The following is a 144179-nucleotide window of genomic DNA, read 5'->3' as shown; positions in this document are numbered from 1 at the left end:
GCTGTATTCGTTCTTGAGGGGAATGCCTCTACCCATTTGGTAAAGGTATCAATTACCACCAGCACGTATTTATAGCCATTCCTACAAGGGGGCAATGGTCCTATAAAGTCGATCTGGAGGTTTGTCCAGGGGCCATTAACTGGTCGAGTATGCCGAAGCTGTGCCTTTTTGGAATACCTCTCCGGGTTATTCTGGGCGCAAATAAGGCAATTCTCAATGTAATGGGTTACATCGGTCCTTAGGTTAGGCCACCAACAGAGCTGCCTGAGGTGCCTCGTGGTCGTGTCGATTCCTTGATGTCCGTGTCCGTCATGGAACAAGGCAATCATTTGGTTTCTGTCCTGCTGCAGGACCACATAAAGCTGGTCCTTGATGATCACACCCTCATGTGTGGTCAGAGCGTGTCTAAACTTATCATACTGAGGCACAAAGTTGCCTTTAAAAATCTCGCTGAGATCATCATCCTGTTTCTGTGCTTCTGTTAAATCCTTAATGTCAGTCTGTGAGACTTGAACTGCGCTCACAGGGGCGCTAGCTGGTGCACTAGCCGGGGGTGTCCACAAGTGTCCTTGCCTGGAACCTGCTTTAGCCAGTGTGTCGGCTTTTACATTCCCGGGGGGGATGACCTATGGTGGCTTCTAACTTTTATAATGCCAAAAGTCCTATCCTTCGCTTTGTATAGAATGTGGCGGAGTAAAGGGGCTGATGGAAGGGGTTTCCCGTCTGCGGAGACAAAACCTCGTGTCCTCCACAGGGGTAGAAAATCTGTCAGACTGTTGCAGACATATAGACTGTCCGAATATATGTCCGCCGGGCTGGGGAAAGAATCGGGATGGTCCACTATATAAGCTATGGCCGCGAGCTCTGCTGCTTGCGCGCCTAAGTGACCTGGCAATTTTAATGCTATTTCTTCGAGTGCGCGACCCAGCGGGTCCTCGACATAGATGCCGCATCCAGTGATACGCTCACCTTCTAAAACCGTGGATGAACCGTCCACATATATCCTTAGTGGGCCACACGTGTCTGTGTGTTGGGGGCTTTGTCTTGGGTTCCCTATCTTCCTGGGGGGTGTCTTCGCTATGAAGGGTCCTGTGTTGTGTAGGGGTGCTACAATTTCACATTCATGGGGCTGTCCTGGATATTGGAGGTTGGCGGCTAAAAATGTGTGTGTGCGGGTCCGTTTTACTGTAATGTCGCGTCCTTGTAAAAGTAGTGTCCACCTAGCTGCCCTAATCTGGCTAACTGAACCGTCCTTCAGTCGACCGTCTAGGAGTAACTGTGTGGGGGTGTGCTCGGTCAAAATAGTGATGGGGTTGAGTCCGGTGATGTAGGAGAAGTATTGCACTGCCCAGAAAACTGCAAGGAGGTGCCTCTCGCAGGCTGAAAATCCTTGTTCTACTGGGTCTTAAAGTCGGGAGGCATAAGCCACTGGTCTTAGCTGCTCGTTCCGTTCCTGAAGTAACACGGCCGAGAGGGTCAGATCTGTGCTCGCTACCTCTATTGCATAGGGGGAAAGTTGGTCTGGGACTTGCAGCACGGGTGCTGCGCTAAGGGCTTTCTTTAACTCCTCCACAGCCTCTGTATGCTGCGGAAGCCATTCCCAGGGGGCTCCTTTCTTAAGGAGGTCTGAGAGTGGGGCTGCCTTTGTCGCGAATCCGTCGATGTGGTTCCGACAATAACCAACCAGTCCTAAGAACGACCGGAGGGCTAAAACATTCTGGGGAAGGGGCAATTTGACAATCGAATCAATTCTATTGAATTCGATCTCGCGTTTGCCGTATGTGATGACTGTACCCAAATACATCACTTTATTTTCCAAAATCTGGGCCTTTCTTGGGTTAACTTTACATCCAATTGAGGTTAAAAGTTCCAGGAGCTCGGCCAGAAGCGTAATGTGCTCTGCCTTTGTGTCTGTCTGCAGTAGTAGGTTGTCCACATACTGTACCAGACATTCGGGACGGGAAAATTTTTCTAAACCATTCGCCAGCTGTCGGTGGAAAATGGAGGGGGAATTGTGGAATCCTTGTGGAAGGCATGTCCACGTATACTGTTGTGCTTTGAATGTGAAGGCAAATTTGTACTGGCACGCCTTTGCCAATGGGATTGACCAGAAGCCGTTGCTAATGTCCAATACCGTGAAATATTTGGAGTTGAGTCCCTGTTTGAGCATGGTCTCGGGACTTGTTGCTACCCTGGGGGCTACTGCTGGGGTTACTTTATTGAGCTCCCGATAATCGATGGTCAGACGCCATGATCCGTCGGGCTTTCTCACTGGCCAAATAGGGGCATTATTGGTGAAGGCTACTGTTCTAAGTACCCCTTGCTCCAATAAGCTACCTATTACCTTCTCTATATCTCCCTCTGCTTCTAGGGGAAATCTGTATTGTTTCTGTGGTCGGGGGTCAGGTCCGGTAACGTGAATTTGTCCAGTCATTCTGCCGCAGTCGTGCCGGTGACTGGCAAATGCTGTCCTGTGTTTGTGTAATACTGCCTTTACTTGTCTGTCCGTGTTTAGTGCAGTCAGGTCAAATGAATAGTCGCCTACTGCGCTAATCCGATTAGCGTACTCTCCTATTGTGAGAGTAGCGGGTGCTCTGTCTGATCTCGCCATTCGCCAGACACATTGGTTAACTGGGTCGAACGACAGGCTATGGGCATTCATAAAATCTATCCCCAGTATGTGTTCTGCTGTCCGGGGAAGATTTACTAGAACGACGGGGTGTTTGGTGGAAATGTTCCCTAGCTGGATTGCTACGGGTGCTGTAATGTGTCCCTGCTGCGAGTGTCCTGTGAAACCGCTAAGTGTGATGGTGGAGGTGGTCGGCCACGTGTCTGCCTGTGCCGTGGTGGTGGAATTAATCATGGTGCGGGACCCTCCTGTGTCCCAAAGTAACTCAATGGGCTTCCCTCTAACCTTAGCTGTGACTACCGGTCTTCCGGATTGATCCCAAAGAGTGTCACAGACCCAAGTGGGGGAGCCCGAACACCGTCAATCCGTCCCGTCCACATTGGTCTGTCCTGACTGTATCCCCATGCTATGGATCGGCTTTGCTTTGTGTCTATTCAGAGTGCCTGTCTGCTGGCCTCTCTGTGATCTCTGGGGTGCATTGCATTCCTTAGCCCAATGTCCTAACTGGCCACAGTTGTAGCATTCCTGCGACTTCTGTGGAGGGCTGTTCTTTCCTTCATTTACCCATGCGGGGTTTTGGTGCGCTCTCACTGCCTGAATGTCCGCTGCAGCCTGAGCTTCTTCTGGGGACTTTAGTTTGCCTCTGCCCTGAACTGATTGCTCCCAAGCGCGGGGCAATCTTTTCAGGACCCACTTCTCATTATGGGCCTCTTCTGAGGGGTCATAACTGTTGCAAGCACTCTGTCCTGCATCTGTGGCATGGGAAATTATGGTGCGCATCCATTTAACCATGTTTTCACGGTTCAAATGGGCTCTATTTAAATCGCCGAAAACTGCGTTAAAATGGATCCACAGCCTTCCTGCAAATGCTGTGGGGTGCTCGGTTTTCTTCTGTCGGCACTTGTTAAGTCCTTCGACTGGGTCACCTCAGTTATACCCTATGGCATCTAAAATGGAGGTGTGCATTTCCTCTAGGGTGCCTCCGCCAACGTTCTGTGGGTCGTGGAGGGCTGCTACTACCGATTGGTCTAAGCTCAGAACCGTGAGCTTAACCTGCTCTCTCTCGTCCAGGTCGTACATGGTTGCCTGTTGCTTCACTTTCGCGAAAAATTGGTGGGGGTCTGCGGTGGGGAGAAACGGAGTGATCTTCTCACACGCGTCCCTGAGTTGGGTTACAGTTAAGGGGGTGGTGTAGGTGATATCGGGTGCGCCTTCTGTGGTCGCTTTCCTTTGGGTGGTGACTGGATTCATTGGTGCGGTAACTATCTGATCTGTGGGGGGTTGGGGTGCTTGTCTTTTCTGCTGCGCTGCTGGCGCACATGTTCCCTGAACATAGCGCTGCGCTGTCTCACTTAATTCCTGCCAGTTTGGGGCATTCTTCTCATCTAGCTTTGTTCCAAAAGTACTTTGAAACCCATTCTGCACTGAAAGCAGAGATTGCAGTTCCGCAATCTTCTTTCTACACTTCGCATGATCCACTGTACTCTGTCTTTGTTCTGTGGTGGCAGCATGGAGTGCTCTTAAAGCTGCCTTTAGGTCAGAGCATTGCCTCTGCAAAGCCTCTACCTGCTTCTCTTATCAGGACGGCATGTTGCACGTCCTGATAGGCCTTTTCGTACTGGGTCTGGGAGCTGCTGAGATGGGCTAGACAAGACTGATGTGCCCTCTTGGCATCATCCACCTCTCTACCTTTCTCTGCCAGCTTCCCTCTAAGTTCCATATTCTCTTTCTCGATGTCCCTGACATCCACTTTACTCATCCGATTTCTCTCTTCTAATTCTGCCCGGAGCGTCTGAACGACCTCCTCTGTGCCTCGCAATTGTGCCAAACAGGACACGATTGCCATCGGCTTTCGTGCTTTACTAAGGTTTTTCTTATGAATTTGAGAGAGGTTCTCCCACCAAGTATGTCCTATACTTCCGGGACCTGTCTCCTCATTCATACAGAACTCTTTCCAAAGGGGCCATCCCTTTCCTTGCAGATTCTTGCGGAGTTCCAGCTCCCACACGGGACGCTGACCTACTCGGCTACTGCTGGTCGCTGCGACTACAAACCGTTCTGGGTTCATGAGGCGTTCCATTGCCTGCATGGCCATTTTCTCTGACTCACTTAAATTTGGAACAGGGGGTGGCGGATGTTACCTCTCACAAGAAAGATATTATCTGACATTAGGTGTAGTCTCATTTGACTCATCCTTCATCTGAGATGCTGATGTCAGCTTCATATCCAATGCTTACAAATGGTGTTTACAGTGCTTTGAAGAAAGACACATTACAAATGATGATTTGTAATCCATGGTCAGGCTTAAGAATTCTCCTTTTGTGTTGATCATAACACATGGTTGGATGTCATAATGGGTTGTTTGCGTCAGTGGTGAAACTCTAAATTTCAAGTTTTCCTCGGCATTTGAACCTTCTATTCTCCATTGGCTTCATGTACATGTTGATCATTAGCTCTGTGGGGTAGCTCAGGAAGACGTGTGGATATAGGATATGCATAGGTGAGTGAGGCTGGAGGCTTTCCAGTAGTCGAGTGAGGAGTCGACCTGAGATTTCAAAGAAAGTGAGTTGCTCTCAGCTCCAGTTGTACATGTCAGTTTTTTCAAAATATGCATAAATCCCAACTTCTCTATTGGCTCTTGACCTATGGCATGTGATTTTACGATGAATGAATACCAGGTAGTTCACAAATTTATTGAGCTCATTGCTGTTGAATGGGTCACTTCTTACGATTTTGGGGGTTTGGAATGAGTTTTTTTGTTGAGGTAGATGCAACTGTTTCCACAACAGGGAATCCCTTACAGGTGTCAGTGACAAGAAGGTGGTGGTCACCAGCTTGCAAGACTGCAAAATCAATGCTAACTTCAACCCACGGTCCTCACGGAGGTAGTTTAAATATCTTAAGAGGATCACAAAGATTTGACAATGTGGTTGCGTTCATGGCAAAAAACAATCGATTTTGTGCTCTCCCGCGTGGTCAGTTCCTGGGAACTATGGGTGGAATCTTACCATATTTTTCAAAGTGTCGGTTCCAGTGAGAAAACATGTCTCATCCCACCGACACAGATATCAGAAAAACACACCGAATATTGAGCATTTATAACAATATTTTTCTTCTCCCATGTGATTGATACCACACTCCTGGCGGTTTGTCTCTGATCACTGTAAAGCTCCTTTTAAACATCGCTCAGTACTTTTCCCAAGTCCAGTCAGGCGACGGCTGCCTGAAAGACAGCACCAAGATTTTCAGAGGGAGCCCTTGCCAAACTCTTGGATGGTCTGGAGCAGAGGTGTTGCATTTCCTACCTGCGTTCCTGCAGATGTCCATCACCACCCCTGCTTGGGAGAAAGTGACCACCACAACAGTGAGGACCGGGCAACAGGGCCAGAGAAAGATAAATGACCTTTTTGCGCAGCCAGGGTAAGTTTACTTCCTGATGTATTTTGCTGCACCGCTTCACACAACTTTCAAACCTCCACGGTGACCTCTCACCCAGCCACCTCATGGATTCCCTACACTTCTCAAGGTGCCCTCCACCCCCTCCCCTTCACCTGCCCTGACTCCTCATGCTCCCCTTAGTAAATAATCTGCTCCTCACATTCCTACTCTCACTCACATTCCAGGCATGCCAGACTTTATCACCATCCTATCCAGCAGGACTCCTTTCTACATTCTCTCCATTTTTCTCATTGCAGGACAACCACAATCACAACCACCTCGAGCACAATCACTGCGTGCGGGCAAAGTCTGCCTGGAGTCATGCCTGAGCTGAGAGGCCTAACGCCCTTTAAGGAGAGACTCCTTGGGTTGGCAGGTGATCAGCAGAACTGCACCTGTGCAGAGGGCGAAGAGTCCAAAGATATGCAGTTAAGTCGATTGGTCATGCTAAATTGCCCCTTTATGTCCAAATATTTGCACGTTAGGTGGAATTATGGGGATAGGGCAGGGGAGTGAGTCTAAGTAGGGTGCTTTTTCAGAGGGTTAGTGTAGACTCAATGGGCCAAATGGCCTTCGTCTGCACTTTAGGGATTCTGTGGAAAATTCAATGGAAAGGATGCAGGTGAATGCTGGAAGGGGAGGAGAGAGTCCGAGGAAGTTGGGGCAGAATGTCTGGGGGAGTTTCAAAGTCAGGGGTAGCGGGGTTGTTGGACAATGACCAAGGAGGAGGAGCGTCTTTGAGGGCAGGACTGGTCTTGTTGCCTGTGGGGCCCTGGAGGGGGAAGTCAGGGTATTGGTGATAGGAGGGGACACACACAGTAAAAGTGGAGATGCAGTAGGGTGGCAGGTCCAGGGACAAGAGTCTATGAGGTGAAAGTCTCATCAATGGATCACAGTTGGGAAAAGGCAGGTGGCTCGGATAATGGGAGAGGTCAGGGTCAATGTGGGAATCGGACGCGATGGGGTCCAGGGTAACTGAAGGAGGTTCAAGGGTTGCAGAGGGGAAAGGGATAGTGTTGGTTGGGTGGGTAAAAGGTGATGGTTGAAGTTGGTGGGTGACAGGGGGAAGGTACAAAGTGGTGGAATATGTTTGAAATGTGGCACACACCATTTTTCCAAACTGGCATTCATTGGGCAATTAGTCAGTCAGTGAGATCCCTTTAGGTGGGAGGAGGATAATTTTGGAAAGTGGATTTCAAAGTCAGCACAAGTGGCCAACTAAGGGGACACCCTAATAATTTTGAAGCAACTGGATGTCAAAGATCCTCACTTGTGTTCTCCTCTCTATGATGAAACCCTCACAGCAGCAGGTTTTTTCATGATTTGTGGGTCTCAACACATCGCAATCCCAGCAAGGTGTGGAGCTACCATTCATTCTGTGCCATTTGCCCTTGGCTGCAGTCAGAGGCAGGGATGAAGGGAGGGAGGTCCACTGCTGGTGGAGGGCAGCCAACTTGTGACTCTAAACGTCCATCCTCCAGAGTGAATGGTCATGGCTGACATGGGATTATGCTGTTACTCTTTCTAAGCTGTCAAGGCAATGGTCTCCCCATAGAGTCTTGAGGTGAACAAAGGCAAGGGAAAAATGTCAGGTTGAGGATTCTTGCACATGGCTCCAATTAGTCTGGTCAGAAAGCAATGTCTCCACATGCATTCATGTATGAATGGAAGGACCACCCATTTCTTCTTCCCCAGGATGTCCTTAACCTGGAAGGGGTGGGGTGTGGAAGCCATATCTGGACAGAAGCCAGATGACTTTGACATGGAGGGAAACCTGTAAAGGACATGCTCACTTAACGTATCACGTCAATTCGCTGACGCATCCGCTGATATGTCGATGATGCAAGCTGCAGGCAACCCTGCCATAGTAATGGCTCTCGTCCAGATATGTTATAGCAGTGTCAATCACAGGGCCAGGAGGAGCAAGGACAAGAGCAACAAGAGGCTGAGGGATCTCCAAAAGGTCAAGAGCCTGGCAAATATGGACCACTGTAATAGCAAGCATTGGCTAAACTGTGGTACCAATAGTGTTCTTATCTGGTGATGAGAAAAAAACAATGCCAAATGTGTCTTTGCCCAGGATGGGATGCAGTTGCTCACATCGGCCAGCCTCTCCAATACAGGCTGTAGCCATAAGGGTTCTGTAAGAGTAGTGTGGAGCTCCTAGCCTGCAAAGAGTGAGTGTGTGTCCTGGTGTGTTTGAATGTGACCACAGAACCTGCAACCCCCTGAGGCAATGACTTCCTGACCACCCCTGTCATGAGATTCAGTGAGCTCCTCGTGAATACAAAATGAATGGGTTGAAAAACAAAAGATGGCCTAAGTTCACCTGCCCCACTACGCAGCTGGAATCATGCGAACTTACTCGCCCGGCATTGGACTTTGTTTCCAGAATGGAAAATTCCATTCTTTACTGAGTGATTTTGATGTAGTTGACGAGAGAAACAACCTCTTGTTATTAGTGTTTTGATTTGACAATTTGCATGTTCAACATCACCAAAGTCAGATTTGCTTGCTCGGTTATGTGCAATATGAAACAATTAACATATTTGATTCTTGCTTCGTGCGTTGGAAGACTATTGTTTTCTATATTGTGTTTTGCTTGGGCATGGAATAGGTTGCTGCTGCATTGCTATGGGTGTAGTCATCTTGCACAGGCTTAAATGTCTCAAAAATAACTTTAAATTCCTCACCTCTCTTAAACGCTCAAGAAGCTCAACACCATCCAGTACAAAACAGCTCGCTTGATTGACACCCCATCCACCAACTTCAAAATTCACTCCCTCAACCTTCAAAGCACAGTGGCAGCAATGTGTACCATATACAAGATGCGGTGCAACATCTCACCCAGGTTCCTTCGGCAACACAGTTCAAAACCAGGATCTCTCTAATAATAATAATAATATAATAATAACAGCCTATTGTCTCAAGTAGGCTTCAATGAAGTGATGTGAAAAGCCCCATGTCGCACTTTCCGCGCCAGTTCGGGGAGGCCGGTACGGAAATTGAACCTGTGCTGCTGGTCTTGTTCTGCATTACAAGCCAGCTGTTTAGCCCACTGTGATAAACCAGCCCCTACGAGGACAAGGGCAGACTACATATGGGAACACTACCAGCTGCAGGTTCTCCTCCAAGGCACACACCATTCTGACTTGGAACTATATTGTCATTCCTTTGCTATCACTGGGTCAAAATTATGGAAATTCCTTTCTGTACCTACATCACATAGACTTAAGAACAAAGAACAATACAGCACAGGAATAGGCTCTTCGGCCCTCCCTGCCTTTACTGGTCATGATACCAACATTTGCCAAAACTCTCAGCACTTCCTTCTGCTGTATCCTTCTATACCGATCCTATCCATGTATTTGTCAAGATGCCTTTTTTAAAATAAATTTAGCGTACCCAATTATTTTTTCCAATTAAGGGACAATTTAGTGTGGCCAATCCACCTATCCTGCACATCTCTTTTGGGTTGTGGGGGCGAAACCCACGCAGACACGGGGAAAATGTGCAAACTCCACACGGACGATGACCCAGGGCCGGGATTCAAACCCGGATCCTCAGCGCCATAGGCAACAATGCTAACCACTGTGCCACTGTGCTGCCCTTTGTCAAGATGCCTTTGAACGCCGCTAATGTTTCTGCTTTCACAACCTCCGCTGGCAACGTGTTCCAGGCACTCACCACCCTCTGCGTAAAAAACTTACCTCGCACATCTCCTCTAAACTTTGCCCCACGGACCTTAAACCTATGCACCCTGGTGACTGACCCCTCCACCCTGGGAAAGAGTGCCTGCCCATCCACTCTATCCATGCCCCTCATAATCTTGGAAAGCTCTATCAGGTCACCCCTCAATCTCCATTGTTCTAATGAAAACAGTCCAAGTCTATTCATCCTCTCCACAGAGCTAACACCCTCCAGACTAGGCAACGTCCTGATAGACCTCCTCTGCACCCTCTCCAAAGCCTCCACATCCTTTTGGTAGTGTGGCGACCAGAATTGTGCGCAATATTCCAACTGCGATATTATCAAGTTTCTATACAACTGTTACATGACTTGCCAGTTTTTATACTCGATGCCCCATCCAATGAATGCAGGCATTCCGTATGCTTTCTTGACTACCTTGTCCACATGTGTAGCTGCCTTCAAAGATCTGTGGACCTGCATGCCCAGATCTCTCTGACTCTCTATTTTCCGAAGAGTTTTGCCATTTACGGTATATTTCCCCTTTATGTTAGAACTACCAAAATGCATTACCTGACATTTGTCCGGAGTAACCTCCAATTGCCATTTCTCTACCCAAATCTCCAACCTACCTATGTCCTGCTGACAATCTTCAACACTATCTGCCACTTCACCAACCTAGGTGTCATCCGCGAACTTACTAATCAGACCAGCTACATTTTCCTCCAAATTCTTTATGTACAATACAAACAACAGAGGCCAAAGCACCGTCCCTGTGGAACACCACTAGTCACAACCTTCCATTCAGAAAAAAAACCTTCTACTGCTACCCTTTTCCTTTTGTGACCGAGCCAGTTTTGTATCAATCTTACCACCTCATTCAGATCCTGTGTGACTTCACCTTTTGTGCCAGTCTGCCATGATGCACCTTGACAAAGGCTTTACTGAAGTCCATGTAAACAACATCCACCACTCTCCCCACATCAATCATCTTTGTCAGCTCCTCAAAAAACTTGACCAAGTTAGTAAGGCACATTCTACCCTTCACAAAACCATGCTGTCTATCGCTAATGAGTCCATTTGTTTCCAAATGGGTATAACTTCTGTCCCTGAGAATTTTCCAATAATTTACCAACTACCGACTTGAGGCTCACCGGCCTATAGTTTCAAGAATTATCCCTGCTACCTTTCTTAAACAGCGATAACGCTTTAGCTATTCTCCAGTCCTCTGGGTTCTCACGTGTAGCCAATGAAGATACAAAGATGTCAGTGAAGGCCCCAGTAATTTCCTCTCTTGCTTCCCTCAGTATTTTGGGGTAAATCCCATCTGGCCCAGGAGATTTATCTACCTTAATATCTTTTAAAAGACCCAATGCCTCCTCCTTTTCAATGTTAACATGATCCAGAGTGTCCACACACCCGACCCAAGAATCATCTTCCACTTAGTCCCTTTCTTTGGTGAACACTGATGCAAAGTACTCATTTTGTACCTCGCCCATTTCCTGTGGCTCAACACATAGATTACCCCATTGTCCGTAAGTGATCCAATCCTTTCCCTGTCTACCCTCTTGCATTTTACATATGAATAAAAAGCTTTGGGATTCACCTTAATCCAACTTGCCAAGGACTTTTCATGACCACTCCTTGCCATCCTAATTTCTCGCTTAAGTACCTTCCTACTTTGTTTGTACTCCTCAATGGTTTTGACTGTCCCCACCCTTCTAGACTACACAGAAGTCTCCTTTTTCTTTTTGACAAGGTTCACAATATCCTTCGTTATCTAAGACTCCCTAAACTTCCCATACTTAATCTTCATTCTTTCAGGAACATGATTTTCCTGAAGCCGAATCAACTGTCGCTTGAAAGACTCCCACATGTCAGATGTTGATTTACCCTCAAGCAGCCGCACCCAATGCAAATTCTTCAATTTCTTTCTTTCTTTTTTTTAATTTACAGTACCCACTTCATTTTTTCCAATTAAGGGGCAAATTAGTGTGGCCAATCCACCTACCCTGCATATCTTTGGGTTGTGGGTGCAAAACCCATGCAAACACGGGGAGAATGTGCAAATTCAACACGGACAGTGACCCAGAGCCGGGATCGAACCTGGGACCTCGGCGCCGTGAGGCAGCAGTGTTATCCACTGCGCCACTATGCTGCCCTTAAATTTTCAATTTATGTCTAATGTTATCGTAATTTGCCTTTCCCCAGTTTAGCACGTTAACGCGAGGGTTACCCTCATCCCTGTCCAAAAGTACCCGTCAAAGTATGGAATTATGGTCACTACTCCCAAAATGTACCCCATGTGAAACCTCAACCACCTGTCCAGGCTCATTCCCCAATACCAGATTCAGTACTGCCCCTTGCTTAGTTGGAGTATCTACATATTGCATCAAGAAGCCTTCCTGTATGCACCTTAAAAACTCTGCCCCATCCAAACCCCGAGCACTGAGAGTCCCAGTCAATATAGGGAAATTAAAATCCCCTACACAGCAACCCTCTTACTTTTGCATCTATCCAAAATCTCTCTACCTATCTGCTCCTCTACCTCTTGCTGGCAGTTGGAGGGCCTGTAATAAACCCCCAACATTGTGATTGCCCCCTTTCTGTTCCTGAGCTCTACCCAGATTTTCTCATTGTATGAGCCCTCAGAGGTGTCCTCCTGCAGTACGGCTATAATATTCTCCTTAATCCTTACCCCTTTTACATCCCCTTCTATCTCTCCTGAAGCATTTATATCCTCCAATGTTCAGCTACCAAACTTACCCTTCCTTTAACCACGTTTCTGTGATAGACACAACATCATAATTCCAAGTACTAACAAGTGCTCTAAGTTCATCTGCCTTGCCCGCTATCCCTCTGGCTTTGAAACAAATACACTTCAAACCACTGCATTTGAGCCAACCAGGTGATGTTGTTCTCTTATTTTTGTGCTCTATTTCCCCTTCAGTTATTCCACCTTCTAAGCTGTCACTCTGGTTCCCACCCCCCTGCCATACTAGTTAAAATCCTCCTGAGTGACTCTCACAAACCTTCAAGCCAGGATATTGGTGCACCTCCAGTTTAGATGCAATCCGTCCTTCTTTTACAGGTCACACCTGCCCCGGAAAAGATCCCAGTGGTCCAGAAATCTGAAACCCTCCCTCCTACATCACCAGTTCAGCTACGTTTTTCGCTGCACTATCCTCCTACTTCTAGCCTCTCTGGCACGTGGCACAGGGAGTAATCCTGAGATTACAATCCTAGTGGTCCTGCTTTTTAGTTTATTGCCTAACTCCCTGAACTCCTTCTGCAGGACTTCATCACTCTTCCTGCCTATGTCACTAGTACCTATGTGCACTGCGACCTCTGGCTGCTCACCCTCCCCCTTCAGGATGTCCTATGTTCGTTCAGAGACATCCTTGACCCTGGCAACAGGGAGGCAACATACCATCCTGGAGTCTCTTTCCCATCCACATAACCACTTATTATAGAGCCCTTACTATAGAGTCCCCTATAACTATTGCTCTCCTGCACTTTGCACTCCCCTGCTTAACAACAGTTGTGGTGCCACTGTTCAGGTTGCTGTTGTTTTCCCCTGATAGGCCACCCCCCCCAACAGTACCCCAAAATGGCATACATGTTAGAGCACACCACCACTTTATCAAGAGCAAATAGGGTTGGGAACTAAATGCTTGCATAGCCAGCGATGCCCATATCCCATCAAAGAATACATTTAAAAAGTCTTCAGTAATATTCCAGTGCTCCACTGCCAACCTCAGCAAAAGCTTGGGGGTCAGTTATTTAAATGCCTTGGTGGGTTAGTGGTAAGTATTTTCCTCCTGTCTCCCACCCGTAAGAAGGCAAGAATGTCAGCTGAAGGAATGCTGGGCTAGAGACTCCCCCATTCCTGACTAGCCCTCTTTCCACTCACTTGATATCCAAGGCCCTGAGCAACTGCCAGCATTGTTGTTAGTCATTATTTACAATGCCACCCAGAAGAGTCTGTTGGTGCACTGGGAAATGTAATGCTGGAGGCATTGCTTAATATAGAAACCCCCAATTTTGGGAAACTCTGAATCGTTCCAGGAAGGTTGGAAACTGCAGTCAATGTCAAATTTTGTTTGATGATTGCTTCTGTGACTGAAGTGTCTCAGAATATTTTTTAAATTAGCTAATGCTATATAAATGGAAGTTATTAATATTCCAACATCCATAAACCCAAGCTTTATAAAAATGTTTTACATATTGGTCCATGCTGTAAACAGGAATGCTAACTTGTACATCATCATCCCCATTGGAAAATTTTTGTTGTTGCTCTGAATAAGAAATATTTTTTTTCCTTCTTGACCAGACATGACCTGACTAATGGTAATCATTCTGCTAGGCTAAATTTAAACATGCTGATAGCATTCTGTTGTCTAAGCATGCTGCACAGTTTTACTTCTGACATGTAAATTGCCTGAGGCTTATCTTAATTTTTAAACAGGTTTCTTTACAAGAACCTAAACAGCATTTTGGCTTTGCCTCCACCCAGTCTCCCAGAATGATTGCAACTATTTCAGTAAACACTAAAGATTCTAGTCTAATCACATAACTATTCAACTCAATTTCTTAAAGGGGGATGACCAATCAGTATTGAACTCAATTCATACCGCGATTCCCAAATCATTTTTCCGTGCCAAGAAGGTCTGAATGGTTAACAATGAGCTGCTTCTTGTCAATCAGGGAAACATCTGTCAATGGTTTATGATTCAGCCATCTTTCTATGCTCTTTCAGCAATGTTATAGATCGGGTCTGCCTGTCTGACATGCTTTCTTTACAATTGTAGTTTTAATACAATTATTCCTTACTATTATTCCTCAGTAGACAAGGGCGATAGGATAGTTCTGTCATATTGGCCCAATTGAATGAGAACTGAGAGATTATCCAAGGTGTTAATTTCAGTGTTACAATCTGCTCTGAATAATTTTAATTTACCACTGGGATACTATCATAGTCAGATTACAGTTACAGATTTCAACCAATGCTACTAATTGGCATGCACATTGTGCTACTTGCTTGCCTAACTCATTGCCTGCTGTGGTTTGTTTAGTTTTAATTAAACTTAAACTTGAAACAAACAAAGTACGGGAACAGGAGTACAGCACTAATGACAAAGTTCAGCACTATTGCAACATTACAGATGAAATATATAGTCAAGAAATACTGATGCTGGGATGCTTCAACACATTGTCAAAATATAGAAAATCTATGTTTCCTGCCTTCGTATTAGTGTAAATAAGTTTTACTTGAGAGACCATTAGGCTACCCAAAGAAGCAGGCCATTGTGCTATCAGGAATAAAGGGCAGGATTTTCTGCACCGCCCCCCCGCCACAATGCATTTCCAAGGGGGGAGGCCTCTTGCCATTGGCCAGTGGTGGTATTTTCCAGCCCCATCAATGTCTACGGCCTTTTGTGTTGTTTGCTGACCATGCCACCAAGGAACCCACTACAGTGGTTGGAGGGCGGGGGGGGGGGAGGGGGGGGGGGGGCGGTGGCAGTTGCCACCAACGGGACTGGAAGATCTGCTGGTGGAAAGGGCTGGAAAATTTAGCCCAAAGAGGAAAATATTCCATCATCACTTGCTTCCCACAAGTCAAAAAAATTTTCTACGATTTGAAAGATACAGATTACAGAACAACTACCACAGATAAAAGGTCAACACCACTTCTCCATTCTGTCACAGGAAGGAAATTATTCATCACATACCATATAGCTCCTATAAAACATCAATGGAAGACTACAATGACTTCTTCTTTGCTAGCAAGGATTTTAAAGACCGATCTGCCATTGGTTTCAAAGGCTCCCCAACTCCACTTCATGCATTTGTGTGAAAAATCAACTTCTATCAGCAGTGCCGATGGTAAGTCTCTTGAAGACCGATACTCATAGCTCTGTGTAATCAATCACTCAAATGCATGTAAATCATGCAGTTCATTTCATCATGAATATCATTATCTCCTCTTTGAGGCAAAACACGTCACGTCCAGTCAGTGCCTCACCTGGATGCAACCCAATTGTGTCTGTGGGTACACAACAACGTGAACTAGTTTTCTAGAGGAATAGCCTTATAACAGTTATGATACTGGATCTATATTCAGAGAATATGAGTTCAAATCCCAGTCCTGCAAGCTATGAAATTTGGTTCAGTAATTTTCTCATTTGTGAGCTTGCATATGAATGAGTGACCAGGCAAGCTTCCAGATTATTCTGAATTAATTTCAAGTATTAATTTCCAATCTCACATTTACCTGGTCTGGAATAAATACCTCTAACATTTCCTACATACTTTAATTTTAATGCACTCTGAAATGAAGCTATAGAACAAATTTATTTCTGGCCAACTGATGGTGGGTTATGAATTTTATATGATATGCATATCCTGTTGCGCCTTTTGAAACCACTTAACCCGTATATGGTGGACAAAAGACAATGAGACACAGTTTATAAAACAGAACAACATTTATTCACGCACACATAATGGTTATGGTTATTCAATCACACACTCCCAATCATAGGTTACACTATACACCAATAGTTCCAAGATCTTAACTTAACTTGGCAGTGACCGACAAGTACTAGGCATATACAGGCCTGTTATCTGTAGTTCCAGTCTTGTAGTTCTCTGTTAGTTGGATATCAACCTGGTTCTCTTTGGCGCTGGTCTTCCTTCTGTTGGTAGTGCGGATGGTCTCCTTCGTTGGCCGGTGGAAGTCACCGTTGTTACTTACTGCGGCTCCGAGACAAAGAATTAATCTGTGCAGTAACTTTTATGCTGTTTGAATTTCGTGACTCTTTTGGTGGGCGGTCTCTGCATCATTTGTCAATCAATTGACCAGGGATCGATTAGCCTGATTGATCAAATCAAATCAGGGGCTGCCACATCAATTTTGGGCTGGGCACTCAGTGGGTATACTTGAAGATGTTGAATGCATGTAGGCTTTCCAAATAAGGAAGTTAGGTGCCGCTGTGTCTGGTAAAGAAGTGTGATTAACAGGACAGTTCTATTGATCCTGGGCTGGCCTGGAGATGGCCATTTGCTTATATCGTTCGCAACAACCTGTGAAATCATTTGAAGACTGCAAAGCCTGGGCTGCAACTTTGTTTGATCTGCTCTGCAACTGCTTGTCCATACCCTTGAGCACTTTTCCCAGCATCCCTTGCTGGACACCATTTTCGGTTGCCACATCCCGAGAGGAAATACTTTTTTTAGGGCGGCACGGTGGTGCACTGGTTAGCACTGCTGCCTCACAGCACGGAGGACCGGGTTCAAATCCCGGCCCCATGTCACTGTCCATGTGGAGTTGCACATTCTCCCATTGTCTGTGTGGATCTTAACTCCGCAATCCAAAAAGATGGTCGGTGAATTGGCCACGCTAAATTGCCCCTGAATTGGAAAAAAAAGAATTGGGCACTCTAAATTTTCAAAAAAGGAAATATTTTTGGAACAGAGGTTTTTTAATGTTTTTTTCTTAATATATACTTTTAATATTTACCATTTCAAATATTATTGTGCTGAGATTACTCATTTTAAAAAAGTTGTTGTATTACTGTGACAGATCCAACAGTATCCAACGGAGAAAATATAAGTTTCAGAGTAAAATGCAGTAAGGTGTCCCAAGTCAATTGTAGGAATATTAACTGTCTAAATTGGAGGAAGTACATCCACATTGCTGTCACCTATGGGCCCTGTGCAATGGTTGGAAGAAACAATGGATAAGGAATTGTACAGGCTAAGGTTGCATGGAAAAGTATCTGAGAAAGAATAGCATGAAGGATAAGGTTAGTTTCTTTGTCAATTATTACCAGTCTTTGTGGATTCCATTTTAGAAACAACCTTCAGATTGATGTTTTTTTTCCATTTATATGAACAAGAACGTTTTCACAGTTAATAAACGAACGATAATGACGGAAATTTGAAACTGTTTGATGTCTCATTGCTTTTAAACTGTCCAATAATTAATTGGTATCCATGCGCAAGTGTATTAGTTAGACTAATGCAAGTTACAGGAATGTACTATCTCAAAATGAACCGTATGCTTATTGAACTTGTCAGAAATAGTGTCAATTATGAACTGAAATGTACTTCAAACCAAAGAAACTGATTTTCAGAGACAAGTCAAAGAACAAAGAACAAAGAAAAATTGCAGCACAGGAACAGGCCCTTCGGCCCTCCAAGCCTGCACAGAGTGGTGGTGGTGGGGGGGCGGGGGGGGGGGGGGGGGAATGGGGGTGGTGGTGGTGACACATGTGCCATAGGTACATCGCAATCCATCGGGGGCTTACTTGCTTCCCCGATGCTGACCTCTGCATTGGTTACTGTTCCCCGCCCCCCCCCACCCCTCCGACCAGATCCAACACCTCCACTCAGCAACGGTAAGGGATCTTTTGGCCCGACCTGAGGGACCAGAGAATCACGGGAGAATTTATTTCCATGCTCCCGCTGACGTGCAACGTAGAACATAAGCATGTCGCCAGCGAGGGGTCGGAGCATAGCATTCAGGTTGACGCCCGATGCCGATCACAAGTTTGCCCCGGAGCCTGATTCTCTGTTCCATCGGGAAATGCATTCTGGGCATCACGGGGAAGGAGAACCCCGCCCGCAGGTTTTAAGGGCGCAATTCTCCGCACTCACGACGGTGCGGAGAATAGCGGGGTTCGTAAATTTTTACGGCGACGCTAGTCTGACGCCCTCCCGCTATTCTCCCCCCCCCCACGCCCGACTCCCGACATGAATCGCTGCCGCCATTTTTTTACGGCCAGCAGCGATTCACAGCTGGCCGATGGGCCGAAGTCCAAGCCCTTTACGGCTGTTTTTACGAACGGCAAACACACCTGGTCTGGCCGTTCGTAAAAACGGCCATAAAGTCCCGATTTTGAAAACCATGGCACCGATTGGCACGGCAGTACCACGGTCGTGCCAAGGGTGCCATGGGCCCGCGATCGGTGGGCACCGATCGCGGGCAGCGGGTCCGATTCCCGCGCACTCTTTGTCCTTCCGCCGCCCCGCTGCATCACTTCGCGGGGCGGCTGAGGAGCATCCCGGCCCGCGCATGCGCGGGTTTTGCGCAAATGCGCGATGACGTCATCCGCGCATGCGCGGGTTGGAGTCTTCCAATCCGCGCATGCGCGGCTGACGTCATGTGACGCGACAACCGGCGCAAACTCTGGCAAGCGGGCTTAACAAAATTCGTTAAGCCCGCGATGCCGGAGTTCACAGCTGCGGCATACTAGCCCCGACCGGGGATCAGAATCGGTTCCCGGTCGGGGAGGGGGAGGCTGGCGTCAAACCCGCCCGGATTTGACGCCAGCCTTACGATTTCTCCCTGTCTGGGAGAATCGCGCCCTATGTCCTTGAAAGGGGAAACGGAGTTGGAATGCTGGAAAGCGTGTAGGGGGGGGAATTCTAAAGTTTAAGGCTGAAGCAATTGAAGGAATGACCACCAATGAGGAGGTGATTGAAATTGGAAATGTTCAAGAGACCAGAATTAGAGGACAGCAGATATATTGGAGAGTTGTGGGGCGAGAAGAAATTATAGAGATAGTGAGGGATCAGAGAATCATAGAATTCCTCAAGTGCAGAAGAAGGCAATTCGGCCCATCGTGTCTGCACTGATCATTTGAAAGACCATCCTGGAGGCCGCTCCTCACCCCCTATTCTCCCCCCTCCCCCCCCAGGGGGCAAGGACCGGTGGCACGTAAATTTTGCACGCCGGGCTTTGATGCTTGCGTCAAAGCGGCGCGTCCGGAATGACACTGCCGGTGGCGCCGAAGTGACGTCAGCCACGCATGTGCAGATTGGCCGGCGCAACCCGCGCATGCGCGGTTGCCGTCTTCCCCTCCGCTGCCCCGCAAGACATGGCGGCTTGATCTTGCGGGGCGGCGGAGGGAAAAGAGTGCGTCTTTTAGAGACGCCGGCCCGACGATCAGTGGGCACCGATCGTGGGCCAGACACCTCCTGAGCATGCCCGTGGTGCTCGATCCTCCCTCCGCCCCCACAGGCTCCACATGCAGCTGTCGCGCGATGTTCACGCCGGCAGCGACCAGGTGTGGTTGGTGCCGGCGTGAACCGGTCGGGTTCAGCTAGAAACGGCGAGCGGCGATTCTCCGAGCGGCCTGTCGCAAATGCTATACGCCATTTTGGGCAGGTGGGAGAATCATGGGGGGTGCCAGGGGGCCGTGGCGTGACTCGCCCGGCCCTCCCGCGATTCTCCCACCCAGCGTGGGGGTCGGAGAATCACACCCCCATCTGTAGTAATATTAAGGTTGTGTTGTAATTCATTGACTGACCACTAGGAGTCTCACTAGTATATAAGTGAATGTTAGATTCAGGTGACCTCAGACTGACTAGGGAGCTGATAGAGAGGTTGCTTGCTTATGATCACACTGTTATTCATCTGTTGTTTTGCATATAGTTTACCCACAATTAATGTTCTTAAATCATTTATAGTTTTAGCTACAAGTGTTCTCAGAATATAAATCAGGCCATCCGACAAGAACATTACACTACCTAGGCCTAATCGCCTACCCTATCCTCCCAACCCATCCAACTTTTGGACACAAAGGGGCAATTTAGCACGGCTAATTCCTCTAACCTGCAAATCTTCAGACTGTGGGAGGAAACCTGAGCACCCAGAGGAAAGCCACATAGACATGGGGAGAAAATGCAAACTCCACACAGACAGTCACCCAAGGTTCAAATCGAGCCAGGTCCCTGGCACTGTGAGGCAGCAGTGCTAACCACTGTGCCATTGGAAAACAGGGACAAGTATTTTATAGTCAAGGTGTTGCTAACTACAGCCATTGTAGATAAGTGAGCACAAGGTGATGGGCAAACAAATTAGGTGTAAATTAGGGCATGGACATCAGAATTTGGATGACCTTTAAATTTATGGAAGACGTAATGGCATAGACTACCCAGGAGAGGGAGAGGCTAGTCAACTCTGGAAGTAACAAATGCATCGATGAGTGTTTCAGCCTGCAGTAGAAGAGCCAAGGCAGCAGCAGAATCAGGTGACATTACAAAGAGGGAACAGGTGGTCTTACTGATTATCTAAATATGTGGTTGAAAGATCATCTCGGGGTCAAACATGAGAGTGATGTTGTAAACAGTTGGAAACAGCCTCAGACATTTGTCAGGGTGATGGATGAATTTGGTTGCAAAGGAACAGAGTTTATCATAAGAACCAAAGACAATGGGTAGAACTTTCCAAAAATATGGCCAAGTGCCTGGTTCTGACTGAAAACCTGCGTCTTTCTCTCCAGAAATACAGACAGCTTTTCTGGCCACATCTTCTGACACTATGGCAAAAAGGAAAAGGGGGAATATGGTGGGATAATTGAACCTGGGACCCTGGCGCTGTGAAGCCACAGTGCTATCCATTTGTGCTACCATGCTGCCCATGTTGTGGCCCACTCGCAACATGTTGTGGCTTTAACGGGATTAGTATCCGTAGCGAATGGGCCCGCTAAATCCTGCCCAATGGCTTCAGTTGTTCCAATATCCAACTGGAGGAAATTTCCACTTTTCCAGTACTGAATATTGATCAAGCAGTCTGACAATTTAGAGAAAATGAAGGATTAGGGCAGGGTGGTAAGATAACACAGGCTGTCATCAATGTACATATCCAAAGAAAAGCTGAATTAACATTGATAAAATGTTAATGGTAAATGCTGTATTCTATTTTTTGCTTCAAAAACAAGATATGCTAACAATTTGACAAAAATTCAGTTGTGTCATAATATTTTCCAATGCTGTTCGTAGATAACCATTATTTTTACAATCACAATGTAAGCATAATTCTATCATTAGGCTTGTTGAATAATGCAGCGTAAGTACCCACTGTTTTTACAACATAATGAGACATGGACATGTAGCTGGATTTTACGTACCATCTCAATGGGCACGAGTATGTTCTAGAAGTCAGTGGCTCATCGACTCCCACCCCCTCAAATGAAAGATGGGGGATATTACATGTTGTGACAATGGGGAGATGTTAGGAAATGGATCTAAGATGTAATGGGCAATTTAGAGGTTAACAGCCTGAGGGTAAAAATGCTAGCACTGAGTCACCCACACCAGGCCTGAGTCACATTGTCTCATTCAGACTTAAACTCGTTAATGGGAATAAACAGGACATCCCTGTCTGCCGGGGTGATTCACCCAAGATCCAATGTCCTTCGGGACACTCATGTTTGACCAGCCATTAGCCCATTTGGAGTCTGGTGGTCTCTTTTGTCCATAAATTGGAGGTTAGTTGCATACTCATAACAATGCCCTGCTCTTTTGTGTAAACAGAACTGGGTAACCAAAAGTCCAAATAGCGATTATAAGTTCAAGTCTGGACACGTCTGGACAGAACAATTTTGAGCGGCTGGGCCGAGCTCAGAGAGATAAAAGAATCCTGTTCGAACAGATGGAATTGGCAGAAGGATTTTGAGAACAACCGAGAGAGGCTATGAAAAACTACCTCAGAGACAGGCTTTTGGACAAGGTCTGAAGGAGCCTCACTACCAGAAGGAATATGTTCTGTAATGCAAGTATCATTTTTGCCTGCCTGTGTAAGTGGAGATGAAAGGTGTATGTTCATTCTATGTGCTGTTTAATGGAAAATCATGTGTGAGGGCTAAGAGATACATGTAAACTGTTCTTGTTAGGTTCAAAGTTTAAATATTGTTTTTTTTCCTTTTGTGATAACAAAGTTTTGGTGATAAAAAAAACAAACCCTATTTCTCATGTAATCTCTCCTGGAGTGAATGGGTCTTTCTGCACAGTCTTTAAAAAAATGTTGGGGTTCTGATCCGATATCGTCACCACTGCTGGAATCTGGTCTGGCGTACTTAACAACGTAATGGCCGCTGGTCGGGGAGTCAGTCAGCAGCTTCAGTGGATGTTGGGCTGTGCAACAGTTGTATGATGAGGACGGGATGCCTGAGCACAGAGGTGGCAGACCATGAACCAAAAGGAGGTCTCAGCCATTCACTTCAATGGGTCCCTGGCATGGGACTGTGTCAGTTGTACCAGGGAATTTTATTTTGTGAGAAGCTGAAAGTCCTTTTGGCGTATCAAAATAATCTAAACCATTGTAGGAGGTGAGTGAAGTGTATTAATTAGGTATGTCTCATCTTCATTATTGGAAACTTTCAGGACCTTTGGCAAGGAAGAAATGCACTGGAATGCAGATGATCCATAATTCTTTCAGATGCCAAGTGTTTAGGAAGTTATAGAGCATCTGGCTGTTAACTTTCTGTGTCTCTCCACTTATGGCTAAGAGAAGGAAGCCAGTTAGTGGGAGGGCTAAAGGTCAAAGATGGCGACAAGGTTCAACGAGGACTCTCTGCGAACCCTCCTGCAGGCTGATTGAGATGTGTAAAATTATGAGGAGCATAGATAAAGTAGGCAGGAAGAAACGTTTCCCCTTGCTGGAGCTATCAATGACTAGGGGACATAGATTTAAGGTAAGGGGAAGTATTTAGATGGACAATTGTGAAGTCAAGGCAGACAAGTGTATGGGCCAAGTGCTGAAAAATGGGATCAGAATAGTTAGCTGGTTGTTTTTGATTGGCACAGGTGCGATGGGCCATGACCTCTGTGCTGGAGAACTCTGTGACTCTATAGGAACCGATGTAAGCAGTTCAAGAAGAAGGTTCAACATGATTTTCTCAACAACATCTACTGAAAGACAACATCACCCAGAGACTAAGAATGAATTTTGAAAAAACGATTGTACAATCAATTGAATCTATTGACTGCTGTTTTAAAATTCAATGTTGGCACAAAAGTCAAGTAATATATGCATATACGTTTTTGAAAAACGTACAGACATCCATTACAGATCCACTTTAGGAAACCAATGCATTGATTCAAGGATACATCCATTTTTTTATTTTTGAAAAAAAATTAATTTCATTTGTCTATCAATCATTCTGTACAATATGCTGATGCAATGTTTTCAATCATGTCTTTTAAGCTAATCATTGCACCCGACCTAAAGTGATGTGAAAGAAAGAAAGGCAATGTTATCACGGTTCAACTGAACCAGTGTACTCTCTTTGTCAGTTGTCCACGGCGGGCCCCATAATATTAATTCAAATTAATGATGGATAGTCACATGTTGTTGCCACATCGTTTTTGATGCCATGAAATGCAATTCCAGGTTAGGAAAGCTGAAATGGAAAACTCTTTCATTTCAAATACAAACCTTGGACCCATCTCTCACCATTTCTTGATTTGGCTCATATTATTTTGATGTTTTTCAAGCATGGTGCTGTTGTGGTTTTTACTTTTACTTGAGAATTCCAAACTTCCATCTCTCTAGTAATTTAGCTGAAGAATTCCAAGAAACACCTCACTAAATTGACGGCAAAATCTGCTTTATCCGCATAATGTAGGAGCATGTTTCTGGTATGGTTAATAATTATTGTATAATGATTGAGTGAATACCGTGAATTAATAATTATATAATAATGACATTTTATTTGAAAATATTTGTGACAATTAGAGCCCTTTACAATATGTGTTCCAAAGATTTTTTTGTGTTAAATCTAATATATAAGAATGATATTTCCTGTGACGAATGGTTTGTGATCTTGAATGATAGCATGAAATGGGAAATAGCATATCTCCAATCCAGTTTACAGCACTGCCTAGTTTCCAGCCATTTTGGTAGATTCCCATTAAAGCTATGGCAGGAATCTGACAGAACGATTGTAGAATTTTAGGGTCAAGCTACATTAAATGGTGAACCACAGAAGGCGTCACTAGTTTCCATTTATTGCAGCAGGATAAACTCTGATTGAACAATTGCTGTGCTAAGTAAAGCATGCCTTCTCATTCCAATACGTGCCTTTGAGCACTATGGGGCACATTACTGTCAGTAAGTCATTAGTGATTAAGAAATTACTTAACCATGCATAGAAGTTGCCTGATCTGCTAAAAATTTATTTTGCGCTGTCTTACCGCAGAAAATCAGCTCACTCATTAAATTACATGCAATGCTTTTACGTGGGCTAGCTTCATCAGGGGCAGCAGTTAAAATCAAATTCTACGGCTGTCTGGTGAAATTTATTTTATTTACAGAATAGGATGCAGCACTCAAACTAGTTATGGCTGCTGTTAGTTTTTATTTTGGATCTGACAAGTCGATGTCAGTACATTGTATGAATTGAGTGCTCACTGCACAGTGCTCATTCGCCCTTTAAAACCCAGAGGAACCTGGTCGGGACTATGTGAACTGTCTGGTAAAGATTTCAGCTTCACCCTCTTTATCTCATTGTTTGGGGATTACTTGTACTGACCTATATTCACAATTGTACATTAGCGTATCACTTAAGTACAACCTGGCGGTAAACCATTAACATATAATGTGTTTGGCAAACCATAAATAATAGAAATGTCTAGTGCTTATAAGTTATTTATGCTATAGTTGTGCTGTCAAAATGGATATAAATATTAACAAAACTACATTCATTTTTAGATGCTTAAGTTGAATGTATTTAGAATACCGTTGTCTTACACATCTTACATAATGTAGTGGAGTGCTCACAAAAAGCCTTCATTTTATATTGTGAAAGGATCTTCTGCGAGTGGTGTGTCTGCCACCACTGACTGAAGCAGCTTTTCACAAAGCTTGCTGTTGATTTGCAAATATGCTTTCCTGCAATTTGTCCAGAAAAAATACTGAAATGACAATTTGCACAGAAGAAATGCCATTTCAGCAAATCGGCAGTCATATCATTAATAGATTAAACAGCACATGGGGAATGGTATATTAAGGGATTCTTAAAAGCCTTTGTTCTGACATAACTGGACTGAATTTAAAGTGAACATTAATTTAACTCTGGGGAGACATGGCGGTAATGTCACTGAATGAGTAATTCAGATACACAGCCAAGTGGTGGAATTTAAATTCAATTAATTGATAAATGTGGAATTAAAAGCTACCCCGGTAATGGATTGTCATATAAATACACTTGATTCACTAATGTCCTTGAGGGAAGGAAATCTGCCATCCTGACCTAGTCTGGCCTACATGTGATTTTGGTGGACTCTTATTATACCCTCCAAAATGGCTCAGTTGTAGAAAACCACTACAAAGGCAAAAAGGAATGGAACCAGACCAATGCATTGGAAACACAATGGCACGCCCAGCCCTGTCGACCCTGCGAGTCTTCCTTACTAACATATGGGTGCTTGTGCCAAAATTGGGAGAACTGCTCCACAAAATAGTCAGGCAACAATTGGACATAGTAATAGTCATGGAATCATTCATACCTTATATTGTCCCAGACACCACCATCACCATCCCTGAGTACATGCTGTCCCATCGACAGGACACATCCAACAGAGGTGGCAGCACAGTGGTATACAGTGGGGAGGGAGTTGCCCTGGGAGTCCTCAGCATTAACTTTGGACCCGTAAAGTCTCATGCATTAAGTCAAATATGGGTAAGAAAACCTTCTGTTGATTACCACCAACCGGAACCCTACCCCTCAGTTGATGAATTAGTGATGCTCCATTTTAGAAGAACTGGAATAAATACTGAAGGTGACAAGGGTATATAGGATGCATTCAGGGTGGGGTACTCCAATGGCAAACACCAAGAGTGGCTCAGTGGCACCAATACTGACCAAGCTGGCAGAGTCCAAAAGGACATAATTTGTCAGACTGAGCCAGCGGTAGTTGATGAGAAAACCAGCCAGAAAGAAAAAGTTATTTGACCTTGTCCTCAACAACTACCTATCACAGATTCAGCTATCCTTGACAACATAGCATTGGTAATAGTGGTGACTGCACGATCCTTGTGGCAGTGAAGAATTGGCTTCAGATTGAGGATAAACACCATTGTGTTGTGTGCACACCCACCATTCTAGTTGGGATAGATCTAGAATTAAATGAAAAATGAAATGAAAATCGCTTATTGTCACGAGTAGGCTTCAATGAAGTTACTGTGAAAAGCCCCTAGTTGCCACATTCCGGCGCATGTTCGGGGAGGCTGTGACAGGAATCGAACCATGCTGCTGGCCTGCATTGGTCTGCTTTTAAAGCCAGCAATTTAGCCCAGTGAATTAAACAGCCCCTATGTTCCAGCAACTTAAAACTAGACATCCATGAACCACTGTGGGCCATCAGCAGCAGCAGCAGAATTGTGTTCAACCTCAATCTGTAACTTCACAGCCCAGAATGTCCCTTCCTCCACCATCACCACAAATCTGGGGGCACATCCCTAATTCAATGAAGAGTGCAGGACGGCATACCCAGGAACAGCACCTGGCATACCTAAAAATGAGGTGTCAGGTGAAACAGTTGCCAGTCTTTGGTCAATTCAATTCACTCCACATGATATCAAGAAATGGCTAAAGGCACTGGATACTGCAAAGGTTATGGGCCCAGGCAATTTTTCAGCAGTAGTACTGAAGTAGTAGCTTCAGAACTAGCCAAATTATTCCCATATAGCTACAAAACCGGCATCTACATGACAATGTGGTAAATTGTCAGGTAGTTCCTGACGACAAAATGTAAATCCAACACAGACAATTACTGTGTCATCAATCTGTTGTTATGATCTTGGAAGTGACCAGTAACTTTATTTTGAAACTGGATGAAATACAAAATGCAGGATATTTACTCAAAGAATAAAGCCACACATTCCACAGTTTAAACAAACAGAATTTTTACTGTACAAAACTCAACAGGATGAACCCTAGATATTACCTATTCTATACTCTAACATCCAGAACTGACATGAGTTCAACACAAATTAACAGACAAACTGCGGTTGAATATTCTTCTATCATAAAGAATATAAACTATAGGTTGCACATTGAATGGCAGATACAGGAAGACAGAATTTATGAATTGGCTCAGCAGTTCTACTCAGATTTTTATCTTCCTCATGAGGAATTTTAGCGTCAATTCTTCTTGGCAATAGTCTGATTCCCAGCCGAGAGGACCACAAAATCAATTCAAGTTCTGCAGGTACGGTCTTCATCCCAAATGCCACATGTCTGCAGAACCTGCTCGACTCGGCCTGTGTGACTTAGATCCACACTGTTATCTTCAAGAAACAGAAACAGCTGCAGCAACGCTTTTTCTTTGCTTATTCTCAGCTTCTGGATCCAGCCTCTTCTTCAGCTTGTCTGTTCTGCTCCTGTGGACTCAAAAACTACGATAGCCCAGCTTGGACTGATCTGGCTTCTTTTATATCTTGCATCAAGGTTGAGTTTTTATTTCCCAACCTCCGCTTTCTCCTGATTTCCTTGGAGACTGTGAAGTTCAGTTTTATTGCTTTGTTTATCTTTTTTTTGCTTTTGTTTCAGTTCCATTTTCAGATTAGCTTTTGCTTTGAGGTCGGGTCCACCTCATAAATATACAAAATAAATTTTAAAATTTCTCACCCAACAGTCTCATTTTCCAGCACCTTGCCATTGATCTTAATCAATATGGGGATGTGTTGCCCAGTGGGAAGTGGCTGGAAGAGGACCCTAAGGGTAGGATTCCCCAGCCGCGTGCTTCTTGCCCAATTCGCCATGAACTGGGTACGGAATTCTATCCTGCCGCCGCTTGTCAGTTGGATTTCCCATTGAAACCACCCCATGCTGCCGCTAAACCTGCTGGCGGGGATGCACTGCCAATGGGAAAAGAGAATTCCAATGACCAGAGAATTCTGACCCAGTTCTCTGGATGTTTGGTGAAAGGCCCATTTTCTCATTTGTTTCAGAGAAGGAGTCAACAATGGTCTCAGTTTCTGAGTGAGCAAACACACAGGCTTCAGCTGCACACTGTAGCTCAATTACTGAAGCTTGAGTTATTTTGATTTTGGATTGAAGGCGGAGTAGTTTGAACAGTTTTCTGTCTGCTCTGTAAATTATCTCCACACTTGTGGGTAATTTTCTGAAGGGGAGGTGCAGTATCGCAGTGAGGAAGATGGAGAAGTCGTTGGTACAATGACAAAGCCGTTTGACCGGATTCTTCACTGCGGTAGCATCTACACGGAAGAGAATCACAACTTGTAGCCCCCTGTTCCCTGTCTGCATGAACCCCCATTCTCTTGACAATTCATCTGGTAAGCAAAAATTCCTCCAAGAAATGAATGCAGTACCTCCACAAATTTTCTAAGAGCAACAATGAATCAAAAGTACCTCAGTTGCGAGTTTGATGGTTGGCTCTTTAAATAATTGCTGGTGGGGAAGTGTATGAGTGGGGTTGGATGGTCCCTTGTGCAGCCATTAACATGTTCTTCTCGGAGTGAGTAGGAAACAACATTAACTGAACCTTCATGGCCCAAAACAGCAGAATGTGCATCAAATCAGCTGAGAGGTGAATTGATCTTCCCCATTTGCATGCTCCAAAGCACACACATTACGGTGTTAGCTCAGTGGTTTTCAAACTTTTTTGCCTGGGACCCATTTTTGCCAACCGGCCATCCTTCGGGACCCACATCGGCCGACATTCATGATCCATGCCAGCCGATCTTCGCGACACATGCCAGCCGACCTCCGCGACCAATGCCGGCCGACATTCGCGACCCACCATATTCTCTTACTAATAATGCAAGAGGTGAGCCTCGCCTTATATTCTATCATCTAGAGTAGCGAAGAATGAGAAATTACGTCATTGAAACAGGCATTATTTTCTCAGAACTCGACAGAGCAGATGCAGAATTTAAGTTTTCCTCAGATGAGTGGTTTACAGCCTGGGGAGATAGTCTGCAAATTACAATGCAACGATTTTAGACATAGATGAGGAGGAATTACTTCACTCAAAGTATTGTGAATAATTTTAATCTCTAAAATTCACGATCAAAGAGAGTTCTGCAAGCTCAGCCATCGAAAATACTCAAGACAGATGCAGGAAGGCTGAATTGAATTTTTAAAAAAATCTTCTCCTGTGTCAGCGCGCTAACGTCAGGAGGAGGCGATGTTTCTCTCTTGTCTCCTGGCCTGCGCACTGATGAGCGGGCACTCATGTGGAGTGCACCCGCATTTTTAAAGCCAGTCGCGGCCAGCATTTTTAAAGCCGCTTGCAACTAGCATTTTTAAAAGCTGGCTGCTGCGACCATTGCGCGTAAATTCCCATGGTCAGGAACACCGCGATGGATGGCTCCGTGACCCCCCCCGACACTCGCCCGCGACCGACCCATGGGCCTCGACCCCCACTTTGAAAATGGCTGTGTTAGTGCGCTGTCAGTTAGGGTGCACCATATGGGCTGCACCAGAAGCGGTGCATACACCATTATTTCTCCGTGGGCCTTCTGTTATGCTGCCACCATCAATTGTAATTTTGCAGCTACAAACTGGGAGTTTTGTGACAGATGTTGAAAGCAAAATGTTGTTTGACACTAACATTTTTTTGATCTTTGTAAGTGGTGAGTAAGCTGCTTCTGCACCATTTATTGTTTTAGTGTGTGTTTCAAAAAGAACCATGAAGGAAAGAATTGCCACTGCGTGACATTTCACTTCACTTGGAAATGATTAGTTTACCTCCTGTGGTATGAGTTTCTATAAAAATATTGTTCACATACAAATATTGTGAGGTACGTCTTTCCAGCAGAAGCTTTTCTCAGATTCATTGATTCCACAGCAGGTTGTATGGATTCTTTCTAACAAACGGCACAAAGCAATGGCTGATATTGTGAAACCCATTTAGTATTGCTCTTTGTGGTAAGTTCAGGCTGAATTTTATTATTTTGTTGATGCTATTGTTAATGCAAGTATAATGAAGCTTTGTATACTTCAATATAAAAACTGTATTATACTCAGTACAGTACTTATAGCCTTCCAAAATCTCTGACTCCTGCAATTCTGGTCTCTTGCACATCTCCAATTTTCTTTGCTCTACCATTGGTATGTAAGTACATACATACGGAGCAGGAGTAGGCCATTTGGATCCCTTGAGCCTGATAAGATCATGGTTGATCTGCTTGTGGCCTCAACTCTACTGTCTTACCTATGCCCTTTGACTCCCTTGCCAATCATGAATCTATCGAACCCAACCTTAAAAACACTCAATGATTCTGTCTCCACTGCTCTCTGTGGATGGAAATTCCACAGATTTATGACCCTCTGAGAAAAACAAATTCTTCTCATCTCCGTCTACAAGAGGAGACTCTTGGTTATTAAACCTCTAGTTCTCGTCTGTCTAGTAAAGGGAAACATCCTCTCGGTAGCCACCCTGTAAAGTCCCCTCAGGATCTTATATATTTCAACACGGTCACCCCTCAATCTTCTCAACTCCAATGGATACAGGTCCAGCCTGTCCAACCTTTCCTCATAATATCCCTGGGACAGTCGAGTGAACTGCTTTAAACTAACTATATCTTTTCTTAAATAAAGGGACCAAAACTGGATTGTGTTTCATCAAAGCCCTGTAGTAAAAACCTCCCTATTTTATACTTTATCATCCTTGCACTAAAGGACAGCATTCCATTTGCCTTCCTAACCTCTTCCTGTGCCTACATATTGGCCTGCAATCTCCTGCGAGCAGCGGGAAGCCAAGGGCAACAGATTTTAGAAGAGAGATATGCACACTTACCTGCGTTCCGATGATGCAAAAACCTTCCTTTCACTTCAGCAGCCTCGGGCCTCCAGCGCTCAGGTCTGTGCAGGCTCCGGCGCGGCGCAGGACGAGTTTAGCCCTGCCCCCTTCTGATGCTGCCAGCTTGGGAACACCCATTGAGGGGCTGGAATTTAAACAATAGATTTTGAAAGAAAATAAATAACAGCTCGCTTTTTTAACAAGTGTTCTAAAGGTATATAGACAATATTTTAAACATAAATTTTGCTCTTTCTTTTAAACAGGCATTATTGTTGTTGTTAATTCTTTTAAAATAATCTTTAAATTTTGTTCTGATTAGAGATGATTATTTATAAGTGAGCATAGATTTAGTTATTTGTTTTAAATCTGTTAAACTATTTAAATAGAACATAGAACATAGAACAATATAGCGCAGTACGGGCCCTCGATGCTGCGCCGACCTGTGAAACCATCTGAAACCTATCTGACCTACACTATTCCATTTTCATCCATATGTCTATCCAGTGACCACTTAAATGCCCTTAAAGTTGGCGAGTCTACTACTGTTGCAGGCAGGGCGTTCCACACCCCTACTACTCTCTGAGTAAAGAAATTGCCTCTGACATCTGTCCTATATCTACCACCCCTCAATTTAAAGCTATGGCCCCTCGTGTTGGTCATCACCATCCGAGGAAAAAGACTCTCACTGTCCACCCTATCTAACCCTCTGACTATCTTATATGTCTCTATTAAGTCACCTCTCAGCCTTCTCCTCTCTAACGAAAACAACCTCAAGTCCCTGAGCCTTTCCTCGTAAGACCTTCCCTCCATACCAGGCAACATCCTAGTAAATCTCCTCTGAACCCTTTCCAAAACTTCCACATCCTTCCTGTAATGTGGTGACCAGAACTGCACGCAGTACTGCAGGAGCGGCCGCACCAGAGTTATGTACAGCTGCAGCATGACCTTGTGGCTCTGAAAAAGGCTAGCACACCATCTGCCTTCTAAACAGCCCTATTAACCTGGGTGGCAACTTTCAGGGATTTATGTACCTGGATGCCGAGGTCTCTCTGTTCATCTACACTACCAAGAATCTTGCCATTAGCCCAGTACTCTGCATTCCTGTTACTCCTTCCAAAGTGAACCACCTCACACTTTTCCACATTAAACTCCACCTGCCACCTCTCAGCCCAGCTCTGCAGCGTATCTAGGTCCCTCTGTATCCTATAACATCCTTCAGCACTATCCACAACTCCACCGACCTTCGTGTCATCTGCAAATTTACTAACCCATCCTTCTACACCCTCTTCCAGGTCATTTATAAAAATGACAAACAGCAGTGGCCCCAAAACAGATCCTTGCGGTACACCACTAGTAACTGAACTCCAGGATGAACATTTGCCATCAACCACCACCCTCTGTCTTCTTTCAGCTAGCCAATTACTGATCCAAACCACTAAATCACCTTCAATCCCAAACTTCCGTATTTTCTGCAATAGCCTACCATGGGGAACCTTATCAAATGCCTTACTGAAATCCATATACACCATATCAACCGCTTTATCCTCATCCACCTGTTTGGTTACCTTCCCAAAAAACTCAATAAGGTTTGTGAGGCATGACCTACCCTTCACAAAACCGTGTTGAGTATCGCTAATCAACTTGTTCTTTTCAAGATGATAATAAACCCTACCTCTTATAACCTTTTCCAACATTTTACCCACAACCGAAGTAAGGCTCACAGGTCTATAATTACCAGGGTTGTCTCTACTCCCCTTCTTGAACAAGGGGACAACATTTGCTATCCTCCAGTCTTCCGGCACTATTCCTGTCGACAAAGACGACATAAAGATCAAGGACAAAGGCTCTGCAATCTCCTCCCTGGCTTCCCAGAGAATCCTAGGATAAATCCCATCTGGCCCAGGGGACTTATCTATTTTTACACTTTCCAAAATTGCTAACACCTCCTCCTTGTGAACCTCAATCCCATCTAGCCTGGTCGACTGTACCTGAGTATTCTCCTCGACAACATTGTCTTTCTCCAGTGTAAACACTGACGAAAAATATCCATTTAACGCTTCCCCTATCTCCTCTGATTCCATACACAACTTTCCACTACTATCCTTGATTGGTCCTAATCTTACTCTAGTCATTCTTTTGTTCCTGATATACCTATAGAAAGCCTTAGGGTTTTCCTTGATCCCATCCGCCAACGACTTTTTGTGTCCTCTCCTCGCTCTTCTTAACTCTCCCTTTAGGTCCTTCCTGGCTAAATTGTAACTCTCAAGCGCCCTAACTGAGCCTTCATGTCTCATCCTAACATAAGCCTTCTTCTTCCTCTTGACAAGTGCTTCAACTTCCTTAGTAAACCACATTAGTAAATCTGCATTATATTATTATATAACTTGATGCGTGGCATGCTTAAAGATATTAATGTGTTTTAATTTAGATTATGGTCAGAAGATTTTAAAAGCACCCCAGGGCTTGTTGCTGTCACTATCCTTGTAACATCTGATACTTTTTTGATTAGTGTTTGTAGAATTACTGCAGTGCAGAAGAAAGCCATTCGGCCCATCAAGTCTCACTGACTCTCCGAAAGAGCACCCTACTCAGACCCATGCTCTCGCCCTATCCCCATAACCCCACCTAACCTTCGGGCACTAAGGGGCAATTTGGCAAAGCTAATCCACCTAATCTGCACATCTTTGGACTGCGCGAGGAAACCAAAGCACCCGACGAAAATGGCAGCAGCATGGTGCCACACTGGTTAGCACTGCTGCCTCAGAGCGCCTGGCACCTGGGTTCAGTTCTAGCCTTGGGTGACTGTCTGTGTGAACTTTGTACGTTCTCCCCATAAATGCATGGGTTTCCTCCAGGTGCTCTGGTTAATTCCCACAGTCCAAAGATGTGCAGGTTAGGTGGATTGGCCATGCTAATTTCCCTTAATGTCCAGGGATATACAGGTTAGAGTCCGAGCTTTGGGCAGGAGAGTGGACCCAGATAGGATACTCTTTCAGAGGGTTGATGCAGACTTGATGGGATGAATGGCCTCCTTCATCACTGTAGGAATTCTATTCTTCTATTCCATGATTCTGGGAAATGAGGAGAATATCCAAACACCACACAGTCACCCTTGGTCCAAATTGAACAAAAGTCCCTGCTGTTGTGTGCCACCATGTTCCCTATATTAAATTTCAGTTAGACATCTGTAGAAGCTTGTAAAATTTAATGTAAAACATTTATTAACAAAAATAAATACAAAACTTGGAAACCAGTTAACATTTAACTTAATGCTTTACTTTCTCAGCTGAACAATGACATAAAATTACTTTAGCTATTACAAATTTCTTGCAATAAAATATATTTTCTCACTTAAACATAATGGTTCTGTCTACATGTAAAGAGGAAGGAGGGAGTGAAGGTGGGAAGGGGAGCGAATGAAGAGGGGGAGGGAGGAAGGAAGGGAAGAGGAGGGTTTTGACGATTGTTAAATGACAAGCTCAACATTCGAAAGCAGCAGCTGCTGAAGCACAGTGCCCTGGCACATTCCTGTGACATCATTTTGAGATCACCTTTGGCAGCACACTCTTAGGAGTGGGTGATTGATTAATTGCAATACCTGTCAGACAGATTGTTCACATTAGCTTACAGGAGGCGTGCATATGTCAATTAAGGTATTAACATTTGTTAAACCATTTGAAGTAATCAATGAGGCTTCTAACGATGAACATTACCTCAGTGGACTATCCTGTGCTATCTATATTCCAGCAAATGAGGATTGTTCACTCTGCTGGAAGGACCTCCTCCCCCGAGGAGGCAGCCAGAATGGAAAGGACTGGTGTCTGCAGACAGTGTCCCATAGAGTGTCCTGTGGAAAGAGTAGGAAGATGGGTACAGGGCTAGCAGGAAATGCAAGACTGTAGGGTTCACAGAAGGCACCATTATTGAAGCCCTTACTTGGCCAGTCAGCATGAAATCGCGTTTGGACTGCAATCGTGGGTGGGAGCATACAACGTATTTGCTTCCAGTCCTGCCGACTGCACTCACAATGTGCACAAGATTCAGGCAATTTTGTGTGTTGTCGTTTAATTGTTTGATGTTTGATTATGTGTGTCTGTTAACTATTGACTGCTCATTGTATATGATTGGCAAAGTTTGGGTGATTTTGCTTAGAAAAAGAAAGATTGGGTTGTAGGAAAGTGCTATAACTATAAGCATGATTGAGGAAACATTTGAAATCATTGAGCCAAACTCCTCCTGCACACGGAACCTGGAGTTTATCATGTCTGAACTTCTCCAAAGAATAAAACACAACAAATGGCAATGAGGATGATGGAGAATAGTTTAAATTTACCAGGAGCCACACACAAAGGCATTACCTGGTGTTTTCTCAAAGCAGAAGGACAGCAAATATTCAAGCAGCTGACTGAATATGAGGAAGACCTCTATCTACATTTCATGAAGTGGTATGTGCTCTTGAAAAGTACTTCAGGCTCAAGAAAACTGTGATGCACAAACAATATACATTCTGTCAGAGATGCAGGGGAAATGGTTAGCCCATATAAAGTTGCAGCAATTGGTTCTTCCATTTAATTTGGCACACTAACTAACAAACTAATTTGGGATCAATTAATTGAAAAGACCTCCATTCCACAAATTATGAAACACCTCCTCATGGAAGATGATGATTTAACCCTGGCAAAAGCCATGGCCTTGGCAGTTCAAATTAAATCTTCCATGTCAGATCTGGACCAGCCTCCCCGGACAGGCGCCGGAATGTGGCGACTAGGGGCTTTTCACAGTAACTTCATTGAAGTCTACTCGTGACAATAAGCGATTTTCATTTTTTCATGGAGGTTGGACATAAATGCACTCTCGGAGTTGTGTCTGCCCAACCAGCTCAAGTGCAAGGATTACGGACAAAGAGACTTCAGTAATCTCTTCAACACATTCCCCATCACGGTCATCTACCTCCAAAACTGTGCCCAAATTGTGGAAATGCTCATTAGGTGACAACAGCATGGTCCCCTCAAGGGAAAATAGAAACTCATGCCTAAAGAGGAACCACTTTGCAAAGATATACAGGTAAAAGAAGAACACGAGAGCACACAAAGTGTGATTGATGATACAGACTATACACAATGGGACCAATTCATATTTACTGGATTTGGGGAGATTCAGGGGTACTGTCACGGTATCATTGAGTATCCTTGTGGCTATCAAGTCAAGTCATTCACAATGCAAAAATGGCTAACTTTGACCACATGTGATCTTAAGGCAGTCAGAAAAGCAATCATTCCAGGCAAGTATTCACTTCCCAACATCCAACAACTATCAGCATTATTCATGACTCCACAACCTTCAAAAAGCTCGATGTGTGATGTGACAAAGCAACCTTCAGGTAGTGCGAGAGGAATGAAGCCGATATCTCACAGCTTTTGTTTTTTTCAAAGGTGTATTTCAGTACTGCAGAATACCCTATGGACAAAGTTCAACATCGAGCACATTCCAGAAGATCATTTCTTCGGTCAGTCAGATATTGAAGAGATGCTCAACCTTCTTGATGACTTTGTTGTCCATGAAAGGATCAAAGCAGAGTATGATCAGCAATTATCAACGCTGCTCACTCAACTTGCTCAGCACAATTTGATACTCAACAAGGATAAATGCACATTCGTGACATTGAAGATTCATTCTCCAGTGTGCAAAGTGACAGTAGTTGGAGCAAAGCCAACACATAACAATGCTGAAGCCATATTTACTGACCCCATCTAATGTCAAAGAGCAGCACTGTTCATCGGTACTACCACTTCTTATTACAATTTTGTCCCTAAGTATGCAGATGCAGTTTGTGGAGCATCTTTGGAAGCCACTATGCAAAGATGCACAATAGGAATGAGGAATGAATAGTTGCACCGTAAACAGTGTTTGACTTGTTAATGGTGAAGATAGCATCTCCACCAGTCCATACGTATTTTGATCCACATGGGAAAAAATTATGTTGTGGCATTATACAAATGTACAGCATGTGAAGAGTTAATATTATGTTAAGCCTATCCACTAGAGGGAGCTAATGGACAGTACTATAAATTGCACTGGCTCTTAAGCTAAGGGGAGGAGATCAGACTGGAACTGACGAAGATAAGATTTATAATGTATTGCAGAGTTAGTTAAGGTATAATAGTTATAATTAGTAGATAGGGATAGTGTTGGTGAGTGTAGTTTAATTCTTACATGTATGTTTGCTATTCAGAATAAGTGTCAAACTCAAATTTAGTAGTATTAATAAAATTAGTTTAGTTCTTCAAAAGAGCTTTGTGTATCTTTGTGATCACTACGCCTTCCATCCTGGAAACCCCTCACAAAGATCACCATGTATGTCACAACATGTTTGTCAGAAAATGCGATGGGAGCTTCACCTCTGACAGTACATTTATGGAAGCAAATTAACAGTCACTTATCCAGCATTGCTTTCGTCAGAAAATGAACACGATTACTCTACTAGTGAGATGGAAGGACTAATCTTCATCTGTGCTTGTGAACATTGGCACATATATCTCTATGGTAGAAAGTTCACCCTCCCCACTGAACATCAAGCACTGACTTCCATATTATCCATGCCAGGACCTTGTCATCTCCCTCTGCACATCTACAAATGGTCACATCATCTACATCAGTGCAACTTTGATGTTGAATCATTAAGATTCACACAAATGAGTTGATTGTGAAGAACTACAACCTCAAATACGTAGATCTCAGCGCCATAATCAGAGACCTTAATACCTCAAACATTGTTTCTATACTTGGAGAAAATCAGTAAGCTGAACTCTAAAACATGAATTGATGTGCATGTGTTTGTTGTTTAGAATGGTAAAAAATTAATTGATTGGCATATGTTGTTTGTTTAATTTATAAATATATATTTTAGTTTTACAAAGGGGAAAAGATATTGGTCCAGATATCCTGGACAGTGGCAAAGCTTGCTGCTACCCACAAAGCTTTCTGTGCCCTTTCAGCCAATACGTCCGATCTTGGCTGCAGCAGTGCATGTTCGGTGAGCATAGAATAAGACAGACAAAGACTTTTTTGACAACAGCTGCCATATTCAGTTACATTTTTAAATGTCTCAGGTCTTGAGTAGGAGGGTGGATGAATAGATAATCAGAGTACATAATTGGGGCAGGTGGCAGGTACGTGGGCCAGGGTGGTAGTGGGGGAATAGTTGGCTCATGTTGGTGGGTAGTCGAGTGTAGGGTTGGGTGTTTAGTCGGGCAAGGGGTTGATTGTTGGAGTCGGTTGTGATTAATCATTGAAATAAACCCAGGATTAAATTGTGTGATATTTCCAGTACGTATCGAGGCAAGTCTAACGGATTGAGCCCATGGGCAGGATTCTCCATCAGTGGGATCCTCCACTTGATCGGCATCGCACTCAGGCCGGGGATTTCCCGACACCGTGGGGTGGCCACAATGGGAAGCCGAATTGGCTGGCTGCTGAGATGGAAAATCCCGTTCCATGTCTCTGACACTGAAATTAGTTTAGGAGACTTTTGCATTGTGTCCCGGACAATGCATATCAGTTTCTTGGAATTTTTAAATTCCTGGGAAATTATGGTTTGCCAGTAATTCTGCAGGGCCCTGACACATAACACTGACTTAAATGCAGATTTTTCTGCTCTGTGTTTGGACATCGTATTCAATTGTTTTGTGTTTGATTATATGTGTCTGTTGATTGTGACTGATTACTGTGTATGAATATTTAAGCATGGGTGTAATCATTCAGAAAAATAAACTAAACTGTAGGAAACCTACTGTAAACACCAGAGAACAGATATTTTAAAGTATTGTATAAAACTTCTTCGACACACATCGAACCTGAAGTGTATCATCTCTGTATATGTCCATGGCATAAAGCACAACATGTTTGTGTGCATGGGCGCATTTGTTTGCCTTTATTTTTGTGGATCTAACCACCATTTATCTCTTTAACATTATTATGTAAAATATGAATTAATAATCATAATCTTGGGCATCTTTAGGAGGCAACTTGAACAGCTGTAAAACGTGGTTCATGGTTGCAGCTAAATATGAGCTTCTTGGGACCAAGTTGGCTCATGGAAACTAAGTCCTCAAATCCATTTGCACATGTTAATTATTGTATTGCTGCAGGAGAAATCTGGCCCTGTTTCCTTTCTACCGTATGTATAGACATCTGAAGGGGCTGGTGAAAGATTATATGCATGCTGCTAATGTTAGGTACTGGCTCTGCTTGGCCACTGACCTGCAGAAATATTTTTTTAAATGGGATAAGTGAAGCCATAAATAATGCTTGGATGCACTTAATCAAGCCTGTTCAAAATTCTGACAACTCAAGACCTTTGTGGTATCAGTCTAGCTTTTAATGGAGGATGCAAAATATTACCTCAGTCATGAAGGCATTCACTAGAAATGCTCTGGAGCCATCACACTGTCTACGGTGAACTGTAGTGCAACTATTTTGGGCGCGATCTTCCCAAAAGGGAACAAAGATACCACGCCAACATGTTTACCCACTCGCAGTGCCAAGAAACACGATTCACTTTAAATCAGGGTGCCAAATGTGGAACGCAGGGCGAGGTCACACATCGCCCCGTTTTTTACAACGGGAAGTTCCGCTGGCCGGAACTCCTTGTTGTAGCGAGAGATCAGGATTCCATTTTTAAATGGCGCCCCGATCTCTGAGGCCCTGAAAATAATTCCCGACCCTCCGCAGCTCAAATGTAACATGGGAGGATTCCCCGTCACCCACACCCCCCACACTCCCCAACACCCAAGGCGGGCAACACTTGCTCAATCATGCGCGTGCAACAAATGCCAACCTGACGTCTTGGCAGTGTCGACCTGGCACCCTGGCAGTGCCCCCTGTGCACTGTCAGGGCAGCAATGCCATGGTGGCAATGCTAGGGTACCCAGGTGGCATCAGTGCCAGGGCACTAGCCTGCCCAAAGGGCATGCAGTTCGGGGCCTCCGTTCCCCTTGGAAATCCCCACAACTGCCGTTCCATCTATTCCCCGTTTCTGGGGACCAGTACCAAACAGCGCTCGCCTGACACAACACACGACATGTGCAGCAGTGAAAGACAAAGGGCAAGATCCTCCGACCACGCTGCACCAGAAAAGCAACTCGCCGCGGCACAGCATGGGCTGTGAAAGTCAAGAGACCCTGCTCCCAGGATCTACCCGGCTCGCAACACCTCACAAGATTCAATGCAGTCTTGCAAAATGTTTCAATGTGAAACCCGACTACAATGGGCAGGGTCACTTTTAGCAAATGTACATATTAGCGCGAGGCAGTAAGCCTCACTCTGATGTGTAGATTCCTGAGGTACCTGAAGCTTTGGGATTCAATCCCATTGCCTCTAATCAGATATGTAATAGTTGAAATCATTGCTTTTAGTTTGTTTACTGTTAAATTTATGTGTAACTAGCTTTATAAGTTGTTGTGTGGTTTAATTCTTCATATCAGCCACAATCCCAAATGGTCCTATATGGTCCCCAGGCCTGCACTAATGTTTGATGTTAGTTAAGTGCCATTTTGTATTCTGTTCAGTATAATGTCCAGAAGATAGTGATGCCTAGGCTCTTTATCTGAGCAAATGCTTCCCGTCTCCCTGACTAGCTTTGTCTCAAACCTCACGTACCATCACTAATTGTCATTTTCCATTCATGTTTTCTATACCACTCTTCATTTCCCTCAGAATCATTCTCAAACTCCTCTGGAGTGAATATATTTGGACTGGTGCTTGCAAAAATGAGAGAGTGAGTGAGAGTGCATGCTTGTTCAGTTGTGTTGCCAGGTGCTGAAGCATGTTGGGAAGATGTTAAATAGTTGTTTGAGGATGACTAATGAATTGTTTAATAGATGAGGAAACAGAATGTTCTGATGAGCTCTCAATTCCCCATATGATCTCCTAACTCACCATCTCAACACTGATGGCCTCTCATCTTTAAAAAGAATGACTTTTTTGATACCATGAAATGCAGTAAAGAGCATGCATTAAGCCCATGAAGGACTGCTGAAAGGTATATGTAACAACTAATTTGATGCAATTCGGAGCTTTTAGCAGGATGAATAAATGTAAGACTATAACTGAAGGACCACTTCCAGGTGGAAACAATAAACTGCCCAGAGCTTTAATGGTAGGCAGGTTAAGCACTCTTAATAAAATACAAGTAGCTGGCATGCTCAGAGTATATTTCAGGAAGGTTTGACTGGTGCTTCTTGCCTTGTCTGTCTTTTTGTGGACAGTAATTTTCTTCCTGAAGTACTTTGACATTAACTACCCTGGGAACATTATTTTATTAAGTTTGAGTATCTCTTTTTGAGATCCGCTCTCTATCCTTCCAAAATAACATCTCTCATCTGTTCCGACTCTCCTGCTGGAACAATTCCATACCAGAATTCACAAAGTTGGGGTAATGTAGCTCGACTGTAGACATTTTTGTTCTGCTTTTGGTCCTGGTACCTTTCAAGATTATTCCGACACTTGTAGGAACAGGAGGTTATTAACGTTCCAATTGTCCTCTATTGCTTCAGCAAGCGATCTAACAAGAAAACACAGATCCTGTGATCTCATAATGCACTGGCTTGCAAAGTACGACAGCCCAGACAAGACATTGAGTGCATAAAGTAGTCCTCCCCCCTCATTGGAAATGTCAGTTTAGCAAACCATTTTCTGAATTGTAGAAAGAGGGACTGCCTCAATAAAAAACACATGAGTTTGTCTCAACTATAATCCAGAGGTTTAGGAGGTTTTCTCTCCTGGTGTGCATTACAGTGGACTTCCGCTTTCTTTTACAGAGTAATGTTCATTGGAACAGTTGGTCAAACATATCTCCCCCAGGTGAGATCATTCACCGTTTGGATTGTATTGTACAGACTGAGCAATCTGTGTCTGCACAATCACAATAGCAGGAACCCATTTAGCTCTGGTAGCATAATTACAACCCAGAACCTCTAGTGCAGAACAGAATCTTTGCGCTCTTTTCCCCACTTGCTCATGCTGTTGATATTGCACAACTTATCATGTTTTCGTTAGTTTTAGCAAGTCAGGCCAAGTGCGCACTTGCAGTCCCATTAGTAGGAATGCTGGATGATGTGTTGGATATGCTGGGTCTGCGAGGACTGCGTTTACTGCAGCAGTGAGAGAGACAGGCTTCCAACACTTGAAGAAATGCAACTCTATTTTATTGAATGCTTAACTATCATACATACTTTAACTGTGGGTTGACACTACGCTGAGTTGACTGGAGACCTGAGGCAAACCTGACCAGACTATCTTACTACCACATGGTCTATGTTCTAGTTGTTGCTCACGGGCTCTGACTGTCTCAGAGGCTGCATCCCAAGAGAGCGGGAAAACTAGTGCCCTCTGGCTTTATAGTGATCTTGTCCTATCTGGTGATTGGCTGCTGTGGTCTGTGTGTTCATTGGTCATCCTGTGTATCAATCAATGCCTGTCTGTGCACCGTCATATACTTGTGTGTATATTATGACATCTTCCCCCCTTTTTTAAAAACTTTTTTAAAAAATGTGTACAGGTCAATAAATAGTGAGTGCCTCCAATGTAGAGGGCGGTAAAAGAACTGGCAGATCGGTGACCTCGTGGAAGGGCGCATCCTGAGGAACCAGCAGGCGAGGCGGAACATCACGTGAGGTGGCCCAGGCATTCTTTTTCAATCTGAGCATATCGTTGTTCAGTAGGTATTTTGTTCTGGATGCATATGCGACTAAGTCCAGGAGGAGGATTCGTCCCGCTGGAGGAGTACCGCCCCAATGCCAGCCTGACTCGTGTCGGTGGAGATCTTCGTCTCCTTGACAGGGTCGAAAAACGGCAGTACCGGGGCCTTGGTGAGTTTCGCCCTGAGCTCACGCCATTCTCGCTCATGAGTGGGCAGCCACTGGATGTCGGTAGTCTTTTTAACAAGATGGCGGAGAGCTGTGGTGTGTGATGCAAGGTTGGGCGTAAATTTCCCAAGGAAGTTGACCATCCCTAGGAAGCGGAGGACCGCCTTCTTGTCCTCCGGGGCCTTCATGGCGTTAATCGCCGACACCTTGTCTGCACCTGGCTGCACACCGAACTGCAAAATATGGTCGCCAAGGAACTTGATTTCTGCTTGACGAACGAGCATTTGGCTCTGTTGAGTCGGAAGCCATGCTCGTGGATCCTATGGAACACTCATTTGAGGCGATCGATGTGCTCCTGAGGAGTTGTGGACCAGACAATGATATCATTGCCGTACACTCGCACCCCCTCGATGCCCTCCATCATTTGCTCCATTATTCGGTGGAACACCTCCCAGGCGGAGATGATGCCAAAGGGCATCCGGTTGTAACAGTAATGACAAAACGGGGTGTTAAATGTGCACAGCTTTCGACTGGACGCATCCAACTGTATTTGCCAAAACCCCTTGGAGGCATCCAGCTTTGTGAAAAACTTGGCGTCAGCCATTTTGCTGGTGAGCTCTTCTCGTTTAGGTGTAAGGTAGTGTTCCCTTATGATGTTACGGTTCAAATCTTTGGGGTCGATACAAATGCGAAGATCCCCTGATGGTTTTTGACACAAGCCATGGAGCTAACCCAATCCGTGGGTTCCGTGACCTTAGAAATGACGTCCTGGTCCTGGAGGTCTTGCAGCTGCTGCTTGAGGCAGTCCACAAGGGGTGAAAGGCACACAAAGCGGTGCATGAACCACAGGTGTGGCCTTTGGTTTCAAAAGCATCTTGTATCCGTAGGGGAGTGTGCCCATACATTCGAAGGCACTGTGGTGTTATGCTATGATGTCATCTAATTGGGTTTGGAAGTTGACATCTGGCGAGGCCGTTGCCTCAGCTGGCGACATGGTGTGAACCCCCTGCACAAGATTCAAGATTTTGCAGGCCTGAGCACCGAGCAAGGAAGCTCTGATGAATCCTACAATTATAAAACACAGGGTTGCTTTTGAAGAACAATGGGATACCGCAAGCTGGCATGAGCCACTGGCAGCAATGGCATTGCCATTGTAGTCGAGAAGCTGGCAGGCCGGTGGAAGAATGCTCGGCTTGACGTGGATGGTATCAAGGTCAGACTTTGAGATGAAGTTCGCTGAAGCGCCGGTGTCCAGCCTGAAGCGTATGCGAGCCTTGTTGACCGTAAGGGTGGCACACCACTCGTCATCTGGATCAATGCTCACCACTGGGAGTTGTTTCACCTTCTTTGCTGAAAGCATCGTATGCTTGGTGATGATGCCCACCCGGAATGGGGATGTGAGGCCCTCGGTGTCAGGATCTGGAACCATGTCGGAGTCGGAGTTTGCAACGGGTTGCTGAATGGACCGGACGTTTCTGTGCTGCGGCTGGGATCGTTGTGTGTTGGACATTTGAGCAGATCTGCACAGGGCTGCGTAGTGGCCAAGCTTGCCACACTGGAGACAGCGTCAAGATTTCGCGGGACATTGCCGCTTTACGTGGGCAGAGCCACAGTTGTTGCACATCATGGCGCCGATGTCAGGATGCTTTGTGCGCCACCATGCATGCGCGGTGCAGTCGAACAATGTGCGCACCTGCGCAGTTCGGTCGACGGCCTCGCCGTCCCCTTGGTTGTTGCGTGGATACGCAGGAGCCCTGGAAAAGCGTGCAAAATGGCCGCCCTCATCCAGACTCAGGCCCTGGAGCTGTTTTACAGCCTACACCCCCCCCCCCCGCATCGTGGGGGCCTTGCCGCGCCGTCTCTGCCGCCTTGATATGGGAGTACCGTTTATTAGCGTGCTCGTGTAGGACGCAGGTCTCGATGGCGATGGTAAGGGTGAGCTGCTTAACTTTAAGGAGCTGCTGGCGAAGGGGCGGAGTGGACCCCAAAAACGATCTGGTCGCGGATCATGGAGTCGGAAGTGGAGCCATAGTTGCAGGACTGCGCGAGGATACGGAGATGGGTTAAGAAGGACTGAAAAGGTTCACCCTTATCCTGAAGCCTCTGCTGGAACACGTAGCGCTCAAAGCTCTCGTTGACTTCGATGTCACAGTGGCTGTCAAACTTCAGCAGGACTGTTTTAAACTTTGTCTTGTCCTCGCCTTCAGCAAAGGTAAGGGAGTTAAAGATGTGGATAGCGTAGTCCCCAGCTATAGAGAGGAAGAGAGCAATCTTCCTGGCATCCGATGCGACTTCGAGGTCGGTGGCTTCAAAAGACAGCTGAAACCTTGAAAATCTTGCAGTTTGCACCGAGGTTGCCGGTGATGCGGAGCTGCGGGTAGGGCGGACGCTGTCCATGTTACCGGATGGCTGATTGCAGGTCAAAGACAGACTATCTCAAGGTAAGTCTGTAAAACTCGAACATGACTCACTGGTACCATGATGTATTGGGTAAGGTGAGTCTGCGAGGACTGCATTTACTGCAGCAGTGAGAGAGACAGGCTTCCAACACTTGAAGAAATGCAACTCTATTTTATTGAACTCTTAACTATCATACATACTTTAACTGTGGGTTGACACTATGCTGAGTTGACTGGAGACCTGAGGCTAACCTGACCAGACTACCTTACTACTACATGTGTATGTTCTAGGTGTTGCTCACAAGCTCTGACTGTCTCAGAGGCTGGATCACAAGAGAGCGGGCAAACTAGTGCCCTCTGGCTTTATAGTGGTCGTGGCCTGTCTGGTGATTGGCTGCTGTGTTCTGTGTGTTCATTGGTCATCCTGTGTGTCAATCAATGCCTGTCTGTGCACCATCATCTACTTATGTGTATATTATGACACTGGAGATGCTTTGGTAGAATATGGCATATTTCGGTACGCCAGCAAAAATGTATCCTTTTGAAAATAGAAATTTCCTTGTGCTGACCTTAAAGTGTGTTTCATGGCATTGATAAATCCCTCTGCTAATTCATTTGTGGATGGGTGGTATGGTGCTGAGGTGATGTGAATTCTGTTATGTCTCAAAAAACTCTCACACAGGTCTGAGACAAATGAGGTCCTTTTTCTGTCACAAGTTGTTCCTGTAACCCGCAACAATTGAACAGTTCTCTTCGCCTTTGAGTTGTACTTTCAGTAGAAACAGTAAATTTACCAGTCATTTGTGATAAGCATCCGTAATCATCATGAACATTGTTCCTTAAAATGGGCCAGCAAAATCGATGTGGACGCGCTGCCAAGGGTTTTCCAGTCAATTCCATGGATGGAGGGGTACCAACTGAGGCATGTTTCTCACACTCTGACATGAAGGACAAGATTTTGCATTGACTTCAATATCTTTGTCCATGGTAGGCCACCAAATGTATCTTCTTGCCATCCATTTTGTACGATTTACTCCACAGTTTCCAAAATACAGTTGGTCCAACACTGACTTCCTCAATGTTTGTGGAATAATAAGTAGCATGCTCCAAAGCCAACATCCTGAAGTGACTGATAACTCCATCCTCCTTTAAAGCGAGTACCATGCAGCGAATCTTTTAATATTGGTTAAAAAATTAGCTATATTATAAGAAAGATTCTGTTTGACTCCTGTGAAGTTGAAGATTGGATGAGACTTGGAAGTCTGGGGAAGAGTTGCCATGCATCACAAGGTTAATGACGTTGGATAGTGTTAGGTCCACTCGGGTGGCCTCTTGATTTGTACTGGAGCGATGAATGCATTCTCCATGTGTGCAAAGTAGAATATGTCTTTCTGAGCAGTGTCCCTGTTGCTGATTGGAGGGGACAGCCTCAAAAGACCATCCACATTGCCAAGCAAGTTAGTTTTTCGATATTTGATGTCATATGCACGAGCACTCAACATCAATGCCAAGTGTCACATTCTGCTTGCAGCCTGTGTGTGGACTGAATATTGAAGTGAGTGGTCGATGATCGTTCGAGAACATGAATTTCCATCTAAACAGGTACTGGTGAAATTTCAAGATATTAAAAATGAACCCGAGTGCGTCACATTCGATTTGAGCATATTAGTTCTCTGCTTTATTTAAAGTCGAATGGATTTATTTTTTGAGATGCACTATGTTTTCACTGTTTGTGTTGTCAATTATCATCTGTCCTCTACTTAGTTGGTTCAGAAGAAGAGAGTACCATGCAGCGAATCTTTTAATACTGGTAAAAGATTTAGCTATATTATAAGGAAGATACTGTTTAACTTTTTTTTTAATTTAGGGTGGCCAATTATTTTTCTTTTCCAATTAAGGGGCAATTTAGCATGGCCAATCCACCTAAGCAGCACATCTTTGGGTTGTGGGGGTGAAAGCCACACAGACACGGGGAGAATATGTAAACTCCACACGGACAGTGACCCAGAGCCGGGATTCAAACTCGGGTCCTCAGCGCCGCAGTCCCAATGCTAACCATTGCACCACATGCCGCCCTGATTCTGTTTGACTTGCTCAGTATTTCCAGCATTTGTCTTGTCGTGCATTGTAATGTCCATATTGGGCTTCCTTAAAAGACCACCAGTATCATAAGAAATATTATGATGGACGTACAGAGGTATTATTGCATGGATTGGAATTGCACAGTTGATTAATCTGGAAATTACTATTTGAGGATAAAGTAAGAGGACATATTTGTTAAAAATGTTTTTGCTAGTTGAATTGGAAATTCCTGGCTTGGAAGAGGACATTATTTGGTAATTTCATGTGGGCCAGAACTCTGATCGCATCAACATGCACTGGGATTCCTCTTCAGACTTTTTTCAGCATGAACCTGGTGGAGTTTGAAGGTGTTTAAAAAAGTGCCCATGAAATGTATGGTTCCCACTGGTGGGTTTGAAAGTAGGGACTAGTAAAATGCAGTGCGTGACATGCCTACCGCCTATACACACCCTCCAAAACCTGTCTAACATTTGATGGGGATGTGGTGGACGCGTCAGATGGTCCAATCACACTTGGGCCTGTTGAGCCCCTTATATAGCGAATTAGAGGCCACTTAAGTACCTCATCGCAATCCTGCCATGGGTAAAACCGTAAGACATAGGAGCAGAATTAGGCCCCTCGACCCATCGAGTTTGCTCTGTCATTCTATCATAGCTGATATTTTTTTCATCCCATTCTCCTGCCTTCTCCCATAACCCCTGATCATAGAATCATAGTATTTACAGTGCAGAAGGAGACCATTTGGCCCATCGAGTCTGCACCGGCCCTTACAATGAACACCCTACTCAAGCTAACCTACCCTATCCCCATAATCCAGTAACCCCCACTTAACCTTTTTGGACACTAATGGCAATTTAGCATGGCTAATCCACCCAAACCGCACATCATTGGATGGTGGGAGGAAACCAGAGCACCCGAAGGAAAACCATGCAGACACGGGAGAACGTGCAGACTCCAACTATTATCCCCTTATTAATCAAGAACATATCTTTCGCTGTCTTAAATACACTCAGTGATTTGGCCTCCACAGCCTTCTGAGGCAATTAATTCCATAGATTGACCACCCTCTGGCTGAAGAAATTTCTCCTGATCTCTGCTTTAAAGGACTATCCCATCAGTCTGCGGTGTGCCCTCTGGTTCTAGTTGTTCTTGCTCGTGAAAAAATGCTCTCCACATCCACACTATTCAGGCCTTGCAGTATCTTGCAAGTTTCAATAAGATCCCCCCTCATCCTTCTAAACTCCAACAATAGCAGACCCAGAGAACTCAATGACAAGCTCTTCATTCCAGGTATCATTCTTGTGAACCTCTTTTGAATCCTGTCCAAGGTCAGAACATCCTTCCTTAAAGATACAAGCCCAAAACTGCTCACAATTTTCCAAATGGAGTGTGAGTAGAGCCATAGATAGCCTCAGAGGTACAGCCCTACTCTTGTAATCTAGCCGTCTCAACATGAATGCTGACATTCCATTCGCCTTCTTAACTGTCGATTGAACCTGCACATTAACCTTAAGATAATCTTGAAAAAGGACTCCTCAGTCCCTTTGTGCTTCTGATTTATATTCCCTCTCCCAATCCATTCTGCCAAAATGCAGCATCTTAAAGTTCTGTATTAAACTCCATCTTGTCTGCCCATTCTGCCAGCCTGTCCATATCGTTTTGAAGGCAATTTGTCTCAGAATCAAAGTTGGGCAAATTTAGAAATTTTACTTTGCATTCCAAGATCCAAGTTATTTAGATGTAGAGAAAAAAAAGCACACTGACCCTTGGGGAACAACACTATTGTCCTCCAGTCCTAAAAAGACAAGTATCTACCACAAATCACTGCTTTTTTCCGAAGCCATTATTTTTGTTCAATTGAACATTGGCCCTCGTAAGCTTCAATTTTGTTAACTAGCCTTTTATGTGGGACCTTTTACAATGCTTTCCGAAAAGCCATATCTGCAGCATCCACTCTACACCGTGCAAGAACCTCCATTGACACTTCATCAAATATTGAATCAGATTAGTCAAGCATGATCTGCCTTTACAAATCTATTTACTTAACATGTCCACAGGTTTCTTCCTTTGAGTTATAATATCGCCATTAACAATTTAGCTCATTTATTTAGTTGTCATTTATTGCCCAGTATAATTGGAAATATGTTTTGCTTTGATTTTGATATCCCGTGCAAAGAAATCTTTCTCAGAGTTTCTGCTTCAGAAAACTGCACTTCAGTCGTAAAGCTTTGAAGAGGTTTTATTTGTTGTTATAGCCTAATCTGCATTCAATATACACAGCATGTCCAGCTCTGACTGCGGCAAAAACAAGTGACAATAGCTCCCCATTTTTGCACCATAGGCTCATTCCAGGGAGACACAGGGGACTTTGTTAGACCTGTCAATTTACGATGCCCTCTCTGTGTGTCATGTCACCAATGCCTTCTTTTATACAATACATCAGTTATACTTTAAGCTGTGCTGTTTGCTTTTCCCTTTCTGACCTTCACCTTAGTACACTCTGGTTAGTGATACTTGTCCCCTTGTCCTGCAGTACTATTCAAACTTTTAGGCCGCCACATAATATAAGCCTGGTATCAGTTTTAATGTGGCAGAAAAATGGTTGGATAATCCTCCTTTCAAACTCTGATAAATTAATTTAAAAAAAAATTAATTTAGAGTACCCAATTATTATTATTATTTTTTTCCAATTAAGGGGCAATATAGCATGACCAATCCACCTAACCTGCACATCTTTGGGTTGTGGATAATGTGCAAACTCCACACGGACAGTGACCCAGGGCCGGGATTTGAACCTGGGTCCTCAGCACCGCAGTCCCAGTGCTAACCAGTGCGCCACTTGCCACCCCTAAACTTTGAGAAATTAATGAGGTGAATATATGGATCTCTATTAGTTAGGAACTGTTGGCACCTATTTCATATATAATAACCCTAATAATTGGGTATGCTTCAGAGACAATCTCTGTCCAATGTTTATTTAACAGCGTGATTGTGGTAGAATCTCTTGGTGAGCAGCCACCTGTAGAAATTCAGAAATTAGGATAAGGAGGGGGCCATTCGGACCTTCGAGCTCTTCGGTCATGGTTGATCATCCAACTCAATAGCCTGTTCCTGCCTTTCCCCCAAATCCTTTGATCCTATTTCTAACTCCTTCTTGAAAACATAGTTGGGCTGGATTCTCCGTCCAGCGATGCTGGATTCACAAAGCATGATCTGGTGGAGAATCATGTGTCAGCCGAAAGCCCACGTCACACTGCAAAAGGAATGCTATGCTCCGGTGCCTCAACAGCAGCATGAACTTGTTCCGTGCCACATGCTGGCATGGCCATGCAAATGTTACAGTAAATGGCATTGGCATATCATTAACAGGCCTGGCCCGACAATCTCCGGCACCCCTATGATGTTCCACTTCCGTCAGGATGAATTACTGATGGCAAGGTTCACTTGTGATATTAAAAATCGCAAACAGGCACCCTGGCTGCTGAGGGAGAGAGAGGGGGTATGAAAAGCATCCAACATTACTATAGTGTGCCGGTAATTGTGCCGCTGTCTGGGGACTTTCAGCCAGGGCCGGCGGGGGTGGCCAGGAGGTGGGTCATGGGATCGGGATGGATGGCCAGGGACCACCATTTCTGGAGCCCGCAAGGCAGACATGCGGCTGACTGCCCACTGTGAACATAGCGCCAAGGGTGATATCGTTGCCTCCCCAGGCCACCCCCCTAGGTGCCCTCTGTCCCCAGCTGACCCACCAACGGGATGGGCATGTTCCGGCACAACCAGTGCCATCTTCTTGGCTGAAATGAAGGTGTGTGGGGAGTGGAGTGTCTAAATGCAGCTCCTGTTGGTCAGACTCTCCAGTGCTGTTCCCAATCCTGGCGAATCACAGGTCAGCATTCGTTGGAATTGCACTAGTTCCATGGTACCTGCGTTAGCCCATTAGGATAACCTGAATCGCTCTGGGACCGGCACTGCTTTTATCAACATAGAACTCTCTTGATTCAATCCTGGTGTCAGCACTTAGTTTCTCAAACAGAAAATCTGCCCCCGATGTTTTGGCCTCAACTACTTTCTGTTCTGGAAAATTCCACAGAATTACCCTTCTTTGGGCGAAGACATCTCTCCTCATCTCAGTCCTAAATGGTTTACCCCCTTTGCTCAGACTGTGACCCCTGGTTCTGAACTCAGCCACCATCAGGAATATCTTTCTTGCATCTACCCTGTCTAGTTCTGTTTGAATTTTATAGGTTTCTATCAGATTCCTCTCTTATTCTTCTGAATTCCAGTGGATATAATCCTAACCGACTCAATCTCTCCTCAAATATAAGTCCTGTCATCCCAGGAATCAGTCTGGTAAACTTTGTTGCATCCCCTCTACAGCAAGAATATCCTTCCTCAGATAAGGAGACCAAACTTCAGGCAATATTCTAGGTGTTGCCTCACCAAGGACCTGTATAACCGCTGTAAGACATCCTCTCACTATGAAGCAAGAATCCTCTCACTATGAAGGCCTGCATACCATTTACATTTTTTAGCGCCTGCTGCACCTACATGTTTACTTTCAGTGACTGGTGTACAAGGACACACAGGTTTTCTTGCCCCTTTTCCTCTCTCAATCTATAGCCATTCAGTGAATATTCTTCCTTCCTGTTCTTGCTGTGAAAGTGGATAACCTCACATTTATTCATATTATACTGATTCGGCCAAGATTTGCCCACGCAGTCAACTTGTCCAAATCACACTGAAGCATCTCTGGATCCACCTCACAGCTCAACCTCCCACCCAGCTTTGTGTCATCTGTAAATTTGGAGATATTACACTTTGTTCCCTCATCAAAATCACTATTATAATAAAATCAAATTACTGCGCATGTTGGAATCTGAAACCAAAGAGAAAATGCTGGAAAATCTCAGCAGGTCTGGCAGCATCTGTAGGGAGAGAAAAGAGCTAATGTTTCGAGTCCATTGGTCATTAATATATATATTGTGTATAGCTGGGATCTCACCACTGATCCCTGCATACCCCACTAGTCACTGCCTGCCATTTGAATAAACACCCGTTTATTCCTCCTTTTGTTCCCTGTCTACAGAGAAGTTTTCTATCCTCAATACACTATCCCTAATCCCATGTGCTTTAATTTTAAACGCTAATCTCTTGGGGGCAATTCTCCAAAACACAGCCCAAGTGTTCGCGCCGTCGTGAACGCCGGCGCATTTCACGACAGTGCGAAATGGGCACGGGGACAACCGATTCTGGCCCTCATAGGGCTGCGCCAAACTGCGCACGCGCGGGGGGCTTCTTTAGTGCGCCGACCCCGATTCAGCATGGCGTCGGTGTTCAGGGGCCGGTCGTGCAGCGTGCAGGAAAGTAGGACCGGGCGGGGGGGAGGCTGGCCCGCCGATTGGTGGGCCATTATCACGGGTCAGACCCCATCGCCCCCCCCCCCCCCACAGGCCGCCCCCCGAGTTCCCGCCGGCAGCGACCAGGGGTGAACGGCGCCGGCAGGACTCTGTCGTATCTGCGAGGTCACTCGGCACATCCGAGCCTGAGAATCGGCGGCCCCGCCAATTCCAGCGGCCCATGGCCGACGGCGCACCAAGCGCAAATGGCGCCGATTCTCCACACCTTGGAGAATCACGCGCCGGCATTGGGGCATCGTTGGGCGGTTGCGGCGATTCTCCGGCCCGGCGCAGGTCTCGGAGAATCGCCCCCCCCCCCTTATGTGGGACTTTATTGAAAACCTTCTGAAAGTCCAAATTAACCACATCTACTGGTTCCCCCTCATCAACTCTACTAGTTACATCCTTGAAGAATTCCAGTAGATTTGTCAAGCATGATTTCCCTTTCAGAAATCTATGCTGACTCTGTCTGATTCTGCTACTGTTTTCCAAGTATACTACTATTAAATCTTTTACAATGGACTCTTGAATTTTCCCCACTACCAACATCAATCTGGCTGGTTTATAATTCCCTATTTTCTTTCTACCTTTCTGTTTAAATCATGGGGTGAAATTAGTTATTGTAGGAACAGTTCTAGAGTCTATAGAATCTTGGAAAATGACCATTAATGCAACCACTATTTTCAGGGTCACTTCGTTAAGAATTTTGGGATATTGATTACCATGCCTGGGGATTTATTGGCCTTTACTCCAATCAGTTTCCCCTACACCATTTCCCTACTAATTCTTCTCTCTCACTAATTCTTATGTTCCCTAACGTTTCTTGCATATTATTTGTGTCTTCCTTTGTGAAGACAGAACCAAAGTATGTATTTAGTTGGTTAACCATTTCTTTGTTTTCCATTATAAATTCCCCAGTTCCTGACTGTAAAGGACCAACATTTGTCTTCACCAATCTTTTTCTCTTCACATACCAATAGAAACTTTTGCAATCAGTTTTTATGTTCCCCATCGGCTCACTCTTGTACTCTCTTTGCCCCTTCCGAATCGATCCCTTGGTCCTCCTTTGCTTGATTTTACTTGCATTGAGTGATTACAGAAATAGTGGCAGTACTCAACCATTTTCTTCAATATAGGTAAAGCAGTCATCCCACAAAATATTTTCACATGTTGATTGGAGTAAAAATGACTCCAGCTTTTTGACTTACATCATGATCTTGAAAGTATGACCATCCTAATTGAGAGAACCATTTGATAATGAGTCATTTTCAATGCTGTCCTCTGGCATTAATTGGATAGCAGCACTCTCAGGGTGTGGTTGGTAGACTGACCACTCTGTTGACACCGGTTCCATTTCTAAAAGGCTTTCTGCAAAGTGGCCAAAGCACTAGATCAAAGCAAATTCCTACCGAGTGCTGGAATCTGAAACAAAAACAGAAAATGCTGGACAATCTCAGCAGGTCTGGCAGCATCTGTGGGGAGAAAAGGGAACTAACGTTATGAGTCTGGATGATTCTTTGTCAAAGCTTTGTTTTTAGTTCATTTGCCAGATGTGAATGAGGCTGGAGGGAGCAAGCAGCAGCACGGGAAATTGTGTGGGTGAGGGCGGTGGGGGGGTGGGGGGGGGGGTTCTTTCATGTTCCCAGAGGTGGCAGTAGGCATTGGAGGAGCCAGTAAGGTTGCAGGAGATAGTGGATGGGGTGGGGTTGATGCAGCCGGGGAAGGCACAGGAGTCGGCAGCTTCTTGGCCAAATTTTAGAAATGGCTTTTGGGGGAACTGGCCCCACACCTCGTGAGTATGTTCAATGAGCCACTGGAGAGGGGTGGGGGGCTGGGGGAGGGGGGGGGGAGGTGTGCAGTGGTTGGTTGGTGTTGGACATGTTGGTGCAGGCCTCTATTTCTTTGATTCCACAAAAAGACAAAGATCCACTGGAATGGCTTCATACAGGCCCATTTTGTGATTAAATACAGATGTAAAGATCCTGGCCAAGTTATTGGCCAGACGATTAGAGGGGTGTGTGCCGGAGATAGTGCCAGACGTGAATGAGGCTGGAGCATCAAAATGACTGAGTCCACTTTATTCCTGGAATAGGCAGCCAACCAGTCCACTCAGTTACTGATGCCACCTAAAAGTTAAAATATGCCTCTGATGTCAAGGTGTAGATCCAATTTTATCTGAATGTTTATGGATATTGTATGCTTAAATCATTCACCTTAGCAAAGAGTTGTTTTCTGCAATTGTAATAGAAATACATTCATACATACATACTGATGTAGTGAGAGAGTATCACACTGCAAATTAGCAGGTCCAAATGGGTAAATACCATAAGGTTATCTTCCAAATAGACAGATAGGCTATTCGAAATTAACAGATGCATAATCAAAACAAAGCTGCTTAAAACTTCCCCAATAGATTACAAAACATTGCATGGAAAAATATCCAACTATGAGATTATACACTCTTTTCCATTAAATGTAGAAATGCTTCTCTCCATTCATTTAAATATCATCAATAATTCTCAATGAACAGTTGAACTTGATGTCAGCAAATTCATATTTAGAAAGGTAAAAGAGCAGAGCTGTGACTTACATTTCTTCTTGATCCCAACTCATCATGAAATGAAATTCGCTTATTGTCACGAGTAGGCTTCAAATGAAGTTACTGTGAAAAGCCCCTAGTCGCCACATTCCGGCGCCTGTTCAGGGAGGCTGTTACGGGAATTGAACCATGCTGCTGGCCTGCTTGGTCTGCTTTCAAAGCCAGTGAATTAGCCCTGTGCTAAACAGCCCCTATCATTATCGTATAAATAAATGTCACCTGTTGTCTGGTCACCTGTTCTAAAGGGGTTAATAAAGAACTTTATTTAGGATTTTGCAGTCAAAATAATCCAAATCTATTCAACTTTTCTGATAGCAGCATTATTAGGAAAGGAGCTTAAAAATAGTAATGTCTCATTATCTGAATCTGATGTGAATCAGTCTTGCTTAAGCGTCAAAACATGACTGCTAGATAAATGACTCATTGAGTAATGGCTGGATGTTATTATCATCTGACAATCACTGCCATTAATACCCTAGTCCAGAAATCGAATGATAGAAATATCACTTTTAAGTTAAACATTTCAATTTCTTCCTTCCTTAAAACGACAATGTTGTTTCCTTCAGTTTTCAAGCAGTTTTTGGAAGATGGAATGTTTGAATGAGAAGGGTTAAATTCCAAAACAATTTAAAAGGAAAGCAAGAGCAAGGAACACATTTCATTCACCAAGTTCACTGTCATTTCATCATTGATGAATTGACTTTCTGTCATATTTAGAAGGAAAACCTCAGCTGTTGTTTTGATAAGAACATCCTGAGACTTGCTAATGAATCCATTGATTATCGAGGTTAAATGGTAGGACATCGCCCTATCTGATGATCTTAAAACATTTACTTTGAACAAATGAACACTCAGCTGCAGTATTAAGGCCCTACCAAGGCCGTTTCCAGGCTTTTTGTTGGTTTATTATTGATGTAGTTGTAAACGGATATATTCAAATCTGCAGGGAGAGAGCTCTAATAGATGCATCACTTGCAGTATTATTGAGGCATATTTATGGACAGATGGAGTACATTACATGTTGCGCATATGTATTGCAAAGATTGCAACAAATGGGTATAAAGGGAGGAAACTTGACAAGATGCAAAATGATTTTCCAGATTAAAGCTGTAAGATAGTTCTGGTTCTAATGGGTTAGATGTATTTTCTTCTGGATATTAATTGGGGGAAAGGAGAGAAGCAAGTAAAATGACGAGGTAAAAGAGTGACTGAATTATCCCTTATTATAACAGTTTACTAGTGGTTTAAAATAGGAATAAGGAAAATAGCAAAACATGTTTTGTTAAGGAGTGCAATGAACTACCATGAGAAAAACATGCAGTTAGCAAGGGGAGGAAAAGAATCATAGCGTCGGAAATTTGTTTCCACGGTATTGCTGGAGACAATGCTACAAAAACCTTTTCTTGTGCCTGGTTGCACCATGTCACTTGCTGTTGCACCTATCTAGTGCTATTCTTGAGAAGAGTGTTCACACAAGCATTCCCATATTCAGTGTATCCTGATGCCATACAGTGCTACTGGCAGATGTGATGCCAGACTTATTAACTGGGACCACATAGGCCCATTGAACAAATTCATGCAACACATAAGAACATAAGAACTAGGAGCAGGAGTAGGCTATCTGGCCCTTCGAGCCTGCTCCGCCATTCAATAAGTTCATGGCTGATCTTTTCTGGACTCAGCTCCACTTTCCCGCCCGAATACCATAAACCTCTATTCCTTTATTCTTCAGAAAACTAACTAACTTTATCTTGAAAACATTTAATGAAGGAGCCTCAACTGCTTCGCTGGGCATGGAATTCCATAGATTCACAACCCTTTGGGTGAAGAAGTTCCTCCTAAGGTCAGTCCTAAATCTACATCCTCTTATTTTGAGGCTATGCCCCCTAGTTCTGCTTTCACCCGCCAGTGGAAACAACCTGCCCGCATCTATCCTATCTATTCCCTTCATAATTTTATATGTTTCTAGAATATCCCACCCGCATCCTTCTAAATTCCAACAAGTTCAGTCCCAGTCTACTCAACCTCTCCTCGTAATCCAACCCCCTCAACTCTGGGATTAACCTAGTGAATCTCTTCTGCACACCCTCCAGTGTCAGTATGTCTTTTCTCAGGTAAAGAGACCAAAACTGAACACAATACTCCAGGTGTGGCCTCACTAACACCTTATACAGTTGCAGCATAACCTCCCTAGTCTTAAACTCCATCCCTCTACTAATGAAGGACAAAACTCCATTCACCTTCTTAATGACTTGTTGCACCTGTAAACCAAATTTTGCGACTCATGCATTGGGACACCCAGGCCCCTCTGCACAGCAGCATATTTTAATATTTTATCATTCAAATAATAATCCCTTTTGCTGTCCTTCCTACCAAAATGGATAACCTCACATTTGTCAACATTGCATTCCATCTGCCAGACCCTCTGCACTTTTTGCTTTATCACTCTTCATAATATCTCTTATGAAGATCAAATCAAGTGCTGAACTGCAAAATGAGCCTGGTGCTAGCATTAGTGAAAGAATAAGACATTCAGTATGATTGGGAAGAACTTTTGCTATTGCAAAATGCCTGGAAGTACTTTCGAGTGCTTTTGGGAGTGTTGTTTTGAGCTCCTGGATTTGGCAGAGAGTGCTGTTGTATTCTCAAAAGAAGGGCAGAGGATTGTGACTTGTGCACTCAAAGATTGTGCGGGTACGATGGCAGCATTGCTTCTGACGCACAACAGAGAGATGGAGTTGAGGATGCAAAGAGGCCACATTCTATGTGATGGCCTCAGCCAAATTGGGGCTCCTCCATTCTCCTTGACAGTGAGAGCAGGCCAGCCAATGCATTCAGCATCTTGACGTGCCTCCTCATCAGTGTGGTACGGTATGCTACTTCGTCTGAATCCTCTGTAACAGAATTCATGAATGAACTTGACCATGGATGAGCTGGCAAACAAACAATTCTTTTCCCCGGGCCTGCCTGTAGCCTACTCATGCCTTGTGGCTTACAATATTTTGATTCCAAATCTGCAGTAGAGTCTAATGTATGAACAGTATCATATAAATGTGAAGTTGCCATAGTCCCAGATGACCATGGACTGCTTTCCCCTTTGATAGGGAGAGCTGACTGGTGGTGATTTACCGGAGGATCTGCACACCTCAGGCAAGGGGCAAGGTTGAGAAGGCTCCATAAATAACTTCAGCCAGTGCTGGAATTGAACTACTGCTGTTGGCCTTGTTCTGCATCACAAACCAACTGTCCAGTCAGCTAAACTGGTTGCCATGAGTGTCAGATCAAGTGATGGGACCCATTCATCAGTGCTGTGCTGTTGTTTTCTCCTCTTATTTGAGGTCTGTGGCAAATACAAGAACAGTTGTACTTCTTCAGTATATACTGTGAGAGATTTATTGAACTCATCTTAAGATGCCTGCATCCAGAAAGGTACTTGTGCAGTACACTCAGAAAGATTGTATTTCCAAAGCGCCCTGTAAGTTTCAACAAGATCCCTCCTCGTCCTTCTACACTCCAACGAGTACAGACCCATCTCGTTGGAGGCCAAGATGGCGATGATGGGGGAGATGTGCAAGGTGCTGCCAACAAGAGTCGACGACCAGGAAAGTCGGTCAAGGAAGCAGAAGAACCTGCGTATTGTGGGGCTGCCGAAGGGTATGGAAGGAAGGACTGCCACCAGCTACCAGTGTCAAAGATGTTTGGGAAGCTGGCAGATGAAAAGGTCTTCGAGAGGGCACCTGAAGTGGATCGGGCCAACTGATCATTGAGACAGAAGCCAACGGTGGGAGAGCCGCCCTAGTTATGAATGCACAAATTCCAGGATAAGGAGAAGATCCTGAGGTGGGCCAAGATGATTCGGGACTGTAGCTGAGAAGGGAATCAGGTTCAGATATGGACACTGGTGCTGAACTGGCCAAGAGGTGGGCTGGTTTCAACAGGGCCAAGGCGGCGCTCATTCAAAACACAGTTCGGTTGGGGTGTTGTACACCGCCAAGTTGCCAGTTATATTCCAGGGGAAGGAGCATTATTTTCAGACACCAGAGTGGTTGAGGAGACTGGGTCTGTATTTGTTGGAGTTTAGAAGGATGGGGGGAGGATGTTATTGAAACTTACATGCTACTGAGAGGCCTGGATAGAGTGGACATGGAGAGGATGTATCCACTTATAGGAAAACTAGAACCCGAGGCCACCGCCTCAGACTGAATGGACAACCATTTAAAATAGAGATGAGGAGGAATTTTTTAAGCCAGAGGATGGTGAATCTGTGAAACTCTTTGCTGCAGAAGGCTGTGGAGGCCAAATCACTGAGTGTCTTTAAGACAGAGATAGATAGGTTCTTGATTAATAAGGGAATCAGGGGTTATTGAGAGAAGGCAGGAAATTTGGAATGAGAAACCTATAATGGCAGAGCAGACTTGATGGTCCGAATGGCCTAATTCAGCTCCCATGTATTATGGTCTTATCATCTTATGAATGACTTTGTCCAGGACCATGGGCTGGGGAGAGTTAGGGATGGGTTGAGTTGTGTCTTTTTGCAATGATGTGGAGATGCCGGCGTTGGACTGGGGTGAGCACAGTAAGAAGTCTTACAACACCAGGTTAAAGTCCAACACGTTCATTTCAAACACGAGCTTTCGGAGCGCAGCTCCTTCTTCAGGTGACTTTTTGCAATGTGTTAGGGTTCTTAAAAGTGTACTGTTAATGTGTTATTGATTTTGCTCATGAGTGTGATGTTGATGATGTGTGTGTCTTGTTGTTGTTGGAGTAGTGGGGTTCCCCTGCCTGCAGCTCCTGGTGAGGGAAAGGTTGGAGGGAGTTTTGAGAAGATGGGGGGATATGGGACTCTTAGTCTGTAAAATGGGGAGGACCGAGATGGGTCGATGAGGGGAGTGGTGGAGTAGAAGGAATGGGGAATGGGTGAGATAGGTGGTAGAGGTGAGGCCTTGAGGTAGGAGTTTGGGCCTTGAGGTAGGAGTCGCCACACTAGTGTGATATGCTAGTAAAGTGAAGAAGAGTGGGGGTGGGGTCCATGATAGGTAGCCAGAGAAGCGATGTGGGGCAAGGGAGTGGGGAGTGGTGGGAGGGGCAGGCAGAGGAGATCAAGGAGGGGGAAGGGAGAGGGAGGGTTGGAGGGTGGGTTGGGAACGCAGTTGTTTCGTAAATTGGAATTTGGGGAAGGTGGAGGGTGTGGCCATTTTGTATGGGCTCAAGTCGGCTGGGAAATGGAGAATTGGGTGGTCTGGGAGGTTGGACAGTAAGACGTCTTACAACACCAAGTTAAAGTCCAACAGGTTTATTTCAAGACACTAGCTTTTTTAGAACTGCTCCTTCCTCAGGCGAATCAAGGGTGTTTGCGCACCTAATGAATTTAGAGACAGATGTGATTTTTTTTTCAGCTGAGGAAGGAGCAGTGGTGAGGGGGTTGCGGGACCCAAGGGGTTGTTATGTGATGGTGAGTGGGAGGTGGGCGGGGACATCCGTGGTGCTCGTTAATGTATATGTGCCCAATTGGGATGGTGGGGACTTCATGAAAAAGATGTTTGCGAGCATCCCGGATCTGGATTCCAAAAAGTTAATCATGGGATGTGATTTTAATTGTATGCTGGAACTGAGGGTAAACCAAACGAAACCCAAATCGGTGGTGAGGACAGTGATGGTGAGCAGTTGAGGGTATTTATGGGGAAGATGGCGGCAATGGATCCATGGAGATTGCAACACCCGAGTGGGAGGGGATATTCGTTTTTCTCCCATGACCACTGGGTATATTTGAGAATTGATTTCTTTGTGGTGGGAAGGAGGTGGTGGCGGGGGTGGTGTGGGTGGAGGATGGAGGTACAATCATCTCGGATCATCCACCACATTATATTGATGTGAAGCTGGAGTTGAGGCCGGCACAGAGACTGGGCTGGACATTTGATTCGGAATTATTGGCAGACACCAAAAAATTGTGATGTGGTACAACTGTCAATAAAGGATTATATCTAGTTTAATCAAATGGAGGGACTTCTACAGCCACATTCTGGAGGCATTGAAGGCGGTGGTTCAGGGGGAGGTAATTGCATTTAAAGCCAATAAGGATAAGGTTGAGAGGGAGGAGAGGGGGAGGTTGCTGGAGGGTATTGTGGAGGTGAACTGTAGATATGCGGCAGACCCGACGAGGCAGCTATTGGTGAAAAGGAAGGACTTGTAGGGGCAGTTTCATCGGTTGATGCTGGGAAAGGTGGTGGGTCAGCTAAATAGGTGAGGGGGCCCAGTGTATTTATGGTGAGAAGGCCAGTTGGCTGCTGGCACATCAGCTGTGGGAGCAAGCGGCAGCACGGGAACTTGTGCGGGTGAGGGCAGTGGGGGGAAGGGGGGTGTTGCGGGGGAGCGGTGACAGGGCCAGAAAAGATTAACAAGGTCTTTGAGGACTTCAATAGGGGGTTGTATAGCTGTGAGCCTTGGGCATGGCGGCGGTTAAGGGGAGGGGGGGGGGGGTTTCTTTCATGTTCCCAGAGGTGGCGGTAGGCATTGGAGGAGCCACTAAGGTTGCAGGAGATAGTGGATGGGGTGGGGTTGATGCAGTCGGGGAAGGCACAGGAGTCGGCAGCTTCTTGGCCGAATTTTATAAATGGCTTATAAATACTCAGGAGGTGTGGGGCCAGTTTTATAACTGGCCCCACACCTCCTGAGTATGTTCAATGAGCCACTGGAGAGGGGTGGGGGGCTGGTGGGAGGGAGGGGGGGGGCGGAGGTGTGCAGTGTGGGGTTGGTGTTGCACATGTTAGTGCAGGCCTCTATATCTTTGATTCCAAAAAAAGACAAAGACCCACTGGAATCGCTTCATACAGGCCCATTTTGTGATTAAATACAGATGTAAAGATCCTGGCCAAGTTATTGGCCAGACGATTGGAGGGGTGTGTGTCGGAGATAGTGGCAGAAGATCAGACAGGTTTTGAGAAATGGCGGCAGAAAATGAGATTGTTGGAGGTTGAGGGTAGGATACTAGATTGGATTGAGGATTGGCTGACCGACAGAAAGCAGAGGGTTGGGTTAAATGGGTCCTTCTCTGGCTGGCGAACTGTAACTAGTGGGGTACCATAGAGGTCAGTCCTCGGATTGCGACTGTTTAAAATATATATAAATGATCTGCGAGCAGGGACAGAGTGTAACATTGCAGGCAGTGAAGAGGAGATTTTACAGATGGATACAGATGGGCTAGGAGATTGGGCCAAACTTTGATATGGAGTTTAAGGTGTATCAGTTTGAGGTTATCCATTTTGGCCAAAAAATAAAAGAAAGGCAATTTATTTTCTAAATGGAAAAGATATTCAAAATGCATCTGGGCAGCGGGACCTCAGTGTCTTCGTTCATGAATCACAGAAAGTCTGCATGCAGGTACAGCATGTAATCAAAAAGGCAAATGGAATGTGAGTGCTTATTGCAAAAGGACTGAAGTATAGACGTTTTCTTGCAATTGTATAGGGTGTTGGCGAGACCACATCTGGAGTATTGTGTCCAGTTTTGGTCTCTTTATTTGTCAAAGGATGTGATGGCATTGGAGGCAGTTCGGAGGAGGTTCACCAGATTGATTCCGGTGATGAAAGGGTTGAAGCATAAGGAGAGATTGAACAGTTTGGGTTTATTCCCGCTGGAGTTTAGAAGGATGAGAGGGAATCTGATCGAGGTATATAAGATACTAAAAGGGATTGATAAAGTAAACATAAACCAAATGTTCCCCATGTGGGGCAATCTAGAATGAGAGGTCACAGATATAGGTTGATAGGTAGTACGTTTAGAACTGAGATGAAGAGGAGAGGCTGATGAATTTCTCGCAGAGGATGGTGAATTTGTGGAACTTGCTGCCCATTATGCGGTGGAGTCTGAGTCATTAAATGGTTTCATGAAGGAGATAGATATATTTCTGATTTTTAAAAATGGGTTAAAGGGGTATGGGGAACGGGTAGGGATGTGGATTTGAGACCAAGAATAGATCAGCCATCTCTTTGAATGGTGTAGCAGGCTCGAGGGGCTGAACTGCCAACTTCTGCTCCTCATTCCTATGTTCCTTTGAATGTGGTCATGACCCCATCAGGCAGCAGGGCGTCGGAGGTCATATTAGCGATGGATGCCAAGAAGGCCTTTGACCATGTTGATATTTGTTTGAGATTCTGAGGAGGTTTGGGTTTGGGACAATGTTTGTGGCATGGGTACGATTGCTCTACACATACCCAATGTGGGTGTCTGAAAGAATGGGGTGGAGACAAGATTTTTTGAGCTCCATAAGGGAACAAGGCATGGGTGCTTGCTTTCACCATTATTGTTTGCACCGGCAATACAGCCACTGGCGATTGCACTCCGGACCTCAGAGGAGTGGCAGGGTATTGTGGGGGTGGGGGGGGGGGGGGGGGAGGTGGGGCAGGTAGCACAGGGTGTTATATGCAGACAACCTGTTGCTGTATGTAACGGATCCATTGGATAGCATGGAAAGAATTGTGGGATTGCTGGAAACATTTTGGGCCTTCTCTGGGTACAAATTTATTGCAGGGAAGAGTGAGGTCCTGCTGGGAAGGAACACGAACCTGGGAGCCCTGCCAACCAAGATTATGAATGTACGTGATGCACAATCAATTGCACGAAAGACTCAGATTGGTACAACTGTGGCTTTATTACAGTCAGATGCGTGGCCTCCTGCTGCAACTGGCGAAATTGCTGATCAGGAGGAGGTCACGCATATTTATACGATTCCTTGTGGGCGGAGCTAGCTGGCAGGGGCTACTGGCGAACCTGTAGTGCAGGGCCTACCGTACATCCCCTAATACAGGTGCACAGTGGTTCACCACAGTTCGGTTGAGGCATTTGAAGATCCAGATTACGCATGACTGGGCAGCGATGCACAGATGGAATTTACAAGGACTGGTGAAGGGTGCTAAGGGGGATCTAAAGAGGTGGGATGGCCTGCCGTTGTCGCTGGCCATGACGATACAGGTTATAAAGATGAGTGTGTATCCAGATTCTTCTTTATTTTTTAATTGCACCAATCTTTCTTCCCGAAGCCTTTTTTTGGAGGGTCAATGGGCTAATCTCTCACTTTACATGGGCAGGTAAAACAATGCAGGCCAGTAAGGTGCTGTCGCAGTGGAAAAGGCAGGTGGAGGAAGTAGCACTACCGAATCTGCCACAAGACCATTGGGCAGCCAATGTGGAGAAGGTGAAGCAATGGTGATCTGGAGGGGCATCGGATTGGGTACAGGTGGAGGAGGACTCCTGCAAGTGGTGGAATGTGAGAGCCACATTAAAGCCCCGCACGCGTTTGCCATGGGGAAATATTCCAATAGCCTGGTGGTGGTTTCTTCGATAATAATTTTGTACCAGCTGAGGAAACACTTAAAGCTGGGATGGGGATCGTGCTGGCCTGTTGTTTGGGAACCATAGGCTTGCTCCCGGTAGGATGGATGGGATGTATGAGAGGTGGTGAGGGGAAGGAGTAGAACAAGTGAGGGACCTGCATCAACAGGAGCAGTTTTCAGAGTGTGTGGAGTTTCGATAGAAATTTGAGTTGCCGAGGGGAGGTGTTTTACGATACATATAGGTACAGGATTTGGCACAGAGAACAACCCGGGTTCCCTTCATTACCAAAGTATACGCTTCATGAAAAGCTGCAGATTCTAGATGTATGTGGAGAAGGGAGGTTTGGGGATACCAATGGATGGTTGAGAAAGAAAGAGATGCCGTTGGTGAATAGGATTAAGGATAAATGGGAACAGTTGCTGGGGATCGAGCTAGTATGGGGGATATGGAGTGAGGTGCTGCGCTGGATCAATGTGACCTCCTTGTGCATGAGGATGGGTTTCATTCAATTTATGATGGTGCACAGGGTGCATATCACCAGGGCCCAGATGAGTGGATTCTTCCCGGTTCTGAAAGATCGCTGTGGGGACGGTGAACTGCGCCCATACGATCTGGGGTGTGAGAAATTGGATGTTTTTTTGTGGGAGTGTTTAAGATTTTGTCGGAGATCCTGGGTTTCGGGTGAGCGCCGTGCCTCCGGCGGCGATATTCGGGCTGTTGGAAATTCCAGAGCTGCAGGGAGTAACGGGACCGATATGGTGGCCTTTGTTTGCTTAATTGCCCGGAGGAGGATATTGCTGAATTGGCGGTCGGTGTTACCACCAGGGATGACGGCATCGATGGGGGACATATGGGAATTTATGAGCCGAGAGAAGGGATCCCTGAAGGTCGGAGGAAGGTGGTCTGTTCAAGATGGTATCCATTCTTATCCATATTTAAGGAATTGTTTGTCACCAGGGGAATGGTGGAGGTGGGGAGGGGGATATGAAGGGGACCAATTTTTACAAACTGTATATATTAATAGTATGTGTGGATGTTCTCTGTAACTAGAATTGGTTAAAATTTGGAACAAAATAACGTTTTTTAAAAAGTACTGGTCCACACAAATGTGGAGCAGACATCATGGAATCTGTGGGGACGCCCAGGCCATTTGAGACCCCTGGGTGGTCAAGGACAGGGCACGGTGACACCCTGGCTCTCCCTCTAGCACCCGGGCACCTTGGCACTGCAACTTTGGCACTACCAAGGTGTCCAGGTGGCACTGCCAGACTGGCAGGGACACTGCAGGGTACCCAGGTGCTAGGTTGGCACTGGCATCGGCTGTGACCTGAGAGGGGCCATGCCCATGAAAGGCAGGATGAGGGGTATGTGATGGGCAGGGTTGGTGAAGGGCGAGTATTAAGAGTCCTCCGGAAGGTTGGGGGAGGGAGTAGGGTGGAGGTCCTGAATGGGGGAGGCGAAAGGGGGCATGGGTAGGACTGAAAATGGGGGAGGCTCAGCAAACCCATAGTGGGGTATCCTCATGTGGGGGGTGTGAGGTAATACCCATGTATGTGTGGGCAGGTGACATTGCCCATGGATGGGGGTTGTGGGAGACCGCCAAGTTCAGCAAAAGTTCGTGGCATCCTTTCAAAATGGTGCCCAATCTCTGAAGAGCCAATCTGGCCAGAGAATTCAGCTTCAATAGAGTATTTTGTGCCGTTCTGGAATTCACAATCTCGGAGGGATTTGATAGCACTGGAAATGGTGCAGAGAAGATTTACCCAGATGTTGCCTGGGCTGGAGAGTTTTAGCTATGAAGAGAGATTGGATAGACAGGGATTATTTTCCTTGGAGCAGAGGTGACTGAGGGGGACATGAATGAGATGTGTTAAATTATGAGAGGCGTAGATAGAGTAGACAGGAATAAACTCTTCCCCATGGTGGAGGGATCAATGACCAGGAGGCTTGATTTACAGGAAGGGACAGGAGGTTTAGAGGGCATGTGAGGAAAAATGTTTTCACCCAGAGGGCGGTGGGAGTCTGGAACTTTCAGAAAGGGTGGTGGAGAAAGGGACCCTCATAACATTTAAGAAGTATTTAGATGTGCACTTGCAATGCCAAGGCATACAGGACTATGGGTGATGTGCTGGAAAATGGGATTGGAACACTTCGGAGGTTGTTTTTTGAGTGGCACAGATGCGATGGGCCAAAGTGTCCTTTCTGTGCTGCAGACCTCGATGACCCTTTGACTCTATCCCCTTTTTCCTCACGAACAAAAGACACATTTACATTCACAATGAGTTACCCAAGTTACCCTCTGTATTACACTGTTCTCATGCATTAACAACTGGTTATTCTTTTTTTTAAATATTTTTTATTCTCCTCCTTTTTCACATTTTCTCCCAAATTTACACCCAACAATAAACAATAATCAGTAACAAATGTAATGTCAATCCTCATATAAATAACAACAATCCCATCCTCCCACCAAACCCCAGACATTGGCTCGCATGTCAACATAAACAAATAACAAAAAGGAATCAGGAATCACCCATACTCACCATTAACACATATAGTCCCCCCTCCCCCCCAACCCTCTCAGCCCCCAACCTCCCTAATGTTCCATGTGATCCAATTCTGAAAAGTGCATAATGAATAACGCACATGAATTGTAGAACCCTTCCATCCTTCCCCTCAGTTCAAATTTGACCTTTTCAAGCGTTAAGAATTCCAGCAGGTCCCCCAGCCACGCCAGGGCACAGGGTGGAGAGGTTGATCTAATAATAATAATAATAACAACTGGTTATTCTATTAATCAGTCTCTGCACATGCATCGCACACAAAGGGCAGAATTTTACTTTATTTTTTTGAAGTGTCGGCTCTCTGTATTTGAAGCTTGCTCATGCCAGATAGCAGAAATTACTCAAAAAACTAATTCTGTTTCGCACGATCTGTGGAGAGAGGAACAGAGTTAACAGTTGGGTCCAATATGACTTCTTCAGAGGTGAAGCGAGGTCGGGATGGGATGGGTTTTATCCTGTTGAAAAAGGATGGGGCAGCAGGGTAGCATGGTGGTTAGCATAAATGCTTCACAGCTCCAGGGTCCCAGGTTCGATTCCCGGCTGGGTCACTGTCTGTGTGGAGTCTGCACGTCCTCCCCCTGTGTGCGTGGGTTTCCTCCGGGTGCTCCGGTTTCCTCCCACAGTCCAAAGATGTGCGGGTTAGGTGGATTGGCCATGCTAAATTGCCCGTAGTGTCCTAATAAAAGTAAGGTTAAGGGGGGGGGGTTGTTGGGGTTACGGGTATAGGGTGGATACGTGGGTTTGAGTAGGGTGATCATGGCTCGGCACAACATTGAGGGCCGAAGGGCCTGTTCTGTGCTGTACTGTTCTATGTTCTAAGTGGACAAAATAAATGGTCAAGGATTAGACAGAGGGTGGGAAGATTAAATGATAAAGATTTCATGGAACACAAATCAAAGGGAATGGCAGTTATAATGTTAAACAGATAAAGCATTGGTCCAAAGTAGGTGACAATAGCAGATTAAGGGCCAGCATTGTTTGAAAGCAAAAACATGAGGACAAGGCTGGCAGTTGGGGGAAAATTTTAAAATGGAGGACAGAGTTCATGGTCTGAAATTGTTCAACTCAATGTTGTGTTTAGTAAGCTGTAAAGTGCCTAATCAGAAGATGATTTCTGCCGTTTCTCCAGCAGGTGTTGAGTTTTATTGGAGCATTGTCCAATATTGAGGACAGAAATGTGAGCATTTGAGAAAGATGGTGCATTGTTTTACCAAGTGACCAGAAGGCTGGGGTCATAATAATAATAATAATCTTTTATTGTCACTAGTATGAAGTTACTGTGAAAAGACCCTAGTCGCCACATTCCGGTGCCTGTTCGGGTAAGCTGGCATGGGAATTGAACCCGCGCTGCTGGTCTTGTTCTGCATTACAAACCAGCTGTCTGGCCCACTGAGCTAAACCCTGTGGACTGGGCAATGGTGACCCACAAAGCGGTCACCCAATGTTGAGAAGACCGCATTGTGGGTAGTGTCCACAGGAGACTAAATTGAAATAAATGCAAATTAATTGATACTTCCCCCAGAATGAGTACAGTAAGAAGTCTTACGACACCAGGTTAAAGTCCAACATGTTTGTTTCAAACACTAGCTTTCAGAGCAGTGCTCCTTCCTCAGGTGAATGGAGCAGTGCTACGAAAGCTAGTGTTTGGAACAAACATGTTGGGCTTTAACCTGGTGTTGTAAGACTTCTTACTGTGCTCACCCCAGTCCACGCCGGCATCTCCACATCATGGCACCCAGAATGAGTGTTGGAGGCCTGGAACAATAAGGAAGAAGGAGGTAAAGGAGCAGGCGTTGCACCTCTTGCAATTGCATGGGAAGGTGTAGAGGAAGAAAAGAGTGTGTTGAAGGTGATAAAGGAGTGAACTAGGGTGCTGTGGATGGATTGGTCCCTTTGGAATGCTGACAGCAAAGGGGAGGGAAAGTTTGGTGGTGATTTCATGCTGGATTCAGTGGAAATGGTGGAGGATAGTCCTCAGAATAGGAAGGCCACAAGTGGGAAGTCAAAATAACAGGAACCTTATTGTGGCTTTCGGAGCGAGGGGAAGGGCTGAGAACAGAGTAGCGGACAATAGGTAAGATTCTATAGAAGTCCTTGTCAGTGGGGCAACAGTGGGAAGTGGGAATCAGCGTCAGAGAGAAAAGAAAAACACATGGGAACCGATGTGTAAGATAGCAACATCAGAACAGATGCGATGGAGATGGAGAAATTGGAAGAAAGCAATGGAGTCCTTACAGGAAGAGGGGTGTGATGAAGTGCAGTCAAGGTAGCTGTGGGAGTTAATTGGCCTGTAATAAATATTGGTCGACAATTTATACTCAAAACTGGAATCAGAGAAGTTAAAGAAGGGAAGGCACGTGTCGGAGATGGACCATGTGAAGGTGAGAGTGATGGAAATTGGAAGCAAAATAAATGACTTTTTCCACAACCAGCACTGATACAGTTATCAATGTACCAGAAAACAAATTGTAGGAGGGGACCAGAGTAGGACTGGAACAAGGAATGTTCTACATACTCCACAAGAAGCCAGACACAACTGGAACCCATGTGTGCACCCATGGCCACACATTTTATTTGAAGGAAGTGAAACAAGTTGAAGGAGAAATATTTCAGTGAGAGAACAAATTCACCCAGGCGAATGAGAGTGGTGCTGGATGGGGATTGTTCAGGCCTCCCTCCTGATTATCGATCGCAGGAGGTGTAACCCATGTCTCTTTTCCTCCTCCCTCCCTACTGCACAAGGATCTAAACACTCCGTCCAGGTGAAACAGTGATTTAATTGTATTTTTTTCAATTTAGTCTGCTGTATTCACTGCTCACAATGTAGTCTCCTCTACACTGGGAAGACCAAACGCAGAGCAGGTAAGGACTTTGTGGAACACCTTTTCCCAGTCCACAAACATGACCCCGACCTTCCGGTCATTGCCATTTCAATTCACCACCTTGCTCACATCTTCACATTTTTGTCCGGCATGCTGCAATGTTACAATGAAGCCAAACACAAGCTGGAGGAACAGCACCTCATCTTCTGATTAGGCACTTGACAGCCTTCTGGACTCAACATTGAATTCAAAAACTTCAGCCCATGAATGCTCTCCTCTATTTTGAATATTTCTCCTTCCAAGTGTCTGTCTGTATCTTTTCTTATGTTTTTCTTTCAGACAGCTGATCTGTATTTGGCTCTTAATACATTCTGCTATTTTGCTTTCAGACAGTACTGACCTTTATACTGCTATTAACACCCACTCTGGGACAATACTTTATGTCTTTGATACTATCATTACAGCTCCCTTTGATTTTTTTTGTGACATCGTTGTCATTTATTTCTCCTCCCTGTAACTTATCACTGATCTTCTCATTTGCTATGACTACACCTGCCCTCTTTTTCAACAGCATAAAACCCATTACATCCTTATCTCTCTGTAACATTCCATAGGATCCTTACAGTGCAGAATGAGGCCATTCAGCCCATTGAGTCTGCACCAACCCTCTGAAAGAGCACCCTACCTAGGCCCACTCACCTGCCCTGTGCCCATGATCCCATAACCCCACCTAACCTTTGAATACTAAGGGGCAAATTTAGCATGGCCAATCCACCTAACCTGCACATCTTTGGACTGTGGGAGGAAACCGGAGCACTGGGAGGAAACACATAGACATAGGAAGAACGGTAGACTCCACACAGACAGTTATCCAATGCAGAATTGAACCTGGGTCCCTAGTGCTGTGAGGCAGTAGTGCTAACCGCTGTGCCACTTCAGTCATATTGGACTTGAAACATTACCTCTGTTTTTCTTTCAACACAGATGCTGCCAGAACGGTGCTGGGTTTTTCCAGCACTTCTTTTTTTAATTTCAGGTCTCCTGCATCCGCAGCATTTTGTTTTAATTTGATGGTGCGTTGAGAGTGAAGAATTGTCGTACGGTAGAAATCTTCAATGTTCTCAGGGATACTGGATGCTACAGTCTTCATTGTCATTGGCCCCCATGCTGAGAACCATCTCTATTGGGCTCAAGAGTTGCAGATGTCCTTTTCACCCTTTGGTTTTGCTCTGCTCTCTTCTGTTATTTACCACTTTGCCATTCAAGACTATGAGCCGAAAGTCAATGATTGAGTAACATTGTGTTTGCATGATGTGCCTGCCATAGCTGAATAACTGAATGTATGTTGAGAGAACAAGAGGTGGGGTATGTGGCATTGTTACATGTGTGAGGTTGAGGTGGAGCACCTGAAAGTTCCTGAATGAACCCCGAGAGTCAGAGAATGCTGCGACATGAGTGATAGTGGGGTGTGGCGTACTGAACAGTGCGAGAGGCTGGTAGTGTGGTGGGTAGGAAATGTCTTGTGCAGATGTGTTCACTGACCTTGGCCATTCCTTTGAAATAATGCTAATAATAATCTTTATTGTCACATTAACACTGCAATGAAGTTATTGTGAAAATCCCCGTATCGTCACATTCCGGTGCCTTTTCGGGGACACAGAGGGAGAATTCAGAATGTCCAAATTACCTATCAGCACATCTTTTGGGACTTGTGGTCGGAAACCGGAACACCAGGAGGAAACCCACGCAAAGACAAGGAGAATGTGCAGACTCCACACTGACAGTGATCCAAGCCAGGAATCGAACCTGGGACCCTGGAGCTGTGAAGCAGCAGCGCTACCCACTGTGCTACATTCAGCATTTTCTCTGTCTCTATGACTGGCGGCTCGGGGTGAGAGGCCTCCAGTTGAGATTGGCATCTTTCCTCCTGTCCACCGCAAGCACTAATTCCTGCAACACCTCACCAAGCACCCGGGAATCTCCTCTGTGGTATATTCCATTTTCCATGCTCATAATTGCAGTATTATTATTTAGTGCAGCTTCAGTTTAAGAGGGATTGATTGCCTTAAGATGACCTGTGTTATAAACACATTGTTGCTTGGCTCCTGCAGAAGTAAATGGCAGTGCAGCAGGCACTTGGCCCAACATCACAATCAAAACAATGAGAGAGTAACACCAAATCCGCACGCTTCCCATCTGCAATGGAACTGTTGTGCGGAGGTTGTGAAATGTAACACCAGTGCTTGAAAACCAGGGAAGCCAATTTTTATCCCAAAGCATTTTCTGGACTCCCATTCAGGATAACTGGTGTTTAATGTTTAAATGTAATTAGTGTTAAATGTGAGGTGAACAATTACATCCTCTTTGATGACTTGATTTCTTGATCTCATGAAATTGCCATTGTCTGTCCCAATTTGGCTGAATATATCTGTCAGTCCTGCAACATCATACATAAATTTCTCAATGCAAGTAACCTTCATATTTTGGAAACAATGAATTCTGGTAATAACTCTTTTAATAAAGTCATCTAAAATGCAAGTTAAATAAATTAATAGCAATCAAGTAACAGTAATTCAGATTTCTATGTACAGAACATCAGTTCTAAAGTACAATGATTAATTATGATAAATTAATTGTAACGCTATTCATAAAGTAATTAAGCATTCAAATCAATTTAGAAATTACAGAATCATTTTTAACTTTTCTTTTTCTACTTTGTGTCAATGCTATTTGAGACTGATTTCTCAGCTCTTATATTAAATTATTTAGTAGTCACCCTTGGATTTTTCACCTCTGCTTCCAACTCCCATTTTGTTGGATTCCATAGTTTTTCTTCCAGCGTAGCTCTCACTCTATTGCTTATTTCAGTACAAAGCTCACAAAGAGGTTACTGCAGCAGAGCACTGGCAGGCTTGAACCCAACATAAGTGCTGGGATCATTGTCCATGGGAGTGTGGTGTTCTTTGTGATTCTTATTATCAGGGTGGATATCATAGTGTTCACAAAGACCGAGGAAGCTAAGTTCAATAACAAAGCTGACATTCATTACACTACTTATTAAAGCTTGACCACTTACTCCTATAGCAAGCAGTGATCTAGTAATCTACAGTCTACCCCCTCCCCCAACATCTACATTTCACCCTCTGATGTTAGTTTCTCTGCTGTTTGGCCTTTCACATCTTTTGTTCTCTCTGGGGACTACCATTAGCACTCTTTCCCCTTGGTTTCTGTGGCCTTTAGCACCCGGTTTCTCTTGGTTTCTGTGGCTATGACTCATCTTCCATTCTCACTCCACAGTATAAATATTTCCCACTTTCTCTTTGTTAGCTTTGACAAAGAGTCATCGGACTCGAAACGTTAGCTCTTTTCTCTCCCTACAGATGGTGCCAGACCTGCTAAGATTTTCCAGCATTTTCTCTTTCGTTTCAGATTCCAGCATCAGCAGTAATTTGCTTTTGATCTACAATCTATGCTCTACTAACACTTGCCTCTACACTCTATCCATAACTGTACTTTGCACTCGCTCGACCTGTCCTCTGCACTCTCTTCAACCCTCTCCCAGAAGCCTGAGAGTCAGTGCTTTGTATAGTTCTGCATCTAGCTCCATCAATTATGATTTTACATTAACCTTTTATATACTAGATATTCCACAAAATGTCATAGGAATATTTTAATTCATTGCAGAATTTAAGCAGAATTGGACGAATAAAGACTATTGGAAAACAATCTAAAACGCTGCTTCACTTCTGGCCTTCATCTCCATATGAAGACAAACAACTCTTTGGAAATTTATTCCCTCATTGTTTTTGTACCATCAATTATCACCTTCATGCCCTGATCAATTAGTCAGGCTTAGCAGATTTGGTCATCAGCCATAAGGATGAAGTTGTGGTCTATCCTGCACACTTTACAGATGGCTGAATGGAATTTTTAGAATTCAAACGAATTAGTTGGCAATTTATGTGAAGTGTGAAATCACTATTATTGATTAGAATGTGGCATTAGTTGCTATTAATTATTGTGAAGTCTGTGAATTAATTTAATATTGTTTTGTTTAATGGATGGGAGCAGGAAGGAAAGTAGAATTTTCCGAAGGTGGAAAAAATACATTTGCAACTCCATGGGTTTACTGGTATGTTTCTGATGATTTTATAATTATTACTGCTGTCTCATAATTGGCCAATTGTGTGAAGCTTCTGTGATTGAAGTCATCTTCCACAAATGCTAAACCTGAAGAAATAGCTGGGAAAACTTTACCTCATAAAACAGCAAATAAATTGTGACAAAATCTAATAGTTTTTCTACGAGGCAAATGTGACATTTCACGGCCAGATTAAGGTTTAACTTATTGACTCAGCATTAAATGGGAGTATGACAACTGTAATGTTCGTTGTTTTCCCAATGCACTTGACTCCCATATCAAACCCAATATTGGTTTTGGGGAGGGGGGTGGGATAGTGCCGATGTCAGCAACCAATGGAAAACATCTAAAAATAAGATGGTTGCTCATAGAGAGTGAAACGTTTTGCAGCTTTTCCTCCAAAAGTTCCAAAGTTATATGAGACAAAATGTGGCTGGCTGGAAAACAAACAGTTCTTATAATAAACATAAATGGACATATAACACACCATGGCAAAGTGAATGTTCCACTGTAAGTGCTGGATGCTAAGTGAATTGTCTTGTTTGCTATTCCAAAGCAGTAGTTTGAAAGGACAGCAGTGCAATGTATCTAATAGGTGTTTGTGACCATGAGGCCAGAGTAACATAGGATATTGTGTAGACAGGACCGTGGAGCGGAATCAGAGAGAGATTGTGCATCTCTGTAAGGAGAAAGAATTGACATTTGTATAATATTGTTCGCATTCTCAGGACGTCCTTCACATCTAATGATTGTTATTTTCCAAGATCGGGAGGGGGTGCACTAGGTTGGAACCCAACATTGTGACATCAGCTCAGTATTATACCAGCAGTGGGAAAGCACAAAGGCAGCATTGTCTCTACAACTTGGCAGGAGGACAATTGAGCTCGTTGAGCAGCTACTTATCAGTTATTATCATGCAATTCTTTGTGATTTTATGCAGAGTTAGGAACTTAAAAATCAGTGCACAGGAATCATGGATCATGAGCCATGAGGATTCTGGCATGCTGCAGTGAAGGCTCCTCTGCAGTGAAGGCAGCACGGTAGCACAGGTGATCAGCACTGTGGCTTCACAGTGCCAGGGTCCCAGGTTCGATTCTCTGCTGGGTCACTGTCTGTGAGGAGTCTGCACGTTCTCCCTGTGTCTGCATGGGCTTCCTCCGGGTGCTCCGGTTTCCTCCCACAGTCCAAAGACGTGCAGGTTAGGTGGATTGGCCATGCTGAATTGTCCTTAGTGACCAAAAACAAGGTTAGGAGGGGTTATTGGGTGATGGGTATAGGGTGGAAGTGAGGGCTTAAGTGGGTTGGTGCAGACTGAATGGGCCGAATGGCCTCCTTCTGCACTGTATCTTCTATGTTCTATGTTCTGTCATTGTGGCTCCTGGAGGCCCAAGGGTTACCGAAAGAGGGGCTAAGGATTCATTGTCGATACTCAGCGCACCCTTGTTGAGAGAAGCCACAAGATGCACAATACAAAACTCCTCCTCCCTTGCCAAACACACTTTTACATGTCTGCTGACCTAAGTAGGAGAGGACTTGGTGGGGACTGCAGGTACTTTGCCCTCTCATGACTTGCCATTGCTATATTAAGTTAATGGATGAGGTGATGCTATGTAAACCTGTGCACATCTCTGGCATCCACTGAGCGGTCTCCTGGATCTCAGTCACAACTCATCCTGCCTCCATATCCTGCACCGGATACCCATGTGTTCACTGATATACACATGAGCTCAGTGACTTCTCACTCTCTTGGGGTGACACTCCAGTTTCATCATCTGAAATTGTGCAGCTACCCTTATATCAAACCAGATCCAGGGCCCACAGTCTGTTGGTATCAGTGCTTTGGTACTAAGAACTCTTCCACTGCTTATTTTTTAAGACCCTTTTTTTTTTTATTTTAAAATTTTCTTTCATGGGATGTGAGCATCGCCAGCAAGGCCAACATTTGTTCCCCATCCCTAATTGCCATTGGGAAGAGGGCAGTGAGCCTTCATGGACCACTGCAGTCCATCAGGTATAGGTACCTCTCTTTATTGTGGACATGATTCTCCTGCATGTAGGAGGAGGAACACTGAGTGTCCACAAAACGATCAGCACAACAGGTATGCTAGTGCTATCCATTTGCCCCATAATGTGGCCTCTCTAATGCCTCCTTCATACATCTGCTCTCGAGAGATGTGGTCAGGCTGAGAAAAGCTATGCTTTCTCAAGCAAGTAATGTCATTGTTCCTCTTTGGTGACTTCCAACCAATCTAGTACATCGCATGTTTCCACACGCAAATCTCATGGCTGCTGCACTCGGCCTCTATCTCCATCTAGGCTTGCTTGTTCAGGGGGGGAGGCATGCTCCCCCTGTCCCTTAGGAAGAGAAACTTCTGTCTTTCCCTTGCCTTCTCTTTGGAGGAGAACATGCAGGGAAGCTTTGCTAAATCATCTAGCCACCCAATGTCTTCCCTCCGACATGTCTCCTACACCTTCCTTGGCATCTCCTTGACTCCCCAGTTGAGCTGCAATTTTTCTGTTGCATTCAGCACTGGTAGGCCTTCAGGCTGAAGATGCCCATTCTGAGGCACTCTGGAAGTGGATTGGATTGGATTTGTTTAATTGTCACGTGTACCAAGGTAGAGTGAAAAGTGTTGTTCTGTGTACAGTCCAGACAAATGATTCCATACATGAAAAATAAACATAGGACATACGTAAATTCACAACGTAAATACACAGGCACATGCACTGGGTTAGCATACGGAGTGTAGTACTACTCAGTAGAGAAGATGTGTGAAGAGACCAGTTCAGTCCATAAGAGGATCATTCAGGAGTCTGGTAACAGAGGGGAAGAAGTTATTTTTGAACCTGTTCATGCGTTTTCTCAGACTTTTGTATCTTCTGCCCGATGGAAGAAGTTGGAAGAATGAATGAGCCAGGTGGCAGGGGTCTTTGATTGTACTGCCTGCTTTCCCAAGGCTGCGGGAGGTGTAGACAGAATCAATGGAAGGGAGGTGGGTTTGTGTGATGGACTGGGCTGTGTTCACAACTCTGTAGTTTCTTACAGTCTTGAGCCGAGCAGTTGCCATACCAAGCTGTGATGCAGCCAGAGAGGATGCTTTCTATGATGCACCTGTAAAAATTGGTAAGAGTCAATAGGGTCATGCCGAATTTCCTTAGTTTCCTGAGATTGGATTGGAACCCAATGCAATGCAATCCCTCCAGCAGGTGGCACATAGTCGTGCGGTGGAGAGGGTCACATACTTAGAGGCTTGTGCATGGGCAGGTCCTTCAGATGGAGATGAGCGAGAGAAGGTGTACATCTTCTGGGAGTGTAGTTGCAGTGTGATATGGGTCCTGGGCACGAAACTCAGGTTGTGGCAATCTGACCGGGGCAGGTTTTCTGGAAGTAAGGGAGCAATAGGCAGGCAGGGCTTGGAGACAGCTGGTAGTCCTGTGGAGTGGGATGGCTCTTCCCTGAGAGGGGCAGTGTGCCAGGGAGGATTCCAAAGCCCACAGTGCATGCTCCCTTTGTTTGGGGTGAGTTCTTCTATTCCCCTGCTTCCCCGGCAGTGGGGCTGTGCCTCTGATGAGTGCACTGCGGAGTGGCAGCACCTGGTAAGTCACTGATTGAGCTTGGCCACGTCCATCCCGTTGATGGGTCAGCCGCGGTCTGAGGGTTTCCACAGGGGTGGCTGGGTAGGCTCCCAAATGACCAGAGGCTCTGTAAACATTTACAGTCACAGTGAGCAGTCAGCAGAGTGGGTGGCCTGGGGACTGTAACTTGTACCAAATGGGTGTGTTTAAAGCACATACTGCAGCAATGGCAGCCTGAGCCAGGCCACCCCGATCCCAAGGGAGACACCCTGAATCCACAGAGCAGTCACCAAGCCGCTCCCCGCTATACCGCGCTGGCAGCCACACCTGAGCAAGCGCTAGAATTTTAAACATTTTTTCAAACTTTGCTTACCTTCTCTCTCCCTTTAGCAACCATTGCACCCAGTCCCCATTTGTAAATATCTGTAGTAAACTTCATTCACGTGACTTCCATCCGAGAGGGGCGAAAAATCGCAGAGGCCTGGAGCATACTGGGTCAAACACACTAAAGACATTTAAATGAATGCAAGTGTCGGTTTTGCATGTCGGCGCAGGGCGCAATCCCCGTTATCACCACCAGCGAGGGACTGGAGCACGGTGTTCGAATCGGCGCTGGGCGTGGACCTCTATTTTGGCCCGATTCTCCACCCGATCACGGTTCATGTTTGAGGCATTCTTGAGGTGGAGAATCCCGCCCAAAGTATTTTCAATAACAGAAGAAAAGAAAAAAGATGGAAAAGGAGTACTTACGATGCTTTCATCGTGTCTATGAGGAACAGAGGAGATACCTAAATGGAGAGTCCCTTGGGAACTGGTAAGTCCAGTCAAAAATTCATAATGGAGTTGATTTTGAAGTGCCAGAAATACATTGAGTTGGTGCACAACTAAAAGATGAATGCTAGCTTGATCAGCAGGTACCAGAAGCAGACCAGCTGAAATTGCTATTATTCTGTCCTGTATCTCTGGTAGCTTTGGCACACCCAACTGGAAATGAACATGGGAATATCACTTCACAGGCTTTAGATTAGCACGCAGCCAATTACAGATTTGCACCATCTGTTTTAACAGTACTTGCAGCCAAACTGCACTGTAGAGGCAGCACAGCCAGTGGTAGGCAAGGTCATGTTCTTCCACAATGTTGTGCTTCTACCTCCCTCATAGCACAGGGATTATCTGTAGTTCAAGACAATTTGTTGCCCATACATGTATCAAGTAAATTTCTGATGTATAGTTCAAAATACCAAGCACACTCATATTTTTTCATGCTGAATAACATTTTCTTCATATGACTGCTCAATGCCACTTACTGCTGCATATTCCTAGTTACTGATGGGTGGAACCTATATGCCAGTAAATGATAATCCACTGATGATTTTCACACAGCTCGGTAAACCCGTGCATTGGCTGTTAAAGCCAAACTGCTGGGTTAATTGCCTCTTTGAGCATTTCAAACAGCTGCCTGCCAGTTCCAAGGGAGTTTCTAACTTCACTGCAAACCCACCTGGGTTAAACCCAGACGTGGGCAGGATTGTGTTTGCTTCCCAACCCAATACCACTTTTCAGGGCTTTAAATCCATGTCTGTAGCTGAACACACTTGTGCAGGATTCTGTGCCCTCTCTGTTGGTGAGTATGGTGATGGGGACATTTAATCGGGAATGTTCTACTCCAGAGAGCAGTGGTTGCTGGGTCATTGAATATATTCAAGGCTGAATTGGACAGTTTCTTGATCTCAACTGGAGTCAAGGATTATTGAGAGCAGGTAGGAAAATGGGAAATGGGGTCATCTTATTGAATAGTAGCGAAGGATCAAAGTGCCAAATGGCCTATTCCTGTCCAATTTCTTACATTCTTTGTGCCAACACCATTTTTGAAGGTTTGTCAGATTTGTATTCAAATGGCACAGCAGCATACCTGAGAGAGCACCTCTTCCTCTGCTTCCAGACATTCCACCCCCGGTCAGATTGTCACAACCTGTGTGTCACACCCAGGTCCCACATCACACTGCAGCTCCGCTCCCAGCAGATGCACACTACTCCCGCTCACCTCCATCTCAAGGACCTGCCCACGCACAAGCCTCTAAGCATGGAAGTGTTTGGTTCACCCAATGATCGGCCCACCCAATGAGGATCCCCAATAGTAGAACCCGCTGGCGGGACAGGATAGGGGCTGCAGAGCCTATTGCTGTCACGGGTTGTGCCATTCACCTATGTTGAAAAGGACAGGTGGTAAAGATAGAGATTTCCCCGGTGCCACTCACTGCTAGGGACAGGGGTGCAGTGTGGAAGGCAACATATCGGGGGAACGGCCGAGTGGTGGGAGAGGGATAGGGGAGAGCATGTGGAAGGTGGAGTTGAAGCGCAACCCAGGGTCATTCTGTAGCTTGTTGGATCGAGCACCATGGGGGTATGAAGGAGGGTTCCCACTCCCGGTGCCATCAAGGTGACAGTCGCCCTGAACCTTTATACCTCTGGCTCATTCCATAGACAGGCGGGGACCTGTCTGGAATCTCTCAGACATCTGCACACAGGGTCATCCATGCTGTGATGGAAGCCTTATGTGCCCGAGCAGCAGGCTATATAAACTTCAGTCTGGACCAGGCACACCAGGATGCCCAGGCAGCAGGATTTGCCGCCATCGCTGACATGTATCAGGTCCAGGGGATGATTGATTGGACACATATCCTCCGATGAGCAACGGCTCATCTGGTGTTGCCCTTCATCAATGACCAGCAGCTGCACATCATGCACACCTGCGCCCGATATCCAGGCAGCCGCACGACTCATACGTCCTGGCACACTCGTCGGTTCCCCATACCTTCAGGTGCTCCCTCGGGTGAGGGGTTGGCTCTTGGGTGAAATGTTACCCGCTGAAGTCTTGACTAATGATGCCTTTCTGGAGGCCCCAGACCGACAGGCAGAACTGTGAGAACGATGCCCATGCAGCAATAAGGAGCATCATTGAGCAGTGCATCAGCTTACTGAAGATGTGCTTCCAATGCCTGGACCACTCCGGAGGAGCACTACAACACAGCCCCAAGAGGGTCTCCAACATCGTGGTGGCCTGCTGTGTCATGTACATCATCATCGCTCAGCAGAGGGAAGACATGCTGGAGGAGGAGGAAGAAATCCAGACCTTATCTCACAAAGGAAATGAGGAGGATGGCCAGGAAGAACCAGGCATGGAGCCCAAGCTAGCACGGCAGGTCGCCCCAACGTATGCTCCAGGACTGCCGCACACGGGGCAACCTGATCACGTCCAGATTTTCCAACAAGGAGGCCAGGTCACTGGCAGCTTTGCCACCCTGTCCCACCTCTCCACCCTCTCCCCTCATCTCCTTCCAACTAGTGGCCCCTTACCCATAGCCGCTCACTTCCCCCCCTCTCCCCCTGTTCCTCATCCCTTCATTCTATCACACCACCCCAACTCTCCCTCCGAGGGTCCTACGAGCAATACCACAGGGTGTTGGCCCTGGACAGGCAGTGTCAGCGGATCGTGTCCACGGAATGGAGGAAGATAACGACTCGCTGTGAGATGAGCTCTGGTGCTCCTCATCTTTTGACAAAGTCTAACCCCTGCCTTAGGATCACCTTCCACTGTCTGCCCAGGTGATCCCTGTATGTGTGCTGGCCATTCCATCTCACAGGCCCATATATCCTTTGGGAGGGGGTAGGTTGGGGGTCAGTTTTGGAGATGGTGAGCGGTGGCAGGTCACTGACTGGGTAAGCTGTCCCACAAGGCAGCCTCAAACTTCTGGCTCCATTCCCTGCCACCTTTGAAGGTGACCCCAGGTGGAAAGTCCAATTGCCTTGGGTGCCCTGCCTCGTATAATCCTCCAACACCCATACCCCAAACCACCAACCTCCAAAATCCCCCACCTGGCACACCGAGCCCTACCCATCCCTCACACCCTTCAGACAGAGGATTGAGGCAGCTCAGAATGTTGGTGAAAAGGTGTTTAATTGTGACTATATACATTGGTGTGCCCTTACCGCTACCTCTAAGCTACATGTCGCACCAGTGCCAACTTAACTGATGTCCAACTTCTTTATCTTACGAGGCCTACTGCTCCTTTTAGATGAGACCTCCGACAGCACATCGGATGTGGAGGTGGCCTTTCACCCATCTCTGACCTGAGATGCCGTTGGAGGCCATCCTCTGAAGGGTCTTGACCTGGATGAGCCCGACCGACTTTCGGGTTTCACAGGGTGCCACCCTGTTCTGCCACTGCTCATGAGGTGCGCCAGTGGAGATTCAGAAGCACTGAGGGGTTCCAGCAACTCCCCTGCAGGAGGCATTGGCATGGGCCCATTACTTCGTCCTGCCTTGGGATGCTCAATGGCCCCCGGGCTGCTCTATAGGATGGATGTGAGGCTGGAGTGAGCTGTCCTCCCAACCAGGGTCTCAATGCCCTCAATCACGGAGCACGGAGACTTGGCCATGTCCCTCAGCGAGTGAGTCATATCTCTCTGCGCCTCAGTCATGACCCTCTGTGCCTGCTCCAGGTTAGTTAATACCCAACCATGCCCCTGACGCCTTCAGTCATGACCCTTTGTGGCTGGGTCAAGCCCTGGAGAGCGCAGCAATGTGTATGCGGGCCCGGTACATGGCTACCAGTGACTGGGCTCTGCTGTCCTGAGCCCCAGCCATCAACCATACAGTGTGCCCCAAGTCCTGGATATCTTGACCCATGGCTGTGGCTTTTTGACCCAAAGCTTCTGCCACGGACGCCACCCGTTCAGTGTTGGCCTTGAAACCACGCATTGTCGGCACCGTCTCCTGTGCCTGAATGCAGTTGGACTCCTCCAACTGCACTTGCAGGCACTGGAAGTTTGCTCCTGTAGACCCTGACTCTGTGTGAGCATCTCTCCCAGTGATGGGATAATTCTTTCCAGAGGTGCACCACCTCTCCTGACCACAGCTGGTTCCTGGGATCGGGCAGCTCTCCGACTACCCACTCCTTTGTGAGTCCCTGATGTGCTGCAGCATGTGTGGCATGCGCACCAGAAGGTGAGCCAGGAGTTTCTCCACTAAAATGTTCCACCGAGGTGATAGTATCTGTGATGGTGGAGGGTGCAGGTGAATGCAGTGCTGAGAGGTTAGTGTCATCCATGGACTGGGCCTCCAGGGTATGCTGGGGTTGTGGCTGTGCGCGAGGTACCCCAGGTTACCGGCTTCGTCTGATGATGATACTGGAAGACAAAAGACAAGAAATATGATGATATCTTGGGAAGGAATTTCTGGGGGAGAGGGGTGACACACTTGTCATCGGGTCTTCACTTTGCATTAGGAGCTCACTTGGTTGCCCATGCCAACCTTTGCCTCAGAGATAGCCCTCTCCATTGCCCTCTGCTCAGCGGAGATCTGGGATGCACCCCCTAGTCTTCCCCCACTCCCTTCTGTTGCGGACCGCCTTTTCCTAGGGGCCACTTAAAGGGCATGGTGAGACACATGCAGGCAGGTTACACATTCTCATATGTGTGCAAATCACCTGGCCAAAGAGGACAATACAAGTGTTGGGGCTTGGTGCAGGGTGGGATGTAAGGGGGATGCAGGCAGGCAAATTTTGATTTGCCTCTGGATGAGTAGGGGGGGAGTGCAAATGATGTGAGGTGTGAGGAATGGGACTGATGCCCCATGCACAGAGGGTGTGACTCATCCAAGCTGACCTAAGGAAGTCTTGCAACACTGTGTGCCAATCCATCTGGTGAGACCTGTGGCACTGACCGCCTATGCCACCTCTGACCAAGCCTGGTTCACATTTGCAGGCGGTAGCCTCCTGCCACCCTGGGTAAAGGTGATCTGCCTTCCATCTATTGTATCCAGCATTCTATCCTGTTCTGCACGTAAACTGTGGGGACAACGATTCTCAGGGCCATCTCCTTGGCTAGAATGAGAGTGTTTTGGGAGTGGAATGCTTAATCACAGCTCCAGTTTGTCAAGCTCTCCAGCGCCAATTCTAGCCACAGCAAATCTGATGCCGGCAGGAATGAGAATTGCTCTAGATTCACATGAGCAGAGTGCTGGGCCATTATCATGTCCTGAATTTCTCTGGGAATAGAGCTCCCATGCAATCATGGCCCAATCATGCAATTCAGTCCCAGCGTCAACATTTGGGCCTGGATTTTTGGCTGCACCCTCCGTAAGATCGCCACAGGCAGGACAGGGACCATGGAAAGGCCCATTGTCCGCAGGCGGGAATTTCTGGTTGCCAGGAGGGTGTGGCTGAAAAATCCCCCCCCCCCCTTAGTCTCCCAAACGGAGAATCTCGCCCTTCAGTTACCATCGGCTTTCCTGTGAATTGATAGACAATATTCAGCTATTTTCCATTCCAAAATAATGCTAATTGGCGGAAGAAAGGTTAAAAAATGTTCTCAGCAATATGAAAAATGATTGCTTTTCCAGAAAAATGACAGTACCTGTTAGAGGCAGTAGCCAATATTAAAATGTACCATAGGACTGTAAAATAGAATAAAAATGCCTCAGTCTCTTTATAAATTGGAATACCTTGATGTTGATTCCAGATGGGTAAAAAAAAGCAAAGCTGAATCCATTTTATGTGGCTAGAAATCATGTGGCTTAACTGCAGTACATTATAAATATCTGAAAGAAGATTTGTTTTCGTGACACCTGGCCGAAAGGCTTGCTGGGAAATCAGACTTGCACTATGAAATCTGGCGATAGGGATCTCAGCGAAATATCCCCAGTTCCTTTGTAACCAGACTTAGCTGGAAGGAAATGAACACTTTAATGAACACAGTGACCTTGTAATCTGCACTGGAAACCAAATTAATATGAATACTAACATGAATGTGAAAACAGGAATGATTACTGTGTTGTTTTGCGAATGTAAATTAATCTCTTTTAATTTCAATTTTAATATCAAAGCTCATTTTGAACTGTTATTCACTGCTTTTCTTTAACAATCTTTTCATTCTTTCATCCTTTTCCTTGAAGCTTTCGTATTCACTCTTGTAAGTTGCTTATTTAATTTATTCATCTACGATTTATGGGGTACACTTGTTTGCAAAAGCCCCCAACCCCTGTTGCAAATCACATCAGATCCTTGAGACGTAACCATATGACAAGAAAGAACACTTTAAATGCAGAATTCAGAAAGTTTATTAGCTATTAAAAAGGTAACTAGTCAAAAATTTATGAAGCAAAGTATCAATTAACAGCTATTAAAGGCAGCATATGGCGCAGTAGTTAGCACTGCTGTCCACGCTCACGGCGCCGAGAGCCCAGGTACAATCCTGGCCCCAGGTCACTGTCCGTGTGGAGATTGCACATTATCCCCGTGTCTGCGTGGGTCCCACCCACACAACACAAAAGATCTGCAAGGTCGGTCGATTGGCTGCACTAAATTGCTCTTTATTTGGAAATTTAAAAAACATTAACAGCAATTGTCAGTAATTAACAGTCAGAGGAGCTAGCTTAAGCATATAGAATTTACAGTGCAGAAGGAGGCCATTCGACCCATCAAGTCTGCACCGCCTCTTGGAAAGAGCACCCTACCCAAGCCCACACCTCCACCCCATCCCCCTTACCCAGCAACCCCACCCAAGACTAAGAGCAATTTTGGACACTAAGGACAAATTTATCATGGCCAATCCACCTAACCTGCACATCTTTAGACTGTGGGAGGAAACCGGAGAGCCTGGAGGAAACCCACGTACACACGGGGAGAACGTGCAGACGCCACACAGACAGTGACTCAGCTGGGAATCGAACATGGGACCTTGGAGCTGTGAAGCAATTGAGCTAACCACAATGCTACCGTGCTGCCCCAATTGCAGAGACTTATCACCACGAAGCGACAACATCGTAAAAAGACCTCAGCACCCTCAGCACTTTGCCATAAACATCACTCTCTTCTGTTCTTTCTTGCTCTTTGCCCCTCCCTCAATCCATCCTTACCCCAAAATAGCTTCCCAGGACCTTTTTTTTATACCTTAAAACTTTGAAAGGCTACCTTCGCTAATTGTTGGGAAATAGCCAATTGATCGAGAACTTGTCAATAATGAAATAAGAATTAGCCCTTCGGTTTTTAGCTAATTATGCACGCTGTTTTAAAACAATGCTTCTTCTCAAACTACGGGCATTATTCACCCAGAAAATTACTAAGGGCAGGATTTATCGCGCACCCCACCTTGTATTTTCGGCGGGGTAGGTAGCCCGCCAGTATGATCTACCAGTCCCGCCGTTATCAATGGGATTTCCAATTGATAGTATCCCTCGCCGCTGGGATACCCATGCTCTGGTGTGGTGCCGGAATTTTCCACCGCCAATAAATCCCTCTCAACGTGTCATTTTGAACAGGACTTGCGGGGTGATTTGTGCCGGCTGTAATGGCCTGATCGAGATCAGTATTCACCCACACTTAGTGCAAAAACAAGCCGCCGTGTGAAACTCGCCGTGCCTGAGTCCCCAGGCATGTGATTCACCCAAGTGGCAGCTCAGCTGCTCGTAGCTAAAAAGGGGGGAAACATCATTTCAATGGTCCCTCAGCACTCACACCCTGTCAAGCCATGAGGAGGTTAGTACAGAGACATGCTCCTCGATTTGGGGATGCCAACCTGGCCAGGCTTCAGGATGCCGTGGAGGAGAGATGGGGCACCCTGTACCCCACAGAAGATAGGAGAACCAGCACAGTGACAAATGCTACCTGGGAGGTAGGGGCAGATGCAGTGACTGTAGGTAGCACGATCAGGATGACCGCTTTCCAATGTAGGAAGAAGAAGAACGACCTCCTATGAGCTGAAAGGGTAATGTGCCATCACTCTCCTCCTGGCATAAGTTCTTCCTGCCATCCCTTAATTCTCAAATTCTCTCTGTCCCTGCAGAAGAAGATAACCCATAAAAGGAAGGAAAGGGAGAAGTTGGGGGTGGAATCCTGGAGTTCTGAATCCTCAACTCCTATGAGGAAAGGGTGCTGGACATCATGGATTTCCCGAGGAGAGAGTGCAGTGACTGACTGTGAGGTTTCCCTGCGCCAGAGAAGTGAGGATCCACCATTCCCTCATTCAGATGACCTGTCTCAGGTGAGTTATTGATGTCCCACACAATTATCTTTCCCTTTCACTGAACCCAGGTTCATTGTTTTGCAGGATCGCTATCTGATGAGGCGGGGCCATCAGAAACAGCTGTCCCACCACCAGCCAAAAGACCACCGAAGAGGAGAGCTCCGAGGAGAACACCGGCAATGTGTCACAGATATCACCCGCACCTTCCTCTACCGCAGAGACATACACCACAGTGGGTGACTCAGGATGCCCTGGAGCCCAACTTCTACCAAGGAGGCTCAGGCAGTTTTGAGTTGTTCTGAATCACAGGGCCTCCTGACACTGGCACATCTCAAGGGCAGAGGGCAGAAGAAGGTGGCACAATGACACCTGTAACCCTTTTATGTTGAAAGGGGCCCTCCGACCCAATGCCCTCCAGAAATTCATTGAAATTCATTCCGAGCACACATTCCCTCCTCCCCCCCACCCCCAGACATTGATACCCCCATCAATTTCCGCTCATCCCTCCCACCAAGCAGACATCAAAGTAACCCCCCCACCACCACCCACAGGTCCCCCACAAGTGTCTGCACCTGGCACTACACTTTTGGAATGCCCCTCTACCTCCCAGGGGCTGCCCCCCTGAAGCATTGCTGTCAACTGCCTCATGCCTGGTCCAACCTGTTGTGAGCCGTGACGCCACGTGGGCGAGTTTTCAATATTCCTCGAGGGGGATCACTAGGCTGTGGATAGTGGGGTGGAGGGGTAGAGGGGGTTGCAGTGTGCACTAAGTGCATTGAAATGAATTCAAATGTATTAAAATGAGGTTCACGCCATTTGTGGGTGTCACCAGCGAGGGGTGGGGAAAGTCGGGAAAAACAAGCACTCCGGCGAGGGTCACATTTCCGATTCTTGCAAGAGTATGCCCCCTTGCCGCTGATCCCACGGGTGATATCAAGATTCCTCCCTAAGTGTTCCAAATCATATCTTCAGCCTTTCTTACATAACTATTAATGCATTAATTATACTTTTTTTTTATAAATTTAGAGTACCCAATTAATTTTTTCCAATTAGGGGGCAATTTAGCGAGGCCAATCCACCTAACCTGCACATCTTTGGGTTGTGGGGGCGAAACCCACGCAAACACGGGGAGAATGTGCAAACTCCACACAGACAGTGACCCAGAGCCGGGATCGAACCTGGGACCTCAGCGCCGTGAGGCAGCAGGGCTAACCCTCTGCACCATCGTGCTGCCCCATTAATTATACTTTTAATTGTCTCACAATAATTCTGCTAGTTTCTAATTCTAATTCTGCTCCTATGTCCTTTGTCTTCTTTCATGATTTGAAACGTTTCTGTCCAATCTGATATATTCCTGGCCACCCGGTACAGGCTTGGTGGGCCGATGGGCCTGATCCTGTGCTGTATTGTTCTTTGGAACATTAGTCCCTATACCCAATGTCCTCTGTTTAACTGACCATCTCCACATGCACATAGGTACAATTGTTAAGAAAAATCTGCAACAAAAATCATACAAGCTTCCAGATCTCACACTTCCTGGCACTAGAAATATGCAATATATAACTGAAATCAGGCAGAAGGTTACCAGCCAGATAGTGACAGCATGGAATGTGTCAACTGAGAAATGAAAGATAGGAAGTTGGCTGCTAGCGCACATCATCTGAGGTCCTATTGCCAGGAAGGTGTCATTCAGGTTTCGGTGGCCAGGAATATATCAGATTGGACAGAAACATTTGATTAGAGTTGGTTTTGGAACACAAGTGATGTCAGATCAGGCATAATGGTCAAACACCAGTCAGAACTTAATGGTACCAGCATGTTCAGAGCACAGCGTCAAGTCAGGTCAGGCAGAACAAAGAAGTTGAATGAACCAGGAGTTGGCCATTTGTAAGGAATAATGATAATTGCAAATAATGAGGAGTTGTAAATTGAATTCAAAATAGAAAGACAAAAATAAACATCTAAAAATTGAGTGATTTCATGTCCTTTTGAGGGAGTGATTTATCTTTGCTGTAGTATGGCTCGAGGGGAAAAATCTATAATCTTGGTGGTCGGTGATGTTAAATATAGACCAATCTGCAAGATTAGCGGTTCACTACAATATTCCAATATTTTGGTCCTGCAGGCACAAAATCTAGTAGGGGAGTTAATTCAGTTTTTCATTGAATATTTTAAATAGTTTTGAAACAACAGTATCGGAATAGCAAAACTAAAATAATAAATTGAATACACGATGAGTGGACATAGGCTGAAATTGCTATCCCACAAATGGACTAATCTAAGAAAGTCATGAGTTGTAATCAATAATGTAAGATGGATATAGATTAGCTCTGCATTATTCATAATGTTCATATTACATATCAGCAAGTAATCAAAATGCACTAAATCAAAAATAAGATGACAATTTATATTTTAAATGAGAGCTAAACTGGCCTCAGAATTATAGAGATTTTGGTGATGTTACCCGAAAAGTTCCACCTGTTCCCTATGTTAAAATGTCGTCATGATTGTTCAGAAAAATTGCATAGCTACCTTAGTGGTTCAACAGATAACCAAACAAAATATGGCAGCTTATTACAAAATTAAAATTGATTTATGGGGGTGGTTGCTAATGGTTATTTCTAATGGGTTTGTGCATAACAGTTCATCCAAAACTATTTCCAGGTATGACTCCATTTTAATGCTCAGACTTTCGTGTGACTCCAGAGTGACAATTTTGGGGTGAGAAGTGCTGTTGAGCAGAGGGTGGAGGGTGGGAAAGGGGTTCAGGAGGCTTCAGTTTTGGAGCAAGGGCATTGAAAACGTCAGTTGTTGGGCGGCATGGGGGGGGGGGGGGGTGGTGGTGGTGGGAGTAAGCCAACATGTATTGAGTGCCGGAGAAGATGAAAAGGCAGGAACTCTATGAAAATAATGAACACCTACCTTTTCTTGTTTTATTTATGCAGGAATTGGGTCTCGGGCTGTGTCCACTAATGGAAAAAAATCCAATAAATTAAAGGGGCCTCCCAGGTGTCAGAAATCAGACTGAGCTCCACGGCAGTCATTGATGTCTTGGAGCTTGCAATCCCAACCTTTCACCTCGTGATCCCACTCGGTGTCATGACCCACAGTTTGATCTATTATGTAGGGGCTGCGGTCAGGATATGTTCTAGTCCACCTGTACTGTGTCAGAAGTTCTCCAGATGCTATTTTAGCAGGCAGCTCCTCTCTCTGGTGGAAACTGCCTTTAAAGTGTGGGAGTCCAACATGTCTCCTGCCCTATCCCACCCACCACTGCCAACTGCAAGCTTGAGCAGCACTGACAGCATACCATTGCTGTACCTGAAAATGGTGTGAACTTCATGTCAGTAAGCTTGGGAAGGTGTATTTACTGTCCATCCATTTCAGAAGTTCCTTGAAAACCACCCCATAAGTTCCGATTAGCTCTCATGGGGGCTCTTAGAGTTCATAATTGGAATCTATTTTATTCTCTCAATGATTTATTGAAAAACCTTGCTCCAACGTTGCAGAAAGCAAGTTTCTTTCGGTTATCGATTTCAATTATTTTGCACGATTATATTAATGAAGTAATCACACCTCAAAAGTCATCCTGCTAGCAAAACAAATGACAACGAAGGAGTACAGTGCAATCAGAATGAAAGTCCCTTGAGCATTTACTCAGGGAGAGGAGGAACAGAGATGCATGTAATATAACCATACATTCAGAGAGGCAAAGAAAATCTATCTTGAAGCCAAAACACAAGGAGACTAGTAGCACCTATTCAAAAGCCAACAATATTCATATGGGAAATACAAAAGCATTGATCAAGGAAAAAGCAGAACCACTTCAATGAAGTCAGGAAAATTGATCAACATTTCATAAGTGAAACCTGGTTATGTTGGTCTCAGGAGTGACATTGTCCATTTGGAAGGAAACATGCAATTCAGGGAGTCGGCAATGTACCATTGAGTGACTATTAATATTAATTGTGAAATTTGCAGCTCCATCTGTTGAAACCAAAGTATCAGTCCATGGTACTATGGCATCTGTGTGAAGTTCAAGTGTAGATCAGGAAATCTGTTTTTCAAATGGCCAAGCCAAGAACAATCTGGTTTAACTCCCATCTGTAAAAATAAGGCACTTTGATTCAGGAATAAACAGCAATCATTGGGGAAACTTGCAGGAAATTGTAATTGAAAGAGCGTACAAAATTGTTACAGTCTTATTGTAAAACCTGGCATATAAACATCATCTAAATATCGGAGTGAATTTGACAGACATAAATATTAAACACTGTGCCTGGGTTGCAGAGAGGAAGAATTTGTCATATTTAATGAGATATCTCAACATGTTAGATTAACATTAGCGATTGCTGAGAAAAATTATGTTCTACTGTTCGTTGTAGATGTGAGGCTGTGATGGACCTTGTCCAGTTTATCTTGGAACAAATCTGAAACATGAGATGGTTCATTTATTTCTTGATAGATAAAGCTGCAACATTGAGGTAGCAATGCCAGGATCTACTATTATCTAGTCAGAATATAAAACTTACCTTCTGTAAACTTGAGGCCATACAACACTCTGCACCCCTCTATCCTAACTTTGACCAAATCACTTTCACTCTTCACCTTTGTGTTTGCTGACCTATACTGGCTCCCAATTAAGCCTCAATTTTTGAATTCTCCATCATTGTTTTCAAATTAGCCCATGGTCTTTCTCCTCCTTACCACTGTAAACTCCTTACAACCTTTTGAGATATCTGCCCTTCTCCAATTCTGCCCAGTTGAGCACTCCCAATAGCATCCCCACTTTTAACCTATCCACTATAGGTGGTTGTCTTTTCAGACACCAAGGCCCTCAGCTCTGTAATGTCCTTCCTAAATTTCTGTCCCTCTTCTCTTTAATCCTGTGAGATGGTCCTTAAAATATACCTCTTTTGTTCATCTGCCCAAATATCTCCTTATACAACTTGGCAACAAATGTAATGATGCTCCTGTGAAGCACACTGGGACATTTTGTGAGATTAAAGGTGCTATATAAATACAAGATGTTGTTGTTGATTATGCTTATCATGTCCCAGAATTCATTAAGTCTTGACATCCAGAACAGATGGGGTTGGATTTTCTGATTCCTTGGCCAGTGATGTGCTTGCTGCTGCTGGCCTATCTTTACAAACTTAAAATTTACTTTGCATCTTTGAGCTAACATTAAAAGGTAACTGGCCCTCACATCAGCAGCTAAAGGTTAGTTTAATACTGGGGAAGAAACTGGCTGAATGCACTTACATCAGTCTGAACGAGCGAGCCACACAATTGCAGTAACTGTTTTTGTTAAGCTACATGTCCATCTTTATGGTACAAAAGCACTTCAGAGAGCAGCATTATGAATAGAGTGCTGCTGTGATCTGTAATCTTTCCTCCTTGCATATTCCTCCAGAAGATAAGTAAATTGGGTGCAGCGACCCTGAAAATTCCCAAATGTTGCTGACAATACAGGTATTAGCATATCTGAAAAAAATTGCAATATGTCATTTGTGTTCAACTAGTGAACCATTTTAATATAGGGAAAACATCAGAGGAAAATAGAAAAATGCTGTTACACTCTCTATTAATTAATATTTTTCACTTAGAAATGCACCAGATGTCATTCCACTGCACATTGGCAGATAATACTTTAATATATTAAAACTATTTTGTGGAAAATTGCTACATGCAGCACAGTGAAAATGTAAAATGTTCCCCACTCAAATTCTGTTCCATTGACAAGCATATTTCCTTCTTCACTACAAAGCCACTCATTTTACAAAACCAAGAAACAGTTCCAAAACATGCTCAGGTATGCATTCAAAGGACTAAACCGCTATCTTTTTTTTTACATTTCGTTGCTCCGCAGGTATAGAAAAATTACAAATTGGCAGGAAGCCGATTTTTCACCTTTTCATAGAATTCCTACAGCGCTGAAGGAGGCCCATTAACTCTGCACACACCTCGGCACACTCCCCACTCTATCCCCGTAACCCCAGAGGAAGCCCATGCCGACAAGGGAAGGAAATGCAAACTCCACAGTCATCCAAGGCTGGAATTGAACCTGGGCCCTTGGTACTATGAAGCAGTAGTGCTAACCACTGTACCACCCTGCCACCCCTTTTATTTTACCATCTTTGGCATTGTTACTCTGTTAATATTTTCTGTCATTATTATATAATCGCTTCTAGATAAAATAATTAATTATAGTTTGTAAGAGACCATTTGCATCTCTCCCTGTTTGAAAGAGCCAGTTGGTTACATAGCTTGAAGGACACCACTCCACATCAAGTATGGGGCAAGACAAAGAGGCAGGCCTCCATGAACTACCACAGTCTGGAATTGAACCCATGCCATTGGCAACATTCTGCACCACATTACAGCCAACTGAACTCATGATCCCTGGCATCCAACTACATTGCATGACTTAGATGTGGAGGAGGAGTCTGTGAAGGGCAAACAAATACAATGAAGTATATAATGACATTTTGTTTCACACTCATCATCATTATGGGAGCTGTAATTTTCAAGCTTTTCTTATCCAATAACTGACACCATGTTTACAAAGGGCAATACCTTCATCACTTCCCCCATGAATAGAAGGAACCACCTAAACAGGACCCACAGTATACAGTAGGAGGCAAGGTCCCTTTGTGCCACCAGTATTACCCAAGTGGATTACATGCCTCCTAAACTCAGCCTTGACCTGCATAGGCAGCACGGGCTTACTATTTTCATCAGTGCAGTTTTCAGTTTCACACAATAGGAAGGATGTTGAAGCAATAGAGAAGGTAAGTTTAGATTCACTGGGATGTTGCCTGGTATGAGCTAATACAAATATGATAAATGGCAGAAAAAAATGGGCATATTTCCATTGTATTCATCACATTCTGTTTCTAATGCTCTAACCAGTCTAGAAGCCTTTTCTCTCCCATCTTCCAATTTATTTATAACTTAAAAACGAGTGTTCAATGTAAATGAGACTGTACTGTGCAGCCCCCTGCCGGGCTTGCTTTCAGTAGGAGAGCAAGTGCACAATCTGCCTCAAGAATGCGCTGAGCAGTGGCAGGTGGGCAAAGAGCTGTTTCTTAAACACAGTTTAGAAAAGGCGAGAAGAAAGGAGGGGCACAATATTCTGGGTTGATGACCTGTGCTCATCAGGGACATCCTGCCACAAGATATTACCCCCACTTTGTGCCTCCCTCCTTGACCTCCAAAACGTATCTGCCTCTACCCCCTCCCTACAGGGTGCCCAATCCCATTTCTTCCTAAAGGCCTGGGACTTACCAGGGTCCGGACAACATAGATCTTCTCCACAACCAAGCTCTGATGCTGTTAGGACTGCTAGAGCTGCTGGCTAGAGGCCGTTGAAGGATGGAAGTCCAACTTTTTGTTTGTTCGAGTTGCACGTAGTGTATTGTTATGTTGGGTAGCCTTATTTAAAGTTAGTCAGGCTGGAACTTGCATTTCTCTTGCGGGTTGGGGTTGGTAGTACACATGTCATCCGTAAAATCAAACCCTTGAGAAAATAAAATACTTTTTCAATGAACCTAAGATTTTTCTCTTTGTGTTCTGCTTGCAGCAGTGTGAAAATGTACTGAACTAAAAGACAGTGCTGAGTTTCAATGTGTTTTTGTGTTCTCCATCGCAAGTTCTTGCAATATGGGCCTGGTACCACAGGCAACATATGAGATGGACAACTCCAGCTCTAAAGGTGTAGCCACCTGGGGTGACCTCGTCCCGATTTCAAAATGGACACTTGCAAAGAGTAAAGGGAAAATTGGACAGTGCTAAGAAAACAAGCAAGTGCAAGGTTTGCCTGTGGATTAGAGTTTGCACCTCCCAGACAAAACCGATACTATAAGCCATTAGCATAATGAGCTATCTCGGGGGACAAAAGAGAAACATTTAAGCAATCGGTACCAGGGCAGACTTCCCGGCGCCAGTGGAGACTAAAGCAAAGGCAGGCCAACGGTCACATAGGACCCGCCCAGTGATCAAGCAACGACCCCTTTATTGGAGAAATCAATACAAATGATTAGGACATGGTCCAATTAATTGGGGCCAAGTTCAGGGCCCGCCCAAAAGGGCGCAAAGCCCCATTGGGGTATAAAAAGGAGCCCCCAAGACAGATCATGCTCTTCTTCTTCACCTTCATCTTGGCCTTGGCTCTCAGCACCGAGAGACCCGCCAAGCACCAGTCAAGTAAGTCTAAAGTCAACGCACACTACGAGATAGGTGCTCCTAGCTACTATTCTATACAAGTTCGATGCCAGCAGCCTCAGAACCGGACAACGGCCATTGTTCCTCTGACTGAGTGGGCACCCGAAGCTAAATATAGGCTTTTAATAGTAGTTGTAGTTTAGTGAGTAGAGTTTGTGCATGAGTATAATTGACTCTGTGTGTAAATAAATGTGCATTGATTTCAAACTTACTAACTGGTGTATCAAGTCTTTGATCAGTATTCGGTTTTGAGCCTTGTGGCAGTATCAAAAAGATACCTGGCGACTCTTCAGCAAACGTAATTGAAACAGAGCAAATTAAGGAGAGCATAACGAGCAATAAAGGCGACAAAGCCAAATTCCAGAGGATGTGCCATCACCTGCCTCTCTCATGCCCTCCAGCATTTCAGCATATTCAGAAGGGTCATGGAGGGATCCCGTCTGGAATCTGGTGCACATTCTGGTTACCTGTCACCGACATGTCCCAGCAGCTGAGGGAGACTGTAACAGCCAAGGTCTCAGACACTCGGAGGACTGTTGGGGAGCTAGGCCATGCTGAGTCCAAAGCTGATGATGGACCTATGGTTTCAGCCAGATGAAGGTTCCTGGACGTGCAGAGACAGTTGGAATGATATCTGGCGGTGATGCCAAAGGCAATTCACAGCCTCACATAGACAATGGAGTCCAGCTATTTCTCAGGGGGCTTCCCCAGGAAAAGTCGGTAACCTACATGGTGGTCAATCAAACAAGATCAGACCTGCATTCCATTGCTCTATACAGCAGTGGCTAGGCTAGCAGAGGATGAGGCAACTGGCCCTCCTTCCAGATGCCACTTTTCCTCAGGGTGACAGGAGATGCCAATGTGCATTGAGGGCGCGAAGGAGTGCATGTCAGACACCCTGAGGCTGTCTTTTCAGGACACTTCCAACATTCCCTCGATTCTGGAAAGGTCCCATCAGGATGGCAAATAGCAAATATAACTCCTCTATTCAGGAAAGCAGGGAGACAGAAAACAAGATAGTTAGCTTAATATCTGCCAGAGGCAACATTCTGGAATCTACTATAAAGAGAGTTGTAGCAAGACATTGAGAAAATCTTAATGCAAGCTTAAGGCAGAGTCAACATGGGTTTGTGAAAGGGAAATCATGTTTGACTAATTTTGTGGGCGGCACAGTGATTAGTACTGCTGCCTCACAGCTCCAGGGACCGGGTTCAATTGTGTCCTCAGGTGACAGTGTGGATTTTGCACTTTCACCCCCGTGTCTGCCTGGGTTCCCTCTGGGTGCTCCGGTTTCCTCCCGCAGTCCAAAGATGTGCAGGTTAGGTGCATTGGCCATGCATGCTTAGTGTCCAAAAGGTTAGTTGGGGTTACCGGGTTACGGGGATAGGGTAAAGGCGTGGGCTTCAGTAGGCTGCTCTTTCCAAGGGCTGGTGCAGACTCGATGGTCTGAATGGCCTCCTTCTGAACTGTAGGAATTCTATGATTCTATACAGGATTCTATGATTCTAATTTATTAGAGTTATTTGAGGAAGTATGAAGCAAGTTGGATGAAGGAGGACCTGTAAATGTGGTGTTCTTGGATTTTCAGAAGGCATTTGAGAAGGTATCTATTGAAGATCAAAGAAAAGAGCTCATAGTGTAGGGTGGGTGGATGGGGGTGGGTAGAAAGGAGTGGAGGTATTGAGGGGGGTGAGGGTGATTAATTAGAATACAAGAGGATTGGTGAGCTAACAGAGAGTAGGGATAATTGTGTCATTTTGGTTTGGCAAGATTCAACCAGTGGAATTCCATAGGGATCAGTGCTGGGTCCTCAACTTTTTGAGATCCATATAATAATAATAATCTTTATAGTCACAAGTAAGCTTACATTAACACTGCAATGAAGTTACCATGGAAAGCCCCTAGTCACCACATTCTGGCACTTGTTTTGGTACACAGAGGGAGAATTCAGGATGTCCAATTCACCTAACAAGCACGTCTTTTGGGACTTGTGGGAGGAAACCAGAGCACCCGAAGGAAACCCACGCAGACACAGGGAGAACATGCAGACTCCGCACAGACAGTGACCCAAGCCGGGAATCGAACCTGGGACCCTGGCGCTGTGAAGCAACAATGCTAACCACTGTGCTACCCTATATTGATAACTTGGATGTTGGGACCAAATGTAAGACAACTAAACTATCTGTTGCTGCCAAGATAGCGAGGGTAGTAAGTTGTCAATATTAGATGAAGAGTTTACAAAGGGAGATAAATAGGTCAAATGAGTGGGGAAAAATTTGGTAAATTGAATATAATGTGGGAAAATGTGAACTTCCCTCCTTGGCACAAAGGATTGAAGACAGCATATTATTTGAATAGAGACATATTGCAGAGTTGAGGCCACAAGCAGATCAGCCACACTCTTATCAAGCAGCAGAATGGGCCGAGGGGGTGAATGGCCCACTCTTTCTCCTAATTTGTATTGAGTCTTCATATCTATGCTTGCATGATTATGCGTCTTATCCCCTCGGCCAGTGGCTCCAGTGTCTCCAGTAACAAGACCAAGCAGGACACCTCCAGTACATCGGATACTTCAGGACCTCAGAGCTCCAGAGAATGTGCACCAAAATCATATTGGCAACAGGGTATCATTCTCAGCAACCTGCCTCTGCTTCAGCTGCTTGAGTCAGGGTCGCAACAAATACTGGGAGGAAAACAAAACGTAAGGTTTTATGAGGACACTAAAGAAGAGCTCTGTACACTGACTCAGATGTAAATATGTCACATTATTCTTTCATTCATTTTATTCACGGGTGAATCAGGCTGATTTATTGGAACTCGTTTAGTCAGAGGGCATATTGCCCTGATATGCAGTCATCAATGACAGGGTCTAGAGAGATATCTCAATTTTTGTGTTGGCAGCAATGTCGTGATAGGTGCTGGCAGGCCTGCTAAACCTTTCCAGAATTCTCTGCTCTTGTTGTCGTTGTTGTGTGTTAGCCTTCAGACTTTATTTGATGTTACTGTGTGTGGCAAGGTGTGCAATGTGTACTGTTGGAGACATGGCTGAACATGCAGTCACTGGTGTCCTTTCCTTGCATTCAAGGAGCGACAAGGAGACTGGGAAAGACTGATGCAAGTGCACTTCTATTTTGACACTCAAAACCTTTTTATGATAAACCTTAGAACCATAGAATCTCAACAGTGCAGAAGGAGACCATTCGGCCCATCGAGTTTGCATCAATCCTCCGAAGGAGCACCTCACCCAGGCCCACTCCCTCACCTTACTAAAACTCCATGTAATGTCCACATCCTTGGACACTAAAGGACAATTTAGCATGGCCAATCCACCTAACCTGCACATCTTTGTACTGTGGGAGGAAACCAGAGCACCCAGAGGGAACCCATGCAGATAGAGGGAGAAAGTGCAAACTCCACACAGACAGTGACCCAAGGCCAGAACTGAACCAGGGGCCCTTTTAATTTGAAAGCATCAGTCATGGCAGTTGCCCTCGGGGCCAATCATCACTTGCAATTATGTGTTGTATGTTCTCTTGTCCTTCTAAGTGTCAGGTGATGTGTGTTTGATGCTTGCTCGGGGGTGGGGGGGGGGGGGGGGGGGGGAGGTGGCTGACAGAGGTGGGTGTCTATTTCATGCAGGCAATGGTTTGTTGGGATGCTGGCCATTTAGGTGCCTCATACCAGAACAAAATGTGTGTCTGACCTGAGGTGGCACAGGTTTGCCAATGACAAGATAATAAGGACAAAACATTAACATGGTCAATCTCATTTTTAATTTCACTTGATATATGACTCTGTTTCTAAACTTTTCATTTGGTCCTTTTTTCATACCATCACCATGTTATCTCTAATTTTTACAGCTACCCAACCATACCCATTTCATCCTTTTCCTGCCCTTCCTGATTATGTTATCACCTCATTTAAAATTAGGACGTGAAGAATAGGAGGCAGAATATATCCAGTCATTAAAGGACCGAGAATGAGACAATATTTAAGATTAAATACCAGAAATTCAGGGGAAGATAAACCATTTCAGGCAGATGGTTGTGAGATTTAATGAAGTTAGTGTTTCAAGCTGAGTGCACATTTTTGTTTAAGAATATGTTCAATGGGTGCTTGATGGAGAGAGGATTAAAGATATGGGAATATGGTGGGCTCATAGGAATAGGAACCCTGCTGATATGAAGGATATATACCATCGTGCATTTGATCAGCAGGATGCCTGTTCCTGTGTTGTAAGTTATCATTAATTTTACATCAATCACTGAATATCTTTTATTTTTTTCATTTCGATCAGTATTCACACAATCCCTTCGAAGAGCTTGGAAGGAATCTATCCTGAAAAATTCCAGATACTTGTAATTTTAATGCTTTCAGTCAGAGAGAGCAAAGGTGACGAAATTCTCAGATTTGAAGTCCTCAGTGGCAGCATGGTGGCTCAGTGGTTAGCATTGCTGCCTCATTGTGCCGAGGTCACAGGTTCGATCCCGGCTGTGGGTCACTGTCCGTGGGGAGTTTGCACATTCTCCTCGTGTTTGCATGGGTTTCACCCCCACAAACCAAAGATGTGCAAGGTATGTGGATTGGCCATCCTAATTTGCCCCTTAATTGAAAAAAATGAATTGGGTACTTTAAATTTATATTGAAAAAAGATTTGAAGTCCCTAAAAAAAAACAAGTGTTTTTTTAAAATTTGCTTCCTCTTAAAGCTGCTTCGCTGCGAACAGCAAAACTTGTCTTTTGGTCAGAAAGCAATTCTATACATTGATCGTCAGTGGATCTCCAACCAGGGTAATCAATCAAAGCTGACCATGCTCTGCATTCTATATGTCCATGTATAACAATGATCAGCATGTTTTTTTTTCCCTTCCCGAGCTAAGGTGGACAAAATGTGGAAATGCCGGTGTTGGACTGGGACATGGACCTGGACTTACACGGCATGACATTCAGGCTATGCCTTTATCACTAGGCCATGAGGAACATTTTGTACTGTTTTAAGCCTGATCTGAATATGCACATTTTCATTATCTGTGGTGGAACTTGTGAGGATTCCTAATTAACTTTATTGCCACTGTTTTTACAACATGAGGTTATCCGCTTCGGTAGCAAAAATAGGAAAGCAGATTATTATTTGAATGGGTGTAAATTGAGAGAGGTGGATACTCAGCAAGACCTTGGTGTCCTTGTGCATCAGTCACTGAAAGTAAGTACACAGGTACAGCAGACAGTAAAGAAGTCAAATGGTACATTGGCCTTCAAAGCAAGAGGATTTGAGTCAATAAATAGGGATGTTTTACTGCAATTGTATAGGGCATTGGTGAGACCACACCTAGAATATTGTGTGGAATTTTGGTGTCCTTATCTGAGGAAGAATGTTCTTGCTACGGCGGGAGTGCAGCAAAAGTTTACCAGGCTGATTCCTGGGACGGCGGGACTGACATATGATAATAATAATAAACTATAATAATATGAGGAGAGACTAAATCGGTTAGGAATATATTCCTTGGAGTTTAGAAGAGTGAGGGGGGATCGCATAGAAACTTATACAATTCTAACAGGATTAGACAGGTTAGATTCAGAAAGAATGTTTCCGATGGTGAGGGAGTCCAGAACTAGGGGGTCATAGTTTGAGAATAAGGGGTAAACCTTTTAGGACTGAGTTAAGGAGAAATTTCTTCACCCCAGAGAGTGGTGAATCTGTGGAATTTGCTACTACAGAAAGTAATCCAGACCCACAGCAATGTGGTTGACTCTTAACTACTCCTTGGCAATTAGGGATGGGCAATAAAAAGGCGGCACAGTGGTTAGCACTGTTGCTTAACAACACCAGCGACCCAGGTTCGATTCCTGACATGGGTTACCGTCTGTACAGAATCTGCACGTTCTCCCTGTGTCTGCATGGGCTTCCTCTGGTTTCCTCCCACAAGTCCTGAAAGACGTGCTGTTAGGTAATTTAGACATTCTGAACTCTCTCTCCATGTACCCGAACAGACGTCGGAATGTGGCGACTAAGGGCTTTTACAGTAACTTCATTGCAGTGTTAATGTAAGCCTACTTGTGACAATACAGATTATTATTATTGAATGCTGGCACAGCCCGTGTCCCATGAACAAATAAAATAAATATATATAGCTCTTGGAACTAAAGGGATCAAGGGATATGGGGGAAGGCGAGAGCAGGGTATTGAACTTGATGGTCAGCCATGATCATAATGAATGACGGAACAGGCTGGAAGGGCCGAAAGGCCTCCTCCTGCTTCATTTTTCTATGTAAGTTTCCATGTATGTGAAAAAAGTCACTGATATAAACAAATTCACAGTGGTGGGAAATTGACAAATTACTGGTCAAATTTCAATTTTCAGGTGAATAGATTCCTGTAATATCACAGACATATATCCAGAAATGTAGCTGACTGATTTGATTCCAGCTCTTAGCTGAAAAAATAAACTGTATTTTCTGATGCAATCCATCCACAAATATACTGCAAATGAAAGGGACCAAAATTCCACCTTATTGGGATAAAAGTGGAACTTGGCTTTTAAATTATATACCTCAACAATAACGCCAACATTTTGTATTATATATTTGCACCTTTAACACAGTAATATGTCCCATACCACTTCACAGGAGCATTATCAAATGCAATTTGACACTGAGACAGATATGAAAATATCAGGGATGATAACCAAGAGGTTTCTTACAGAAGTAACAAGGTAGGTTTAAAGAGTGTCTTCGAGGAGAAAAGAGACATTTAGGGATTTGATTCCAGAGCTGAGGGCCTTGGAATTGTAGACACACCACCAAAGATGGTACGGTTAAAATTGAGGATGTAGTGCAGACATCAGGAAGTGCTGTAGAGCTGGAGGATATTGCAGAGAAAGGGAGCATGAGGACGATTTAAAAAGAAAGGTGAACGGTTGCACTCTCCTTTCCTGAGACTAAGTATTGACGCCGGGCAGGATTTGTGGACTTCCACGACAGCAAAACCAAAGGTGGTTCCGCACCTAGACCGATTCAGCGACTGACAAGCGACTGGCACCGGGTGCCACATGGTACACAATCGATTCCAATGAAAAATAGTGCCGGATTCGCCAGATTCGCGACTGACACTCATATACACACTTCACACACCATCCCAGGCAACAAGGTGGCAGCAAGACACGCGGCCCCACGTTTCCCGAACACAGTGGATCGAGAAGCGGGCCACCTTGTACCCTGGCCTGGGAAGCAGGCTTACAGCTGCCGCCATTCACCGTGCCTGGGCGCAGGTGGCAGAGCAGGTGAGCAGAACCAGTAACACCATCCGGACCGGCCTGAAGTGCAGGAAAAAACTCCTCAGGGTGGCCAGGGTGAGTAGGCAGCACTGTGCTCCTCAAACCAACCCCGGTCCTACACACCCATAACCCCTCCCCCCCCCAACCAGGAGAATGGCTGAAATCCCACCTTGCACCATGTGCCGGCACCCATAGAATATGCTATAGCTGGGTGCCCGGGCAACTGAGGCCACCAGTTACCCACACATGGGCTGCATGCATCGGACTGTCTAACACTGTCGTTTTCTGTCCCCCCCACCACCACCAGGAGAAGGCCGCCCATAACCGCCAGGAGTGGGAGAAAACTAGAGGAGAACTGCCAGACCTGTAGCCCTTCACCACCGCAGAGCAGTGGGCCCTGGGCGCGGTTGGCGTCCCCAAGGAAAGGGAGGTTGCCAAGGTGGAGATCGGCCCCGGTGAGGAAGTGAGACCCTGCTTTGTTGAGGTTCCTTGTGACACGTGTCAAGCCCCCCCGCCAAAACACCATCCCTACCACCCTCATCCCCACCCCCACCCTCACCCCTACCCTCATCCCAACTCCACCATCATCCCCATCCTCACCCCCCACACCACTCTCACCCCCATCAAACCCACTCCCTTCCAGCCCGCCATCTAATCATGCGTCTTCTCTTGTGTCTTGCAGGAGCTGCTGGTGATGGGGCGGGACCATCTGGTGTACCCCGCCCCCAGTCAGTGCCCCAACCTGAGCCCCCCCCCCACCCCGTGTGCCGACCAGCAACGAGGACACCGACACGGAGGGAAGCCATATTTCTGTGACCCAAGACACCCCGCAGCTCGAATCCAGGGATGACGCTAACTTTCTAAAAACAGCTGTCTCCAACACCCTCAACCATCCCAGAGACACTCACCTTGGTTGAGCACTTTAGTGAAGAGGCTCCTGGAAAACCGTCTGGTGGGCACCACACAGCTTCCCCTGTATATCAGGTAGAGGTAGGAACTGCCGAGGGGGTGGGCGATCGGAGGGCAGGCTGACCCCAGGGTCGAGCTGCTGTCCAGACAGGTGTCGGGCTTCTTGAACGGACAGTCCCATCAAAGTAGAGATGGGAAGCCAACACCGCACTGTGGTGTCCATGGTAGAGGCCTTGGGGGCATGGGTTTTTGGCTGTGGATGAGCATGTCCAAGACCTGGGGCACTCTGTGCAGGCCAGGCACTGACCTAGGCCAGGACAGGGCTGTCACAGGCAGCCATGTGCCAAAGCCATCTGGACATTGCAACAGAGCTCCTGAGCGTGGCCCAGTCAGAGCGGGCCATCGCTGGAAACATTGGTGGCATTGCCCAGGTGCTGGCCGACGTGGCACAAACGCTGAGGGTGGTGGCCGAGTCGTCGAGGGAGTTGGTGCAGTCACTGGCTGATGGGGCACAGACCCAAAAGGTAGTGGCATAGTCGTGACGTGATGTGGCGCAGTCCCAGACAGAGATGGTCCATTGTCTATACTCCGGGGACGCAAGCATACAGACCCTGGTCGAGACTGGTAGCGACAGGGGTTGGGGATGCCTTAGGGGATAGCTCCACTCGCACCCCCATCCCAAGTAGTATCCTTCCTGTCCCTGATGCATCTGATAGGCAGCAGGCAGAACAGGGTGGCACCATGATACCTGGACCCGAGCAGCAGCCAGGCCCATCCAGGCCTAGTCACTTCAGAAAATGCCGCCAAAGGTCGCAGGTCGCAGGGCGGGAATCACAACAGGCCGCCCCTACTCACGGTCTACCATCTAGGGATCCACCTAAACATAGCATTAGGGCCCGTAAGGCCAGAAAATAAGACACCAGTTAAGTTGAGATGGGTGGAAGGCACAATATAGCGATGGGTTGGGCACGAATCTGTATATTCATGCTTTCACATTAAACACCTGTCCACAATGTTACAACAAGGCCTCGGTGGTCTGTCATAAGTGTGTGAGGAGTGGGCTGGTCTGGGCTGGCTGCAGAGGAGTGCGGGGGTGTGGAATGAGCAGATGGGTTTGGCTTGGGGTCCACGGTTCACCCAGCGGTCACTGCCCCGGTGTTCACACATTCCACAGAACTATAACTATTAATAAAGTAATCTATATTTATGTGATAACGAATTGAACAACACATGCTGCTTCTATCTAGTCTTAACTATGCTGTGATCTATCTCTCTGCTGACACTCAACTGACTAGTACCCAAGATTCCCTGAGTTCTTATATTTATACAGGGAACTGGTATGGTGGAGGGTATGATGCGGAGTGGGGGGAGGGGCACCCACACAGTCATTAGCATTCTGCAGAACCAAGGCCAAGGTGGGTGGTCAGTGACGTACGCAACAAGATGGCTGCCTTGCACACCGCGGCAATGGCACTGCCTCAGTCTCGTGGGGGGGTTACACCAGCCACATGGCCTGTTCCCCCTTAATCCCCCTGACCTCAGAACCCCGGCCCTTGCAGATTGCCCCTCCACCCCAGCCAGCCCGGCCAATGTCGGCCTACAATCACACCTCTCCATGTCCTACCTACTATTTCACCCTCATCGACCACGGCGCCGGTTTCACAATTTTAAAAACAGACATAAACATCGCCATTGTGAATTCACCCTAGTGGAGGCTGAGTAATATCGAGTCGGGCATGCTGATGATATGCCAAGGGCCTTCACTATGCATGCATTCTGGGATGCATTGGTGATAATGTCAAAGTGATGGAAAATTGCAATTTGGGTGTGAAACCGGCACCAGTCACAATTTCAGCATCGGAACCTATTCTCCATCAAATCACATTTCCCAGTTCCGGCATCGACCGACTGAGAATCCCGCCCGAGAATTTTAAATTGGAGGCATTGGTTAACCAGGAGCCAAACATCTGTCACACGAAGTTGTGGTACAATTTTTTTTTAAATCAGTGTAGAGTACCCAATTTATTTTTTTCAATTAAGGGGCAATTTAGTGTGGTCAATCCACCTAACCTGCACATCCTTTGGTTTGTGGGTGTGAAACCCACGCAAACACGGGGAGAATGTGCAAACTCCATACGGACCGAACGTGGGACCTCGGCGCTGTGAGGTTGCAGTGCTAACTACTGCGCCACCGTGCTGCCCTAAGTTGCAGTACAATTCTTTTTTTATTTTAGAGTAGCCAATTATTTTTTCCAATTAAGGGTCAATTTAGCGTGGCCAATCCACCTAACCTGCACGTCTTTGGGTTGTTTGGGGTGAAACCCACGCAGACACGGGGAGAACGTGCAAACTCCACACGGACAGTGACCCAGGGCCGGGATTCGAACCCGGGTCCTCAGCGCCGTAGGCAGCAATGCTAACCACTGTGCCACCGTGCTGCCCTAAGTTGCAGTATAATTGACTACCTGCAAAAGGTATGCACATGTTTGCCAATGACAAGATAATAAGGACAAGACCTGGAGCTCCAGAAATTTACACCATTATTGAAGCTAACATGAATTAAGCTGTGGAAAAGAGGGATCAACTACATGTCGAACATGTAAAATCAGGATGTGGTTTAACTGGAAAATGTCTATGTTTGGTTTTGGATGCGTTTAGCGGGTGTTTCTCGGTGGCTGCAGGGCCGAGAAACTTTGGCGACGCCTTGCCATTTCTTTTTGGCCTAGTGGGGTTTCTCTCCGCCGAGGCTGCAGTCGAGTCACTTCCTGCTGGCAAGCCCATCAGGGAAACATTTTGTTTGGCTACCCTGATTGTCCAGCCCCTTTTTCAGCATCCTCTCCCACTCTCCCCCCCCCCCCCCCACTGTTTTCTACTCCTTGCTCCCACAACTTCAGGGAGGCCCTTGGGACCATCCCCTCATCTTCACCACCACCCTCTACCTGGTAAGCCCCCCTCTGCCCAATCTCTGGTAGTGTCAACCTGGCAACTGGGCAATCTGGCACTGCCACCCTTGCAGATCAGGGCACCATTTTGTGTGGCTGCCCTGATCGTCCCTCCCCCTTTCAGCACCCTCTACCCCTCCCCCCAGTTTTCTAACCCCTTTCCCTCCACAACCTCAGGGAAGCCCCCGGGACTAATCCCTCACCCCCTCTCCACATGGTACAACCCACTGGACCCGATCCCTGGCAGTGCCAATCTGGCACCTGGACACCCTGGCACTGCAACCTTGGCAGTGCCCCTCCCAGCATGGTAGTGCTACCTGGGCATGGAAATGCCAGGCTGGTACTTCCAGGATGCCCAGGTGGCACTGCCAGGTTGCTAGGTTGGAAGTGACAAGGTGCCTGAGTGTCAGAGGGAGTGCCAGGGTGCCACCCTGCTATATTCCAGACCACACGGGGTTCTCTAATGGCCTTGGAGACCCCCCCCAGTTGGCACTATTGTGGGAACCAGTTCTAAGTGGTGCCCTGCCGATGTCTCCCATGCCTGGCTGTTAGTTCCCGGATGGAACCTATGAATACATATTTAAATTAGCCAAATGGTGCCAATCACCTTTGAAACATCAGCTTCAACTGAAGCAATTTAAGGAATCTTTTTATTGCCAATCTATTGGCTGGTGTCCCTTTCTCTTGATTTTGTACCAAACCTGGTGTTGTCCCATGGATTCACTTGAGGGTCAGAGTTCTAGGCTGTACTATGTTTTCATGGACATCTTGAGATCAAGATAACTCTCATTTCTTATCTTCTGAATCTCAGGACATCATAGGTTATCGTATCCTGTAGTATTCTGCCACATTTCCCAGGTATTTGAGGGGCTGCCTGATAGTAATTGTTGAACTCTGGAGTCTGAGTCGGTTAATTAAGTTTTCTCATGTTCACCCAGTAGGATTTCTAGTTGTTCAAGATTAGGTTTTAATTTTTGCAATCGCTCACAGACTGCCTGGAGTTTATCTTTGGCAGTTTTAAGTTCACGATCGTGGTTTGTGTTGATGATTGTTTCTTGTAACCTACGGAGCTGTCCTATTACCACAAGAGACCATCGAACATGCTCCCTATCCATCATTTGGGTAGTTTTCCCCCAAAGTCTCTTTATATCTTCTAGGGACCATTGGCCCTTGGGGATGTTGTATTTTAATTCAATTTCCGCATTCGCATCAGATAATTCAAACTGCCGATTAACACAAAATTTAAGATCTCTGAACATATCATCAGTGGACACATCTGGTGGAGCTCGGCCACCCTTAGAGGTTGTGGGAAGCTCGAGTCCACCCTTGGAAGCAGTGAGGACATCTGATTTAGCACGCTCACATGTAGAAGTACTCCGGTCGTGCTTTGGAGAAGTATTGGAAAACTCCTCGCCCCCCCATTACTCTTCCGAATAGGTTTCTGACCCAGGCCGCAAATCGAGGACTCTGTGAGTAATAGGTTGTAATACGTATACCTGTAGCACCATACCATATACCATATGACACCGATATAAAACATCTGACAGTAGATTTACACCCTCACCCAATTGCAGTCTTTTCTTTTAAGATTTTTTTGTTGGTGGGGGGATGTTTCATGAGCCGTTGTGGCTTAAGACTTTAATGAGATCAAGGTGATTTCTTACCTCAGTCCCGCCAGTCTTCGGATCGAATTCAATGTTCGGTCTTTTGGTCAGCGATTCTGTCTTCGGGCCTCTCCGTTAACGATTCGGTATCTTGTACTCTCGTCAACGGCATGGTCTTCGGTCCACTCCTCCCTCCTTTTGTTTCGCAGTGCCAGTTGATGGATCCCTGTGTCTATTCGGAACCCTGGATATCCGTTATCCCTTCTCAGTTCCCAAATAACAGAGGTCAAGTCTGTGCTTTTTGGCAAAGTCCACTTGTACTTTATTTATCAGCTGTGCCACTGGTAAACTTATTTTCAAGACAAAATTTAGGAAGTTTCCAATTAGCCCTGCAGCAAGCTAGTCAGATTGATTGTCTTTAGCGAATAGAGTAGTTGAGTTTTCATTCAATTACAGATTGCAGTAATTCTTCAAATCATAACACACAGGACAAAAATAACTAAGTAATTTAAACAAAAGAAAGATGGCAATTAGCAAAAGCAAGCAGCAAAGGAAATAGGTTTCAGAAATATAGATGGGGTGATCCAAGGATGCGTTTTTCCATCCCGGTAAATGATCCTAAAGGAGGTTATTATCTTAAGGTCGAGCCTTCTTTTTACTTCTGATTGGCTTTAACTAATTTATAATTTACTTAATTCGGCCAAAAATGTTTGATATTTGTATTGAAATGTATTTCCCATTCCATAGCTTGCCAATTTTCCAAATTATCCACACCTGCATCTAACATTAAATCGAAAAACACAGTTTTCATTGAGACATTATTACCCTAGACTGGCTGTTACCATAGAAACGGGAGTACCCATACTGGGACCGCAGCACCAGTTCTTACAATACAATGGGGTTCAATCAAACACATTTATTATTTACACAGTAAATTGATACTCATGCAACTAATACTAACGGACTAAACTATTCCTACCACTATAAGCCAATACTTATCTTCGATAAGGGAACCCATTGGATCAGGGAACAATGGCCTCTTGTTCTGTCCTGAGACTGCAGGCTTTCCAGTTGGTACAGGCTAAGGGGTCAAGAGTGTCTATTCTCATAGCGTGCATTTGTTGGACACTTACTTGTCGGTGTAGCTGTTGGCCAGGCCTCTCCTTCTCACAAGTTCTTAGAGAGCTGCTGCAAAGGTGTTCTGCTGGGAGGGCCGGCTAAGAGAGCGAACTGGACTTGGCACCTGACTTTTATAGGTCCCAGGGGCTTCGTGCCCTTTTGGGCGGACCCCGAGCTTACTGTCAATTGATTGGATCTCATACCAATCGATTGGTATGAATCCCCCCCAATACTGAGGCTGTCCCTCGATCGCGGGGCGGTTCTTCCTGGCTTGTTTGTCTCCTTTGTTTCAGACTCCCGTTGGCGCCGAGAAGTCTGACCTGCCATAGAATGTCCCAAATGTAGCTAATCATTGTATCCATTGTTCCTGGGGATCGCTTCATTAATATGCAAACTGCTGGTTTCGGTGCTGTCTGCTTTCTTTGCAGCCAGAATACATAGGAAGATTCTGCAACCTGCTTGTCTTTCTTAAAGTGTCCAATTTTCCCTGTGTACTTTGTAAATCGCCATTTTGGGCCGGGAAGTGGCCAACTTCGGTGGCTACACTAGTATTGTGAAAATGTTCGCAAATTCAGACGATTGGGTCTTCTTCTTTTCCTTGTCGATCTTCTTAATGTCAAAAGTGATGAAGAAACTTTAATGTCTTTGTTGATCGTCAAATTTGAATGCAGTTGTTGTTCAATTTGTTTTGAAATTGTTTGATATTGATATACAGAGATCACTACACCCTCCAATATAGTCCCTGGAGGTTCTCCCATGTTATGGTGGCCTGGTGCATCCTCCACAACATCGCACAACAGGCGCATGATATGCTGGACGTGGAGGATGAACGGCAGTCCTCAACTGATGTAGAGGATGTGGAGGAGGGCCAGGATGGACATGGGGTCTGCACAGTCACAGGAGGCTGCACAATGTGTGTGCCAGGGCCGCCACATACAGGACAATCTAATCACTTCCAGTTTCACCGAATAGGGGACCAGGCCTCCTGCGGCAATGCACGAAGGCAGACAAGCGCCCTGTCGATCACCCCGGACCTGGGATATCCAGTGTTGCCGGCAATTCCCGCTGTACGGGCAACCTGATGGACTGGGTCCATATTCAGATGGATATACTTTCCACCCGGGCATACAGAGCCTCCGTTACGGTGCAGATGCACCTGAACATGGAGGTCTGGGAGATCCCAGACAGGTCTCCTATTCCTACCACCACTTAATGCACTGCTGGATGTGTGTGGTTCGCATAAGATAGTGCTCCTGGAACTAAAGTGTCCAACCGAGGTGAGTTCCTCTGGGATGGTCTCGGGTGCCAACGCCGACCGCGGAAAATCACAACTCGGTGTGCGTTGGAATCGCACTGGTTCCACATGGCATCGGTGCTGGACCATTAGCATATCCTGAATTACTCTTGGGCTGGCGAGACCATCGGGACCGTAGAACACCAGCAATTCAGTCTCGGCATCAACACTTAGTCTTTGAAACGGAGAATCCCGCCTGATAGCTCCAGAAACTTGTAACGGTAACACTGTTGCTTCACAGCGGCAGGGACCCGGGTTCAATTCCCGGCTTGGGTCACTGTGTGGAGTCTGCATGTTCTCCCCATGTCTACATGGGTTTCCTCCAGGTGCTCTGGTTTCCTCCCACAGTCCAAAGATGTGAGGTTAGGTGGATTTGCCATGATAAATTGCCCTGTAGTGTCCAAACGTTAGGTAGGGTTGCTGAGTTACGAGGATAGGGTGGAGGTGTGGGCTTAGGTGCTCTTTCAGGGGCCGGTGTAGACTTGCTGGGCCGAACAGCCTTCTCTACACTGTAAATTCTATGATTCTATGTTCTATTGTATTATTAAATAGCACAACATCGTCTCTTCCCTCACCCTAACACACCCATACCATCCTCACAAAGTCTGCAAGACAATGACCACATCATCCAGATTGATATGGAGGTTTCTTTGTCAGGGTGGAAAGATGGGGATGTTTTGTTTTTAAATCTACATTGGTCATCTTTAGCTGCCATTAGAGAGTATTGGTGGGCATTGTGCTGCACTACACTTGCAAATTGCTGCAGTTCTTGTGGTGATGAAGCAGCCACAATGTTGAGGTGTGGCATTCAGAATATTCATCCAGCATTTGATTTCTTCATTACAGATAAGACCATCAGTTGTTGTCCATCTCTAATTGCACTTGAGAAGGTGGTGGTGAGCCTGCTTTAACCGCTACAGTCCACGTGGGGCAGGTACGCCCACAGTGCTGTTATGAAGTTCCAGGATTTTGACCCATTGACAGTAAAATAGTTCCAAGTCAGGCTGGTGTGTGGCTTGGAGGGGAATTTGCAGGTGGTGTGTTCACATACATCCGCTGCCCTCATCCTTCTCAGTGGCAGAAATCAAGTCATTTAGAAAGTGCTGTTGAAGAAAATTTGCTGGGCTCCTGCAGTACATCTTGCATATTAGACACACTGCTGCCACTGTGTGTCGATAGTGAAAAGAGTGAATGCTTAAATTGGTGGATGGGGTGTCAATCAAGCAGGCTGCTTTGCCCTGAATGGCGTCAAGCTTTTTGGAGCCACCTTCATCCAAACAAGTAGTGAGTATTTCTTCGCACTCCTGACTTGTGCCTTGTCGGTGGTGGACAGGCTTTGAAGAGTCAGTAGGTGAGTTACTCACTGAAGAATTCCCAGCTTCTGACCTACTCTTTTGTTTAAATTTAGAGTACCCAATTATTGTTTTTCCAATTAAGGGGCAATTTACCATGGCCAATCCACCTAGCCTGCACATCTTTGGGTTGTGGGGGTGAAACCCAAGCAGACACGGGGAGAATGTACAAATTCCACATGGACAGTGACCCAGAGCCGGGATTCTAACCTGGGACCTCGGCGCCGTGAGGCAGCCATGCTAACCACTGCCCGCATGTCGCCTGCTTCTGACCTACTCTTTCAGCCACAGAATGTATATAGCTGAAATGATTGGTATGAATTATGAAGGATCAGTATGGCCAAGTCAAGATGATATGTGGTGTGCTGGAGAATTTTGAAGTGATCGTGTTTCTATGCAATTTCTGCTCCTATCCTTGGTGGCAGCAGTCCCAAGCAATGGAACTCTCACTGAATTAATGTTTTTCAGTGTTGAGGTGCATCTTGGAATTGTACATACTACAGCCATAGCATATCAGCAATGAAGGGAGTTGATTCTAAGCCTGTTGTCTGGGATGCAAATGCCAAAAAACTGCTATTTCCTGGATCTTGTTGAATTTGTTGAGTGCCACCCAAGCAGATGGCAAGTATTCCATTACAGTCCTGGTTTGGACCTTGTAGACTGTGAAGAGGTTAGCAGTGAAATGAGTGGAAGGTGAAGAGTGCCCAGCTTTTGTCCTGCTCTTGAGACGAATGTGTTCAAGTAGTTGGTTCAATTAGGTTGTTCATCAGCGAACAAGGAACAAAGAAAAGTACAGAACAGGAACAGGCCCTTCAGCCCTCCAAGCCTGCGCCGACCATCAGTGGTGGTCTCCGAAGATGCTGATAATGAAGGACTTGACGATCACTCTTTCTCCAAATCAGAGCAGAGTTGCAGAGAGCTAAATTCATTGCCTACAATTAGGGACTCACCTCTGCATTGGGACCACATTGTTCGAGGCAGCCACTTTTATTTTAGTTCTTGATGTAATCTATCAAATTGCTGATTTCTTCAGAGCTATCAGTGCCCCTTTAAGGAGAATTTAGGACACCATGACAACCAAAAGTCCTACCATAACTTCCTCTCCCAGAAAATGGTGCTGTTGGAATTTTTAAAATATATTATTACAGGATGTGAGTGATATAAGGCTGGAAGTTGTTTTGCACCCCAAATTGCCCTTGAGCAGGTGGCGGTGAGTAATCTACTTGAATTGCCGCAGTCTCTCTGGTGTAGATGCACCTAGAGTGCTACCGGGGAGAGAGTTCCAGGATTTTGACACAAGCAGTGAAATAATTTTGGCATAGTTCAAAGTGAGGATTGTATGTAGCTTAGTGGAGAATATGCAGGTGGCGATGTTTTCATGGGTGTGCTGCTCTTGTCCTTCTAGGTCAGTGTTCTTCAAACTTTTTTTCCAGGGACCAATTTTTACCAACCGGCTAACCTTCGGGACCCAACCCGGCCGACCTTCGCGACCCACGCCGGCCAACCTGCGCGACCCGGCATTTTCTCTTACCTTGTTTGCTGCTGACAAAAATGGAGGAAATGGTTTTGGGTCCCTTTGGCCCTCGTACAAGCTCCTCCAATAGAACCTGTTGGATGAAGGTGAAGCCTTCCGGTGTCGGAAAGTATGGAGTCTCCATCTGTCCAAAGTTCTGTATTTTGTTCCTGTAAAAATTTTATCAAATAAATCCCCCCCCCCCTGACCGAACTTGTAAAAATAAAATGAGTAAAATAAATGAATGAAATGAATAAAACCCCCCCAAACTCGTAAAAAGGAGGTGGGGGGGGGGGGGGGGGGGGAGATAATCATTGTGGTTGGTGTGGTTCCAATCCTGGATGATGTCAAGCTTCTGGAATGTTTTTGGAGCTGTGCTCATCCCGGCAAGTGGAGAGTGTTCATCAAAATCCTGACCTGTGCCTAATAGATTGCAAGCAGGTTTTGGAGAGTAAGGAGCAGAGTTACTCACTGCAGAAATCCCAGCCTCTGAACTTTATGGACTGGTCAGGATAGGTTTCTGGTCAATGCTAACCCCAGGATATTGATGGTAACTATGGTAATGCCACTGAATGTCAAGGGAGATAGTTAAATAGCCATTTCCTAGCACTTGTGTGGCACAAGTGATACTTGCCACTTAACCAAAAATATGAAGTAAAACTCTAAGAATAAATTAACAACTAAAATAAAGATATTGTATAAATCAGCAAAGCTGGAAGTGCAAACATGTGTTTTCATAATGGTTAGAAAATGACGAGGGACAATAAAAATCTGCTAATGAATCTGTTTAAGAGCCTCTGTTGGATAATAAGTGAGTTAATTAATTTCTCCGTTCAGGGTCTGCATTAATCAAAGCAGCTGCACATACATTAACTTTATGCATTAATGTACTGCCTATAATGAAGGAATCTAGCTGTTAGGAAAATAAATGATATTCACTGACTGAACCAATTGTTAAGAAAATATCTTCTTAACAATTTACACATTTTTAAGGATATAAATTGATAGATATTGTATTTGTTTTCAGGCATAATCAGGCAAATTATGACAGTGTGCAGCATGGTAGCACAGTGGTTAGCACAATGGCTTCACAGTGCCAGGTTCGATTCCTGCTTGGGTCACTGTCTGTGCGGAGTCTGCACATTCTCTCCCCTTCTGCTTGGGTTTCCTCCAGGTGCTCCGGTTTCCTCCCACAAGTCCCGAAAGATGTGCTATTAGGTTATTTGGACATTCTTAATTCTCCCTCTGTGTACCGGAATGTGGCAACTAGTGGCTTTTCACAGTAACTAGATAGTCCAACTAGGGAAGGGAAGGGACTGTATTGGACCTGGTATTGAGGAATTAGCCAGGTCAAGTGGTAGAAGTTTCAGTAGGGGAGCATTTTGGGAACAGTGACCACAATTCAGTAAGTTTTAAAGTGCTGGTCGACAAGGATAAGAGTGGTCCTAGGGTGAATGTGCTAAATTGGGGAAAGGCTAATTATAACAATATGAGGCAGGAACTGAATAAACTAAATTGGGGGAGGATGTTTAAGGGTAAATCAACATCTGACATGTGGGAGGCTTTCAAATGTCGGTTGAAAGGAATTCAGGACCGGCATGTTTCTGTGCAGAAGAAGGATAAATACGGCAAATTTCGGGAACCTTGGATAACGAGAGATATTGTAGGCCTCGTCAAAAAGAAAAAGGAGGCATTTGTCAGGGCTAGAAGGCTGGGAACAGACAAAGCCTGTGTGGAATATAAGGAAGTAGGAAGGAATTTAAGCAACGAGTCAGGAGGGCCAGAAGAGGTCACGAAAAGTCATTGGCAATTAAGGTTAAGGAAAATCCCAAGGCTTTTTACACGTACATAAAAAGCAAGAGGGTAGCCAGGAAAAGGGTTGGCCCACTGAAGGATAGGCAAGGGAATCTATGTGTGGAGCCAGAGGAAATGGGCGAGGTACTATATGAATACTTTGCATCAGTATTCACCAAAGAGAAGGAATTGGTGGATAGTGAGTCTGGAGAAGTGTGTGTAGATAGCCTGGGTCACATTGAGATCCAGAAAGACGAGGTGTTGGGCGTATTGAAAAATATTAAGGTAGATAAGTCCCCAGGGCTGGATGAGAGCAACCCCAGAATACTGAAGGAGGCTAGAGAGGAAATTGCTGAGGCCTGACAGAAATCTTTGGATCCTCACTGTTTTCAGGTGATGCCCCGGAGGACTAGAGAATAGCCAATGTTGTTCCTTTGTTTAAGCAGGGTAGCAAGGATAATCCAGGGAACTACAGGCCTGTGAGCCTTACGTCAGTGGTAGGGAAATTGCTGGAGAGAATTCTTCGAGACAGGATCAATTCCTATTTGGAAGCAAATGGATGTATTAGTGAGATGCAGTATGGTTTTGTGAAGGGGAGGTCTCACTAACTTGACAGAGTTTTTCGAAGAGGTCACAAAGATGATTTATGCAGGTAGGGCAGTGGATGTTGTCCATATGGACTTCAGTCAGGCCTTTGACAAAGTCCCTCATGGCAGACTAGTACAAAAGGTGAAGTCACACGGTTTCAGGGGTGAGCTGCCAAGGTGGGTACAGAACTGGCTAGGTCATAGAAGGCAGAGAGTAGCAATGGAAGGGTGCTTTTCTAATTGGAGGGCTGTGACTAGTGGTGTTCCACAGGGTTCAGTGCTGGGACCTTTGCTGTTTGTAGTATATATAAATGATTTGGAGGAAAATGTAACTGGTCTGATTAGTACGTTTTCAGACGACACAAAGGTAGGTGGAATTGCGGATAGCGATGAGAACTGTCAGAGGATACAGCAGGATTTAGATTGTTTGGAGAATTGGGCGGAGAGATGGCAGATGGAGTTTAATCCGAAAAATGTGAGGTAATGCATTTCGCAGGTCAAATGCAGGTAGGAAAATATGCGGTGAATGGTAGAACCCTCAAGAGTATTGAAAGTCAGAGAGATCTAGGTGTACTGGTCCACAGGTCACTGAAAGGGGCAACACAGGTGGAGAAGGTAGTCAAGAAGGCATACGGCATGCTTGCCTTCATTGGCCGGGGCATTGAGTATAAGAACTGGTAAGTCATGTTGCAGCTGTATAGAACCTTAGTTAGGCAACACTTGGAGTATAGTGTTCATCTCTGGTCGCCACACTACCAGAAGGATGTAGAGGCTTTAGAGAGGCTGCAGAAGAGATTTACCAGGATTTTGCCTGGTATGGAGGGCATTAGCTATGAGGAGCAGTTGAATAAACCCGGTTTGTTCTCACTGGAACGACGGAGGTTGAGGGGCGACCTGATAGAGGTCTACAAAATTATGAGGGGCATAGACAGAGTGGATAGCCAGAGGCTTTTCCCCAGGGGAGAGGGGTCAATTCCTAGGTGGCATAGGTTTGAGGTGTGAGGGGCAAGGTTTAGAGGAGATGTACGAGGCAAGTTTTTTACACAGAGGGTAGTGGGTGCCTGGAAGTTGCTGCCGGAGGAGGTGATGGAAGCAGGGACGATAGTGACATTTAAGGGGCATCTTGACAAATACATGAATAGGATGGGAATAGAGGGACACGGACCCAGGAAGTGTAGACGATTTTAGTTTTGACGGGCAGCATGGTCAGCAGAGGCTTGGAGGGCCGAAGTGCCTGTTCCTGTGCTGTACTTTTCTTTGTTCTTTGTTCTTTGTTCAACTTCATTGCAGTGTTAATGGAAGCCTACTTGTGACAATTAAAAGTATTAATAAAAGATTTAAACTATGGAAAGGTCCATGCCCAATTTGCATGCACTTTGGGCCACTGGTAAATTTATCTGGCCCATTTTTATATGTCCTATGAGGTTGCCTGAAACAAATAATGGGGCCCTTACACATGTTGATGAGGCACCCAAGGGCCTGTTTGGGGACCTCTTTGTAAATTACATTGAGCAGAGTAGGTGCTGGGTTTGCTCTGCTGAGGATTTGTTCATGGCTGAGCCTCCAATCCCCCACCCCCACAATCTCTCTCCCCTCACGCCCCAGTCCATGAAGCCCTTGACCTCCCCTCTGATGGTTCTGACTCCTTCTCCTCTTCAGGCCTCTAATTCCCCACCCCAGCAGACTTCTCCCACAGAACACCCAATATTCCTCTTCTCGCTTGCAGGATCAGCAGGTCATCTAAACAATTATCTCTCCTGCCACCTGCCCACAGTAATAGACTTTCTCCTTACCTGCTGGGACTGACTGCTTTCCCATCTCCAGTTGCCCATTCTCGCAGGATTGATTCCCTTACCCCCCAATACAACACTTCCCTTTCACCTCTGACTGCCATGACATGCTAGGAACTCCAGGTTTCCCCCCTACTGCCCCCTGTGTGGGTTTAACCTGGCCCTGTAGCCTGCAGACTCCATTGATCAGTGCCGTGTAGACTAGAATGTCCTATATGAATGTCCTATATCAATCCGGCAGGCTTGTGAGGAAGTGAGCCGATCAATGACATCTGTAACTTTTGAGTTTTCTGCAACTTTTGAATTGTCCTGTCCACCCTAGTTCACATACTTTCAGCACGAGTGAGTTATTTCCTCACTGTTAGTTATCATAGAAATCTGCATTTATTGCTATTATTAATATACACCTTTCTGAGGCAAATGCAATAACATTTTTGAAGTTATGCAATCAGATGTCATGCTATCAAGCATCACCTGACCAGATGTTGTGTGGTCAGACAGACGATCACACATTCAAACTTCCAGGAATAACTCAAAGCAGAGTTGGCAATTTCACCAGGCTGCAGGCAAAAGGCAAGCAGCCCAATATTTATCTTAGTTAAATGACAAACTGCCTGTGGAGGAGAGACAGATGCAGCAGCTCATGCAAATAATTCTAATAAGGCCAGAGGAATAATCTTGGACATGTTTGCGGCCTTGCAATTGGATTGTACAAGTGGACATGAATACTTGCCATTTGCAACTAATGCCTCTTTAATCCTATACTAATCCCACGTTCATCATGAAGATTAGGCATTGTTCATTTTAAGCTTTAGGTTATTTCAATTATTGTCCAGCACATGTAGAGTTATATTTCTGATGCTACAGAAACTAGCAACAGTAGAGTTGAATACAAAGTCATTTAATAACAATTCAATAATCTCATTGGTTAAAAAATGTAATGTTAGATTGAGAATAATGTTATGAGTCTGCTTTGATGGCTAAACTACTAAGAAGATTGTTTGCCCAGAATTTCAATCTGGCACCGAAGTTCCTGCAGGCAGCACTTATTAACTTCTTCTTCAGGTCCGAACATTTTCTCTTATATTTTGCAATTATTTCTTTACTGCCTAACTCTCAGGAAGTGAATTCCAATTAGAGTTTTGCTGCTCAACTTAATAACAGCAGTGGAAGAACCTTAAAAAGACTGAAAAAACCCCCTCAATATCCCAAATCTCATTTAGACTTATTTAAAATTCTCCGCCTCCCAACGCTGCAAACACAAACCACGATCGGGCAGAGGATCAGGCATCTGGTCAAAATCGAGGCCCGCGCCTGGTGACGATTCGGGGGCCATGCTCCAGTTCCTCTCAGGTGGCAATAACGAGTTTAGCGCTACATGCCGATGACGACCTGCAAAACCTGCATTTAGATGCATTTAAATGTGATCAGTAGGTTGGACACAGTATGCTACGCCCTTCCGCTCCTTTCAGCTGGACGTCTTGTGGACGTGAATTTGTGCAAGTGTTTACAAGCGTGGACTGGGTACCATGGCTGTGGGGGGAAGGCTAAAAAAAACACTGAAAAACCATTGAAATCCCAGGCTGACCCTCTGGGTTTCCTCATACCCCAGCTGTATCATCAAGGGCCAAGCTCAATCAGGAGCCCACCAGATGTTTGCACTCCTCAGAAGTGCTTCCCCTTGCAAAGGATGAAAGGAATCAGCAGAGCTCACCTTGGATTGGATTGGATTGGATTTGTTTATTGTCATGTGAATCGAGGTACAGTGAAAAGTATTTTTCTGCAAGCAGCTCAACAGATCATTAAGTACATGGAAAGAAAAGGGAATAAAAGAAAATACATAATAGTGCAACACAAGATATACAATGTAACTACATAAGCACCGGCATCGGATGGAGCATACAGGGTGTATTGTTAATGAGGTCAGCCAATAAGAGGGCCTCACGGTAGCATGGTGGTTAGCATCAATGCTTCACAGCTCCAGGGTCCCAGTTTCGATTCCCGGCTGGGTCACTGTCTGTGTGGAGTCTGCACGTCCTCCCCGTGTGTGCGTGGGTTTCCTCCGGGTGCTCCGGTTTCTTCCCACAGTCCAAAGATGTGCGGGTTAGGTGGATTGGCCATGCTAAATTGCCCGTAGTGTAAGGTTAATGGGGGGATTGTTAGGTTACGGGTATACGGGTTACGTGGGTTTAAGTAGGGTGATCATTGCTCGGCACAACATCGAGGGCCGAAGGGCCTGTTCTGTGCTGTACTGTTCTATGTTCTATTTAGGAGTCTGGTGACGGTGGGGAAGAAGCTGTTTTTGAGTCTGTTTGTGCGTGTTCTCAGACTTCTGTATCTCCTGCCCGATGGAAGAAGTTGGAAGAGTGAGTAAGCCGGGTGCGAGGGATCTTTGATTATGCTGCCCACTTTCCCCAGGCAGCGGGAGGTGTAGGTGGGGTCAATGGATGGGAGGCAGGTTCGTATGATGGACTGGGCGGTATTCATGACTCTCTGAAGTTCCTTGCGGTCCTGGGCCGAGCAGTTGCCATACCAGGCTGTGATGCAGCCCGATAGGATGCTTTCTATGGTGCATCTGTAAAAGTTGGTAAGGGTTAATGTGGACATGTCGAATTTCCTTAGTTTCTTGAGGAAGTATAGGCGCTGTTGTGCTTTATTGGTGATAGCATCGACGTGAGTGGACCAGGACAGATTTTTGGAGAAATACACCACGAGGAATTTGAAACTACTAACCATCTTCATCTCGGCCCCATTGATGCTGACAGGGCTGTGTACAGTACTTTGCTTCCTGAAGTCAATGACCAGCTCTTTAGTTTTGCCGGCATTGAGGGAGAGATTGTTGTCGTTACACCACTCCGCTAGGTTCTCTATCTCCCTCCTGTATTGTGACTCATTGTTATTCGAGGTCCGGCCCACTATGGTCGTATCGTCAGCAAACTTGTAGATGGAGTTGGAACCGAGTTTTGCCACGCAGCCGTGTGTGTACAGGGAGTTGAGTATGGGGGCTAAGTACGCAGCCTTGCAGGGCCCCGGTATTGAGGACTATTGTGGAGGAGGTGTTGGTGTTCATTCTTACTTATTGTGGTCTGTTAGTCAGAAAATCGAGGATCCAGTTGCAGAGTGGAGAGCCAAGTCCTGGAGCTTTGATATGAGCTTGGCTGGGATTATGGTATTGAAGGCGGAGCTGTCGTCAATAAATAGGAGTCTGCTGTAGAAGTCCTTGGGCGCGATTCTCCCAAAGGGAGACAAAGTGCCGACGCCGGAGTGAAAACTGGAGTGTTTCACTCCGGCGTCGGAGGCCGCACCTCGCCCCCTATTCTCCCACCCCCAGGGGGCGAGGAGCGGTGGCACGTCAATTTCACGTGCTGGGCCTTGGCACCCTCGTCAAAGCAGCGTCGCCTGAATGACGCCGCCGGCGGCGCCTAAATGACGTCACCCGCCCATGCGCAGGTTGGCCGGTGCCAACCCGCGCATGTGCAGTTGCCGTCCTTCCGTCCACCGCCCCGCAAGACATGGAGGATTGATCTTGCGGGGCGGCGGAGGGAAAAGAGTGCGTCTTTCAGAGACGCCGGCCCGATGATCGGTGTGCACCAATCGTGGGCCAGACCCCTGGGAGTGGTGGGAGAATCGCGTGCGGGTGCCAGGGCGGCGTGGCGTGAATCGCCTGGCACTCCCTCAATTCTCCCACCCGGCATGGGGGTCGGAGAATCGCACCCCTTGTTTTCAGGATGCTCTAGGGATGAGTGTAGAGCGGTATGCGAATTGAAGTGGATCAAGGCGTTCCGGGAGTATGGAGGTGATGCGCTTCATGATCAGCCTCTTGAAGCACTTTATTACGACTGAAGTCAGGGCCACCAGATGGTAGTCATTGAGGCACGTTGCCTGGTTCTTCTTTGGTACCGGTATAATGGTGGTCTTCTTGAAGCAGGTGGGGACCTCAGAGTGGAGTAGGGACAGGTTAAAGCTGTCTGTAAATACCTCTGCCAGCTGGTCCGCGCAGGCTCTGGGTGCACGACTAGGGACCTCAGACAGAGGACACCTGCACCGCAGCCTCTGGAATCCTCCCAGATTTTTCAGGAGCAGGCCACACTGGGAAAGAGGGTGTCCTTCCGCTCCTCACTAGCGTGGAGCTGTGGGTCCACCTCGGACACCTCAGGGGGTGCAGGTCTTCCCTGAGCCATCTTGGTGGTTGCAATGAGTGTGCGCTAAGTGGAGTGCTTAAAAACAGCTCCAGCTGCCAGGATCTTTGGCACTACCGGTTACAACGTCCACTGGTCTGGGAATTGCTTGGAATTTGCAGCAGCAGAGTGTTGGCCCATTCGCTTGTCCTGAATTGTGAACTTGAACTGCACGCAATTCATTCCCGGCGTCAGCACTTAGGGCACGATTTAATCATTGTATTGCCACCATCCGTGCCGGTTCAATAGCGGGTCAGGCCAAAATTGAGGTTTGCGCCGGCTTCAAATCAGTTTGCCATCTAACCCAACGGTGATTTCTGGATCACACCCAAATAAAGCAAGCATATCATTACCCACAATATAAATTAATTTCCATCTCATCAGCGAGATTGAAGTTGAACGTAACAGCCTCCCGAGAAGTAACAAACTGCCCAGCGCAAAATCCTGTGGACATCATTTAGTATTCCTTTTTTTAAAACGTGAAGCTAGTGCAATGGCAGCTGAGGGGAAGTGAGGAGGTGGGTAGCCATTTCCATTTTCAGGCCTGCAGCTCAAGGGCACTAGAGCTGCTGGCCCAGTGGTTAGACGGAGGGTGGAGTGCAGGGGATCCCTCATGGGGGTGCAGCTTGGTGGGGAGATTAAAGCATTCCAGGTCGGGTGTTGCTCCTCGACTGGAAGGTACGGGGTTGCGGGAGGGGGCGGGGGGGGGCAGGGGTTGGCGGGCGAGTAACCTTTCATCTATGAGGCCTTTAAGCCACCTTTAAATTGTGATGAATGTATAACATAAATTCACACTGTATATCACTGTGTCCCTGTGGGCCCCATCTGTGAGCCGTTGCGCGGCTCTGCCCACAGGGGGAGATGAGGAGCATGTACAGGGCTCCGCCCTTGGCTCCGCCCACAACCGGAAGTATAGGCAGCACGGTAGCATTGTGGATAGCACAATTGCTTCACAGCTCCAGGATCCCAGGTTTGATTCCGGCTTGGATCACTGTCTGTGCGGAGTCTGCACATCCTCCCCGTGTGTGAGTGGGTTTCCTCCGGGTGCTCCGGTTTCCTCCCGCAGTCCAAAGATGTGCAGGTTAGGTGGATTGGCCATGCTAAATTGCCCTTGTGTCCAAAATTGCCCTTAGTGTTGGGTGGGGTTACTGGGTTATGGGGATAGGCTGGAGATGTTGACCTTGGGTAGGGTGCTCTTTCCAAGAGCCGGTGCACACTTGATGGGATGAATGGCCTCCTTCTGCACTGTAAATTCTATGAAATTCTATAAAGTGCTGCGGTCCTGCGGGTCCGCCTTCAGTTCAGCTAGTCGCAGGCAGGCTCAGTTGTAAGTCGACTAAAGCCACAGTTTACTTCTGAGTGCATTGATGGTCGCATCATAAATGTTGTGGATATTCATAATGTGGACAATTATAGCTGCTGCCTGTCTGTACTACCAAACACTTCCAGGACAGAGTCCTATTCTTGGTTAGATGCAGAAGATTACATTACTTCTCTTTGACTGTGAGCAGCCTCTAGCTTCACAGCTGTAGTCGATGGCGAATACGGAATTCGCCTTGTTAGTTGTGAGAGCATTTTACAGCTCTCAAGTGGCTGCAGGTTGTATTGCGGTTTGCTCTTGCTTGGGGCTGCAATGCCTGAAGGCCTAGTGTTTGTTTGCTGCTGCCTCTTCTGCTTCTGTGGCCTGGAATAAAGCAAAGGGAGGATGGTCTACTGCCAGTCTGAAGAAGAGGAAGGGGTGCTCTTTCACTCTTCTCATGTGCTCTGTGTCAATGTGACTTTCTGGTATAACTATTGTTGCCTTTGACAGACTGCTGCATGGAGCTGCAGAAGGGGGAGAGAGGCAGAGTGACCTAAATGCTACTGCAGCTGCCTGGAGGCTGTGCATCTGTTTGCTGCTGCCTCTTTACTTCTGTGACCCAGAACGAGGGAAGGGAGGGTCTTACTGCCGCTGTTGGAGAAAGGGAAGGGTTGATGGACCACATTAACTCCACAACTTACTGAAGGTGTGAAGAACTGCTTTACAGATTGCTGATGCTTTTATTGCACTCTTGTTTTTTTGTCTGGAAGCTATGTGTTTGCTCACTACCTGCTCTTTTGCTTCTGTGGCCTGGATTATGGAAAGGGAAGAAATCAGATAATATGCTGCCAGTGTTGGAGGAGGGTGGTTTCCTGATTCAACTGCGCAAGATGCCGAAGGTATTGAAGAACTGCCCTTCTAGGTTGTTGGCGAATATTTTGTCCTCTTGACTGTGCAATGTTTAATGCCTGGAAGTTTTGTGCTTGCTTGCTCCCACCTCTTTTAATTCTGCGGCCTGGAGCAAGGAAAGGGGGAAGTCAGATGGCCTTCTGCTGGGGCTGAAGGGGGGGGGGGGGGGAAGGGTAGTGGTGCGATTCAACGGAGCAATTTGCTTAAGGTCTTAAAGAAATGATTTCCAGATTGCTGTCAACTGTTCACTGTTTAATATCTGGAAACCAAGGGCAGCACGGTGGCCTAGTGGTTAGCCCTGCTGCCTCACGGCGCTGAGGTCCCAGGTTCGATCCCGACTCTGGGTCACTGTCCGTATGGAGTTTGCACATTCTCCGTGTCTGCGTGGGTTTCGCCCCCACAACACAAAAAAAAATGTGCACAGTAGGTGGATTGGCCACGCTAAATTGCCCCTTAATTGGGAAAAATTATTGGGTAATCTAAATTTAAAAAAAAAATCTGGAAACCAAAAAAAGTTGCTGATGCTTTTATTGTACTGTTAACTGTTTAATGTTCAATGTCTGGAAGCCATGGGCGGGATTCTCCAATAATGGGGCTATGTCCACATGCCGGTGTGAAAACTGGCGCCCACCACTCCGGCGTCAACGGCCCCCGAAAGTGAGGAATTCTCCACTATCTAGGGGGTGAGGTTGACGCCGGAGTGGTTCCCGAACGGCCGGCACGAGTTTGCGCATGCACGGAACGGCCGGCATATTTCCGCGCATGCACGGAGGTTTCCTTCTCCACTCCTGCCCCAGGGCAATATGGTGGAGCCCTAGAGGGGCCCGGCGCGGAGGAAAGAAGGCCCCCACGGAACCAGCCCGCCTACCGATCGCGGGCCAGGCCACTGTGGGGGCCCTCCCCCGGGGTTGGATCCCCCCCCCCACCACCCCCCCCCCCCCCCCCCCTCGCCCCCAGGATGGCCCTTGCACACTTACCTGCCAGGTCTCGTCATGTGTGAGGTGAGTAATCCACGCCGGCAGGACTGGGCAAAACGTGTCGGCCACTCGGCCCATTGGGGCCCGGAGAATTGCCGGGGTGGCCGCTGTCAATGATCCCCTGCCGGCATGGCGGGAATCCCGCCGGCGCGCGGGAAACGGCGCCGGAGTATAGGGAAGTTGGTGTCGGGTGGCGGTGCGGGATTCGCGCCTCCCCCCCGGAGATTCTCTGACCCAGCACAGTGTCGGAGAATCCCAGCTGATGTGTTTGCACTGGTGATTGTTACTGTTTAATGTCTAGAGGCCATGTGCTTGTCTGATGCTGCCCTATTGTTTCTGTGGCTTGGAGCAAGGAAACGAGTGGCAGCAAGATGACCTACTACCAGTGCTACTGAAAGGGAAGGTGCGCGCTTTCGCTCTTCTGCCATGCTCTGTGTTGTTGGGCTTTCCGATGTTTTGTTACATTACCCTCGAGCAACTTTCCACTGATACAAGTCTACTGCTGGAGCTGTGAGAGAGGAGGAGAGATATTGAACTGTTGACTGTTTCATGTTTAACATCTGGAGCCATGGCTGGATTCACCGCCTCGCCACGTCACACTTCTGCCTCGACCCGCCAGCGGGATTCACCGTTATGCCGGTCGGTCAATGGGGTTTCCCATTGTGGGGCAGCCCCACACCGTTGGGAAAACGGAGAATCTCGCCAGCGGGACAATCCCGCCCCCTATGTTTGTCTGCTGCAGCCCCTTTTGCTTTGATGGACCAGAGCAAGGAATCTGCTGCCAGTGCTGGAGAGGGGGTAGGGATGCTCTCTCGCTCTTCTACCGTGCTCTATATTGGTGTGACTTTCCGCCGTTTTGTTACGCTCCTCTCAAACGACTTTCCACTGATGCGAGTCGACTGCTGGGAGCTACAAGATGGGGAGAGTGTGAGTTGATTGGAATGCTACTGACTTCATTGTACTGTTGACTGTTTAATGTTTAACGTGTATTGTTTTTTTCAAATAAATGCACATTTGAAGCTTTACATTTGTACTAATATTCGGCAGCGAAAGTGTGTCTGGGTGTATATAATATGGTCCCTTTCCCTTGTTGGCATCAACACAGGCATCAGCCAACAATCGAACACTCAAGAGCTCGGCTTCCTTGTGACCACAGGGTATCTGTGATTCAGGGAGGGCACCGGAGCAGGGTCTCCTAAATGTTCCCTTCAGGGTTTGTAGTCTATTGGCTCCTGATGTGGCCGGGGTGAGTGTGCAGAGTGAGGTTCACCAGCACAACTGGTTCACCGGATGGCACTCACAGGGAAGGCAGTTCATGTCGGTGTGGAAGGTTTTGGGGATTTGAGGAGCCGAGGTAGAAGCCCTAAAGGATTGCGGTTCTCTCTCCTTCTCCAATTCCTTGCAGATATCAAAAGGGATGGTGGTGTTGGTCATGCAGAAGATGCGGTGCTGGTGGCAGCCGAGGCAGCCTGACACCGGCGAATGCAGCAGCATCAACGCACTCTGGATGAGGCACCCCGGCCACCTCACAACCTAAAGACCCAGCCACCCTGAAGGCCAAGGAGGAGTCCATAAAGGGACGCCACCGACAGCCCAAGGTGTACAGGCATCGTTGGTCTATTGAAGAGATACATGTGGCACAGGGAAAGTAGATACAAAAAAAGAAGATACAAAAGTCTGAGAAAATGCGCTAACAGATCCAAAAACAGCTTCTTCCCCGTTATTATCAGGCTCCTGAATGACCCTCTTATGGACTAAACTAATCTCTCCAAACATCTTCTCTACTGTGTAGCACTGCACGCCATATGATTCACCCAATGTCTCTGTCCATGGGCGGAATTCTCCCATCGGGAGACAAACAGCCGACGCCGGAGTGAAACCTGGAGTGTTTCACTCCGGTGTCGGAGGCCGCTCCTCGCCCCCTATTCTACCCCCCCCCCCCCACCCCCAGGGGGGGCTAGGAGTGGCGGCACGTGAATTCCGCGGGCCAGGCCTTGACGTTTGCGTCAAAACGGCGCGCCAGGAATGACGCGGCCGGCGGCGCCGAAGTGATGTCAGCCGGGCATGCGCAAGTTGCCGTCTTCCCCTCCGCTGCGCCGCAAGACATGGCGGCTTGATCTTGTGGGGCGGCGGAGGGAAAAGACTGTGTTTTAGAGACGCCGGCCCAACGATCGGTGGGCACCGATCGCGGGCCAAAAATCTGCTGAGCACTCCCGTGGTCCTCGATCCTCCCTCCACCCCCCACAGGCCCCACACTCGCCGGTCGGGTTCGGCAGGCCGCTCGGCCCATCTGGGCCAGAGAATCGTTGGTCACTGTGAGATTCTCCGAACGGCCTGTCGCAAAACGCGATAATGCATTTGGGGGGGGGGGGGGGGGGGAGAATCGCGGGGCGTGCCAGGACGGCGTGGCGTAATTCGCCCGGCCCTCCCGCGATTCTCCCCCCCCCCGGCCTGGGGTGCGGAGAATCGCGCCCCATGTATTTACTTTGTGTATTTATCGTATGTATTGTGTTTTTCATGTATGGAACGATCTGCCTGGACTGTATGTAGAATAATACTTTTCACTGTACCTTGGTACACATGACAATAAATCTAAATCTGAATCAAACTATCAATGTTGGACATATACGGAAATAAATTTAAAGCAACAAGGCTGGAAATTAGTAATGGATCCAAGGATAGTCAGCTGGGACCAATCAGACAGTGATTTCTAGCTGAGGGAGGGACACTTGGAAGACCTATCAGGAAAGAATTTTTTAAAAAATAAACGTAGAGTACCCAATTCTTTTTTTTCCAATAAATGGCCAATTTAGTGTGGTCAATTCACCTACCCTGCAAATCTTTTGGGTTGTGGGGGTGAGACCCACGCAGACACAGGGCAACAAACAGGAAGAAGTAGATACCCTAAAATATTTGCACGGCAATCAGCAAGTCAGCTGTCTCTCCTATCTGCCTCAGGTAGAGAAGAGGATGTAAATGCCGGCTAATACTGCGCAAGCGTCCTACGATGTTTGGGTTGGGGCCCCAATCATTCTGTTGGCTGCCTGCCTGCATGCTGAACCACTTCCATGCGGTTCTCTCTTATTGACTTTGTCAAAAGAAAAGGGACCCTGACTTATTAGGGCAGCACGGTAGCACAGTGGTTAGCCCAGTTGCTTCACAGCTCCAGGGTCCCATGTTCAATTCCTGACTTGGGTCATGGAGACTGCATGTTCACACCGTGTTTGCGTGGCTTTCCTCCGGGTGCTCCGGTTTCCTCCCACATTCCAAAGATGTGCGGGTTAGGTGGGTTGGCCATGCTAAATTGCCCTCAGTGTCCAAAAAAGATTAGGTGGGGTTATGGGGAGAGGGTGAAGGTATGATTATGGAGATAGGGTGGAGGTAAAGGAATAGGGTGGAGGTATGGGCTTAGGTAGGATGCTCTTTCTGAGGGCCGGTGCAGACTGGATGGGCTGAATGGCCTCCTTCTGCACTGTAAATTCTATGATTCTATGATAATGAAGCTATATTGATCTTTCGCTATATTGGTTCATTGAAACCTCAGGAGAAATGGCATAAGCGGTTGAAAATGGGTGACTCCACTGTCTCTTTAGGAGCTCCACATTATCAGGGCAGCGTGGTAACACAGTGGCTAGCACAGTTGCATAACCGCTCCAGGATCCCAGGTTCAATTCCTGGCTTGGGTCACTGTCTGTGTGGAGTCTGCATGATCTCCCCTTGTCTGAGTTTCCTCCGGGTGCTCCGGTTTCCTCCCACAGTCCAAAGATGTGCAGGTTAGGTGGATTGGCAATGCTAAATTGACCTTAGTGTCCAAAAAAAAGGTTAGCTGGGGTTACTAGGTTACGGGGATTGGGTGGAGGCATGGGCTTTAATAGGTTACTCTTTCCAAGAACCGGTGCAGATTCGATGGGCCAAGTGGCCTCCTTCTGCACTGTAAATTCTGTGATTCTATGATTCTATCAGAGAATCATAGTATCCTTCAGTGCAAAAGGAGGCCACGCAGCATATCAATTCTGCACCGACCCTTCGTAAGAGCACTCCACCCATGCCCATCCCCATGTCCACCCCTATCCCCGTAACCAACCTGCACATCCCTGAAGACTACGGGGTAATTTAGCATGGCCAATCTACCTAACACGCACATCTTTGGACTGTGGGAGGAACCTGGAGCACCCGGAGGAAACCCACCCAGACACGGGGAGAATGTACAAACACCACACAGGCAGTGACCCAAGGCTGGAATTGAACTCGGGTCCCTGGTGCTGTGAGACAGCAGTGCTAACCACTGTGCCATGTGCTGCCCTTGTGGATGTGAAAGATTATTTATAAATATCATATTAATCACATCCTTGATGGCATGCTCGATATATTCTACTTTGGAGTCAGCACTATAATGAACTTTATCATTAGTGGAAAAACCTTTAGCCATCTCATCCTTGCACTTTGAAATTGTCTTCTATAACCATTTTGCCTTGCTGCATCGCTTCCCAACTTCAAAGGTTTCCTGAAACTCTCACTCTTCAACCACCTCTAAATCACCTTTCTGCTCCTACCTGATTCTGATTTCCACTTGAAAACTTGTCAACATTGATCTCTAAGCTAAATAAACTATATACGAACAACTTGTTATTGCTGAATGCAATATGCATAAATATCTTGTAATAGAAAAACAATTATGATAAGAACTCATTAATTTGCATATGTGAATTAGGTTAATTTAGAAAATAGACTTTCTGGTTTAATTCCAAAAGCACAAATTCTATTTTTAATAAAATTAAGTGAAAATTATTTTTGCTTTTTAAGGAATACATACCTTAAACTAACATTATTCATCAGTGCAAATCAAATTAGATGGAAGACTTTCCCATTTAACACATAAATCACAAAGCCTGTAACTTATATTTATCATGCCTTTCGGGAGCTGTATTAATTATTTGAATTTTAACAAATTTATGTATGTAGACTTCCTCATATCACATGAAAGTTATCGATCATACCTTGTAAAAATATTGTGATGTTATTAAGAAAAGTATAAATAAATATTAACAAGATTTACATGTGAAAATAAGTTTACTTAGAAAATAAACATTACGCCCTAACTTGAAAGACATAAATTCTAATCACTTTGATTCCATATTATAATTATGATTGGTATGCCAGCCTTAATATATGCTTCCTATAGTGAAAAAGTTTCAGGATATCGAGTGCGGGTGAGGAATAATTTCACAGGATGTTAGTGACCTCAAAATCTCGAAACCCTGCTTTCATAGGATGTAGTGGGACTCAGCAATTTTTGTTTTGATTTGTGGAATTGGAATTAGAACATAGAACATAGAACAGTACAGCACAGAACAGGCCCTTCGGCCCTCGATGTTGTGCCGAACAATGATCACCCTACTTAAACCCACGTAACCCGTATACCCATGACCCAACAATCCCCCCATTAACCTTACACTACGGGCAATTTAGCATGGCCAATCCACCTAACCCGCACATCTTTGGACTGTGGGAGGAAACCGGAGCACCCGGAGGAAACCCACGCACACACGGGGAGGACGTGCAGACTCCACACAGACAGTGACCCAGCCGGGAATCGAACCTGGGACCCTGGAGCTGTGAAGCATTGATGCTAACCACCATGCTACCGTGAGGCCCCTTATTATGGGGCGAAATTCTCCAACCCCGTGCAGGGTTGGAGAATCGCCCGGGGGCGCCGATAATCCCGCTCCCGCCATGTTCAAAATTCTCCCACCCGCCATAAAATGGCGTTCTTCAAATCCCGCCGCCCGCCTCTGAGAACGGCTGCCGCTGGCGGGATGCCATTGTTTTTTGAGGCTTAATTATTCTCCGGCCCGGATGGGCCGAAGTCCCGCCGACGTGACCCGTGGCCACGTTGGCGAAAATCAAAGTTGGTTTATAACGGCGTCAACCGTTGATGATGGTTGACGCCGTTCAGCTTGGAGGTGGGTGACAGGCCGGGGAGAAAGATAAATTACCTACTTCGAGTGCCGGGGGGTAGGGGTGGGAGGGGGGGGGGGGGGGTTGGTTGGGGTGGGGGGGTTTGTTGGGGTGGGGGGGGGGGGGGGTGGGGGTTGGGGTGGGGGGTTGTGGGGGGGGGGGGCGTGTTGGGGAGAGAGAGAGATAAATCACTTACATCGAGTGCCGGTGGGTTGGGGGGAGGGTTTGTGAAGAGAGAGAGTGAAATAACTTGCATCGAGTGCTGGGGGGTAGTGGTGGGGGGGGGGGGGGGGGGGGTTGGTTGGGGTGGTTGGGGTGGGGGGATGGTGGGGGTTGGGGTGGGGGGGTGGGGGGGGTCGGGGTTGGGGTGGGGGGGGTTGGGGTGGGGGGGGTGGGAGTGGGTGGGGGTTGGGATGGGGGGGGTTGGGGTGGGGGGGGGTGGGGGCGCTATTTATATCATGTTTTGCCGGGCGGCGTTGATGATGTCGCCCGACGTCAACTGACGCGCCACTTCCGCAGCGGGTGAAACTGATGCGTACAACGTCACTCCGCTGCTGGCCCTTTCGGGACGGGAGATTTCGGGCTGATAAGCGGGCCCCGACGCCTGAGTCACCAGCGCCGTTTATGCCCGCTGGTCAAGGGCGTCACGATGGACTTTGGTGAATTTCGCCCATGCTATCTCAACTGAAGATTGACAATGGCACAGGACCTCTCATTGTCAGAAAGATTGACCACCATCTGTAATCAGTGCTCTTAGCTGTTTGTGTGGATGTTGGGAATTCAAAAAATGTTGAGTTGTTGGCACAGTGGTAGCAGAATAAAATGCAAATTCAGAAAGGAAGTGCAATATTGAGTACATTGTGCAAGTGGATTTTTGCTGCAGAGAAGAAGAGGAGTTGCTACATTTGTCTCCACTGCTTGTAGTGGTAAGCTCGAAACAGTAAGCATTTAGAAGCAGGGCGGCGCGGTAGCGCAGTGGTTAGCACAGTTGCTTCACAGCTCCAGGGTCCCAGGTTCGAATCCCGACGTGGGTCACTATCTGTGCGGAGTCGACGCTTCCTCCCCATGTCTGCGTCGTTTTCCTCCGGGTGCTCCGGCTTCCTCCCACAGTCCAAAGGTGTGCAGGTTAGGTTAATTGGCCATGCTGAATTGACCATATTGGCCAAAAAGGTTGGTTACTGGATAATGGGGATAGAGTGGAGGTATGGGTTTAGGTGGGATTATCTTTCCAAGGGCTGGTGTAGACTCGATGGGCTGAATGATCTCCTACTACACTGTAAATTCTATGTTTCTCAAATGGAAAATTTGTGTCCAGTGTTCTATTGCTATGTAAAATTTGGTGAGTAGAAAAAGTAAAAAAGAACTTTTAACAAACGAATAAGTATTTATTCAAAGTTTAGACCCCGGTATGGAAATGCACTGGCTGGGTTCTCTGAGACATCGCGCCAAAATTGCGAAAAGCGATTGGCCAGAGAATCGGCTCTGTGCCGAAATCGATTTAACGCCAGTTTCAGGCCGATTCCGAACTCTCCCGACCCCCCAACTCGATGGAATTGCGGCGGCCACTAAGCCGCCCAGAGAATCGCCTCCTGACGACCGATTCTCCGGGGCCTCAGCGATTCAGCAGCCTGAATAGGTCAAGTTCCCGATGGCGTGGTCCGAACCACCTACAGAAATTCGTGAAGCTGGCGTGTTGGCTGGGACGGTCATGGGAGGAGCTGGGGTTGGCGTGGGGGGGGGGGGGGGGTGCTGTGGGCTCACGGAACGGACGCCGGCAGTGTTTTTTGGGGATGGGGAAGAGAGGGGGGAACTGGCTGAGCAGTCGAGGAGCCCCCGCCACGACAGGGCAGATCCAGGCACCAAGCCCCATTATGGGGGACATCCTGTTGGCCATCCGCCCCGGGTGCTGGGTGAACGCAGGGTTAACGGCTGTATGAGAGGATGTTGCAGCCTTCTACGGCCACCCCACTCACCCGTTGACACCAACCGGGTGGAACACCCAGGACCAAACCGACGGCAGCCCCCAATGAAGGCAGTGCCATGAAACGATGGCCCTGGCAGCAGAGACGGGTGCCAGGAGCGGGGACACTGATGGGGCAGGGGTGGGGAGCATGCGCAGCTGGGGAACACGGTGCCAACCGGGGAGAAACATGTAGCCGATGGCACCTAGTTGTGCATGGGTCCATGCGCCATGGTAACATTTTCTCCCCTCACCCCAGCAGATCAAAATGTTTGGGAACCACCCAGTGATGTTGGCTGCTGTGGCAGGGGCTTCTGCACGGCATGCAGGCCTGTGGCAGCGCAGTGCAGGCAGGTCAGAGAGGTGACGGAGGCTGCAGCAGAGCAAGCGGGCTGCAGGGGGGCAGGTGGCAGCCACTCAGGCTGGAGGGCCGCCCGCCTGACAGGCCGAGCTGGTGGAGGAGGAGGTGGTGGTGGCAGTGCCAAGCAAATGCCGTATGAGGCCCCGCATGTACCGGCGCCGCATGTCCTTTGAGGAACTCCTGGACCAGGCATGGAGAAGGAGTCTGCAGATGGGCCGAGTGATTGTCCGACACATCTGCCACATGATGGCACACCTGGCACCGTGTGGGAGTGGGGCAGGACACCCGCTACCGGTGGCCGTCAAAGTGACGGTTGCCCTGAACTTCTATTCTATGGGGTGGTTCCAATCGCCAGTGGGGACCTGTCTGGGATTTCGCAGGCATCGGCATACAGGTGCATCCATGCCATCACCGACACCCTGTGTGCCCGGCGGTCTGCTACATCCAGTTCCTTGTGGGCCATGTCCACCAGGATGCCCGGGCAGCAGGGTTCGCTGCCGTCGACGGGATGCCCCAGGTCCAGGGGGTTACTGAAGGGGTGCACAATGCTCTGCGGCCACCGGCGGATAACAGGCCGCTGTTCATGAACAGGAAGGGGTACCAGTCAATTAACGTTCAGGTGGTCTGTGACCACCAGATGGGGGTCCTGCACGCCTGTGCCCAGTACCCGGGAGTGTGCATGACTCGTTCGTATTGGATCAATCTGTGATATCCAGCAAGTTCGAGCCCCCCTGGCTGTGGGACTGGTTGCTTGGGGACAGGGGTTACCATTGCGGTCGTGGCCATGACGCCTGTACAGAAGCCACAGAGCAACGTGGAGAACCGCTGCAGTGAATCCCATGGTGCAACCAGGAGTGTGGTTGAGAAGTGCTTAGGGGTACTGAAGATGCACTTCAAGTGCCTGGACCACTCCGGAGGGGCCCTCCAGTACGAGGCCAGAAGTGTCAGCCATATCGTTGTGGTCTGCTGCATCCTCCACAATATAGACCAGGACCAGACCCACTGTCACTGCCAACCCAGTGCCCCCAGCTCATTGTGCCGCAAGTATATATAACGGAGGGGTATGTGCATGTGGGTGGTTCGGTGGTATGGGAGGTGAGGATGGTCAGTGGTGTGGAAGGTGAGGGTGTTTGGTGGTGAAGGGGTGTGGTATTGTGGTGTCTGTGCCCTTGCCAAGCACCACCTCTCTCGAGTTGGGGAAACGTGCGTCGACGAAAGTTCCGTGCACTGGCCTTGCTGGTGGGTAAGTGGAGGAGGATGAGGGGCAAGGGCAGGCCTCTCCAGACGAGGAGGAGGAGGGGGAGGGGGACAATGGGCGGGACAAGGTGGGGCCGGTCAGGCAAGGGAGGCTGCACTTACCCACCAGCAAGGCCAGAGCATGGAACGCTTTATTCGACGCACGTTTCCCCAACTCGAGAGAGGTGGTGCTTGGCAAGGGCACAGACACCACAATACCACACCCCTTCACCACCAAACACCCTCACCTTCCACACCACTGACCAACCTCACATTCCATACCACCGAACCACCCACATGCACACCCCCCTCCGTTATATATACTTACGGCACAATGAGCTGGGGGCACTGGGGTGGAAGTGACAGCGGGTCTGGTCCATGGGGTGGAGGATGATGACAGCCCGCTCTGCGATGAGCTCCGTGCTCCACATCGTTAGACAATGTCTGACTCATACCCACAGTAGCACCTTCCACCTGGGTGATCCCTGCATGTGGCCTGGCCAGTCCAGCACATGGCCCTGTCGAATAGCTGGGGACGGGATGATGGGGATGGTCGGGTGAGGGCGTGGGCTGCACGTCCCACCTGCTGGGCCTCACTCGTCCATGACCCCTCACCCACAGTGGCCATCACTGAACCCCAAACCCCCACACCCATCAGACAGAGCAGAGAAGCATCGTGCAACGGTTAGAATATGTCTTTAATGTGCCCTAGCCTCTATAACTAAACTGTGCCCTGCACCCGTGCCAACTTAGCTGATGTCTAGTTTTCTGGCCTTACGGGCCCTAACACTATGCGTAGATGGTTCCCCAGATGGTACAGCAGGAGTCATCTCCCTCTGGGTCTGTGTGCCGCCGGCTAGCACCTGGGCAATGGCACTGATGCTCTCAGCCATGGCCTGCTGGGACTGGGCCACACTGAGGAGCACCGCTGCCATCTGTAGCTGGCTCTGGCACATGATTTCCAGTGAGTGGGCAGCCCTGTCCAGGGACATGGCCCCCAACAGCACAGAATGCCCTCAGCCTTGCAAAACCTGACCCAAATCCAACACCATTGTCCCCATTGCCTCCACTGCGGAGTCAGAGAGTCATTGAGGTTTACAGCATGGAAACAGCCCCTTCAGCCCAACGTGTCCATGCCGCCCAGTTTTTACCACTGAGCTAGTCCCAATTGCCCGCATTTGGCCCATATCTTTCTGTACCCATCTTATCCATATAACTGTCAAAATGTTTTTTAAAAGTCAAAATTGTACCCACCTCTACAACTGCCTCTGGCAGCTCATTCCAGACACTCACCACCCTTTGTGTGAAACAATGTCCTCTCTGGTAACTCACCCCTCTCATCTTAAACCTATGCCCTCTAGTTCTGGACTCCTCTGCCTTTGGGAAAAGATGTAGACTATCTACCTTATCAATGCCCCTCATCACTTTATTGACCTCTATAAGATCACGCCCCAGCCCCCTACGCTCCAGGGTAAAAAGTCCCAGTCTATCCAGCCTCTCCCTATCTCTCAAACCATCAAGTCCCGATACCACCCGAGCAATTATTTTCTGCACTCTCTCTAGTTTAATAATATTCATTCTATAATAGGACAAACAGTACTGTACACAGCACTCCAAGTGCAGTCTCACCAATATTCCGTACAACTTCAACAAGATGTCCCAACTCCTGTACTCAATGTTCTGATCAATGAAACCAAGCATGCCGAATTCACCACCCTGTCCTCCTGTGACTCCACTTTCAAGGAGCTATGAACCTATACTCCAAATCATTACTATAAATAACTAATAACAGTGGACCCAGCACCAATCCCTGAGACACACCGCTGGTTACAGGCCTCCAGTTTGAAAAACAACCCTTCTCCAACCACCCTTTGTCTTCTGTCACCAACCCTATTTTGTATCAAATTGGCAACCTCACTCTGGATCCCATGAGACTTAACCTTATGCAATAAACTACCATGAGATACCTTGTCAAAGGCCTTGCTAAAGTCCATGTCGACAACGTCGACTACACTGCCCTCATCTCCCTTCTTGGTTACTCTTCAAAAAACTCAATCATAATCGTGAGATATGATTTTCCACTCACATATCCCCAATCAGTCCTTGCCTCTCTACACGCCTGGATATCTTGCGCTGGATTCTCCACAGCCCTGCGCCAAAATCGCATTTGGCACGAAGGCAGAGAATCCAATTTTGCGCCAAAATTGGGCCCGGCGCCAGTCCAGCGATTCTCTGGGATCCGAGAATTGGCGTGATCGTGGAGTACTCCACGTGGTTGGAGGGCCATTGCCAGAGGCCCGCCAAGTGATCCACCGCTCCCGACCGGCCGAATTCCCGATGGCGTGGTTCTAACCACCTATCGCCGTTCGGAAAACTGGCGTAGTGGTTGTGGACTCAGTCTGCAGCCGCCCTGGTGGATGGGGCGGGGGGGGATCAGAGGCAGCTGGGGGACAGATTGGGCTGGTCGGATCTTCGGGCATGCGGCCAATCATTTTGCAGTTGCCTCCACGGTCCGAGTCCACCATGGCGCTCAGAGTGGTCGCTGGAGGCCGCTGCCATGCATATGGGCAGACTCAAAACCGGAAGTGCGGATGCCCGTATCTGCAGCTAAAGCTGCGTGAATCACTTTGTGTCCCTGCTAGCCCCCTGCAATGAATTGGCTTATCTTTTTTATAGGGAACTCCGGAGTGAAACGCCAACGTTTTTACGGCAGCATCGGGACATAGTCCCAGTTTGGGAGAATTCAGCCCAACGTCTCTCAGAATATCTTCTAACAATTTCCCCACCGCAGACATTACGCTCACCAGGCTGTAGTCCCCAGGCTTTTCCCTGCGGCTCTTCTTAATCAAAGGCACAACATATGCTACCCAACAATCATCAGGCACCTCACCTGTGGCTGTCAATGATTCAAATATCTCTGCTAGAGGACCCACAATTTCCTTCCTAGAATCCCACAACATACTGGTCCATCAGGTCCCAGGGATTTATCTACCTTGATGTGCTTTAAGACTTCCAGCACCTCCCTCTCTATAATATGTACACTCCTTATGACATCACCAATATTTCCCCAAGTTCCCTGACATCCATGCCTTTCTCAACAGTAAATACCAATGAGAAATATTCACATAAGATCTCACCCATCTCTTGTGGATCCGTACATGTGTGACCTTGTAGATCCTTAAGAGGCCCTACTCTTGCCCGCCTTACTCTTTTGACCTTTATGTATTTGTAGAAGCTTTTTGGATTCTCCTTTGCGTTACCTGCCAAAGCAATCTCATGTCCCCTTTTGCCCTCCTGATTTCTCTCGTAACTCTACTCCGACAACTTCTATACTGTTTGAGGGATCCACTTGATCCCAGCTGCCTATGCATGTCATATGCCTCCGTCGTCCTTTTGACCAGGGCCTTAATATTCCAAGTCATCCAGGGTTCCCTACCTCTACCAGTCTTGCCCCTCACTCTAAAAGAAATGTGCTTTACCCTGAACCCTGGTTCACACACTTTTGAAAGACTCTTACTTACCAGTCGTCCCTTTGCCTGCCAACATACTCCCCCAGTCAACTTTTGAAAGTTCCCGTCTAATGCCATCAAAACTGGCCTTGCCCCAATTTAGAATTTTAACTTATGGGCCAGACCTATCATTCCCCATAGCGATCTTAATACTAATGGAATTATGGCTACTGGTCCCAAAGTGATCCCTCACTAACACTTCTGTCACCTGCCCTTCCTTATTTCCCAAGATGAGGTCAAGTTTTTCCCCCTCTCTCGTCAGGCCATCCACATACTGAATGAGAAATTTCTCCTGAATACATCAACAAATTCCTCTCCATCTAAGCCCCTAATTCTATGGCTGTCCCAGTCAATGTTGGGAAAGTTAAAGTCCCCAACTATAACCACCCTATTTTTATTGCAGCTATCTGTAATCGCCTTACATAATTGCTCCTCAATTTCCTGCTGACTATTTGAGGGGATGTAGTACAATCCTATCAAAGTGATCTCTCTCTTCCTATTTTTCAGTTCTATCCATACAGACTCTGTGGACGGACCATCGGATTTTTCCCCTCTCAGTACTGCTGTGATATTCTCCCTAATCAAAACACAACTCCCCCTCCTCTCCTATCTCCTGGCCTATCATTCTTGTAGCATCTGTACCCTGGAACATTGAGCTGCCAGTCCTGCCCCTTCTTTGGCCATGTTTCAGTAATCGCTATAATATCCCAGTCTCATGTATCCACCCATGCCCTGAGTTCATCTGCCTTGACCGTCAGCTCCCTTGCATTGAAATAAATGCAGTTTAATCTAGGCTTCCTTTGCTCTCTGCCCTGCTTTCTCAGACCATCTGTCCGGTCATTTTTTGTATACTCTCCCTGTGTCTTATTTTCCTTAGCCTTACTGAACCCATTCACTGAATTGTTCACAGTCTCTGTATTCTGTACTGTGGCCCTTTTTGATTCATTGACTTTAGTTTGTCTGCCTTTCACATTTCCCCTTACTGTCTTTTGTTTCTGTACCCACTTTGCTTCCCTTCGACTTCCTGCATCAATTCAAATCTCCCTGACACATTAGTTTAAACCCTCCCATTTCATTACATAAGAAATGTAACTGCAATGAAGAAAACAAGAGCACTAAAGTGACAAGTGCTGGGACAAAACGGTTTCCCTTTCAGGAGCTTGATGGTAGCAGGTGACGATATTGCAGATGTCTCAACTATAATCTTCCATGTTTCTCTTGATTCAAGAACTGTTCCTTTAAGATTGTAAAATTTTGCATGTCACTCCACTATTTTAAACAGATAAGGAAGAGAACCTGAGAATTATGGACCAGTTCGTCTACCATCTGTTGCTGGAAAATTACTAGAGTGTATAATTAAGGAGAGGGTGACTGAACACCTTGAATTTTTTCAGCTACAGAGAGAGCCAGCACGGATCTGTAAAGGTTAGGTCATGTCTGATGAACCTTACTGAATTTTTTGAAAAGATAATTAAAGAAGAGTACAAGAGAATGTCTATAGATGTTATTAAAATGGACTTTCAGAAAGCATTTGAATAATTCCCTCAAAGGAGAGAAGTTAGCTCGAGTTGAAGCTCGTGAAATTGAAGGCAAAGGTTTTACCTGATTAAAATGTAGGCTGAGCAACAGAGAATGCGGGCAATTTTAACTTAACCTGCCTGGCGGGAAACCCATAGAATCAGATGAGATACTGATTTGAGACCCCGACATATAGGGGCAATTGTAACCAGTCCACCCAGCCAAGTGCACTGTCTGAAGTGGCTACCTTTCACAAGGAGATGGAAACCGAATTGCCAGCTCCTACCCAGACCCTAAAACAGAAAGCATTCATCTGCATCCGATTTGCTTACCATTTTCCAGTCGGAAGAAACAGATTGAATTTTTGGAAGAGGTAGTTGAAGTATGGGACAGGCGGTTTTAATATTTTTTTGAACAGAATGTGGACATTTCTGGCAAGGTAAGCATTTATTGCCCTTCCTAATTGTCCTTAAGAAAGTGGTAACAGTTTGGGTGGTGTATGTAATATGCACAGTCTTATTAGGGAGGGAGTCACAGGATTTTGAGGAAAGAGTCAAAGCATCTTTCCTTGAGGTTCAACAAGAGTACCAATGCTGTATATTTACAAATCAGGGTGATGTCTGACTTGGAGGAGAACTTGCAGGCTGTGGTAATCCCATACAATTGCTGCCCTTGCTCTTGTATGGGGTAGAGCTCAGAGATTTGGAAGGTGTTGTAGAAGGAGCTCTGGTCAGTTGCTATGGGGAATTTTGCTGATGGCACAAATTGCTGCCACGGTTTGCCTGGGGTCGAGGGAGTGAATGTTAAGGACCGCTTCCATAAAAAACAAAAAGTACTGGAAAATCTCTGCAAGTCTAACAGCATCGCTACTCCTGCTCCTAATTCTTATGTTCTTATAAAGATAGATAGTTTTTTGAAGAGTAAAGGGATTAAGGGTTATGGTGTTCGGGCCGTGAAGTGGAGCTGAGTCCGCAAAAGATCAGCCATGATCTCATTGAATGGCGGAGCAGGCTCGAGGGGCCAGATGGCCTACTCCTGCTCCTAATTCTTATGTTCTATGTTCTTATGTTCATCTGTGGAGAGGTTACTGGGTTACGGGGATAGGATGGAGGTATGGGTTTGGGTAGGGCGCTCTTTCCAAGGACTGGTGCAGACACGATGGGCCAAATGGCCTCCTTCTGCACTGTAAATTCTATGATTCTATGAGAGATTAACAGAGTTAATGTTTCAAGCCCAACTTCTCCAGATTCTGACTTGCCCTTGTGGCTGTTATATGGCTGATCCAGCTCAGGTTTTGGTCAATGGTGATGCTACTGGCATTAATGGTGGGGAATTCAGCATTGGTACTCTTGTTGAACCTCAAGGAAAGATGCTTTGACTCTTTCTTGTTGGAGATATTTATTATCTGGCACCTGGGTGGTATGAATGTTACTTGTCACTCATTTGCCTAATCCTGAACGTTATTCAAGTCTTGTTACGTGTAGAAATAGATTGTCCCAGTAACTGAGAGTGGCTCTCAATGGAGCACTGTGCAAGCATCAGTGAAGGTTCACACTTCTTACCTTATGGCATTTGGTGAGCAGACCTCAGTGCAGCCTCTCCAAACATCCTTGCAACATTCCACTGCCTAAGCAGCCTTCAAGCGACAGGAGCAGCTCCGCAATTCTCATTGCTCATGTGGTAGAATTCCTGCATTCTTGCAAGATACCTCAAGGATGACAATCATCATTCATTGGTTGTTTACTTCAAGTCTCAGGTACATTGTGAATCTGCCCTTTGATTACTCCATATATGCAATTGTTCTTGCAAGACAATTGTTCAGGCTCTTCATCTTCCTCAGTCTTTACAATTACATAGCATTGTGGATAGCACAATCACTTCACAGCTCCAGGGTCCCAGGTTCGATTCCGACTTGGGTCACTGTCTGTGCGGAGTCTGCACATCCTCCCCGTGTGTGCGTGGGTTTCCTCCGGGTGCTCCGGTTTCCTCCCACAGTCCAAAGATGTGCAGGTTAGGTGGATTGGCCATGATAAATTGCCCTTAGTATCCAAAATTGCCCTTAGTGTTGGGTGGGGTTACTGGGTTATGGGGATAGGGCGGAGGTGTTAACCTTGGGTAGGGTGCTCTTTCCAGGAGCCGGTGCCGACTCGATGTGCCGAATGGCCTCCTTCTGCACTGTAAATTCTATGAAATCTATGAAATCCTCACGACGCAGTCATCTGAAGCTCTCAGTAAAACATGCAATGCAGCAGTTGAAATCACCTCTCTGTGCGAAAGGTTCAGGAGATGCACAGTCTCATACAAATAAGGCACAAATGACCATCCCTCCATTTTCAGTCTCCCAAAATCCTGTGCTGCCTAGCCATCACTTTTGTTGGCCGACAAATGTTGACACTCCAACTGGGCCTTAAGGACCCAAATCATTGAGAATAGAGATCAGATCTATTAAAATCTCGACATGGTCCCATTTGAGATTTCCATATTTCTATTCCAAAAGTCTTACATATACACACTGAAACCAGATACGTCAATGCCATTGTAACAAGCATATTGCCATGTTGATTGATCATGTGACAGATGGCAGAATGTTAATGTCGCAAGATGGTGGACACACGTTCTAACCACATACTCCTATATTCAAATGAACCTTCTGGGACTTCTGCATTCACGTCCTAGGATGCACACTTGTAACCTTTTGGCAGGAATCACAAAGCTCAGCGTATTTCAGCAAAGTCCTTAGCTCTACATCATCATAGAATCATAGAATTTACAGTGCAGAAGGAGGCCATTCGGCCCATCGAGTCAGCACTGGTCCTTGGAAAGAGCACCCCGCTTAAGCCCATGCCCCCACCTCATCCCCGTAACTCAGTAACCCAACCTAACTTTTTCGAAATGAAGTGGCAATTTAGCATGGCCAATCCACCTCACCTGCACATATTTGGACTGTAGGAGGAAACCGGAGCACCCAGAGGAAACATACACACAGGCACGGAGAGAAAGTGTAAACTCCATAAAGTGGAGTTGGGATAATGGGCGATAATAATGGGGTGATGTTGAGATGTACACATGGATCTAAGATAGCACTGCAGGCAGGCAAAGCACATAAGCGCTATGAGATTTAGTTCCAAAGTCAAAATCACTCAAACCTCTTGGAAGTTACATGGAAGCCAATGAAAGAAGCACCAACTCCATGTGCACCACCATTAAGTCTGCAAGGATACACGTTGATCATTCTGCAAGCAGACGAATGGAGAGACTAAAGTAGCCTGCAGGTTCGCAACTCAAGAAGCACCATAACATGAGCCTCTGAGGCAGGACTCATTAGTGCCCCAGCCAACAACAAAGTTATTAGAGGCTGACGTTTCACGTGGGTCACTATTGAACTCAGAATGGTAATACATTGTTGTGCGGGAGGAGGGGCGGGGGAGGGGGAGGTGGGTGTCATCAATGACACTTGAGTGACCACGGAGCATAGTTACAGAAAGAAGAGGCAAGCACAACATGAGAATTGGAATAAGTGAAAATATATTTACATATGTACAAAGAATATACAAATAGTGGACACCCTTACTATCTTTGTGCTCTGAGTATTTCTTAATTTTTCCTACCCAGGGCAGCAAGATGGTGCTGAGGACCCGGGTTTGATCCTGGCCCCGGGTCATTGTCTGTGTGGAGTTTGCACATTCTCCCCGCGTTTGCGAGTGTCTCACCTTCACAACCCAAAGATGTGCAGAGTAGGTGGATTGGCCACACTAATTTGCCCTTTATTTGGAGACAAAAAAAATTGGGTACTTCCAATTAAAAAAAAAAGAAACAAACATTTCTAACCCTGCCACTACCTCTTGGTACATCCCTCACATCCACAGTGGAGATGGAAGCAGCTTGCGGATTCCTATGCCTTGCTGTCCACAATGATCTTAGTGGGCATCCTCTGCAGCGCAAAGATCTGGAGGGCACCAACCTGCTTTGAGTGTCCTGCTGGAAAGCTGGTGCACCCTGTGAAACTGTGGCTGATGGGATTACAGGCAGAGGGGATTGGCATTGGCTGAATACTCTCAGAGTCTCCTGGGTGGATGGCCCCAAGGAGCCCAGCTGCTTGCTCTTTTTCAAAGGTCCCTGAAGACCCATGACTGACTCCTTGAGGAGAAGGGGCCCCTGGAGTGGGGTTGAGGTGTCCCGTTCCTCTCTCGCAGAGCCACTGATGGATCCCAGCTTTGCCAAGAGCGATGGAGTGCAACCCCTGGTGCATATCAGGCGCTATATCCTGGACCAAGGTCTCAATGGCGGTTAACATCTTACTAGCGTTGACCTCAATGTACAGGCATGATGGTTCAGTGACATCAGACAGAATGCAGAGAGACCCCTCCATAATGAATTGCAATCTGTTGATGGTATCTGACAATGCTGCCTAATGTTCCATGTCTGTGTTAGTCTCAAGTCCAAAGATTCATCACCTGGGATGGGCTCTGCAGGAGCATGGCCTCCAACAGTCTTCCGTGTGGTGGTGACCTTGGATGTCACTTCCTCCACCTGCTCTGGACCCGAATCTGTGCTGTGCATGCAGGTACAATCCCGAGCCTGCTCTGCAACTCGGTCCCACCGAGCTGTGTGCCTTTGCACTGGTGGAGGGTGCAGGTGAGTATTGGGACAGATCTTCATCTAATGCGCCCTTTGGATCTTTATCCAAGGTGGTGTGTGGGCTGGTGGGATGGTCGCAGGCTCATGTGCCCCTTCTCTCCTCATGCTTGTCACTATCAAAGA

The sequence above is a fragment of the Scyliorhinus canicula genome, chromosome 3 (genome assembly GCF_902713615.1).
Source record: "Scyliorhinus canicula chromosome 3, sScyCan1.1, whole genome shotgun sequence".
In the NCBI taxonomy this organism is placed as follows: domain Eukaryota; kingdom Metazoa; phylum Chordata; class Chondrichthyes; order Carcharhiniformes; family Scyliorhinidae; genus Scyliorhinus; species Scyliorhinus canicula.
Note: the sequence above shows the minus strand (reverse complement) of the source record.